Source organism: Tiliqua scincoides, chromosome 2 (assembly GCF_035046505.1).
Source record: "Tiliqua scincoides isolate rTilSci1 chromosome 2, rTilSci1.hap2, whole genome shotgun sequence".
Taxonomy (NCBI): domain Eukaryota; kingdom Metazoa; phylum Chordata; class Lepidosauria; order Squamata; family Scincidae; genus Tiliqua; species Tiliqua scincoides.
Window position 1 is genome coordinate 30,767,603 of NC_089822.1, and position 144,179 is coordinate 30,911,781.

The window sequence follows — 144,179 nt, forward strand, 5'->3', positions numbered from 1 at the left end:
TTTGTCAATTTTCAGAATAAAAAACAATTAAACATCATTAATGAACTGAATCTTATTTTTTACTGTCTTAAATTTCACTGCAGAAGTGCTTTCCTATATATGTAATTTCTTACTGCAGTATCCTTGAGTGCCTTGCTTACAATGCTGGCTTACAGCCCAGTCCTAAGCTACCGGGCGTGCAGGGCTGCCGCAGCACCCAAAATGGCTGCCGCGGTATCCTAAGCATGCTGGGTAGCCACCAATGGCTCTTCTGGAGAAGGGGATGTTTGCCCCTTCCCCCAGGTAAGGAAAGTAGCCCTACAATGGGGCTATTCAATTCTGCGGCAGCCCTTGGGCTGGTGCAAAATCAAGATTCTCTGTGTTAGGTCACGAGGCCTGACACAGAGCTGAGCTCCACAGATCCTGCCCTCCTCCCACACCACTTCCTCTCCAGTACGCCTCTTTCCTGCCCTCTCCCCACCCTCCCCCACCTCCCCCCACCCAGAACGTCTCCTCCCTGCCTCCCCCCACACCTCCACATACCTCTTCGCTTCCTGGCGGTTCAGGCAACCACAGAGTGGTGGAACACCGACTTTCCACTGGTGCTAAGCGCTTGCAAACATGCTTTATGCTCTTAGTCATGAAGGCATGTGAAGTGGCTGCTTCAAGTGGTAGCATGGGGAAGGCACCAAACTGGCAGGATGAAACCGCTGGTACTTGCCTGCCGCCTCCCCCGGCTGCTGCCCACTTCCCACCCAGCCATTTCAACCGGCATTCTAATCCTCCTTCGCTGAGAGCAAACAGAATGAGGATCAGGATGGTGAGGCTGGAGGAGGAATTAGGGAAGCCAGGGCTCTCCTGATCCAATCATGCCCCTTACAAGAGAGCAATCTGAAAAAACGTAGCAATATCTAAATCAAATATAAATCATCAGTAGAAAAGGTTGGCATAACTTTTTTGTTAAGAACACAAATTCAGATGACTAGCATTTTCAAAATTACCAACGTTGATAAAATCAGCGCTGCAACCCCTCTCTTTGGGTTTTCAGATTACTAATGATTAAATTCTATTTATTTGTTTGAAAAATTTATATCCTGCCTTTCCCATGCCAAAGCAAATGCCCAATATAGGTCATGTGTACTGGGTGGCAATATAGTGACATTGAACCGTAAGAGACAGAATGTGTGGGCTGGGTTTCAGAACAGAATGCTCTGAAAAGTTCTACCCACCCAAGCTGGTGGATCCTTTAAGCACTAGATGTATTATGGGAAGGGAGAGTGAGAGCCACTACAAAATGGCTCTCAAAGGCTTGAGACCCTGGCACAGAATGATTTTTCAGAGATAGGCATACACCTCCTAATTCATCCACACACACCCCACAACCATCCATCCATGCATGCTTAATTTGGATGCACATTGGAAGCATCCGTGTGAATGACACTTGACCTAGTAGAACAAAGGATCAGAAGGACACCACCAGTACCCCATTGGGTTGTACTCATGCATGTTCATTGGTCAAGCCAATCCACTTGACCATGGCTAAAAGAAGGTCCAGTGAGCTGGCTAAAAGAAGGTCCAGTGAGCTGGGTTGGAGGCTCCTAGCTTTGAATTAGCCAATCAGAAGGGTCAAATTTTGATCCTCCAAAACTCCATAAAAGGAACGTGCCAGTTTGAATCTGTGCACATTTTGTTACTTGCAGAGATTACTTACATATTGCTGATTGCCCCTCCAGCCCTCTGGGGGGGGGAGTAATTGCAACTAAGTAAGTTATTTCTAGTTAGGGCTTGTGTTTAGGAAGTTGATCTTCATTTTATTTTCATTTGCCTCTAATTTCAAGTGCCTGTTTCACCTATTTGACATTTGCCAATTTTCCTTTTTTTGTTTTCCCTTTCTTAATAAGCTCATGTTATTTTAACAAGTGGTTTGTGGGTTCCTTTCTGACAAGAGCTGAGCTATTGCCGCTTACTCCCTGGCTGGTTGGTTGGAGCTAACAGGACACAGTGTGGGTGCAGAGATGTAGGGTTAGCCTGGCTAGTTGGCTTCCTGGATCATTCTTCTAACACCTGGTTTCCTTACTGAGAGATCCCTGGTAATGGGAACCCTCTCTCCCAGTTTGGAGATGGGATGAGGAAGGACACCCCCCTTTTGGTCTTTCTGTTCCTGGTGACAGCACAGGAGTAGCCCTTTTCCAGACTGCCCCTACCTGTCCAGGAGGTACCTGAGGATGCATTGGAAGGTCAGAGACACTTGGCACAGCCTCTGACTTTCCCCACACATCACTGTATAGGGCTGTAGCAGCCTCACCAAATCACCACACAGCTACACACAAGCCAACACATACATGCACCTGGCAGCAACCCATCTGGGCACCCGCACAGAGCTTTGCTTCATCTGTCCTGCCATCCTCTATAACCTGCTCAGCTTGGCACTCTGCTTGGTTCAGTCCATGCTTGTGTTTTGAGGGGGGAGGAGTGGAGAAAGAAGTGTGAGGGGCTCTGTGTGGGGCTCTCCATACTTTCTCTTTCACAATATAAGTCCAAGAGGCTGATAGGGTAGGGATCTTCATTCCTGCAGCAGCGCTCCAAACATTCAACACCAAGGTATTGGCTCAGCTTTTATATGGAATCCCCATTTGGATTTCTGCCTTTTGCATTATGGTCGAGAGGATTCAGTCTTTCTTCCTCTATAAAATCTTTGCAGTACCACGATGTGTACTGTATGCTGTCTTACTCCTGGAAGCCCAGCAACTTAAAGTGGAGTCTTTAACCTGGCTGCGCCTTTTCAAACTTTGGCTTAAAATTGGCTCTGCTGCTGCAAAGGACCCTTTATTGAAAAACATTTTAGAAGACTCCTTTTATTCCCCAGGACTGATTTTACTCAGAAAGGAAGTCCAATCTTTGGAACTTCTCTTGGACTTGCTGGGCCTGATGCCATGGACAATAGTCTTTAAGACACTTCGTACCTGGATATGGGACATTGCAAGAAAAACAAGAGCTCCTAGCTGATGCCCAAAAAACCTGTTCCCCACTTCACTTTGGATTACCCCAGGCGGCTGGTTTCAGCAGTAATTATTTAACTTTCTTAACGAATTCGCATGAATGCAGAGTGTTCTCCCTAGGTAGATTTAATGCCCTTCCCTCAAATGAGATGAAAGTTAGGTTTAATACTAAACAATCCAAAGCATGCCGTTGTGGCACAGGTTCCTTGGAGACAGTCCCCCATATCCTATTAAGTTGTATCCAATATTCAGATCTAAGGAGCCATTATTTACTCCCTTTGATAATGCCGCTTAATGGATCTGAAATGGACATTGTCAGACAATTACTAACTGGCAGGAATGAGGCAGTATCAATTAATATGGCTAAATTTCTTTACCATGAATTCTTTATAAGAATTGTTTCTGGAAACTGAGCTTAATCAATGTATGATGTGGATAATTTTCTTGGACCATTATTTTGGTTTCTTTGTACATAGGCCAATAAAGGTTTTGAAAAAAAATTTTTTTTAAAGAGTAGGGATCAGGTTATGACACCAGCAGGCAGGGAGGTGAGCAGACACCTTTCCAGGCACACATGCATTCATAGCCACTTGGCTGGAATCCCCCGCTGTATCCTATATTAATATCAATATTAACATTAATATACTGCTTTTCTGCAAAAGCAGTTTACATAGCAAAATAAATAAATAAATGCTTCCCTGTCCCCATCAAAGAATCGATCACCTCAGGTCCTATCCAACTTTCCATTGTCAATGCAACTGCAATGCAGCCCTAAGGTAAGGGAACAAATGTTCCTTAAGGAGGCCGCACCATCACAGGATGCAGTGCACACCCCTTTTTGGCACAGCTGCATCAGCACTGAAAAGTTGGATAGGATTGGGCCCTCAATCTGCTGAAGATGTGGGTTTTTCAATCTGTCCCTTCTGGCTGATTCCAAAAGCATCGCATTGACACTTTCAATCAAATTTGCTAATTTAATTCCTGTCTCTTGAACAATGAGTGGCATCATCACCATAAGTGAAGAGGTCTGTGTGGTTTGTGACCTTGCAGGTCTGTCTTGATGTTTATCCACTAAAGGCTCTTTCGGAAATCATATTTCTGATAAACACATCAAGATGTGTGTAATGGATGCAAAAGCACTAGCTGTGGTTTTGAACCTGTCAATTTCCAGAACAAACCCATTATTTGCTCTCATTAATAAATGGAACTTATTCTTTTCACTGACCTGAACACTCACTGTATGAAGTGCTTAATTGCAATAACTTTAAGTGAATGAGACTTGTCCCTGCATGACTTAGCTGATATTTGAAACTTGATCCCATGGCCCCAAACTCAAGAATACACACCAAGTTGCTGTCCACACCAAGCTGCGTTCCAATCCTCAGTGTAAATGTAGTGTTATAAGAATGAACCAAATAACATGCAAAACAAAATCAGCATTAGGGCACAATCCTAACCAGCACTTCCCTAATCCTAATCCTAACTTCCCAGCACTGGTATAGCTGAGCCATTGGGGCATTTGCTGCATCCAGAAGTTGGGGGACAGGGTTGAAGTCCTCCTCAAAGGTAAGGCAATGTTTGTTCCCTTACCTCAAAGTTGCATTGCCCTTACCTTGGTGCTGGAAAGTTGTTAGGATTGCGCCCTAGTAGAATTTTGCAGTGGTGAAAACTGTGTTTAACTTTGGAGGCAATCATAGGAGCATAATTCAGTTCAGTGAGATGGGGGTAGGTGGAGAGTAAAAATTTGCTTGACCACATTGTGCCATGCCTGGTCTACAAATGTCTATCAGTTGAACTGCCATTGCTTCCCCCGCACCCATGAATCAAAAAATGTTAGCTCTGTAATGGGGCAACAACATTTTTGAAAGAGTCAGATTCTTTTTCTTTTAAAATAGTATTTATATGTGGTATGCAGCTTACAATGATTTCTTTTAATCATATTTATTCACCTGGTGAAGAAATATTCACCAAGGATGCTTTTTGCCAAAGACTACCATGACTTTATCCAATGATAAAGTCCAGTGATATCCCCCCAATGGTTTTATCCAATGATATCCCCCTTTATCCAATTATAACCCCCCCATCAGCACCATTTCTAGCCTTCCTTGGAGAAATTCTTGCCAGTAAAACTGTTTTAAATGGGTATCTTAGCTATGGCTCCCCTTTCCTGCAGTAACTGCTATTTTCTTTCATATCACACACTTCTCCAGGGGTATCAAAACCATGGCTTGTTGGCCACATCCAGCCCACCAACATATTTTGACAGACCCTCTGAGCCCAGTGGCATTCTAATTATGTGCCACCTCCCTCCCTTTTTCTGCCAGCTGTCACACACCTTCTTTCTCCTGCTGGCTGAAGCAACAGGTGGGCTGGATCTCTATCCTGGTGAGCCCAAGTGAGAGAGAAAGAGACAGCAAGTAGTCACAGCAGCAAATATTTTTCTCCTATTGTGAACATTCTCAGAGCTCTGTACAAAACACAGATATTTTTTCCTACAATTTACCTGCTCTGGCCTATCATAAGAGCAAAACTGAGTGATCTGACCCTGGTGGCTGAAAGTTTAGGGATCTACCTCTACTTCCTCAATGCAGAAAAATCTGCTAGTTTAGCTGAGACTGTGGTGTCCTCTAGTGGCTATACAGCACAACTGTGGCCAAATCCAGTTTCCTGGGAATGAACAAACACACTGGATCTAGAAATTCAGGAATGGTCTTTTCTAACATTACTTTTCCCTACCAGTATGTTTTAATTGAAACACACGTAGGAAACACTTGGAGCAAGTTTGGATATTATTAAAGCAGCACTGCCAATGAAATGCACAATTTGTTCATCGTTCTGCTGGTGCCACCTTGTGTTTGAAGAAAACTAGCATCTCTTACCCTGTGGAGATGCTTGAATTCTCAATAAATAATTACATATCTGACTAAAGGAGGAATTGTACAATTCTCTCTCTCTCTCTCTCTCTCTCTCTCTCTCTCTCTCTCTCTCTGAATACCATCTGTATGTGGACAGGATGCAGAGTGTATAGAGTGCTGGTAGCATTTCTAAAATAGTGAACTGAAGCGAGTTTTAAAAAAATTATGGAAATTGTACATCATAATGTACATCTTAATTTATGGTAGGATGTGATTTTGATACCCAGGTGCCTTGAGCCTCACCAAGGGTCAGTAGAGGCCTGCCAACATTTCATGACATGATTACATGCGTTGAGTCAGATAATGAGTTTGCCTCAGTGGACACAGTTAAACTCACTTGTGTTTTGCTGCCTCTGTTGTGCAATACAGTCATCTCACATAAGAGATGGATGCTGTTGGTTTTTCAGTGTAGTTGTGCTACCTGCTGCAAGTCTTGAGGTTTCTTCTTACAATCTCCCAACAAAATGAGTGACTTGGAGTGGTGCCTTGTGGTTGGGAGAGGACTTAGGTTGGTATCCCGTGTAACTGAAGAAACCTCCATGCCTCTTCATTTGAATTTTAAGAGAGGAAAATCAGGCATCTCTTTTCTCCAGAACAACCATTTGCATTTCATTCCTGTTCTGCAATGACATGGAAATGTACATGCCATGTTATTTTGGCATACTGAAGTATTTCCCAAGTATGGGAACTTTACTGTTTCCCTTACTATGAAAAATGTTTGCTACATACAACAGTGCAAATGAAATCCAGTTTAATGATACTCTGGGGGGAAAAAAAATATGCAAGAGCTCATAGAATCCAGTACATTTTCCAAATAAAGTATCTGTATTTAGACTTGCAACACATTAATCTTGTTTAACACAACATAGCAGTGGTGTCTGGGCAGTGCACAGAAACAAACAAGCAAGATGCTATTACCACTCAAAAATACTGTAACAACTGCTTCTACTGAAGAGTGATAAGTTATATTGTTTCATATTCATACATTACCTTTTATGGACACACACTTTGGAATGAGCACCCACGAGTCCAACTAAGGTCATGCCTTCTTTGTTCATTGCAAAATCAAGTCATCACACGAATGTCATTTGGAATCTATCCTAAAGCGTACAACTGAGCAACACTCATGAGAGATTATAAGAAAGTTTTATCTGAAAGGGCAACAAACAAGCAGCCCCTGTCCCCTACTCTCAGGGGTCACTCCATGTTCAGGCCTTACTCTGTTCACGGAGATACAACAAAATATGCACAAGTCAGCAGAGCATGGAAGTTGTCACATATGGGTGCCGAAAGACTGTGCTTTGCAAAACCACAGAAAGTGAAATGCTCCTAGCACATCCAAGATTTATGCAAATTTCAAAGAATTTTAAAGTGAACAGACTGGAGTCACACATAATCTTGCAATATGGGTTAATGCATATGCAGTGGTATAGCTAGCAGGGTGAGGAGATGGGGTGGTTCACCCCAGGTTCTACCCTTGGGTGGGTGATCAAAATCGCAAAAATCACGGTTGTTAGGAATAATACCATCATGCTACATACTGTTGTTGAATGTGTAATTTACAGCAGAATGCAATGAAACAAAACTAGAGTGAAATAACTCTTGATAGAATGTAGATATGGCCAAAAAACAAAAATACAACTGTCTTATGTAATAAAAAGTAATTTCCTTAACTCAAAATGAACCAATGAGACTGATTATTCGAAGAGCCAATGAGATGTTATTATGACCCAGTAGAGAACCAATAAGGTGTTAGTAAGGTGACACCCTGGGAGGGTAACACAGGGACAGATCCAGTGTATGTGTTTAGGGGGGGAAGGCATGAGCAGTACCTTAATTCCAGAGCCCAGGTCAACCAGATGGGTAGAGGCTTGCGCCTGGACTTGAAACTGAGATCTAACTTCTGGGTGGACCTGAGTTCCTATTCTGAGACTCCCCTCTGGACTGCCCTCTGAAGCCACCTCTTCCAGGAAGGTAGACCTGGGCTCCCACTCAGACTTGAAGCCCAGATCTACCTGCCAGGTAGACCTGGACTCCCATTTCGTGACTGCCCTCTGAAACCTGAAACCAGGTGGGTAGAACCGGGCTCTGGGCCAGGCACAATCTGGATTCTAAATATTCATGGTGGTTAACCATGATGGCTGCATTGAACCTCCAGATGCAGGGCAGTATGTCACTGAATATTATGTACACAGGAGCAATAGCGTTAATTCATGGCTTGTGGGAAAACATTCACTGCATTTATTTCTGACTATTATTATTATTCATTTCATATCAAAACTACTACATTATCTCAGCCTTACCTACCTCACAGGGTTGTTGGGAGGCTAAAAGAAGGGGAGGAAACATACACACCACGCTGAGCACCTTAGAGGAAGGGTGGTATAAAATATGAAAATATTAATCAATTAATATTTTGTATTAATTGAGCCACCGCACTCGCACCCCCAAGGTTCTGGTTCACACCTTCACACGCCATTTGTAAATGGAAACAGCAGTGATTTCACTGCAATCCTTAGCATGTTTACTGAGAAGTAAGTCTGCTATATTGAATAAGTCCAAGGTAAGTGTATGCAAAATTGCAGCTTAATATACTACGTGCAGGCTCTATTCCAACAATTCTGTATAAATGAGAGGTAATTAGAGGCAGATACTTGGTTTTTGTGGCTATCAGTGATTAAATTACAAAGCAATCTTAGGCAGGTTTATTCTGAAGTCAGACCTACTGAGTTCAACAGTATTTCATCCCCCAACGTGTGATTAGGAGTGCAGACAGAGTACATGATTATATATCACTCTTTTAAAATATAATGGAGATAACATGAAATCTCTACATCCTAATAGCTAAGTTGCCACTCCAGTTTGGACGAATGTTAGGCAGACATGTTAGGGTTTTGACATCATGCAGTTGGATTTTACGCAATAGAAGGAAGTCCACATTTGCAAAACAAGACATTCAAGAATCCTGTTAAAGCACCTATGGCACCCTAAGGCCTGAGCTGGAGAGGCTTCAGGAAACAACGTGTAAAGGGTTGTTGTAGGGAGACGAATACTGAGGAAGGCCAGATCATGACCTGAAGAGAAAAGCCTTGCCCAGATTGAAAAGAGCTAAAGGATAAACTACACGTGGTACACTGTCCACTAATCACATTAGCTGAATGGCCTGTTCTTTGTTCCAGAGTGTCCTTGACAAGGGGTCATTTGCAGCAGAGATGAAACCAAGATGGAGCATTTAAACCTTCCATTCTCTCTTAGCTGTTTTAGAGCCCAGTCCTGAGTTGCTGCAGCATCCTGAGTGCAACTGGGCAGCCACTGGCAGCTCTTTGGGGAAAGGGTACATTTGTAAGGATAAGGGAAGTAGCCTTGCAATGGGGCTGCTTGATTCTGCGGTGGCTCTTTAGCTGGCAGCCAGAATCAAGGAGTCCCATGTCAGACTGCATGCCCGGTTATGGGGCTGAGCTCCACTGGTCCTACTACCTCCTGCCCTGATCCCTCCCTGCCACACCTTCCCCCCACGCTCTGCCCACCCTGGAACGCCTCCTTTCCACCTCCCCCCTGCCCTGGCTTACCTCTTAGCCACCAGGCAGATCGCTGACCTCTGATCGGTGCTGTCCCAAGTGCAGGCTCTGGTGCTCAGCTGGCACTAACCCCTGCAAATGTGCCTTATGGTATGTTTGTGACAGTGCGTGCCAGTAGTGAGCTGGCGTACACAGCATAGGAGTGGGTCCTTCGTTCGCTTGGGTTCCATAACCATTGGAACACTGATTGGAACACTGCCAGGGGGAGTGATTGTGTGGGAGTTTCAGGGGGAAATTGGCAGGAAGAAGAACCCTGCCCCTCCTCTACAGCTTCTCCACAGCAAACTGCCTTATCAAAGGGGCTTCAGAATAAAAAACTGGCTGTTATAAATAAAAAACTGGCTGTTAGGCAAATATCACACACATCCAGCAAATAGCATCTAGCTTGGCCCTCAAGCTCTGAGAAAGACGATGGTGCCATCATTTGAAGTGGTTCTGGTGATGTGTCGACATGCCGTAAGCCACAGTCGCAATTCACAATTCTGCAAAAACTCTAGAATCAATCTGTTATGGATTTATATATCTTTATTTGTAACATATAAAAATTATGTGTTCCAAAGCTTATAAAACAGGAAATATTTCATCAAATTGATTTTTAGTATTAAGAATCCATTATGCCTGAATTCCACTTCAAGAGTTGACAAGTTGGCCTCTCTTTCTTTTCACCCTCCCCAATATGCAGACACAAACTGGAATACCTAAACACACGCGTGGGCTGCACTGATTTGCCCTGTACTGCAATATATCAAAGCTAGTTCTACATTTTATGACATGCTGGCATGACCAGAACCCAGGACACAAGTTATTGCATAGGGCAAAGAGCTACAGAGAGGGCTGAAGGTATGACAGCTAATGACTAGGGTCACAAGGGAGCAGGTTTAGGCCTTATTTTTATTGTAAACCCTGTTTACTTTCATCTGTATACATATGCACGCTTGCTATTTATACCTACAGAAAAAAAAAGTGTGATCCTTGGGGATACTGATGCAGTGAGAATAAAGCCTGGCCTTCCCTCTGATTCTACATGGGGGTGCAATGGGTCTATGGCTTCAGAGTGCCTACAGAAACATTATACTGTCCATCACGGTCCTTGAAATACATAATCTTTCCTTTCCCACACACTAAAGCTATCAAAGTGGCAGGCGTGTGGTAGTAAATGTATACTGATGGCAGTACAATATTCTTTATTATTCAGTACAATATCTTATACAGAGCTGTATAACCAAAAGTATACAAAATATAAGTTTGCACACAAAATATTATGTTAGCAACTTCCTGTAGATACTGTTACTGACTGTACTGGTACAAGTATCCCTTCGACTAGCCCTAGTTATTAACTGGCCACTGGTACTACTACTGCTGCAGGGTTCAGAGCTCTCTCTACAGCACAAGAGATTGCTAAGCTGTCGCTGGCATTCAGAAGAGGCGTAGTAATAGATCAAAGGATCTATGCAGCAACTTACACTGCTAATACAGACACAGATGAGGTAGGCAAAATAGATATTATCCATGTAGCGTTTGTAAGAAAAATATATGTAATGAATTAACAAGAGAACATTTGTTGGACCAAAACACACAATAAAAACCGAGAACACAGCTATGGACAAGAGTAAAGCCCGCCTCTTCTTACTCTGTTTTGCAGCAATGTCAGAAGAGCGAAGACACCGGATGATGCACACGTAGCAAACTGAAGAAATAATTAATGGCACAAAAAAGAAAGTGGAAGAGAAAATAGTGAAAAAAATAAAGTAATACCCTTCAAGCCTATCTGCGTGCAACACATCATGACAGGTAGTGATGTTTAATTGAGGTATTATCCATGTTTGCTCAGTAATTAGCAGAGGGATCACACCAGCCAAGGCTACAAACCAGATGGCAACACACACAATGTAGGCCCGACTTAAAGTGCGCCATGACAAACTCTGCATTGGGTACACCACTGCCAGGAAGCGGTCAATGCTTATGGCCATCATCAGCAGTATGGAACAGTACATGTTGCAGTAGAAGGCAGCGGTGACGACACGGCACATTTCAGGTCCAAATGCCCAGTTGTTGCCAGAAAAATGATAGGAGATCTTAAAAGGCAGCACACTCACAAAGAGTACGTCAGCAGAAGCCAGGTTGAGCAAATACACCACGGCTGGCTTTTTCACCTTCATTTTGATCAGGAACATAAGAATTGACAAGATGTTCAGAGGGAGACTCAAGGCAATGATCAGAGTATAGAATGAAGGGACGAAAACCGTCAACCATGGGCTCTTCAGGTATTGCTCTGCGTCTTTTGAGACAAGAAGAGCAGCATTTTGTATTTGTGGGATTCCAGCGGATCTACTTGGATTGATATACCCTGATCCAGAATTTGAATCATTTTCAGTATCCTCATCACTGGCTGGCAACGGAAATTCTTCAACCGTGTCATCTTTTGTATAGCTTCTTCCAGCAAAGGTTTTTATTATGCCACCATTTTTGGAAAAAGATTCTAAGAAATAAAGAACATGATGATTAGACATGGCATTGACATATCATGCACACATTAGGAAATACTCTTTGTGAATTGCAATACTTTAGTGGCTTAGAATCAGGATCTTAAAAGGGAGGTTCACTGCTATTACTTTTCCTCTCCTATAAGATCAGCATGGGAGGTAGTTCTTTTCTAGTTCCTTTTTATTTTTCTTCTGTTATTGTGTTGGAAGCTTATACATGAGATTACATTTTGGGACACATAACAACCCCACTTGTGTTTGACTTTGTTTGCATATAATAGAATACAAAACTAGAAATTCTCATTCATTACCTTTCATATTCTAACACAGCATTGTCAGGGATCCAGTAATTCACTAAATATTTATCAGATGCTTTCTCCATGCTATTCAAACTTGTTTCAGTGCATGACCTTGTATTTTTGCCTGATGACTGAGAAAAGTCTTGCTGAGAATCATGGGGTTTCCATGATCACAGTAACCCACAGATAGACATAGGAATATAAACCCCCTTAAGTAGGGATTTCCTGCCTCATGATGCATGGATCTAATACTTTTTAAACTGACGGTGTGCCTTGACCATTTTAATGTCTTGCCAATGTGCCCTGAGATAAAAATCCCTGTCCTAAGGACTCGTGAATTTTGGAAAAAAAAAACTTTTAGAAAACAAAGGGAGGTTTTCACCTCAAAAGGTCCTCACCAATCCCATGATTGAGCCCAATCCAGAAGCTAGCCAATGGCTAACAAACCCACAAATGGGTGGGAAAACAAAAGCAATACTTAGCACAGGCCCTCACCAGTAAGAAAGGATCCCGTGATTCAGTCAACCCCACCTAGAATCCCAGAGGATCCTACAGAGCCAAAACCTTTAAAAATCTTTGGCTTTAGTGCCTTGTGTTCTTCAGTCTCCTTTGCTCATAACATCCTGCCTTGCTGTTGGCCTGCCGAATGTTCACCCACTGGCACTGGGTTAATTCACCCCCAGTCCATCTGCAATCCCAGCACCACCACCAAGCACTGCCAGTTAGCACCCAGGATCTGTAACACCCCTCAATCCCCATTCCTTTCCAGCCTTCTCCCTCCCCCCAGCACTACTGAAGCTGCTAAGCCAGCGTGTATTGGTCAGCTAACCTTGTGAGCCACTTCTCCCCTCAGTGCCCCTTCCCTGCAAGAAAGGCAGTTTGGATCCCCCTCTTCCTGCTCTCTTCAAGGTTACTGCCTCATTGCATGCTAGGGCTTGCTTCTTAGCCCTCTTTCTTTCTCTTTGAGGCCTCTCTCTGACCAGGGAGGCTTACCTGGTCTGCACGCTTGCTGCCACAGCCCCTGCAATGCAACATGGTTGATTAATGATGGGTGACCTTGGCCTGCAGTGAAGCCTTGCCAAAGACCCACCTGCTCTCTGTTACTTTCCTTGTCTTGGTCTGGTTGTGATGCTTCATGTTTGTTACTTTCCTTCTTTGCTTGAGTATTGTGTGAGTGCAGCTATTATCTTGTTATCTCAAGAGACGCTTGGGGGGGACATGATTGAGACATACAAAATTATGCAGGGAATGGACAGAGTGGATAGGGAGATGCTCTTTACACTCTCACATAATACCAGAACCAGGGGACATCCACTAAAATTGAGTGTTGGGCGGGTTAGGACAGACAAAAGAAAATATTTCTTTACTCAGTGTGTGGTCGGTCTGTGGAACTCCTTGCCACAGGATGTGGTGCTGGCGTCTAGCCTAGACGCCTTTAAAAGGGGATTGGACAAGTTTCTGGAGGAAAAATCCATTATGGGGTACAAGCCATGATGTGTATGCGCAACCTCCTGATTTTAGAAATGGGTTATGTCAGAATGCCAGATGCAAGGGAGGGCACCAGGATGAGGTCTCTTGTTATCTGGTGTGCTCCCTGGGGCATTTGGTGGGCCGCTGTGAGATACAGGAAGCTGGACTAGATGGGCCTATGGCCTGATCCAGTGGGGCTGTTCTTATGTTCTTATTCACAGCTTGTTTCTAGACTCTCCTTGCCTGCAGCTTTTGGTTCAAGCTACAGAGAACTGCTGCTAGCTGCAGACTTTGGCTGTGGCCTAAACTGCCAGAACCTTTCTCACTAACTTCCTCACACCTCTCTTCCCTTGTACCCCAAACCTCCCCTTTCTTCTCCAGGGTTCTTCTGGGATGCCAATCTAATCTCTCCCTATGTCCCTTCTCTTTCCACATTTCCCCCTTTCCACTTGGCCCCTTTCTCTTATAAGGAGTTCCTCTCTCTTCCCCACTCATCCTTCTAACTGCAGGGTTTTCTCATGCATAAATGTTAGACATAGTCTTCTGCCTAGAGTAAAGTGTAAGCAAGTTATTTTATCAGGCGCTGTTTGAAACCCCCTTTTTGTTTTGCACACTCAAGTAAATGCTTTGCATCTTCATGCTTGTTTCTGTTTTCCTGCTGCCTACTGAATTACACACAGCTGTGCAATTGGCCACTACTCAGGATTCCAGCACAAGATTGTTTTTCCTCCCAAGTGTGCATGTTACATGTGTTTTCAAAATACATTGTCGGTAACAACATACAACAACAAGAACCTAATGAGAAATCATATAAATAAAAACAAAGTACCAGTTATACAGAAAAAAATAGAGACCATCATGAGTGTTCCTCAAGAACTACTGAAATATGTGTTAGTACGAAACGCTGTTATAAACATCCTCTTTTTCCCCAACACGAGTGCAGCCTACCCTACTGTAACTTCATCTTGGTTTCTGCCTGGCATCTCTGAGAGCCAAGCAGGACCTCACCCTGCAAGGGGTGATGAGATGCTGAACTCTCAGGAGAGGTCATGTTAATTAAGAGCCATTAAGAGGGAGGAAGGCTGTGGTACTGAGAGGCATCTGTATGTCATCTTTCCCCACAAGGTCTTGCAGATCTGAGAGCTCCATTCTGACAAAATTGCAGCAAGCACAAGTCCTGATGAATAAGAAATTATGTTTATAATTGCCTATTAGCCAGGATAATTCTTTTCAGATTCCTAATGCCAAGAAGTCTATCCCATTAACAACCAGAGCCAGGATGCAACTTCTCCAGTTGGGAAGCCAATCAAGCCTTCTGTGTACTCCTGGAAGGACAGGAAACTTATGCTGCATACCTAAAGAGAAGATCCAAGCCCTGTTTACCCAGAAATGCTGTTTCCTTTTGCAAAGTCCCAAAACTATCCCTGAAAAGCAGAATTTGGTCACTTCTGCTGGGAGTGGGAGTGTCCCACAACCTGTATCCAGCACAGGTTTGGGGCTGTCTGAGACTTGGCCAGAGGAAAGAGGTAACTTTTCCCCTTACCCAAGGAAAAGCCACAGCAGCCCCAATGGGTCTAGTCAGATCTGCACCACCTGACAAGGTGGCACAAATATGAGCAGCCAGGGACTATCCTGGGCTGCCCAGGAATGGGGCTAGGATCCAGCATAAGTGCCGGATCTTGGCCCCATCTACCGCACCTTACCCACCTGCCGCCCACCCTCCCCCTAACCCGAAATGCCTCCCTCTCGCCTCCTCCCTGCCCTCCCCATGCCCCCCCCAGATCCCTGCACCAACCAAGCTTGGCCAACACAAACTCGTCCTGTTCCGGGGCCTGCGTTGGTGCAGGGAGGTCAGCGCATGTCCACCTCCCCTTATGTCGATACAAAAGTGCTTTATGCCACTTTTGTGATGATGCTGGGCTGGCGCAAGGGACTTGCATTGGCCCAAGGGTGCCTCTGGATTGTGCCTTTATATGCTTAGGACCAACAAGCACACTGGAGGGCAAGCTTTGGGTTGAAAAGGGTACGGTGGACTTAGTGGTAAGTGAATGGGGCAAATGCCTCAGGCGCTGAGCTCATGCAATCCTAGGATCGTTTGGGAAGCCTTACCGAGGCTCCCAATGTGACTGGAAACTGTACGTCTGGTTTTCTGGAAATAAAGTTTAAGACCGTGGGGAAGCCTCAGAACACTTCCCTGGTTGGTCTTAGTGTTGCACAAGGCTCCATCTCACTTGGTGAGTGTGGGGGGCGCCATCACGCAACTTTGCCCTGGGTGTGGGGCAGGCTGAGTCCATTACTGGAAAAGGGGGCAGAGCTGCACAAGCCAATAAGGCAGATTCCACTGCAAAAGCTGCAGCCAGTGATGATGCTGTAGTGACAGGATACAAGGCTAGGGGCTCTGCTTCTACAGCCACAGAGTGGCACCAGCCCAGGGATGCGCAACCACCTCCCCTATCAAAGCAGCACTGAAGCAATGGGAGAAGGCCCAACAGGAAAGGCTTATGCGGAAAGGCTACGGCGTTTGGGCCTCTTCAGCCTAGAAAAGAGACGCTTGAGGGGGGACATGATTGAGACATACAAAATTATGCAGGGGATGGACAGAGTGGATAGGGAGATGCTCTTTACACTCTCACATAATACCAGAACCAGGGGACATCCACTAAAATTGAGTGTTGGGCGGGTTAGGACGGACAAAAGAAAATATTTCTTTACTCAGCGCGTGGTCGGTCTGTGGAACTCCTTGCCACAGGATGTGGTGCTGGCGTCTAGCCTAGACGCCTTTAAAAGGGGATTGGACGAGTTTCTGGAGGAAAAATCCATTATGGGGTACAAGCCATGATGCGTATGCGCAACCTCCTGATTTTAGGAATGGGTTAAGTCAGAATGCCAGATGTAGGGGAGAGCACCAGGATGAGGTCTCTTGTTATCTGGTGTGCTCCCTGGGGCATTTGGTGGGCCGCTGTGAGATACAGGAAGCTGGACTAGATGGGCCTATGGCCTGATCCAGTGGGGCTGTTCTTATGTTCTTATGTTCTTATGTTCTAGGCCAAGATTGGCAGGACCCTCATAGACTGGAAAGGGGTGACTCCAAAATGCAGCAGAAGGGAGAAAAGCCCCCCCCCCCGCATCGAACCTGGCAAAGGGGGTGAGAGAACATCCATAGTATAACAGGGTTTTAATCTGCAGAACTGAAATTATAACTCAGCAGTTACATTTTTGGAACTGGAACAAAGAGACATCTTGAAGTAGGAAAAAATCTGGATCAGATATTTTGATCTTGTTATAGTCCCTCTGCAGCTGAAACCATTAATTATAACTCTTCTTGGATCCTAATAAAAGAGTGCCGATAAATATATGTTCCTTTCTCACAAGCTGAAAGCTATTAAATTAATATTTTTATCTCTATAAGTATTCTAAAAAACATTTATCTTGTCTCATAATTCCAGTGCAAGATAGCAAACATAATAACAAGCCTTGCTGGATCACACCAAAAAGACCCATTAAGTCCATCATCCTGTTTTGCAAACTCATCAACCAGAAGCCTCTGGACACCCACAACAGGAGATGAAGGCAGACCCATTTCCTGTTACTGTTACCCTGCATCTGGTATTTAATGGCATACTGCCTCTGAACCCCGAGACAGCATGTAGCCATCATAACTAAAAGCCATGGATAGATTTGTCCTCCATGTATTTGTCCAACTGCCCCCTTTTTTCCATTTTTTATTGTGATACACAGAATACAATAAAAACATTGCAAATCAAAATATCAGTATAACATTATATGTTAAAAGAAAAACAAAAGGAAAAAAGAAAGAAAAAAGATCATTAATGATACATTCTAAGCATGCATTTAAGAAAGTCTTCCAAATATCCAAGAATTTATCCACACAGTTTTCTTCTATAAAAAGCTGACTCAAAAGAAGATAGTGCTAAGAGATTCGCAGTCCACTGAGATTTTTTTCTTTTTCCTTTTATTGGTGAATAGCATGATACAAAAGATACAATTTTAGTGCATAATATTATCTATAAGGAAAGTGAAAAAGTGAAACAAGTGAGAGAAAAATAAGAAGTGACAGAAAAAAATCTATACAAAAATATCCAAAAAAAGTTTCAAAATATCAAAAAATTTAACAGCAGCAGACCACTGAGAGACAATGGGGGGGAGGGGCATATGACAATTGTAACTTCACTTAAGAGATTCTAGGAGAAAAGGTATCACACAAAAACCTAAATATAGTGTAAAATCTGCTGATATATCTATGTGGTATATAAAATTGCACATATACGATACGGGGAATAATATTCATTTTTATGGCACTGATTTTGCCCCACAAAGACAAATTTAAATGTGCCCATATGTCTAGATCAGGGGTGTCCAAAGTTTTTGGCAGGAGGGCCACATCATCTCTCTGACACTGGGTTTGGGGCCGGGGGAAAAAAGAATTTATATTTAAAATTTGAATAAATTTACATAAGTTTACATAAATGTGTATATTAAAGATGAACTTATATGAATGAATGAAGGTCTTGCAATAGCTCAAGGCCTATAAAAGGCCTTGCACAAAGCAAGACTGGCCCTTCCTTCGCTGCCGCTACTGCATCACAAATGTGAAACAGCAAGCAGTGGAGGGAGCCCTCATCCCACAGCTCATGCAAGAGGTCAAACAGTCGTCCTCACGCTGAGAGCAGTTGCGTCGGGCCAGTGGGGGTTCCAGCACATCTCCGGAAAGCCAGAGGCTCATTGGAAACTGGGGGCTCCCTGAGGTCTGCATTGGGAGTCCTTGAGGACTGCATGTGGCCCTAGGGCCGGGGTTTGGGCACTCCTGGTCTAGATCCAAAGAATTTTCACTTATAATTTATTAATGTTCAAAGTAGTAATCTGCATTATATTTTTAAAAATTTGTATACCTAAGTATTTAATCACAGTTGGACACCATTGGAATTGCCAATTACCATATAAACAACGTAGGTTATTCTTACCTAAAGGTATCGATTCAAAAACCCCTTTTAAAGCCATCTACGCTAGTGGCCATCACCCAATCTTATGGCAATGAATTCCACAGACTAATTATGTGTTGTGTGAAGTACAGCACCACCATCATTTGTCCATCCTAAATTTCCCAGCAATCATTTTCATTAGATGAGCCCTGCCCCAAGTGCTGCGAGAGGAAGAAAAGTTTCTCTTTATCCATTTTCTCTATGGCATTTTCTCTTACTATTGTACGTTTCAGTCACTCTACCCTTGTCATCTTTTTTTCTAAACTAAAAAGTTCCCAACACTGGATTATTCCTTTGGCCACCAAAGTAGCCATTCATAGCTTTGGGTTATCCTGCTTAACTATTGTCCAAACTGCAAGGTATACTCAAATCATCAGGTTACTGAGGGCGGACACTAAAGACAAGTCTTGTACCAAATTAATTTCCCAAGAACTGAGCAAGAACTGAGCAAACTGCAGCAGACAAATCTGTCAAATTTCACATTACTCAGGCGTGTAGATGAATCCAAGTTCCTACAGTTTGGACAGGGTTTATTCAGAGCATTTTTTGTTGTTGAATTTTTTGTAGAATTCCCTACAAAGCAAAGTGCATGGCCAGTCTCTGCTGTCAACACCTGGTACACAGTGTCTAGTTATGGTTTTAAGTGACCCTGTAAGGATGGACAAAGTTGAGCAAATCATCATCTAGCACCCACATGAAATATATTTTGAGAGTTTCTGAAGATCATATGCATCCAAACCAAATCTGGCAACCAGGCAATGGCAAAGTTTGGGAGCGCACGCACACAGGAACACGAGTGCACACACGCACAAAGCTGTATGTATAGTCACTAGCACTATGCCAATAAGCTACGTCCAGCTTGCAGTTACCTCTCTCTTCTCAATTTACTTCTGAACTGAATTGAGTCAGGGTGTAAATCCTCCTATTGGTATCCTGCTTCCATACAAGACCTTTGTTTTCTATTTTGATTTTGGAATTAAGTTAAAAAGGATTGTATCACAGTGCCCACATGCATCCAAAAGGAGGAATGTGTCAGGTGCCTGCCTGGTATGTCTAGAGACTCTTAAAATATAAAAGGATCCAGGTCAAGATCATCTGAAAAGCTGAACTCATCAAAATTTGTTGTACTTCTAATTGGACCTGATCTGCATTTTCCTCCCTCCATATTTGAATTCAAGTGCAATATCTAAGAAAGTAGACAGGAGACATTTAGATTTTTAGTGCCTTTATTAGCCAGAGAAATGGAGGATCTCCATCAGTGTAGGGACCATGCTAAAGTCCTGCCACTTGACGGGGAGATGGAAGAAATATACTAGTCCTAAATATGAATTGTACATTCTTAGTGGTTTTCTGTCCTTTACCATTGGTCTAACCCAGGGGTGTCAAACATAAGGCCCAGGGGCCGGATGTGGCCTGCGGAAGCTTTTTATCTGGCCCTCAGCTGCTGAGCAGTGCTGAGGTGTTACTTCTGAAAGGGCAGCCCACTTGAAAATTGGGCTCTCCAGTATCTTGAAATACGATCAAGATTTGTGTGTTTTCTCTTCTATCATTTGCAGCTATTGTTGGCATCCTTCAGTCTCGAAAGACTATGGTATCGTGCTCTGAATAGTGGAATAGAGTGTCCTCTCCAGTGCGCGAAGCCTGGGTAAAGTAGATATGGAGGATAGACTTTTCCCATGCAGCAAATCCCCCCCTCTCCACGTCACTGAAATGGTCCAATGGAAAGGCAGAAGCCAATACGGTTGGTTCCAGCGGCGTCACAGGAGTTGCCAGAACGTGACTGTGTTCAGCCATGAACTGCCTCAGGGACTCCGGCTCCGGATTTTGCCTCGAGGTTGACTCCTGAAGCCTTTCCTATAACTGGATGTAGCCACAAGGCAGTGGAGGTTTGGGATCAGTTTTCCTTCTCTCAGATGACCTGCCTTCCCAGGCTCACGAGTCCCATCTACCTGGTGGCTGTTTAGTCACCTCTTAGGACAAGTACAGCCAAACTGAGGGCCTATTCTTATCCGCCGCCCCCAGGGGTTGCAGCTAATTTGCAGCTAATGAGTGAGAAAAAGTGCTTATTTTTGGTTATAACCTGTTTAATGACATCATTTTCTGCCTAATGACATCACTTCCCTCCATCACTTCTGCCCGCAGCAGACATGAATGTTATTCGGCCCTCTATATGAAACAAACTTGACACTCCTGGTCTACCCTACTCTTGTGTAAGAACAAGAAAGGAAAAAAGGAAGAGATTTGATAATTCAATAGGAATCAAAATAATAGAAATGCTTAACACCTAGGCTTCAACAAATCTCTTCTTCAGCAAAGTTGATTCAGACTACCATTTGTGAAAAAACATAAATGCGCATGGCACATTCAAAGTAACTAAAAGTAATAATAAACTGCCTGTTCCCTAAGGGGGTTTGCAATTTAATCTGTTTCAATGCCCATCAAGCTACTGAATAATCACAAAAGCTTATTCAGGCCTCTGACAGGAATGATATTCATACTACAAAAGAAAGGATTACAAGATCATGTGACTTCACATCAGCCTCAACGTATTACTGCACTGATAGGCAAGTTCAGTAAATTGAAGTCTGTACTTTTGTCATTTAGCAATACTCATATACAAAGTATGCAAAACTTGGAACATAACCTCGGTGTCCTTCTCTGGATACAATTTAAAGATCTTTGTATCCTCATAATGTAGAATATAAATGTTTTTATCTATCTTAGCATTTCAACATACATACTCAACTCATGGGGCTTACTCACAAACATGTATAGTTAGTACAGAGGGGTATAATACTAAGTGTTTTGTTTGTGTGGCACTTAAAAGTCATGTTAACCTTAAATGATCTAGCTCTTACAAAATAATTACTTGTTGCATTTGAAGTTAATCTGAAACACCAACCATTTCCTTTGGGAAAAAAAAATGCAATTCTGAATAAAGCAGTGTGTTGACTAACAGCCCAATCCTTTGCATGTCTACTCAGAAGTCAGTTCCATTAGAGTCAACAGGGCTTACTCCCAGGAAAGTGTGGATAGGATTGGGCTGTAAAATATTTGACACATCACTACTTTTTATTCCCCAAACTGCCACATGATCTCCAGAACAAATGAGGTGACTCAGAACCATCTAATTATTGGTACCCAAAAATTGCCTTTGACATGTTCTGTTTACAGCCAAATGATGAACAGAATTTGCACACTGCTCTAACTTGTTTTTATAATTTAAACTGTGCTTGCTTTTTACTACTCCTGTAATTAAGGGCCCAGTCCTATCCATTTTTCCAGCACTGATGCAGCCGCAATGTAAGGGAACAATCAATCCCTTACCTTGAGGGAGCCTCTGTTACTGTTCCCCACCACAGGATGCAGCTGTGCTGAAAAGTTGGATAGGTTTGGGCCCTAAATTACTCCAGAGGTACTGAATTTGATGCAGATTATCACTTGGGATAAAAAGGCATGTAAATAAGACCTAGTAATAATCTAATTCTCACGAGTAAATAGTATCAACAATTGAAAATAGAGAGAGAGAGAAAGAGAGAGAGAGAGAGAGAGGTTAAAAAGGAGGCTCAGGGTCACCGCTGCTATTCAGGATATGAATTTGTAGGAGAAAAGTATTAAGACTGTATACTCATAGCCAGAGCACTGTCACTAGGGTGGTTAAGGCACAAGGTTTATAGTGTGCAATAAAGAAAACCACCATAAGAACATAAGAACAGCCCCACTGGATCAGGCCATAGGCCCATCTAGTCTAGCTTCCTGTATCTCACAGCGGGCTACCAGATGCCCCAGGCAGCACACCAGATAACAAGAGACCTCATCCTGGTGCACTCCCTTGCATCTGGCATTCTGATATAGCCCATTTCTAAAATCAGGAGGTTGCACATACACATCCTGGCTTGTAACCCGTAATGGATTTTTCCTCCAGAAACTTGTCCAATCCCCTTTTAAAGGCATCCAGGCCAGATGCCATCACCACATCCTGTGGCAAGGAGTTCCACAGACTGACCACACGCTGAGTAAAGAAATATTTTCTTTTGTCTGTCCCAATTCTCCCAACACTCAATTTTAGTGGATGTCCCCTGGTTCTGGTGTTATGTGAAAGTGTAAAGAACATCTCTCTATCCACTTTATCCTTACCATGCATAATTTTGTATGTCTCAATCTTGACCCCCTCAGGTGTCTCTTTTCTAGGCTGAAGAGGCCCAAACGCTGTAGCCTTTCCTCAAAAGGAAGGTGCCCCAGCCCAGCAATCATCTTAGTTGCTCTCTTTTGCACCTTTTCCATTTCTACTATATGATTTTCAAGATGTGGCGATCAGAACTGGACACAATACTCCAGGTGTGACCTTACCATCAATTTGTACAACGGCATTATAATATTAGCTGTTTTGTTCTCAATACCTTTTCTAATGATCCCAGGCATAGAATTGGCCTTCTTCACTGCCGCCGCACATTGGGTCGACACTTTCATCAATTTGTCCACCACCACCCCAAGATCTCTCTCCTGATCTGTCACAGACAGCTCAGAACCCATTAGCCAATATGTGAAGTTTTGATTTTTTGCCCCAATGTGCATGACTTTACACTTACTTACATTGAAACGCATGTGCCATTTTGCTGCCCATTCTGACAGTTTGGAGAGATCCTTCTGGAGCTCCTCACAATCACTTCTGGTCTTCACCACTCAGAAAAGTTTGGTGTCGTCTGCAAACTTTGCCACCTCACTGCTCAACCCTGTCTCCAGGTCATTTATGAAGAGGTTGAAGAGCACCGGTCCCAAGACAGATCCTTGGGGCACACCGCTTTTCACTTCTCTCCATTGTGAAAATTGCCCATTGACACCCACTCTCTGTTTCATGGTCTTCAACCAGTTCTCAATCCATGAGAGGACCTGTCCTCTAATTCCCTGACTGTGGAGTTTTTTCAGTAGCCTTTGGTGAGGGACTGTGTCAAACGCCTCTGAAAGTCCAGATATATAATGTCCACGGGTTCTCCCGCATCCACATGCCTGTTGACCTTTTCAAAGAATTCTAAAAGGTTCGTGAGGCAAGACCTACCCTTACAGAAGCCATGCTGAATCTCCCTCAGCAAGGCCTGTTCGTCTATGTGTTTTGAGATTCTATCTTTGATGAGGCATTCCACCATCTTACCCGGTATAGATGTTAGGCTGACCAGCCTATCGTTTCCCAGGTCCCCCCCCCTTTCCCTTTTTAAAGATCGGCGTGACATTTGCTATCCTCCAATCCTCGGGCACCGTGGCCATTTTGAGAGACAAGTTGCATATTTTAGTCAAGAGATCTGCAACTTCATTCTTCAATTCCTTAATAACTCTTGGGTGGATGCCATCAGGGCCCGGTTGATCTTTAATTTGTCAATGAGGTCTGAAACATCTTCTCTTTTAACCTCTGCCCGAGGTCTTCTGCCGTGAAGACATATGCAAAGAACTCATTCAATTTCTCTGCCATCTCTAAGTCCCCTTTTATCTCCCCTTTCCCTCCCTTGTTACCAAAAGGGCTGTTTTATATAGGGGAATAATTACACTGCCCTTATTGGAAACTTCAGGACCATAGGCTGGATAACAAAACAGAATAATGCAGAAAATTCCCTTTTAGCTTAAGGAGGAGACTGAGGGAAAGATAAAAATATAATCTTTTATTAAAAGTTATTACAAAAGCACACAGGTAACATAATGCACATAGAAAAATGATGTGTCTTGGTCCTAGTACTTGCATCTAGTGTACCTAGCTTTATGGTGGTTGCATGTGAAAAGTATTTGGTGCATCCGAGGAAATTAGAAAAGGATAGGTTGTAGGGAAGTATTTCAGGGGTCCCTGATCTGCCAAACCCAGTTGCTGACTAAAGATGGGGAGAGAAGGGGAGATAAAAGGGGGGAAGAAGGGAAAAGGTTCCAGATGCAGATAGTTACCTTTCTTGTAGAGCAGTTGGATGGGAGGGGGGGAGAGTCCTGGGAGGAGGACCTTCTGCCTTGGAGGGGGGGGGAGAGTCAGAGAGCGCGAGCATGTGCCAGCTTCTCTCTTAAAAAGGGTTTTTGCTGACCTGGAGCTGACCTGAATGACCTGGATGTGACCTAGAGCTGACCTGGATGTGCCTGCTTACTACACAGTGGGGTACTTGGAATATGTAAAACATTGAAAGGATTATCTATGTGTTTTGAGATTCTATCTTTGATGAGGCATTCCACCATCTTACCCAGTATAGATGTTAGGCTGACCGGCCTATCGTTTCCCAGGTTCCCCCCTTTCCCTTTTTAAAGATCGGTGTGACATTTGCTATCCTCCAATCTTCTGGCACCGTGGCCGTTTTGAGGGACAAGTTGCATATTTTAGTCAAGAGATCAGCGACTTCATTCTTCAATTCCTTAATAACTCTTGGGTGGATGCCATCAGGGCCTGGTGACTTATTGATCTTTAATTTATCAATGAGGTCTGAAACCACATAATGGCTACTCTCTTGGTTGGAAGCAACTGTCCAAAACCTTGGTGAGGATGAAATACATATTTCAACTAGCCTACTGTGTTCCAAATACAGGTCCATGTGGTTTCCAACTCCTCTTGTACAGCTATTAAACCCACCACTGCATTTGAATAAGGAGTAAAGCACCCAGTCCAAATTTGCACTGCACTTGAACTTCCTTACAAGGACTAGAATGTCATATCTATCAACATCACATTTGTCAGGGCCAACTTATGCTCTGTACAACACAGGCTGCAATCCAAACCAACTTTCCGGCACTGACATAAGGGCAATGCAACTCCTAGGTAAGGGAACAAACATTGCCTTACCTTGAGGAGGCCTCTATGACTGCCCCCCAACAGCAGGATGCAGCACATGCTCCACTGGCACAGCTATGCCGGTGCTGGAAAGTTGGTTAGGATTGTGCCCACAGACACAAGCCATTGGAAAGGTCTGGGAATTGTTTGCCTCAGTCAAGCCATCAGGGAGTAAAGCTGTTATCTCACCCAGTTCCGCCCAGCCCACAGGTGTACACATTTGATCCCTGTTGCGTATATGCAATGTTGGGCAGAAATGGCTTTTAAAGTGAGGAAAAAAATCTCACATAGGCTTCATAAAACCTGGAAACAGGTTTTAAACACCCCACCCTTTTAAATAAAATGCTGAATATAGGTCATTTATTACGGAGAACAACTCCTCTATGAACAGGATACGAGTCAATATAAGAGGAGTGGCTGGATAAGTTTTGACATGAGTTAAGATACTCTTCTTCCTCATGAAAGAAAAAGAGAAACTTACAGGCATCTTTCTAGTTTGACTTGAATTCATATGACTTTTATTTGTTTTGATATAGCAAACGATGTGTGTGGGCTGGGGGGGTCCCCCATCCCTTTGCTTCTTCAAAAGAAATAATTATACTTAGGTTAAGATTTTATCCTTTAACCAAAGCATATCTCCCCTACAACTTAATAGATAAAACTGATCTCTTAATACCTCATACTCCAGGATTTGATTTACCAGAATTCCTCTTTTACATGTTTTAGGACCCAGTCCTATTCAACCTTCCTATATCAATGCAGCCGCGAGATAAGGGAACAAATATTCCCTTACCTTGAGAAAGCCTCAGTGACTGCCCCCCCCACCGCAGGATACAGCGCACATTCCATTGGCACGGCTGCATCGGTGCTGGAAAGTTAAATAGGATTGGGTCTTCAGACTGATAGATTTTCATTCTGCTAAAAGACTCAAAAGCCTTCTTGGGATTTTCAACTTATATTTATTATCTGTGTATCCATAATGGTTTCCTAATACCCATATTCAAACTGTATTGTCCACTTAAAATTTGTGTCCTCACATGTCACACATAGTATACACCCCAGCCTCAGAAATGCTCAGTCACAGCACTCATGCTGCTTAGTATTCAAACCACTTACATTGTGTCATAGGAATCACTATCACCTGGGAACAGAAAGGGAAACAGGAGCAGTGTGGAATTGCTTTTCATATCCTTGTTCTGAACATAATTAGTATTCTAAAATATAGGCCCAAGCTGAAGAGGGTTTGCAACAATGTTCTTCAACTTTGGAGTCAGGACCCTGATGGAGTTGTGAAACCTCAGTTGTGGGGTCACAGCCACTTAAAAGAATAAAAAGATTGAAGACTACTGGACTAGAGCAACATCGGTTAAAGGGGAAAGCATCTGGTGTACCTCTTCAGGTACCAGGAGATTGTGTCCCTGGCCTGCTCAGGTTCTTAGCAATTGTGCTAAAGTAGCTTTCACTAGTGCCAGGCTTCATGATAACTTTTTCTGCACTCTTTAATAAGAATACTTGGTTACACTGAACAGTGCTGGGAGGGCCTTACGGGGGCAAGGAGTGGATGGAGTATGTAGAAAGGGTCCTAGGAGGGGGGCAGGATTGATGATGGGGTCCTCAGTTCCATACTCTAGTTATTTATATATTGGGGTCGTGGCACGAAAAAGGTTGAAGATCACTGTTTTACAACACAAACGTGACCACAAGTTTATTGTGGTCAATCTGAAGCAAAAGGCCTCAGTACAACAAAGTTTTTTTTGAAGTTTAAAAAAAACCCCAGAGACAAAATTAAATACTTTCTATGAAATTTGGTTTGCTCCTTAATAACAACATGTTTATTTGCTGATGATAAGTGACTCACCAAGAATGGCGTCATTGGTTGGGCCATTTGTCAGCTACGTACAGCAACAGTAAAGATAAGCTGGCAACAAGATTCCCTCCTCCTTCCATCTCTGTACTCTTGGTCAACAAAGAATGTGGACTAAGTTCCTCTTCCGTAAAGTAAGGCTGTGAAAATTGATTCTACTGCAGTAGATGATTCTAAAGCTTTCAAAGCCATAAGCAGTACAGATGGCCAATTTGTGATGCATTCAAGTAACCGTATCTATGTACAAGGAAGTCTGCTTTCCAAGCTGAACACTGTTACTATCCTTTTTTCTGGTGAAGGTGGTGAAGCACAGCAAACAATTCAACAGAGGAGCAAAGCCTAGACCTGTGAAACACTCATATTTCCTGTCCTTTCATCTCAAGGGGGCATTGTGTGAAGCTGTACTTCCTGCAGTTTGGCTGCTTATCTCCCATTGATCTCAGTGAGATTTCAGGAAAACTTCAGCCTGCCTCAGCAGGGAATCCATTCTGGAAGACATTCCCTAAATAAAAAAACAACCCTCATGTTTCCCGTGAGAGAACAAACAAACATCTGGTCATTGTGCAAATATTTCTTGGGGGGGGGGGGAGCAACACACTGTAAGAACATGCTCCTATTTTAATTTCCCTCCATAAAAACAGATGCATCAAAACTTTGTGCCAGCTAGTGCTGCATAGAATTAGGGTGACACAGGAGTAAACCACCAAATTAAAGCACATCCTAGTATCAAAGGCAGCCCCCTTTGTTCTGTCTGGGTTATTCGCTTTCTGGCATCCATGCAGTGAGCTGGCTTGCAAGTTGCCAAGAGAGCTGGTTGGTAAAGGCCGGGGCTGGTCATGTAGCTAGAGGGGTGCAAAGTACTAAGTTTTGCAGGAAGCGTCACCGTGGTGTTCAAGCAGCCCCTCCCCCACTTTGCTTCCCCCCCTGCCTGGAATGGCTTTGAAGAGAAGGGGGGCAGCTTGCATGTAAATTCTGAGGCTCCCTGCAAACTCAGTGCTTTGCACTCCTCTAGGTACACCACTGACCAGGCAAACAACTCAGTGGGTGGAATGGAAGTTTGGTTCCTAGTTGCACTGAAGCCCACTCCCAAGAATACGAGCACACAGAGCAGTGGTTCTCAAACTTTTAGCACCAGGACCCACTTTTTAGAATGAGAATTTGACAGGACCCATTGGAAGTGATGTCATGACTACAAGTGACATCATCAAGCAAGAACATTTCACAATCCTAGGCTGCAATCCTACCCACTCTTACCCAGGAGTAAGCCCATTGACAACCATTGTTAAAAGAATATACATAGTAGCCTGTTAAAAGTACAGATCTGTAACATGTCACCAAATGCAGTCACATACTATGGTAGCATCAAGTCTAATATATTAAAAATAAAATATTGACATGAATGGGACCCACCTGAAATTGGCTCGCCACCTACTGTTTGAGAAACATTGACTAAATGCTATTCATGTCTATGGCAGCTGAGCCTATACTCCACGACCACAGCTTTAGACTGCAATCTAATGCCCAGGTTTACTTGGGAGTAAGTTTCATTGAAATCAGAGGGACTCACTTCCGCGCTGTCTGTCCAACTCAATGGGCATCAAAGGGGGCTTCTGTCTCCGTGCAGGGAGGGGGGGAATGAGGTTCAGTGCCTGGTCCGGGGTGGGGGCTTCAGCTGCACTCGCCCCTCTTCCGGCCTGAACTCTCTTCCCCACCCCGTGGGAAGCGGGGAGCACCACTTACTCACCATTTTGCCCCGGGGGAAGGGAAAGCACAGGGCAGACGAGCGCCGCACTCCAGCCCAGTAGCATCAGCAGGACGGGCCGCCGCCCCATGGCCGCCTCACCCGGCGAGGACTGAGCGAGCGGCCGCAGAGACCCAGCTCTGGCCCAGGAACGCGGTCCGCGGAGGAAGGCAGCCGCGCTGCGGACAGGAGATGGAGCGAGCGCGCCACCTGCACCCGGGGACAAGGGAAGGTCCGCGCCTCCCAGTGTCTCCGCCCCAGGAGGCGGCGTATGAGGAGGAGGCGGGTCTGAACCGAGGAGAAGCCACCGCCCCCTCCCTTTTGCACGCTTGCATGTTACTGGTTACTTCACTTTTACAACTGCTTACACACACACACACACCCAAATCACACCATCCTTGTTTGTATTCCACCGAGCATGTATCTGGGTTTGCCACCTCCTATTCACTCCCACTTCAGCGAATCCGTGCTTTAAGTATACAGCATGCCCCAGTGGCGTAGCTAGAGGGGGTGCGAAACACCAAGTCTTGCAGGCAGAGCGACCAGATGTCATAACTGTCAAAGAGGACCAGGCACCCCAACATGTAGAACATCCAAGGAAAATGTAGGACATGACTAAATCAAAGCTAAGGACACTCATAGATTGATTTCAGGTGGTTAAACACTATATCACTTATTAAATTTAAAACTATTATTTTTATTTTATTTATTACATTTATATTCCGCCTTTCTCCCCCAAGGGACCTAAGGCAGCTTACAACATTAAAAAACAATTAAAAACAAGGTAAAAACATTTACAACAAACATCCTAAAAGCAGCAGACAATAAAAAGTGTAAAAGCAACAGGAGCAGTTGACAAAAAGCCCAAGCTTCTGAACTGCATGTTAAAAGATGTTAAGAAGGCCAAGAACTCAGAAGGCTTGTCCAAAAAGAAATGTCATCAGGCTTTGCATAATACATACGTAATTTATGAAATGCAAGGAGGCTGTGCACAGCCTGCTCACAGCGAAATGGAGGACATTTAAGTTCTTTTCCAAGACATGAGGCTAAAAAATGAGGACATGTTCTGGAAAAAGAGGACATCTGGTCACCCTACTTGTAGGGAACCTCACTGCAACGTGCAAGAGGCCCCTCCGCTTCAGAGCCATTCCAGGGAGTGGGAGCAAAAGAGATGCCTGTTTTGGAATGGCTCCAAAGGGGAGGGGCAACTTGCACACTGCAGTGAGGATCCCTGCAAAACTTACTGCTTTGGACCCCTTCTAGCTATGCCACTGTGCATGCTACCCCCTGCCCTTTTAAATTTCTGCCAGGCTTACTACAGCACGCCTCTTTCAACTGTGACTGAGGTCCCGTCAACACCTGCAAAGTGTTCCAAATGAGGTGCAGACACCAAAGGTGATGAAACAGACTCTGGGACTGTTCACACATTCCACTGCACAGTGTACATAGAATATTGAGCTGTAAAAATAAATCCAGCAGTCATGCAAATGGAAACGTATATCTGGATACATCATGTATCTGGTTGCAGCATAATTGTGGATAGTTATATTTACTTCAGATTGTGTGTTTGTGGAAGGGGGAAGGGAGCACTTAAAATGGTTCTCTAAGAACTCCCTCCAATTAGTAAATTAGCACAAGAGTGAGCAGGCTGTGCTAGTTTCCTACTTGCAGCACATTTTCATATAGTTGAACATTTACACATAAATGCCACTACTTACAGCAGCATTTCTCAATGTCCATAAATTATGTCTTGACCTAAATCAACATTTCTCAATGTTTATCCCCTACTGTACCACTGTACCACCCTACTGTGCCACCAATGGTCCACCTATTGGAAGTACCACCGAAAGTAACTGGTGATGTCATAACCAGTTGCTTCTGGGTTGGGAGACCAAATATGACATAAACACTAGTAAGAGCCTCAGAGTGGTTGAAAGAGTTTGCTGTGTTGCCTCATTGGTCTTGCTGCTGGACAGAAGGTGTTGCATGAGTATAGGGGTTGCATGAGTACCACCAGACACTGCCTCAAGTACCACAGGTTAAGAAATACTGACCTACAGTCTAGACTGGTCCAAGCCCATTCAACCATCTCATTTGCTGTGTAGATCAGGCCTATGACAGATATTAAGCTGTGAGGACGTAAGAATCTGTCCTTGAGCAAGCATCCCTAACCCAGTTCTATTTAAGGGTTTGCAAAAATAAGGTGGAAATTTGGCTGCCTCGTTCTCTTTAGACAGTTGCTGGTTGACCAGTTGTAGCCTATGGATTTGTATATTTCAAATCATGTTAGTTTTCAAAAAGCATCTGGCATAAGCCTAAACGACTTTCTTTGGCAGAGGTCTGAAGAAGTTCATCAAACAGAAACTACTCTTATCTGGCATTGTACCAAATGTCCCATGAGGATGGAAACAGTCATTTTGTGTGTGAGTTAGGAAACTGAAGTCAGTACACAAGACAAAAATAAGTTTCTTTGATTTAAAAACAGCTTTGCTGACCTTTGTGATGTAAGATAAGAGTCATTAAGAAGACAATCCATCAATCAGTCCTCCTCCAAGAGCTTAGAAAGGCACTTCACTCAGTCCCTCCCTTCATCAATGCAAAGTGATCCTGCTCAGGGGGAGGGGTCGTCTGGAGAGAGGATTGATGGATTGTCAGTCAGCTGCCCCCCCCTCATTAAGGAGGTTATTGTTCAGTTTTTAAAACTGATTTTAAAGGAATGCAGGGGCCATTCATGTTGAGTCAAATCCATGTATAAAAATTCCGTGTATAACAAGGCTGGACCTGTATAGTCAAAATTATTCTTAAAAACTTACTGTTTCTTTAAAAACTAAAATCACACTACAAGAGACATAGGCAGGAAGTGAGATGACTGAGGGAACAGCAGAGTCATTTTCCCATCTCACATACTCTCAAGGATATATACTCGGTGTGTGGGCAGAATTGCCTGCACTATTTAAAGTGTTGCTTTTTCTTTTTTTGGCTAAACACATATATTGTACTTTAATTCACACAAGTTAAGCACATGTAAGATGCAAGCTGATTGTATTAGTGTACTCTGGGTGAAGAATTCAAGTTTATTTCCCTTCAAGATTCTGATGAATACTCCCTCAGATATCTGAGCCCACTAATATTCTTAACACCATTCTCCTCCTCTACTTACAGGGGGCCTTATGTAGGAATTTGGCAATTGTGGGGAATACTGTACCTCCCTTGCTATTCAGAGTCAATACTTTGCATATAGGTTTTTCTCAGAAGAGCTCTGCACAATAGTCACTAAAGAACCAAGACAAAAACCTTTTTGGGCTTCTAGGAATTTTTTCTTCTGTTGGCTCCCCAAACCAACAGCCTCCAAGATACCTCTTCCTTAAAATCCCCAATAAGACAGCAAATCAAGCTTACCAAAAGCAGCCTGAGGAAGTCTATACTGGTTGAGTGGAAGTAGAAAATTTATTTACAGTATTTTTATCCCTTTTTTCTTTAAGGGACCCAAATTCTCCCTTAGATAATCCTTGAAGTTTCCACTCTTTCATTAGCAAGCACATCATAGCACTGTTCACCAGTTCTTACAAAATTAGTTATCAAAAACTACTACAACAAAGAAAACTCTGACAACTCAACAAAATGCTGATTCATTGTATTTTATTTATGGATTTTCTCTTTTCTTACAAAAAAGCCAGGCACAATTAATTTCTTCAAAATACCCCAAGTACATTGGAAAAAACTGATTACTATTCAAATTTCCCCTTTACACTTAAATTAAAAGGCTGTGTATAGAAGATTCCGATGAGGCAGTAGTGCATTTTTAGTAGGAATGAATTGCAAAATATATATTTTATACAGTAAATGTTAAATTTATAATCACCTACAAAACTTTGAATTGCACGATAAATTCACTTTACATTTGACAAGTCTCTGGAAAAGAGCTATAGCATTTAAGTAGTATTTGCCAAAGCTATTCTTTAGAGACACAAAGGAGGACTTTTTCCTATGAATAATTGCCTAAATAAAACTATATTTGGTAACTGGGATACATATATATTTTTTATTGGGAAAGGATCTCTCTATATGCTGTTCAAATAAATGCCCTGCATATATATATTTTAAAAAATCAGACAATATTTGGATACCACAAAATCATATCCTTTTTAATTAAGTACCAACACCACAGAAATCTGGAAGTGTTTTAAGCTGATTTGTATTTCCTTATTTTTCTACTGAATTATCAAAGGATGAAAAAGGCACATAAGTACATTCTTATGGACATCCTTGAAGAAAAGAGTCTGCTGTAAATAGCTTCAAGTGGTTAAAAGCCAAGATCCAGAACTGGGATTTAATTTGAACCAGTGTCCAAGATAGCATCAGTCTTCATTTTCCATAGAATTTCTTGTTCAGCAAGAATATGAGAAGGTTAACATTCACTTTAGCTCTATCAAACATTTTCATTACAGAGACACCCTCATACTGCATTTGAAGCAAATCCTACAATAATAAAGAAAAAGAGTGTTTAATTCAAATTATATTTCAATAATTTTAAAATATATTTCATTTAGGTTTCAATATAATTACACATACAGAAAACAAGTTAAAAATCTCCACTCACACCCCTACACCCAGAAAACCCCAAATAATATTTTTAAAGCACTGCTTGTACAGGCGGGTCCCCGGTATCCATGGATACTGTATCAGCAGATTTACTTATCTGCGGATTGGGTCTATGGGACCCCCCCCCCCAGTATGTGACCCCGTGGATGGACATGCACAACCTCTGCTGGGCTCAGAAGACCCTTTGGAGGATAGGGGAGCAGAGCTCCTCTCACCTCCACAGGGTGAGCTGGTGTTCTCTGGTATCCAAGATTTCAGTTGAATTTCAGTGTGGGGATGGGGGTTTCCAGAACCCCCACATATACCAGGGTATGCCTGTATTAAAATCCAATGTTCATTTGGAATCTAGAGAAAATGAAATAAAATCATGATACTATGTGTGTGTGCTTGTGGGTGGAAGAAATAAATAAGCCATCAAGAAGTATGCAGGAAAAATACGTATTAAACCACATTCAGGATTTTGCACAAAGCTAAATTCCTCATCACTCTTCCTGGTCTCCAACAGTGATAGAGCTCATTCAACCCAGCTGTGTATGATGAGGGGTGCAAACTTCCACCTTTTTTCCCAGGTTACATTTTTGAAATCAAGCTCCAGAGCAGTATTTGTCTGAGACAACAACAAAAAAAGAGTCCTGTGGGACCTTAAAAACCAAATATAAGTGACAGTTCATTTCTTTAGACACAACAGGTCCATAAAAGCTTTTGCAGAAATAATTGTTTTAGTCTTGAAAGTGCCACAGGACTCTCAAGTTTGCAGGTAGAGGGAAGAGGGTTGTAGTTTATGTTGTCCTTTCTCCAAGGAAGGCGAACATTATTCTTCCCCAGTTTTATCCTCACACCAGTTCTGTTAAGGTAAGCTAGGTTTGGAGATACTGATTGATCCAGTGTCACCCTGTAAACTTCATGGCTGAGTGAGGAACCAAATCCAAGTCTACCACCACATTAGCTCTCATCTCTCTCAATATGGGAATAAATACTTACATTATTTCAATAATTTCACCAGCACTATAGGTATGTGAAATGCTTTGAACCCTCTAAATGCAGAACAGCCTTTGTCAATTATTTTGTTTCAGTTTTGTTTCAGTTATTTTGTTTCAACTCTTTTGTTTCAGTTATAATGCTTTTATTCCACTGGCCATCTCTTCTCCTGTTACTAATATTTCAAGTTATTTATATATCTCGTACTTAGACTTCTTCCTGTAGTATTATGCTTTTGCTAGAGCAGTTGTAGGAAATAGAAGATGGTAGCTAGATGGCCCTGAATAGCCTTGCTCTGCAGGATGGTAGTTTTATTCCCAGGTTTTGCCTTCTATAATCTGGGAAAGATCTGTGCTCCAACACTGGAACTGCACAGTTTAAATAAGAAATCAAAGATAAAAGTATTCTCCAAATAGCAGGGCATTGTGGCGTGGTGGTGGAACATTATAAATATCTGACTTTTTTATTACATCAAATGAGTGACAAATTCTTATGCTAGATTTGGGGGACAGCATGTAAGCTATGCAAAAAAAAAACTTAGAAGTTCACAAGATAACACTAGCACTTGAAGTGGGTTATAGAGATTGTTAGCAGTGGTGTTACAGAGATAATGTAGCAGGTACCCATGATACTTGTGCAATCACGCTCTACATAGAATTCAGAATTGCAACTGATACTAAGACTGAGGGAAAGAGGGTAGACTGCCTCACAACATATGAGTAATAACCATGGCAAAGGTCTAAAGAACAATTATGGGCATTGCCAGTGATTGTTTGTTTTAAACAGTTTGTTTTAAACCTGTTTATGCGCGGATTTTACACGTGTGGACCTGGCCCAACACAGGTCCCCCGGACCCAGGTTGGGCCAGACATGACCCCACCTGAACACTCCGAAGGCAACTGTAGCTGTGCTCTGGTCGCCTCTGGGGGCTTTCTGAAGCCTGCAGTGGCAGCTTGTGTCTGCGTGCTGCCTCTGCAAGCTTCATAATGGTTGTTTCGGTTCAAAAAATGCTACGTCTGGTTTCCCAAAGTTCTGAGGCCTGGGGAAGATTCTGAGGGACATCGGAAGGGCTTAAGGGACCGAAGACCACGGATTTGATTATCCACAATTTTCTGTATCTAAGGGGGATCTGAGAACAGATCCCCCACGGATACCAAGGCCCACCTGTAGAGAAATAATCCAAAACCCCTTTTGGTGTTGTGCAAGTGTTTGAATTCTGACCATTATCTTTCTGCTGCACTCCTGCTCATACTAAAGTCTACACAGGCCTTTCTTTAATGAAACATAGTTCAAATAATTGAGATTTACCTGAAAATGGAGCTGCACCTTTTCCATCTCCACACCCAAGAATTTTGCTTTGATATCAAAGTCACCTACTTCTTGACCAGGTGTAATTTCAAACATAACATTCTTAAACCTTACAAGAAAAAGAAAATATTTTTATGGGTGAATGCCTGATGTTTAAAACACTGATCTGAAAACTACAAATAAAAATGAAATGAGAAAAAAAAAATCACAAACGATGCAGCTCTAAAATTCTATAACCATTAGAGTACAACTATTAAATATTTACAGGTAACTGACAGAACTAATGCACCAGACGCATCGAATGCAAAACCTACTGGTTAGGCTGAAGTTCATCAATTCCTAGAATAACCCCCTTTTCATGTAGCCTTGCAGCTGTATACTTCAGTGAAATATTCTTAAGTTTGTTTCCTTTCTCCTCCTCTTTTCCGTTTAATTTGATTGACCTCCGCGAATTTCTGTAAAAAGTAAGAGTTATAAATGTTAGTGCCATATAGGTAGCACAATTTTTCTTAAGAAAGGTGCTAAATCTTAGCTTCAGATTTAGAAGTGATACAATCAATATACTTCTCATATTCTACTTTAAAAAACAAACCAAACGGGCAAATGTAACCACACATTGCTAAATGATTCAATTCTGAAATAGTGTACTCATAAGCAGAAACAGAAACCAAGGACTAGAGCAGATATTTTATAGCACTGTGCCCCAACAGCTTTAATATGTAACTGCTGCTCCAGGGAAGAGCCAGAAACTACAGACTGTCCAGCTGCCCAGGTAAGAAGATGTCCCACCTTCCAGGACATCCAGCAATCAGAGGTGCAGCAAGGAGAAGGTTAGCACTATATGCTGTTACTGCATGTTTGGTAACAGTGGGGTAAATGCAATTCCACACAACCAGTTCCACTGGGTAAGCACCAACAGAGGAGATAATTTGTTTTACACATGAATGTATTAAGTGGAAAGATATACAAGTTGGTCCTAAAGCCCTGTATGAAGAAATCTGATCACTGGATAATATAAATATTTTAAACATTTTACCCCATTAAAGTGTAATATTTAGACCACTCAAATTCTGATTGGTTTGAAACAGTCTTGGTTTTTAGACAATTACATAACCCGATACAAGGAAGCTTTCCAGACATATTGGCAAAACTCTGAATTTCTTTTGAAAAAAAAGTATTTTACACTCACTTTCTTGTTAAATTATCTAAACAGGTTTTAATGTAAGTGTTGTAATAATTTATTTGATCTTCGTAGAAAGCTTTCTTCGAATTAAGTGCATTCAATGTTTGTTGAAGTTTCACCAACTCTGCTTTTCGATGGTGTCTGTATCTTCTTTGATTTCGGATATCCTAAAGAAAGTTTTTGAAAAAAGTGTTAATTAGATCTGATTTAAAGAGATCAGAGAAAGATAATCTTTCACATTCGCGTGTTATCTCCACAGAACAAGTCAAGTTTCTAATTTAAATTAATAGAGAAGCTGCTTAGACACTGCTTGAACACATTTTTAAAAACTGACAAACAGTTTGTTCTTGAGCAGTGCCACTGGCTAATGACTCCAGATGAACTATTCTGGAGCAGCTGAATATCACCCTTAAACTCACATTAAGTCTACATGTTCTTTAAGCCAACCTATTAAGTACTGACACAATTGTTTGATTTTTTTTGGTTACTGTCACCTGCCAGTAGCAAAGGTTATTGGAACTCATTGGCCAGTGGACACTCCCATGATCATATTCTACATGTTAGTAGTTCCTCATTTTGAAGCTACACAGGACTTAATTTGAATCAAGGATCAACCCACATCTGTTGGATAAACACCAAATGCTGGGACATACAAAGGAAACATACACAAAGTTCTCTTGCAAAGAAACATGTACACACACTCAAACACACAAATTCCTTTATCACTGAGTAACCACCATGCACTGAGGATTGGGAAAGTGCAAATTAGAGTATTTCCAAAAAAACTGGGGTATGCAAGACTTCCAGTTGAAGCTGGTAGGGCTACAGTAGAAGTCATGCTAAAGGACCAACATATACTGGAGCTGGCTACAAATTCTCTGCTCTTCTGCTTATATCTACCATTTATTATATGTAATTTAATTTTCTTTCAAATACACATCATAATGATTTTGAAAATTTTTTCTCTTTAACATGAATTTAAGAGATGAAGAGGCAGAAAAAGTTAAAGAAATGCAACTATTCCAGTAACCTTAGCAATTTCATTGATGATTTCTTGGTATTTGTTTTCAGATGAAACCAGCCCAGCCTGTTCCAGTGTCCTGAGGTTCCTCTGTATTTTCCTTTTCTTCTGTTCTAATGGGAGTTGGCCTTCTTCAAGAACAGATTGACTGTGTTTCATTTTCTCTGGAGTTTTAGAATCCAAGATTGCACGTTTTTCTATGACTTTGATGTGTTCAGCTTCCTATGAGAAAAGGCAGTTTATTAAATACAAACAACAATGTACATCAACTATATGACTCATGTGCTAATAATGTTTCCATAAACAGTAGGTCCCTGCTTTATGATGGGTTCACAATGTGATCATTCATGATGGACTGTCCAAGGCAAAACAAAGTTAACTATAGGACAGTTATTTACTGTGTGATGAGCTTATGATTTCTGCCAACAGACTCCCATGGGTGATAGATAAGCCACTCAGCATATTTGGTAGTGTCTCAGTGTATTTAAATATCACAGCTGTGTGTTTGAGGGAAGCAGCTTACGAAGGCAGATGCAAAGATAAGGCTTTTAAGTAGCGTTTCCGTTTGTTAATGTCATGGTTGTGCATGAGTTGTGGGAAAGAGGCAAAGCAAAGGAAAATGCAAACCTTTTAAAAGTGTCCCTTAGCTCCTAAGCAGCATGTTTAACATAACCATGGCCTCTAAAGAGCACAGCAGGCACCTATCAAATCACTTTTTAGAGAGGAAAATAGTTTAGTTCCATGGCAGAATTTGAGGCCTTAGAATTAATAGGAAAAGATGTGTTATTGGGTTCACACGACAATATTTTCACAATACAATTGTGTCTCCAAAAAGGATTCCCATCATAAAGAGGGGGTCCACCCTAGATTGAAAAGTAAAAGCCACTGTGTACAGACCACTGCTTACGATTGCACACAAGAGGGTTTATTGCATTTGGTAGGAGTGAACATGAAGGACCATCTAGTCTAAAGGTAGCCAACCTTTTGACAAGCACACTAAAAGTCAACCCAGAAGAATGATGAAGAATGCAGAAACAATAGCTCAGCATGAGCACTGTAGGACTTACAAGTCCTCACCATGCTGCAACTATGTGAACCCATTTGCATTACTTCTGTCTCTATGTGCCAAAATTCCATGCTGACCACTCCACTTGTAGTGTACATGCTCACATTTCATTAGCTTAACCTGTTATACCCACAACTTCCCTAACAGATGCCTCTGCAATCCTGCTGTGAAAACCTGGAAAGGAAGAAATTGTATAACCTCCCTGGGTAAATTATTTCATAATTAAAATGCAAAGGAAAGCATAAACAACTGTTATCTTCCCAGGAGCATCTTTAAACATAGGAAAATGTCTTCCCTTTGCTATCTTTTCTTTGTTAAACATGTCCCTAGTTCCTTCAGCCTTTATTACTTTATTGCTTTTGTTTACTAGAAAGCATAGAAGCTTCTAGATCAGAGATTTCCAAAACTATGGGTCAGGAACCACCAGTGGGACATGGGCCGATTTTTGGTGGGTTGCAAAAAGTTTCTGAAATATTAAAAACAAAAAACTTTGCAAGTACCCTTTCCCTGTTTGCAGAAGAAAATTATAGCAGGGGGCAATCTGGATATAAAGAGTGTTCTCATGGCTGGAATGCTATGTTGTGGTACAAGGTAATCTTCATACCCCAAAATTAAAATGTCACATTTTCTGATTTTCTCTAATAATTGGCATGCTGTAGTAGATCACGTGTGAACCCAGTTTCAGCCTTTTGTCTGGTCTGGGAGTCCCTAACTGGGCATCTTGCTCTCTAGTTTAGCCTTCCGGGTAACCTGGAATGACTGTGAAGGTTTGGGGGATCAGTCTCCAAACTCCATTTCTAAGGAGAGTCTAGCAAATGTCTGCACACATATACTACAGGTCCAGCCTATTTATACACAGATTTTTTTACACAGATTTGACTCAACACGAATGGCCCCTGCAAATGAGAAGGAATGTGCTGATCCCTGGAGTAGGGGAAAAATGCATCCCTTTAAAATCAGTTTAAAAAACTGAACAGTCCTGTAACAATAGCCTCCTTAATGAGAGAGAGGGGGCAACTGGCTGACAATCCATCAATCCTTCTCTCTCCAGGCGACCCCTCCCTTCCTCCTGAACACCTGAAAGAAAGGTGATCATTTTGCATTGGTGAAGGGAGGGGCTGAGTGAAGTGCCTTTGTAAGCTCTTGAAGGACGACTGATTGATGGATTGTCTTCTTAATGACTTTTACCTTACATCACAAGGGTCAGCAAGGCTGTTTTTAAATCACTGGAGCAAAGAAACTTTGTTTTTAAAATTGATTTGCTATAGTGCATTTTTTTGCCATTCAGGTGTGTGCTTGGAACAGAACCCACGTGAATAATTAGTCTCAACCTGTATATGTAAGGTCACTAGCAACCTCAGGAGCACAGGACCCTGATTATTATTTTCATAATTAATTAATATTATTTCTTTCTAGATCTCTTTTTCTCTAGTAAAGCTATGTGGGTTGAAACAGATTGTTGTTTTAAAAAGTGGGTCCCAGAGCTAAGGAGTTTGGAACCATTGTTCTAGATGCTTCTATGTTCAGATTTTTTTCCCCACTTGCAGAGTATTCAAAAAATTATTCTCAGGCAAAACTGTAAATTTATGTATATTTACTTTTTACAAAGATTCTTGAACATCTTGAAAACACACAGCATGAAAAGCACGCAAAACATTTTAAAATATCCCACACCATTTCTGAAAATTGCTGCTTGTTTATACACATAAGTAAATAAATTCAGAAAGTCTGAAGTGTCATGTTTCAATCATGTACAAAGCTCATAAAAAGTACTGTATTATCTGGAACACTTAAAGAAGCATCAATATAGGATTTTCCATAAAATAGACAATATGTAAGAAGTATTTGCAATTAAGTGGTGCTCTGAAAGTAAGTTTTGGCATAAAGCAATGAAAAAATGTTTAGTTCCAAATGTTTTAAAAATTGATTTACAACAGCTATGTTTGCAAACTGTCTTGTTTAAAAAGAGAATGTTAAAAACAGCCAGTATGGCATAGTGGTTAGAGTTAGAGTTGGCGAGACTCCAGTTCAAACCTCAATCTAATGTCTCACAGTGCTGTTGTGTGGATAAAAAGGGGCTGGAGGACAAAAGAATCACCATGAATGCTGGCCCAACTTCCTTGGTATACAAGGTGGTATACAAATATAAATATTATTCCATTACATTTATTCACTGAAAATGAGATTACCAACTTTCTTAAGCGTAAACTTGTTCTTCGTAATGCCGTCTTCTGATTAAAAAAAAAGTAATGGAGTGTCTTAGAAAACAATTCTATTTGTTCTGACACGGTTACCAATGATATAACTAAAGTTATTTAACCAACTCATCCTGGTGTTCTGGAGACTTTAGCTGCTTGATCCATCTGGAGGACGGCCAAGCACACTCGGCCAAGAACACCAAGGGCAGCGCAGGGAGGAACACCCCCAACAGAGTCTCTGCAGCTGCATCATGCCCACTGATGGAGACCCAAGGGCCGGTGGAGGAGGTTTCAGAGTAGGATAATTCCTTCCCCGCCTAAACTTTTGAGGCCCTAAAGACCTTGAGTTGCCCCTAATAGGCAACCTCCCCTACTGGGGACTAGGAGGGAAACAAGAAGAGAAAAGACAGGAGTGGCCTCTCCTCCTATGAGGCACCCTACCCAGATAGAAAAGGGTTAGTTACCTGAAGTTCAGATGCTGGTGTTTCCAAGATTTTTGAAAGGGTCTCTCCTGGCTGAGCTCTTATCACGTCAACAATAAGCCTTTTTGTCCTTACATCAAGAAATAAATGACAACTCAGAAACTGTTTAATAGTAAAGGACATTTTAGAATCTAAACAGTATAAACAAGGAAATGCAAACAAAAAAGTAATCCAGTTTTCCTAAAGGGCTTGTTGTGCTTCACAGCTGTGTAGTGTTGAGCGTCAAGGCCTGCATAAACAATGTCATCTTAGAAAACCCATTGCCAACATAAGGGGATTCGGTTTACACTGGGCATTATAAGTTATTAATAGGATTATTTTATTGCTTTCTCTGCTATTTTATGAATTGCAGTAAAGATTTTTTTTAATGGTGCCATCTGTTTATTGGTGAATTTACCTTGAGCAAGCTAAATGAAAATGTTTTCATTACATTTGAAAATGTTTTCATTACAAGGTGGTCCAAATAAAAACAATACACCAGTCACTTGCCTTGAAGAATGGAAGGGGGGTAAAGAAGTAGGTACATGGGTAGCCAGGGCTATCAAAGCATTTTGGACCTCTACTAAACTTTAATCACTTTTTAATATATAAGCTTCTGTGAATACCAGAAGTTTTCAAAAAAGCAAGTGAGGCACAAACTGAGCTATTCTGCTTTTAACTAGAAATCGCAGCACAGAATAAAAGTACAAGCCTACTTTGGCCACTTACTCAGAGTACATATACGTATTTTTAAAAAAATTCTCAACCACAATTTGTTATTTCCTTCTTACACTGTTAAACCCAAAATAGATGTGGCCCCCAGTTTCCTGAAAAGTGTAATCTACGTATATCCTACTGTTCATTTTCTTTTTCATAAAACCTTATCCTAGAACAACTACTGTGTTTTTCTGCAGCTGTCTAAAACTGCATCCTGTTGCAAAATGCATCTGGACACTGTCACAAAAAGAAACACTGCATTTTGATATAGCAATCCAATGTGATCACCAACAAAAATAAGGTGCAGAAATGGTGTTAGTATATAACAGGGTTCTCAGAAAAGGCCATTTGCCTAGTATTTAACAACCTAGTATTTAACAACAAAGAGTGAAAATAAAAAAAAAATGCATGTGCATATATAGCTAAGTGGAAGTGCCTCTTATTTGTTTAAACAACCGGCGGAGGTGAGATGCACAACCCTAATTGGGAAAAATTCATAGGGAGAATGAAGTTTGATCACTGTTTTGAAGCCAAAAATTGCTCTCATGAAGTGATAATTTGTGGGCAATATCATTTCTATTGTTGGGCCAATGTTTTTGTTTTCCACTTAAAGCAGCACACAGGGGGAGAAAGAACCTCCCCTTCCCCATGCACCTCAGTTCTGATCAAGGCCATTCCTCCATATGGGAGTTTTTAAATAAGAGGTGCTTCTAGTAGGAAACACCCCTGTAAAGCATGAGTTTACACATATGCCTAGTTTGGCTCAAAATCCACTGTGCTAAGCACAGTTTCACATAATTTCCATCAGTGTCAGTATATACGTCAGCACTTATAGGAATGGAATCTTAATTTCTAATTTCTGTTCGGATTCACTAAAAAATGTTGTAGATATTTTAAACCCACCCAGGAAACATACTGAGAAATACAAAATCTCTCTTAACACGCACTGTGAGTGTATATCACATCTCAAGTTCATGTTTAATAAAATGTTTTTCTGTGGAAAAAGTTGAAAAACAGTGAAAATCAGTAAAAGTTAGCTGAGTCTTGCTAATGCTACATACTTAATCATTAGGCCTTTGATATCCTGTTCTTCACCTTCTCGTAAATCATATTTCCTGGTCAGCGAAAGAGATATTTCTGTCTTTACAAGCTGATTTAAAGTGCTTTCCTTGTTAGGGTCATTGGGATCAATAGCTCCTTCTCCTGCATAGGGAAACAAATATATTTGTAAAAAAAGAAAAGATTAATGTTAGAAACAAAAATGGACTAAACAGTCATTACAATAATTCTGCTGTTAATTTTTTCCCAAAATAATCTAAATTCAGCAGCTTTATATAAGAAGCAGATATGCCTGCAGTGGCATAATTTGCATAGTTTATTCTAATTCTAGAAGCAGGTGAATGGGGAGGAGAAAAGAGGTGTGCAGAGCACTGAAGTCCTATAGTTCTACCCTGTCTTTAAGAAATCTTCAGCCACACCTTTGTCTTCTGCAATTTAGCAGGCAGTGCCCAAATATGTTGAGATAATTTTGCAGCAAAAGACAGTTGATAACTTTAATTCTGCTTGTTGAAGGTTACACTGGATCAGTGATTTTCCAACCTTTTTCATCTTGCGGTACACTGGCCAGGCACTAAAAATGTCAAGGCACACCATCAGCTTTTTGACAATTGACAAGGCACATTGTGCTTTCAATGGGGGCTCACATCCCCCAATGTTCCTATTGATAAATGAGGACCCAAATTCCAAATTCTCCCAAATTCCTGCAGCACACCTAGGGACCATTCACAGCACAGTGGTTGAAAATGGCTGCACTACCAACTTAGAGAAGATGAATTTGAGGGAATTTTATTCAATGGATAAAATCAATTTACACAACACAAACTGTGCAGGTAGTGGTAAATGGAGAACTATCAACAGTGTTTGAGATCCAAAAGGGAACACGACAAGGATGTCCACTGTCACCACTTTTATTTATACTTTCCTTAGAAGTGTTGTGTAGAGATATCAGACAAGATGAAAGAAGGCGCAAAGATTAAAAATGAATACTTCAAATTAAAAGCGTTTGCAGATGATATGGTTTTGATCTTAGAAAGACCTTTAAAAGACATCGAGTTGTTGATGGTTAAGTTGAAGAAATTTGAATTATTAGCAGGATTTAAGATAAATAAACAGAAAACTAAAATTTTATCCAGAAATATGAACATACAAGACCAATCAAAGTTGATGAATAAAACCAGGTTCAAAGTGGAAAAACGTATTTAGGTATTGTTTTGACAAATATGAATTGTATGTTATTTCAAAATAATTATGTTAAAGTTTGAAATCAAAAAAGATTTTGCAAGATGGGAAAGGTTGAAATTATCTTTTTTGGGAATGATATCCGTAATCAAAATGAATGTATTACCAAAAATGCTTTTTCTTTTCCTGAACATACCAGTATTACTCTCTGATAAACCTTTTAAAGAATGGCCGAAAGATGTGACAGCATTTATATGGCAAGGAAAAAATCCGAGAGTGAAATTTAAGATTGTGCAGGATGCAAAAGAAAGAGGAGGTTAAGGACTGCCAGACCTGAAGACTTATTATGCATCATGTTGTTTTCTGTGGCTTAAAGGATGGCTATTGCTGCAAAATAAAAAATTGTTGAAGTTAAAAGGATATGATTTAAGATTTGGTTGGCACGGATATCTTTCGTATGATAAGTTGAAAGTGAATATGGAATTTAAGAATCCTTATGTTAGAAATGCACTGTGGAAGATATGGAATTGTTATATAAAGAGGTTTTATAATAAAATCCTACTCTCAACCACAAGAAGCACATTTTGGTTTGGGAATAGCACAAAGAGACAAATGGTTATTGTAAAAGAATATATTGAATTTTAACCAAGGTCAATGTATGTTGAAGTCTAGAGAAGAATTGATTGCAGAGGGTTTTGACTGCCAATGGTTTGTGTATTTACAACTATTAGAAAGATTTAAAACTGATAAAAAAATTATATGGCTTTGAAGAGGGAGAGTCGGTATTGGAGAAACAACTAAGATCAGATAGGCAAGTAATATCTAAAATATATAAATTGCTTTTGAAATTTTAAACAGAAGATGAACAGGTCAAAGAATGCATGATCCAGTGGGCGAAAAATGTGGGCCATGAACTCTCAATGGACAGATGGGAGAAACTATGGATAAAACAGATAAAATTTACTCTGAATGTTAACATTGAGGAAAACATATATAAAGATGATTTATCGATGGTACGTGACAGCAAGTAAACTAGCCAAAATGTATGAAAGTATGTCCAATAGTTGTTGGAAATGTAAGAAACAAGAGGGAACCTTTTACCACATGTGGTAGACGTGTTCAAAAGTAAAAGAATATTGGTTACAAATTAATGCACAGATACAGCTGATCTTAAAAACAAATGTACAGTTGAAGCCAGAAGTATTTTTATTAGGTATGACAGATGAATAGGTGGAAAGAAAAAGTGAAGTTTTATTTTTGTACATGATAAGCGCTGCCAGAATACTCTATGCTCGATATTGGAAGACTATAAACATACCCTCGATAGAAGAATGGTGGACAAAACTTATGAACTTTGCAGAGATAGATAAACTCACAACTTTACTTAAAGAGAACAAAAAACTTCTTGAAAAATTGGAAACCAATTATTGACTTTTTGAAACATTGAAAATAGTAATTTATGTATTATGGATTTGAAGATTAGTTTTAAAGGATTAGATAATAATATAGACTAACATATGTTAATGTTTAGACTTTATATATAAAAAATATAAGTAGTTAGAATTTTTGGGCTTCGCTCTTGCTACACCATTAGAATGTATATAGTTTTTACTTTTTTAAAATGTTTATTATAGTTTATTATAGTTGTTCTCTTTTCAGTGTAAATGTGTCATGTTCGACAAACTAGATAAAAAAAGAGAATTGAAAATGGCTGCACTAGATGCTAATTTCGGGGTTCACATAGCTGATTTTTCTCTGTAAACTGCTTTGTGAACCTGTTTTGTTAAAAAGCAGTATATAAATAATAATAAGATTATTATTAATGAATCAGAACCTTTATTGGCATAAAGAGAAACATCACAGAACACAATGTAACAGTTGAGTCCTAACTAACTAATTCCATCATGTCTCATACTACACTTCTTTACATTGCATTAAATCCATTTTTGCCCAGCCCACAGGTGTACACATTTGGTCCCTGTTGCATATATGCAGCGTTGGACAGAAATGGCTTTTAAAAAGTTGCAACTTTCTCTTGGTTAATATCAAGTATAGAAATAAAAACAGGTCCAGAAAATACCACAGACGTTCAGAAAATGCAAAAGAATAATCGTGTGGACAGTCGCAATGCATTTATACTTAAAGTCAGTAAACCAATTTGGATTTAAAAATAAACCAACCATGAAGACGTGCATCAAACCAAGTAACCCACTAGATCAATGCCTATGTATCTCTTTTAAGCCCCTGTATGCATTAGGTGCAGTATTTCAACTAAAACTAAAACTACTTTGTCTTGGCGGCTTACCAAGGAAAGTCTCCACATCAGGAACTTCCCCCAGTCCTTGCAGAATTTCATTCAAAGTGTCATTGGGATCAGGCGCAATGGCATCTTGATGCTCTATCAATAGCTGGAAAAAATAAATCTTGTTTAAAACCAGACATATTACCAGATGCTAATATTTACTCATACATGTTTCATGATAGAAATGCACTTGTAAAATACAAAACAAGATACTTGAATAAGGACAGCAGAAGATACTGTGGAAAAAAAAATCAACATGTTGTTCAACCTGAAGAACAATGTAACATTCATTACTATCACAGCAGTGGAAAAAAAAATTAACTCTATTTCACATGTACAAATTTGGGCCAAACAGCAATCTCCTACACCACATTGACTTGATAATGAACTGTGTATTCTCATCAATCCCTAGATATACATTTTACACACGCATAGGAAATGATAGATAAGAGTTTACCCAAGAGAAGGTACAGAATGCATGATCCTGCAATCTGCTCCTGGTCTCTTAAATATAGTTAAGGGACATGCAGTGTTACACTGGGCCTCTAAAGTATGCTTTTCTAAACAAAGCAAAAACAGAAAACCAAATCACAAAACCAATTACTTAAAAAACCAAATCACAAAACAGGGAAGACAGGAGGTTGGGGCTCAGGGATTTCATGGAGGCCCCCTAGTTTTTCTCCTGTAATCTGAACACTGATTCTACATTGTGTTTGTAACAGTTCTGTTTGGCAAGCAACCATCTGCTTCTCATCCTGGAATCAAGATGATTGTCCACCAAAAAGGAATCAACCTCTTGAGCAATCCTTCAAAATAGTAGTGCAAATTTCAGATCAATGGGCAAACCTTACAAGCTCCAAAAAAAGATTCAAAATTGGTTAGACAAGGCAAATATAATTGAATATTCTGTTACTAACAAAGTAAAAGGCAGTGAACTCAATTCAGTGCTTTCAGAAGAAGGTTAACACAACACAATGTTAGCGTTACATTATCACCCATGTTCTTTACACAAAACTCAGTATTATTGTCCTAGGAAATGCATCTGAACTTACAAATAATCACAGCAGCTGTGTTTCTTCAGTTAAGGAATGGTTCTACAAGGTCATAAAAACCATGTTTGAAATATAGGTTGGTTCACTGATAAGGGTGAACAGTATGACCAGACCAACAAACTTCCTGCAAGTAGAGTTCCTTTTCTCACAAATCAAATTACCTAGAATAAGATAGGAAACCTACTAGCTATCTGACAGTTCAAAATTTGCTTTTTCTAAGAGCTGACACTGCAAACTGCTACTATTTTAAAGGTAATACCTAACAGGTACTCCTTCCATGGTAGCTATTAGTCAGAAACGTTGTTTTGTTTAGAAATTTAACAATAAAAACATGTATTGTTAACTGCCAGCAATATCCTGCTTTCAAGGACAGCATTGCATAGTCCTTATACAAAGGCACAGGGCTAGACATTAAAAATATAGAAAACAACTCAATGCAGGAAACATTTCATTCTCCTAGGGTCTCCATATTTAGGCTGTATCATTTCAAAAGCACAGTTGTCAAGAGCAACAGCAGAACTGGAGCTAACATTTTGATTGGATTTTCTCAGATTTAACAAAAGATTTTGAGTGGTTGTGTCATAGAGGTATTTTTTTTCCAGTGAACAGGTTTACAGCCTAAGTCTTACTGAACACAGTGGGCTTACTTCTGAGTAAAATAAGTAACACTGTTTTCAAACACCGCTTAGTCATAATGATTGCCAACCGACTTGGCTGCTCACAGTATTCATAATTAGATTAACGAGTAATCATGGCATATTTATATTCTTATTCTGAGGCATCTGAGGCTTCCTTGGGCCTCCTAAAAATGTCACTTCTGTTTTTTTTTAAAAAACGGAATTTTTTTTGCTGTAAGGCTCAGTCTGAGCCTGGCAGAGGCCATGATGGATGTGTTCAGCCTCTGCTGGGCTCGGTCAACCCTCTGGAGGCAAGGGGAGCAAAGCACCCCTAGCCTCTGCAGGGGGCACATGCAGGGGGGCCCCATGGACCTGACCTGAAGATAAGTGAATCTTTGGATATAGGGGCTTCCCTGTACTGGCATTTCCTGGGGAGAAGAAATGACAGTTAAACCACTACAAGTCTGCTGCGCTAATAAAACCATGCTTCATCCAAAGAACTCCTTCCCACAGCAGAAGCAACTTTTTGGCAGTAGGGAACTTCTGCCTGTAACCCACTTTGCTTATCCTAGTGCAACTTCACTCATGTGTAAAGTTGCATAGCTACCCATTATACTTTCCTCTTGTGCAACAGTTCTATGGAGATTATTAAACACATGATTATAAATAAATTCCTGAAGAAAATGAGAAACAGTTGTGTAGGATATTATAAATCTGGCATCACTTAACTTTCAGAGGGTTTTACTTTACAGTCTAAGCACATTAACATGTTAAATTCCTTCAAAAAGCAACAGAGAATTTTTTAAAAAAATTTTTTTAACATTCATGCTGAAGTTGCAGTTTGAGCCATATATATTTTAATCTATATTTGATGTACACAGATTGAAGAATAGAATATCTACTACATAGTTACACTGTTTACAAGTTAGTCATGACATCTGAAGTAAATACAAGTTATTTGGTACTTTGAAATAAAATCAAGTTAAGGCAAATGCTAAAGATTTTTTGGAGATGGCAATTCTGGGAGAAACACAATGTATCTCCGTTGAAAGGACCATATGGTTCACATCTCTGTCAGGATGATGTGAGTCACGTTTTTTTTAAAAAGTGCTTTTCTTGTAATTCATCTGTTCCTTATCCAACACAAACAACTCACAGGACACCAATATTATCCTAAATCACCCGTTTCCATGATGTAATAGCACTTCCAAGATACAGAAGGATTTGCGAGATCTGCCATTCATTTTTCTCAGAGAAAATGTCACTTTTCACATCAAGGCAATGAGAACATTATACATTCAAAGTCAAAAAAAATAATTAACGTAAGAAAAGGAGAATTCTTATAACCTCTTCAAAGGGCACCAAAAACGGAGAGGGATGAGAATTAGGAAAAAATGTATAAGTATTTTTACATTAGTATTAGTATCCACAGTATACAAAAATTGGGTCTTCCCTGATACTGGAGGAATTTTTTTTTAAATATACTAGACTATTTTCTTTTAATACTGATTGATAGTGAGCCTGTAGTTTCTATTCTTCCCCAATATTAAACACATTTACTTCAAACACTAAACACTAAATTACTCCAATAGTAAACACATTTACCGCCCCACTCATTGCAGAAGAAACTTACTTCCAATTAGATGTGCTTAGAATTCAGGCGTTCATAAAACAGGCAAACATTTTTAAGGGAAAGTTAGCTTATTTCCAACTTCCTATTCTCTCCCCATTCTTCACCAAAAATAAAACCCAGATTTAGTAGTTGCTATTTCAAGGCTTTTAGCATCCCCTTTACATGGACTTACTGAGTGAGTGTTGATAATTTCTTCAATAGAGATATATATAACTGGTTTGCTAAGAGTCACCATATCAGAGTATTCATCTATATTGAATTTTTCTTCAGGTTCAGGAACACCACAGGCTGCCTGAAAAAAATTCCTAAAATCGGACAAAAATTTTATAAGACAAAACCTAAACAATACAAATACCTTAATCAAAAATTAAGTACAGTTGTGTATCACTTAGCAATTGGGATGCGGACCAGCACCCCTGTCATCAAGCAAGGCTTGACGCTATACAAAGCCTCCGAATACAAGGGAAAGCTGTGCGCCTCCAGAGGTTTTTCTGTCATGCATTTGCGTGCTGCCTCTGCAAGACTCAGAAAAGCCTATAGAGGCTAGAGGAGCAGAGCTCCCCTAAGCTTCAGTGGCTTGGAGAGAGGTGTGCAGGGACCAGCAGCGGCTGCGGTGCAACTGCGGCCCGTTAACTAGTCAAACGACCAGGTTCAGGCCATATCCTATCCAACTTTCCAGTACTGATGCAGCTGTACCAATGGGGTATGCGCTGCATCCTGTGGTGGAGAGTAGTCACAGAGGCCTCCTCAAGGCAAGGGAACATTTGTTCATTTAACTCGGGGCTGCATCAGCATTGGAAAGTTGTATAGGACTGGGCCATCAGTGTCAGTGTGCAGCATTGTTGAGCAGCTATCAAGGGCTCAGGGCCCTCAGAAGAATCAGCTCTCACTGTCCACAATGCTGGTGGGCGAGCTCTTCCATCTAATCCACCAAAGGTAAATCCTTGAACCTTACAGGAAGCTGACACTCAAGGTAGGAGAAATCCCCTCCACCCTTGACTAAGTCCTGACAATGACCTTAATACTAAGCTTGGAAACTATTATCCAGATGTATGCATATGAACCCACTGTACCCTGTATGTTTCCAAAGGTGGAAAAAAGCATGTACTGAACAACACAGTTCTGCACATGTAATTTCTTACCTTATCCTATAAGAATTCCTTTGTCTTCCCACTTACAAGTACATGCACTATAGGGAAATGCCCCCACAGGTGCAGTCATGTATACATAAACTTATTATTTCCATGGTTTTATAGCATGGAGTGCAATCCAAATTAACTGAAATCCAGAATGACAACAGCACATACCACTGAAAAATACCTATCCCCAAAATAATATTCAAAGCATACATTCATATTTGTTCAACTGATCAAATCTAATCATCAAGGTGTAGGGCTGTGTGGGCTTGCATCACATGAATCATGTCACTAATTGGAACATTAAGCAGGAAATGGAGCTGCACAAAACATGTTTTGCTTATCTTTTTGTTTTCTAAAGTATATCTTCCCAAAGGAAAACAAATTCAGCTGTACCAACCTACAAGAAATCTATAAATCCAAGGTGATTTTCATCCATGTTGCCCACTACAACTTACTGTGCAACACTTATTTGCTTTAGTACATACCTGAATTTTTCATATGTCTGAGAAAGATAACTGTTCATTGATGAAAGATGTGCATTTTCCCCTTCAAAGAGATTGTTTGAGGCAGCATGCTGAAGGACTTTGGCCACACAACCCAAATTCCTCCTCTGATCAGAGTGGATTTGCCCACCTGCTGTCATGTCAATGATGTCAAAACCATCAGGTGCAACAATGGCTGGGTTCATGTATCGATAGTACAGAAGGTTTCCAATAATCTATGGAAGAAACACATTTTTAGATTTTTCTTTTTTTAGGTTTATTCATGATTTGATTTTACAAAAGTAGCACAAGTTCTTGAAAATTATGGGGCTGGGGCACCTTCCTTATGAGGAAAGGCTACGGCGTTTGGGCCTCTTCAGCCTAGAAAAGAGACGCTTGAGGGGGGACATGATTGAGACATACAAAATTATGCAGGGAATGGACAGAGTGGATAGGGAGATGCTCTTTACACTCTCACATAATACCAGAACCAGGGGACATCCACTAAAATTGAGTGTTGGGCGGGTTAGGACAGACAAAAGAAAATATTTCTTTACTCAGCGTGTGGTCGGTCTGTGGAACTCCTTGCCACAGGATGTGGTGCTGACGTCTAGCCTGGACGCCTTTAAAAGGGGATTGGACAAGTTTCTGGAGGAAAAATCAATTATGGGGTACAAGCCATGATGTGTATGCGCAACCTCCTGATTTTAGAAATGGGCTATGTCAGAATGCCAGATGCAGGGGAGGGCACCAGGATGAGGTCTCTTGTTATCTGGTGTGCTCCCTGGGGCATTTGGTGGGCCGCTGTGAGATACAGGAAGCTGGACTAGATGGGCCTATGGCCTGATCCAGTGAGGCTGTTCTTATGTTCTTATGTTCTAACACAAAAAAATCTATCAGCATCTAGGGTGTGTGAACATAGAATTCTTGTGCCCTTAAACAGATGATCAGCTTTGGTATAGCTATTTACGGAAGGGGACTGAGGAAAAGGACTGAATCCAGGTACCACCTTCTGTTTCACCTTCCTTCAAGCCCTGGGTTGATAGTGTTGGTCATTTTGTTGAATAGCAAGGCAGTTCCCATTTTAAACAATGAGAACATGTCTAGACTGAGGCCAGTTTGTCTCAGTTTAAAAACAATATATCTTAGAGAAAATCCTACACAGCAGGATAAAAAAGCCCAAACAATAGCTAGCTGCATGTCTATCCTGATGTAAATATTTTGAGTTCCGATAAGCTATGTACTGGAAACAGAACAGCTATGATGATCTATTATTCTAACTGAACCAGAAGTAAACAAAGCACATACAAGTTGATCCCAAACCTATAAGCTTCAATGCAGAGGCAGCAACTTATAGAATTAGGTCAGTGTCCTAGAACAATGGCATAGCTCAGCAGTAAGTTCTTGTCCGGGCAGGGGGGAGGCAGCGACGCAATCTCCAGGATCATGTCATTAAGGGGGTTGCAGGGACTGGGATGCATTCACCAGTCCTTGTAGCAGCCTGTCGGGAGTGCGGGGAGCCCTGTGCGAGTGTCTGCAGGGTTCCCCAGGTCTTAAAAAGTGAAAGTGCAGCAATTGTGCTCCACTTCCAGTTTTGCGGAGGTGGAGCACAATAGTTTCAGTTTCACTTTTTAAGCCCCAGTGAGCCCTGCAGAAGGTCACGCAGGGCTCCCCACACCCCTGACAGGCTGCTGCAGGGACTGGTGAGTGTATCCCAGTCGCTGAAGTCCCCTTAGCAACACAATCCTGGGGATCACGTTGCTGCCTCTCCCCTGCCCCTTAAGGAGAAAGTGGTCAGGGCTCTCTGGCTAGGGCGTTGGAACGCCCCAGTTTGAAAAGCCCTGACATAGCTGGTTCCCTCTCCCCAGTACTGGAATTAATTGCTAAAACCTTACATTGCTATAGGAGTGGCCGTTGGTAATCTTGTGCTGTTGTGTACATTAGCCACAACACAACCCAAGTTATGCTTCTCATAGATGGAGCAAAGGTAAGATATAGATTTTATAGCATGGGAGGGGGGAATGAAAGACCAAAAGTTAAGTAACAAGGAAGGGAAGAAGCTGAAGTGACAAGGAAGGGAAGAAGCACAGAGAGAGAGAGAGAGAGAGAGCGCGAGTGAGCGCAAGCGCACCTGGAACTTTGATAGCTTGTAGTGAATCCTCTGACAAATGATTCTATAATGCTTCAACGTTTTGGTCTTAACTCCAATTCAGATGGAGTACTTAACATACTTTAAAAATTCTAATCATAGCAGCATTAAAACAAGTTGAATTCTCTAAGAGACTTGAGTTTGGGCACCTACCCTCCGAGTTAGACTGTTCTACAATGCAAAATAAATTTCTGTTCAAAGTATTTGGGAAGAACAAGATGCTGACAAATCACTCTGTCTACCTTTAATAACTCATCTTCGGTTGCATCTGGGAATTTCTCATGGAGCGAGTTCTTCAGAACTTTGGCTATATACCTCATTCCATAACTACATGCAAGAACAGATGAAAAAGAAAAGTGGAAAGTGACTTAGGATGAAAAACTAGTAATTCAGGTCAACAACAAAAAGCAGTGTGTTTTCCTTTAGAAACAAAACACAATGACATGAAGAAAAATAAGAAAATTACGTTATATGTGCTTTATTAGATATAAAATCTCATTTTGTTGATGTGAAGGGAATACTTCCCTCTGCTGGTGAAGTGACATTATGAATGAATCAAAGTGCAGTAGTTAAAATAGTTAAGGTCCACCACGGTCTTCTTCAGTCCCTGCACTTACGGCATTAAATTCAAAGATGAGAATATAGAAGCAAGGACTTTATCAGTTACGGTTCTGAGGTTTTGAATTGAGAGCTCCAGTCTATTCACTACTTCAGGATGTGTCAAAGCTTGTTCTGTTGTTACATCATAAGGTAATTTGCTACAAAAAAAAGGAGACAATGAATTCTTAAGTTCTTTTTTTTATAAACCAGACAATAAAGGATACAATGTCTTTAATTTAGCAGCTATTCAACAGGTAAAAGCAGCCAGTGCTACAGATTTCTTATAAATATTTAGAGCAAATCCTAGCAGGCCACAGAAAGAGTTTCCATAGATTAACTGGGGTTTCAAAGATTATTCTTTTCATTCAAAAAGATGCTACCATAGTCCAAACAACATAGACAAAGTTAATTATGTTAGGGGTTTCTTAGCAGCTGGATGTGCATGGCCGGGAAACATTTGAGATCTTTAGCTAAGCACTGCCTTATAAACCAATTTAAAAAATATTCATATGTTGTTCTTGATATATAATTTAGCACTTCTATTGCTACTATCTACTATTAGAATGAAAAAATTGCAAGTGCTTTGATGTACATTTGAGTGTATTTAGACCCAAGCCCAAATATGGTTTAAAAATTAATTTCTTTATAGGAAGAAGGCAGGCTAGAAATCTTCCTAGCCATTTAGGAGCAGAGTTTTGCTTACATGCTACTTTTAAACTGTCAATTCATAGGTCTACTTAATAAACATTGTAGTGAGTTCCATGACAATTTCAGCCCACTCAGAATAAAATGATCATCATGCATGCTTCAAATTTTTAACTTGTCAAGATTCATCCAAAGGAAGAGAGAAGGCACTTGCATAAGAAAACTTGCATGTACTGAAGAAATAGTTTTCCCAAGAGCCACACTTACCTAGCCTCTCCAGTTTGCATTTCTAACTGGTTTACCCATGCTTTGTACACTTCCACAGGGCTTGTGTTGATGATTAGAGATTTGTCATCCATGATATCCTTCACCACTGGTGCCAATAGCTGACGCAGAGTATTCTGCCCTCGAGCCCCTCGATTAAAGCTAACAACCATCTTGATGACAGTCGGATTTCCTATGACAATATCTTGAATCTGGTCTACTTTGGAACTGTAGTAAAGAAAATTGTTGCATATATTATAAGTGAAAATATGAATCTTGTCCTTGTGCCTTTGCCCAAACAGTGTTTCCTATTTTTTATTCTCTCACTAGAAACCAACTCTTTGATGTTACCTGCTGTACTATTCCATTCAGTGCAAAGATAACTGAAATGCAGACATTTCTGGAAAAAAAAATATAGTCTGCATACTGAACATTTTAGCTCAGACTTAATATCTGAGCCTTAATAATAAAAAGCCTTAAAGATCAGGCTTTAAATCCCATTACTTAATATGAGGCAAGCAACCTGTGTTTGTCAGCTGAACACAACAGACCAGCACTGCCTCCCATGAGAAACCCACTGTATGGCACAAAACAAGCAAGAAGTACATTGGGGAAAAAAACCTGACAGCTCCAATTGAATAGATGCAACAATTATGTAGAAAAACAACTTAACTAAATATGGTGTCTTGGGTTCATTTAACATACATACTTTATTTCTTCTTCTAGGGCAGTTTTAAACAGCTTCAGTAGTAAATATTCTTCTCGCTGATTAGAGGCATAGTTGTACAAAGTGAAGATAACTGTATCCATAAACTTGGTGGATTTATTCTGGGGCATCTGGAAGATCAGCTTTGCCAAGTAAGTTGGATTAGTCTATGAAAATAAAATTAGAATGACAAGGGCACATGAATATAAATGGCAGCATTTTTCCACTGCAAGCTTTATTAGTTGAGAAACCTAAACAGTCCTGAGCATACTTCTAACACCAATTCATGTGTCAAAGACTGATTAAAGTTTTCTTATAGAAGATTTTAAGTACCCATAAGGAACCTACAATCAATGTTTTCACTGTGTTTTGTGTCCCAGACAATGCTAAAATCCTCCTGTTTATGTCAGCAGGTCAAGAATGTTAGTACACTGTATCTTTCCTAGTTCATAATTGCACATAGGTGTGTACATACAGTTAAAAACTCCCCACTCAGCAAAAGCCCAGGGGCCACACCCATAATTTTACATCATACACCTCATCAATATTGTTAGCTTCAAAAAAAGAATCCCGTTCCACCGAATCCCAACATTTAACTCTTCTATATCAAGCCTGCCAAAATCCAATGCCAAATAATGGTTTGGGAAATAAGAGGTCAAACGAACTTAAAATGACATTGTAAATAAATACAATATTTTTTAAAGAAAAAAAAGGGAGAAGAAAAAGTGTGCAATAAAGTCCCTTAGCTTCATGTGAAATAGGTAGCTTAGGGTCTCTAAGAGACAGGTAAATGTCATCTTATACTGCCTCCTGCTAGATTCCTGTCATCCAAGTCTTCTTTTCCACTGATCAAAGGTTATTCTCCCGCTTAGCTGCAAATGCCAGCAAGTTGCAGATTACATATGCAACACCTACCCTTTTAACTTAAAGGGAAATTGAGAGTGAAGTAGATATTATATAGCATACAGCCCCCTCCCCCACTGCTCTAAGGGCATCTTCTCTTGGCTTGATTTGTGTAGAATGTGGCAAGTGTAACATGGACCATACATCACACAATGCTGGTGAAAGGATTTTGGCAGACAACATGGAAGAACCTGATAAATTCTCTAGAATTTATGCTTTAGCAGGCAATTTAAAATGAAAAATAGAATACTTTTTTGAAACAAAGCAAGTTCTTTCTTGTACAACGCTATAGAAATCAACCCACTCAGCCACTTGATTTACAGTGCCTGAATTTGCTTCTCAACTCAGACTGGGTAAATGACAGCCTGTGTCTTTTATACTGCAACAATATCTGTTACAAGTGAACTGAAACTGAGGGCATTAGCACTGGCTTAATCAGTGTTGAGGGTTAAGTGCCATATAGCATTATAATAATAGGAATTTAACATCTTCCAAATAGGAGACAAATTGTGAAAACTCTCAGTGAGGCAACTCACCTGAAGAAGGTAAAACAAGTGTTGATAGGCCTCCAACTTTTTCCTCCTCTCTTTGCTCAAGCCTTTGATGCCTTGCTTATCCCCAGCCACCATTTCTTCCATCTGATTTTTGCTTTTTTTGTTCAGCTTCTTGCTGTGCGACACTACATCCTATACACAAAATGAAGGACACCAGAATAAATGCAAATGTTACTGCTGTTCTATGAGCATCCTAAAAAACAAAACTAAGAGCTTCTATTTAGGGCAATTGTAACAGTCTGCTGCAGCCAGGTCATATCTAGACAAATTGCATCACTAAGGTGGTAAAGATGCTGCATAACTTAGTTCTGAGTGCCTTGTTATTTTTCTCAAACACAATTTTGAAAAACTAAGGAGCAGGCAGAGGGTCAAATACATGGAGATCAGTTGGTGGCTAGTGCACAGATGTTCAATAGTTTACCCGCCAAAAGGCACACCTGACTGGGAGCAGGGAGGGAAAAAGATGAGGCAATGACAGGTACATAGTCAATCATGATTCACGATATTGAAACTGTACGCAACCCTGCCATCAGGAAGGTCAAACAAGGAGATTTATTTGATGCAGAGCACATCCAATTTCCATAATGCTTAGGTGCATTATTTTCAAAATTTTATTCCCCCATTGTGGTTCTATGGGAGTTAAATATAAATGCATTTTATGGGGCACTGTAAATATTCATTTAGCAAAATCAGATCTAACATTATATTTTGGCATTAAGCTAATTTTACTTTATTGTATTATACCTGCAGTTGAGGGATGTTGCCACGGGTACTGCAAATTCAATGACTAAGGCATTTCATGATTTCATTTAGGCTATCGATTACATTTAGGCTATCCATTAAACAAAGTACTTTTTAATGTAATTTGGCAAAATAAGATTGTTAGAAATTACAATGACCTAATATCAGAAAGCTAATATAAATCATTGCTTGGAGTCCCTTGGTGAAGGTACAGTTAAGAGAGAATATTGTTATGATCATTTTAGAAAGCTTCCTATTGAGGAGGGGTGTCCAAACTTTTTGGCAGGAGGGCCACATCATCTCTCTAACACTATTGGGGGCTGGGGGAAAAAAATTAATTTACATTTCAAATTTAAATAAATTTACATAAATGAATATATTAGAGATGAAATTTATATGAATTAATGATAGTTTTGCAGTAGCTCAAGGCCTGTAAAAGGCCTTGCACAAAGCAAGGACAGCCTTTCCTTCACTGCTGTTGCTGCATTACAGACATGAAACAGCAAGTAATGGAGGGTGCCTTCGTCCCACAGATCAAGCAAGAGGTCAAACAGTCACCCACTTGTGAGCAGCTGCATCAGGCCAGTGTGGGCTCCAGTAAGGGCCAGAGGCTCTTTGGAGTTTGGGGGCTCCCTGTGGGCAGATTGGGAGACTCCGAGGGCTGTAAGTGGCCCCTGGGCTGGGGTTTGGGCACCCCTACTATAGAAGATCCATATGGTTCCTGGACTCCTCAGGTCCTTGATCATTCAGTGCCCCAAAAGTACTATAACAAAGGATGGGGCCAAAGAGTTATTCTAGATAATGTCATGGTTCATATACTTTATACTGTGTTAGGCCCAAATCCTAACCAACTTTCCAGCACTGGCATAGCAGTGCCAATGGGGCATGCGCTGTATCCTTGCAGTTGGGTGGCACTCACGGAGGCTTGCTCAAAATAAGGGAATGTTTGTTCCCTTATCTCAGAGCTGCACTGCCCTTATGTCAGTGCTGAAAAGTGGGTTAGGACTGTGTACTTAGTCCACCTAGGTCAGTAATGTATACACTAACTAGCTATGGCTCCCCAGCACTTTAAAAAGGGGTCTTTCCCAGCCCCCCTCCTGGAGATCTTTGGTAGCCACAGGGTATTTTGTGCTACTGAGCTACAGTCTCCTCAAAGGTTTGTACTGTATATTTCTTCTATGTGTGCTGGTTGGTACCTTATCACCCTGTGTTCTGGGGAATGCAGTAAGGAATGAGATAGAATTTAAAACTAATGAGAAATGGAAGAAGCATCAGGAAGAACAGCACAAGACATCTTCAGTTTTTCACAGGAAAATTTGTAACTCTAAAAAGGAATAAGCAATTGCTCAAAAAGATAAATTAGAAAGTGAACCATTAAATAGCAACAAATCATGGAATACAGTACAGACTTTAAGTGCCACACAGATATTAGCATAAGATCACATGAAAAATTACAGGCCTGATCACACTCACATACTTCACCCTATCCTTGATGACAAGTGACAGCAAAGAGTTAGGAACAGTAAAACTAGAGAAATGACAGATAATCCTTTAAGGCTGAAATTCTGTCCAACTTACCTGGAAGTATGCCACATTTACTATAATGGGACTTACTTCTAAGTAGGCAGGCATAGGATGGGGCCCTAAGTCTCTTCATGAATGGGACAGACTTGCTTAATTTCTAAAGTTGCATGTAACTAATTACACACACTGTGCATTTTCTCCTGTAGACATTGCAGATATATTGGCTAGTACAAGCTCATGTCTGCTCTACCTAAATTTCTAGAGAATCTAGAGCAGTGCTTCCCAAACATCCCACATTCCAATGCTATGACCCACCTCATTCTCTGCAGTGGGATGCAATGCCACTGGCCAGAAAGACTTACCAGGGAGCCTCCACAGCCCTTTTCTGAGTCGTGCTGGTCCGGCAACCCATTTTATTTGCGTCTACGGGCCTCAGAATGGACGGCAGAAGCTTCTGAAAGCTACTTCTGGTAAAACCAGAAGTAACCTCTGAAAAGCGGAAGTAGCTTTTGAAGGCTTCTGCCAGCATGACCCATAAGAGAGCTGCAGAGGGCTCCTAGGTTAAGTCACTTGCACCCTCCTCTTCTGAAATGGCTCCAATTTGGAGCCAGTTATGTTTCCTATAAATGTACAGCCAAGTCTTTTGGTTAAGGCTTTCAGTCTGGAATTAGCAGAAGCTATGCTCCACCTGCAGAGAGGGATTTTTAAAAATAAGTTTTTAAGCTCAAAACTACCTTTTGCTATGTATCTTCTGTACCCCATGTGAGAGATACCAATTTTATCTGCAAAGCCAAATGTATAGAGCTAGAACCATTTTAGTCATTTTATTTCACAGTAATAGACAACAATTTTATGTTTGTTGTGTTTGTTAAACTGTATGTTCTGATCTGGAGTGGCAAGCAGGATCCCAAATAATGTTATCTCACCCCATAGTGGCCTTTGCCACTAGTTGATCTATTAACCTTTAGGGGGGGCTACACTGTCAGATAATGAAAGTTGGCAGCATTTCACTTGATACCCCAATTCAATCTCTCAACAATTTTCCCCCTCCCATAATAAATATCTTATTTATTTATTAAGTAAAATAAATATCTTATTTACTTTCTACAGTTAATTCAGCAAATAGTAGCAACTACTTTTTGTTGTTGTTTCAGGGTTAATTGAGTCCTAGTGGTAAAGTTTCAGGAACTAGATAGCAACCCAATTCAATTCAATAGGCAACAGTATAAGGACTCTTCAAAATAACAACAGATTTTTTTAATATGGTTATTTCACTTCCCAGGAAAGTCCTAACCAAACCTGCATCCCTTGATGATATGTCACTAATTTTATCAATTCCACTTACCTGTAAAGTTATTCTGTTTTTAACAAGCAGTCCTATCTTGATATCCATTAGGTTCAGATCTTTCTCCAGCTGCTGACTAGATCGAATATTTGTGACGACCTCTTCTCTTAACCTTGTAACCTCTAGCTCTTCTTGAAAGTCTAAGTCACTCTGATCCATGAGGTAGGCAAATTTACGGACGACATTCAAAGGAGGATTTTCGGAACCAGCTAGAAGTAAAGAAAAACTTTGAAATAAAATATGCAGCTTTAGACATTTCATTCTAAATTTAAATTTCTCAAACAGTTGCAACATCAGTGCAGATACTTGTAAAGATATCCATTTATCCACTATTCATGTTCAGAAAATGGTATTCAGCACTTACTCAGTGTTCTGTAATCCTCCCTAGCTTTGTTTGCCTTAAGAAATGCTTGTATTTTCACAATTTCTTCATTCTGAAAGACACAGATTATACATCTGATATGAAATACTCCTGATAGTCTTGCAAAATTCAATATTATCCACCTGAATAGAACACCGTTTCAAGCAAACTAAATTTGATTCTTTCTCCCACCTCAAAGGTAAGGAGGCATATTTGGTCTATTGCAAAGTTTTTCTCCAGCCAAACCAAAAGTAGCAAATGCTTCAGGGCATACTAGAGAATAGAAAGGGGAAAAATTCCTTACATGATCTTTGAAGTACTGGAGCCTTTTCTTATATGCTCTTCTTGCTAACCACATTTTGACCCATGACTGAATCTGAAAGTCAAATGAAAAAGAAGAAATATACACACATTAAACTAAATGCAACATTATGGCACTGAAACCTGTATGCTACAAAGGTTAGACAAGTTTTCCTGCTTCAGTCAAACATGTTGCAAAAAGATGCCTGGACAAAAATCTTCAGACATTACCACCACACTAAGTTCACAGTGGGGGGGGGGGGGGGAGTCAGTTTTTACAACTGTTCATATTCTGCATGCTCCCAATAATCAACACAATAAGAAGTGAATGAGTGACTGCTATTGTCCAGTTGTCATAGAAATGAAGCAAGCTCGTCAAAGTCTGCTTTGCCGGCCTTTGCCATGTTATCACTGATCTCGCTTTACAGGTCTGATTAGGACATTACAAAGGCAGCCCAAGCCTCACAGCACCTGTCACTCTCACAAGTACCATTCAACGAAGAAGCGGAGGCAACAGTGCACAGCTGCCTACAGTATACGCTGCTACAGAGACTCAACTGAGACCTATAAACAAAAGCAAAAGACAGATAGCTGCTAAGAATTTTCCAGTTCCCTGTCTAGAATGCATTTTAAGTTCTCCAATTAAGGCTACAGGTATTTTGCAAGTTTGAAGAATAACTGCACATGTACATCATCAGCTAAGAGATACAGACAAAACTGAGATAAAGGCAAAATAGCTTCAGGTCAGTTAGCAGGCTCAACTCAAAACACAGACTTGCCCACAACTGAACTAGAAGGTAGAAAAAAGCTTGAAGCTACAACCAAACTTCTACAGGCCGTTTACCAGGAAAAGTCCAACTATGTGCTGATACAGATGCAGTTAATATTTGTGTTCTACAGAAGATATTGTGACAAACATGGTAAAGTCACTAGCTACATCTGATTCTATCTTGTAGACGAGAAGCCATTTTGGAAGCTGGTGTAGGAAAGTTGACTTGTTATGAGACAATACGCAGGATCATCTGTTCTTTTTGCAATGGCTGAGCTCAGAGGCATGATAAACGACCTTGCTTGTGCTGGTATCAAGATCTCCAATTAGTCTAACAAGCTGCAGCTTGATCCTCTAGCTGGGAGAGGTTGAGCAAGATTGTCCAGCATTGCATCAAGATTGTTCAGCATTGCTAGTGAGGTCATCTTCCAGAAAATTCCGCTGGCCCGAACCTCTTATAAAAGCCTGTTGCTAGGGTAGGAAGGGGCTCACTGTCTGTCCCTCCCCATTCCATCATGAATGTCTGTCTGTATCACTCCTGGTATGACAAGCAGAAGAGCTACCATTTGCCTATAAGGTGTTTGAATATTCAAGTAGGAATAAGTAACTCTAGGAACTTAGCTTTATTGTTTAAGTACTATATGCTTAAGTATTTATTCTCTGTTCCCCTGGGGGCTGGGGATAAGAATAGGCCCTCAGTTTGGCTGTACTTGTCGTAAGAGGTGACTAAACAGCCACCGGGTAGGTGGGACTCGTTAGCCTGGGAAGGCAGCTCATCTGAGAGAAGGAAAACTCTCAGGTTTGGATCCCAAACCTCCACTGCCTTGTGGCTACATCCAGTTATGGAAAAGGCTTCAGGAGTCAACCTCGAGGCAAAATCCGGAGCCGGAGTCCCTGAGGCAGTTCATGGCTGAACACAGTCATGTTCTGGCAACTCCTGCGACGCCACTGGAACCAACCGTTTTGGCTTCTGCCTTTCCATTCGACCATTTCAGCAATGTGGAGAGGGGGGATTTGCTGCATGGGAAATATGCAGCATATCTACTATCCTCCATATCTACTTTACCCAGGCTTCGCGCACTGGAGAGGACACTCTGTTCCAGAACCACCATTCAGAGCACGATACTATAGTCTTCCAAGACTGAAGGATGCCAACAACGATTTATTCTCTGAAGTAATTGAATGCCTTTCAAGACTACATAACCATTCTTTAAATATATATTTACAGACTTGTGTCTGTGTGAGTACAAAGAAATGGATCCATCTAAGTCCAACCTGAGCCACTCAGTTATACTACTGAAGCAAACCAGAATGTTGAGGCTTGAGTTCCTGGAGTTAGGGGGACTCGGAGTTTACCAGGACAGGGGAGTAAGCCTATAGCCCTTCAGCTCTCCCTTAGCTGGAGGAATGGCTATTAAAAGGGGTAGTGGCACCTACCGTAGGGCATATTTGCCCTGAGAACTGTGCATTTCACTGAATGCTATTCATTGCTATTTCACTGAATACTGTGATCTGTGAGGCAGGAGAGCACACAGGAACCTATATAGAACATGCATCTATGACTCACTGGGGGATGATGAGCCAGCAAGGTGGGGGTGCTTATACAAATGAGCCAAATGGACTCAACAGAACAATATGACAAATACCAAGTTAACCTGAAGTACAGAAATGTATAGAGCTGCTTGAATAAGGATACTCATTAAGTCTATATCCATGACAAATCCTTAATCAAGATTATATTATATAATACCATCCCTGGTGCACATTACTTAAAACTGTACTGGCTCCCACTGACATTGTGAAACCTGATAAGCAATCCCTTAGGGCAATTTTTATGTACCCTCCAATCTGACCACTACAATATACCCCCATCTAGATCAGGAAGCTCTTACTTGCTCCCAAATCCCTTATTGCAGTGCTTCCTTTGTGCTTCCACATGGAGGAAAGAATTAAAGCAAAAGCATATCACCATAAAGTTAGCACTGCAGGTCTCCAAATATAGCCACCCTAAGGATACTTGCTGTTGAAGTGTGGGCTGTATAATAACAGACTAATATACATACCTTGATAATAGAAGAAATATTTCTTTGAAGCATCTCAAGTCTTTCAGAATAGGCTTTCTTTTGCTTATATCCTTTCCAGGATGCCTGTTTGGATTAAGAAGGTGTTATTAAGACAATGAATGATTCTGAACATTACATAAGGAGGACCTGGTTCTTCCCTTAGCAAATATCTCCTTCTGACTAGTAAGTTTTTCTCTCTTCATCATAAAAACAAGTGTCCCAAGTCCATATTTTCATGCACTACCGATACTAAAACCAATTACTCAATAATTAGGTTATTTCTTTTCTCATGCACTACTGATAATTGAATGCATTAATAATTAGGTTATTTTTTCTCATGCACTACTGGTATTTACATCCATTAATAATTAGATTTTTTTCCCCTCAACAGCCAGAAGCAATGTCAGACCCTCAGGTGGTCAATAATACCTGTATTTTTATCACTGCTGGCTCCTGGCTCTGGAAGTATGCTTTTCTTTCCTTATATTTTTTTCTGACTAGGAATCCCCTTGCTTGAGCTTGCAGTTGAATTATCAGATCCTCATTTGCAAACCACAGCTGTTCTCTATTGTAATCTGATGTAATCTGGCCAACAATATTCTAAGAAAAAAAGGATCATGGGTGGGAGGGGGTCAGGCATGATATAAGATGCCAAGCCATGTCAAAACTATTTTAATATTTAAATTACACTCTGACTTTCAGCCAAATCCAAATCCTTCCTTTTTCATTTCATTTAACACTTCTGAAACTGAAAGTTTCACTATGGACTGGGACAAGGAATTTTATCAAAGCCACCTCAATCTTGTGGACTGCACAAGAATATTTTATAGACCCTTATTTTAAAAAATGCTGCCAAGTCACTTCAGCAATCACCCTGCAGTGACATACTTCTCCAGTGTGTAAAGCACCTCAAATTTTTTGGCAGTTAAGAATGACAGAATATTAAAAAAAAAAAAAGCTGGTTTTTCAACCAGTTATTCATACTGCAAGTTTGCCTATTTCAGAAGAAACTGTTCCTTTTATGACATAATGAAACTTGCCATAAAGCAACCTTGTGAATAAGTCTACAAAAGTTTCTAGCTCCCAGATGAGAGCCCTAGTCCATCCTAACCAGTGGTATAGCTAGGGGGGCGGAGGGGCAATTGCCTTGGGCTACATTCTTCCAGGGGGCTAGCTGGCATCCCCTGCACCACCCCCTCTGTGATTGCCGCCCCCTTCCCTGGGTAAAGCGGCTATCATGGTCTCTCGCCACTTGCCAGCTGCCCCCTTGCTCCTCCACCCACCCAAGCTCTCAGCTTTAAAAAAACTGCAGCGGTGTGACATGGCCAGAAGTAAAAACACTTCTGGGTATGATATTATGGGGGGGAGGGGGCATTTCAAAATTTGCTCCAGGGTGGCTAGCTATGCCACTGATCCTACCTACATTAGGTTACGAGAGCACACTAAGTTGTAGCACATTTTAGCAGTGTCAAAGATGAGCTCTTCTCCAGTGAATACAATCTTCATTGCATGGAAACCATTCTTAACTTGCCACAAGCAACCAGGCTATTAGCAAGCCTCCAAATGTAAACTCTGAAGGTAATGTCAGAATGAGCTCAGCTTGACTCAAGGAAAACAGGGCTGATGCTAGAGCTGTGTGAAGCCATTTCCAATCCAGAAGTAATAACCCAGTAAACATCCTTGTAACAAGTCATTCATTACAATGGACGTTCATAATGCAAACTGTAGTAAAGAAAGATGTACTAGAATAAATAGAGCATTTTCACCAATAAACCTGATTGCATTCTAAAAATCCCCTGTAGATGCATTCTTAAGATGCAAAGCACATTGCTATTTCCAAATTTAAGAGAAATACAATACAATTTAAGAGAAATACAACTGCCTTAGACATCTGCTATCAAAATCTATTGCCTAGACTAGAGGTTTTCAGACTGGGGCAACACAATACCCCAGTCTGAGGGCCCTGGCCTTTTCCCCTTAGGGGGGGCGCAGGCAGCCAGGATGCAGGGATGAAGTAGCGGCATGATCCCCAAGATAGCATTGCTCAGGGGGCTGCAGGGGCTTAGCTGTACTTACCAGAGCCTCTTGCAGCCTCCCCTCCTGGGGGTGCTTCAGAAGTGAAAGAGGAGCAATCACGCCCTGCCTCCACTAAACTGGAAATGGAGCACAATCGCTCCACTTTCATTTCTGACAACTTGGGGAGCCCTGCAGACGTTAGCGCAGGGCTCCCTGCACCCCAGGACGGCTGCTGCAGGGACTGGTGAATGCACCCCAGTCCCTGCAGCCCTCCCCCCAGGGATCGTATTGCTGCCTCCCCCTCCCTGCCCCCATAGGAATTTACTGCAGGTTTCAAACTCCGGGAGACTTAAAAGACTAAATTCAAATTATTCTAAGTATTAGTTTTGTGACTTTAAAAACAACAATTTACAGCATTTGTTTTTTACCAGCCCCCCTTGGTATATGCTGTTATATAAGCATTAAAAAGATTAATTCTGCATTGCTAATCATGCAGAAGAAATCATCACCTCAATAAATACTGGCTACTAGTTTTAAAATGCATAGTTAAGAAACAAATAGTAGTGTCTTCTGTGCAACGCAATTCCAATATAAATGGTACCAGAAGTTATGAGCTCTCTTAAAGAATCAACTTTGCCTTTGCCACTAAATTTAAGATTCCATTTTGCTTTAATCGTTATTCCTGATACCCAACGGCACATCACAAAGACATTTTTGAAACATTAAGCAACCTACCTGGATCTCTTCATCAGTCAGCCATGATGTTTTTAGTGCAATTTCTTCAGACGGTACACAAGTTTCTTCTCCAGTTTCCACATTATAGTAATAAGCATATCTCCCTTGCATTAAAAGTGTTATCCATGAGCCTTCATCAGGATCTAAAAGGACATGTTTAAAGGCCGGCATCGTTACTGCTTCTGTATTCCATACCTGGAACTTTCTGCACAAAAACATGTTCTCTGAAGTATGGCCTCATTTGGTCTGCCTGCCTTACACTAGGACACATGAACAGCTGTCACATCAAGCCTGCTTTAAATTGCACTGCAGTCTCCACAAAGCAAGCTAAGCTCAGATCTGCCAAGCAGAGAAGATTTCTGCCTCTGTACTACTAGAAACACAATCACCAAAGCAGGGCCAGATGGAGCTATTGGTCTTGAGGCAGCCCAGTAACCCTGCTGACCACTGCCAGTGCCAACCCTTCCCCCCCAGTTCCTGCACTCTAAACCAGGGGTGCCCAAACCCTGGCCCTGCGGCCACTTGCGGCCCTCGAGGCCTCTCAATGCGGCCCTCAGGGAGCCCCCAGTCTCCAATGAGCCTCTGGCCCTCTGGAGATTTGCTGGAGCCCGCACTGGCTCAATGCAAATGCTCTCAGCGTGAGGGCAACTGTATGATCTCTCGCATGAGCTGTGGGATGAGGGCTTCCTCCACTGCTTGCTGTTTCACATCTGTGATGCAGTAGCGGCAGCAAAGGAAAGGCCAGCCTTGCTTTGTGCAAGACCTTTTATAGGCTTTGAGCTATTACAAGATCTTCATTCATTCATATAAGTCCATCGTTAATATATTAATTTATGTAAACTTATGTAAATTTATTCAAATTTTAAATGTAAATTAATTCTTTTTTTCCCTGGCCCCTGACACAGTGTCAGAGAGATGATGTGGCCCTCCTGCCAAAAACTTTGGACACCCCTGCTCTAAACAAAGCATGCAAAATGCAGAGCTCACTGAGATCATTCCCAGCATATCCCACATTTCCTGCTTTGTTTAAAGAGTATGCATGGAAAACAGAGAAATCTTGCTCCTCCCTCCTCACAGGGTCTTTAAACAACTGAAAAAGTGGAACATGCTGGGAGTGATCCCAGCATAATCCACATTTCCTGCATCAGAGGAAGAATCCAGGTAAATGGGCATGCTTGCTGCAGTCTGTCAGTGATCTGGTCCCTTGCCTTTTTCTCACATTGCTCCTTCCTCCACAAGGCTCAGTCTGGCAGAAGCAGCAGCAAGGTGAGGGAGTCAGATTACCACGCTCAGAGGACTGGTATGAAGTGATCTCGCTCCCTCCTCTGCACAGGCTCTTTAAACCAAGTAGGAGCAATGTCAGCACAGTCTGCATTTCCTGCTTCGATTAAAGACCCCACGTGGAGGTAGTGGCAGATAAGGAGGTTGGCTTGGTCTGCAGCCATGGAGGAGGAAGGTGGCAGGCAACTATTTGCTGCCCCATCTATTCCCCCTCCCCCCCAAGCATAGCACTGTTCATTTCATGGATGTCCCATCTGCCCTGTACCGAGACTGGGTGTTAATTATAACTGAGAAAGGAAAAATTTCTGTAACAGAATTTGAGTCTTCCTGCTAAACAGTTAGAGCCACTCTTGTCTTAGGTGGATGACTTAGGGAAGGAAAAACAATGACAATGTAGATATTCAGATTCAACAACAGCTGCCCATAATATGCTGATGTGAATAGGAAGATTAAGAGAAAGCAGCAAGTGTATATATACTTGCCCAGTGCAAAGCAGACACACAATTAAGCTTTTGCCCAACAGTTGCTGTTTGCACCTTTACTGGGGTCACATCTCACGAACCATTTGGAAATCATGACTTAAAAATAAGGGCTAGTACAAACCAGAAGGCGAATGACCACTAAGTATTGCTTTATAGCTTTCCATTGCTTACTCAAGATGCTTCATAGGAAGTGAATTAATCACTGTGTAGAAACAGGATGTTGGACTAGAAGAATCATGAGTCTGACCCAATAATACAGTTCCTATATGGCAGTGGTTTCCAAACTCTCCAGGAGAATTTTGAGCCACTTTAAGTTCTTATGGGGGCGGGGGGAGGCAGCGGGGGCGGGTGGAAGCCTCCCCGGGGTGCAGGGAGCCGGTGCGAACCTTTGTTAGAGCTCCCTGCAGCAGTGAACGTAAAAGCGGAGCAATCCCACCCCGCCTCTGCTAAAGCAGAAGTGGAGCTCAATCGCTCCACTTCCACTTTCACGGCTGCGGGGAGCCCTAACAAAGGTTTGCACCGGGCTCCCCGCACCCTGGGGAGGCTGCAGGAGGCTTGGGTAAGTGCTCCCAAACCCCTGCAGCCCCCTGAGCAGTGCTATCCTGGGGATCGCACTGCTGCCTCCTCCCTGCCAACAGGCTGCCCCCGCCCCTTAAGGGGGCAGAGGCCAGGGCTCACAGGCTGGGGCATCGCAACGCCCCAGTTCGAAAAGCCCTGGTTTAAACCATCAGATCTGTTACTCTATCATGGCAATCAGTTTTATATTCATTGCATACAACACACACACACAGAACCCCTCAAGGCAGGAACTGAAACAGTTGGGAAGCTCTGGAAAACTTCTACTGGATGCAGCTTTTCAGAAGCAAACTCAAATGAGAGCAATTCCAGCGACAGCAATAATTTATGTGGAACAATGTTCTTGTTTACAGCAGAGATCAGAAACCCCAGGGAACAACAAATGCTCCACTCCCGGTTTCATCTGTGTTTTCTTAGCAACAATTTACACTGCCCTGAAGCACCTAGGAAGAAGCATTTCAAATGTTGCTATCGGATTCAACCACATATTTCCTTCAGGAACCCCAAGAACACAGCCTATTTGTAAGGGCATATATAAGCATATGTGAATGACAATTAAGTAGACAAGCAACTTGCAAAACACTGGATACAGGAATATTTACAAGTTAGATATTTAAATATGTCCTCCCTGCAATGTCAAGCGAGTCAGGTGAGGGTATTACCTTTGGTTTTTAAACTCTTGGTTTCCAAAAGATGATTATAGTAGGCTTCAGCACACTCTGGTTCAATGTTTAAATTGAAGCTAGGCGATTGTAAAATGGCTACAATTTCTGTAGGATCACCTTTTTCCAAACACTGATTTAACATTGTTATTCCAAGAGCCACTAAAGGAGAGAATTAAAATTGAACATTAGCAATCACACATTTGAAAGCAGTACATTATAGATACAGTGCTATTTTTTTTAATAAAGCAAAGACATTTCTCTTAGTGCAGAAAACTAAATGCGTACAAAAAAACTTAATATGGCTGAGATATATATTTTTCCCTATTTCTCTAGCATGAGATCAACCCACATTACTATCACATTGGCAACAAGGGAGCTAGTCTGTCTTGGGCTGCAATCAGGCAATAGGTTTTCTTCTTTTCAGATTCGTACAAATCAGAAAGTGTTGCTTTAAAGCTTAATATGCACTTTTTCTCCATTCCCATTTATGGCCCAGTTCTAACCTTGTGGTACATTGTTGCAGCAGCCTCTTCACCAGCTTGCAGAATGCTGCTGCTGGAGCAAGATCTGAAGGGCAGTGCACCATTGACTGTGCCCCACAGATCAGCTGTTGGTGCAGTTATATGGGTGAATCTCAGTGGTTCTAGCAGCTGCCAAATCATAGACCCCTGTCCCAGGCCTCACATGCCCCCTTTGGCATTACAGATCTGTGCCAGCAAAAGAGCTACCATAGTTCTGAGCAGGACCATAGGAGACCAGGCAAGGGTCAGAGAGGTAAGTAAAAATCATCTTACAAATGGCACATGAGCAGGGGATAGAATTCATTGATCATGCTACTTTCGCTTCCTTTCAAGACTAAGAATGGCCACTTACAATTTGATTGAGCCCTACAGTCTTTTTTTTAGAAATTAAGAACTGACTTAATGTGCAGGTATGGAACTCTTTAAGCCTAGGTACAGAAAGTAGCTGAAGAAACAAATCAAAAACATTACTCGAAGAGGTACCAATGGTGTACACAAACTTATTTTGTCTCACTGTCATATCTGGGAAAATATTGTGAATGTCAATAACAATGGGAAATCCTCAAAATTTGTTTATATGTTTCAGAATGTGCACTTTTTTTTCAAAAAAGAGGTTGTGTTCACAACATAAGGAGTCAGTCATATGCATTTTTATATGGGTATTATATTGTTATTATATTGTTACCTTAAGTTTGGATTGTAATGGTGTACAATACTCAGACACTTTTACTGTTCATTTTTGCTCAGATTTATTTATTTATAGAATTTATATCCCGCCTTTCTATCCCTGGAAAGGGCACTCACAAATAAAGATCTTCTCTCACATACTTGCCTGCGCTTCATATTTATTATAGGGATTTTTTTTTCCTAAATAGAACAGGAACACATAAGAATTTCCAAAGCCATATATGGAAGTTATGTAAATTTGACCACTGCCACAGAGATAAATGTCACATGTATTCCCCAGTTGCCAGATGCATTCCCCATCCTACATATTTAGAAGCAGCATGTGGTATGCAGACTTGTTTGGACAGCATCAATTCACAAAGCAGGTGCATGATCTCATGACAACGTTCCTTCTCCCTTCTCTAAGGGTAGGATGGAGGAAAAAATTTTGCAAAAGAAATTTAATTTGCCAGGGAAAAGGGTTTTGGCCTTCACAAAGACCAAAGTAAAAATGTGGGGGGGGGGGGGGGCTTAAACAATGTCATTTTTAAAATGTTGTTGCAAGTCAAAGTAAACAGATTCTTTGACCCCCATATAGGTTGTACATTCCAGAATGCAATTTGCTAGCTATATATGGCTTTGAAAGGGATAGGGAGAAGGCAGCGAGACAAAGTTACAGGCAATTAGGGCTAAATGCTTGATTCCCAAGTTCATGTCTGCCCTTTCAGGGAGGGAATGGCAGATCACCCTGTGGTCACTGATTATCAAGGTGTGTGTGTGTGTGTGTGTGTGTGTGTGTCTATATCTATATCTATATCTATATCTATAGATATAGATATAGTCTCCAAAACAACACTGGAGATAATGAAATCTTTAGTACTTCAAAATGTGCACAGGTATCATGTACAGTTTTATCTATCAAATTGAATTAGTAAATCCATACCAGCACAGTATGGCTCTATTTTCCCTTGTTGCTCTCCTCAGTTTAAGCATGGCTTGCCCATCAATGAAGCACGGACTGAAAAGTGTATCTGAGATGGCAGATGGGTGTGTCATGCTCACTACACTTGCACCAAACTCCACTGGGTCCTACCTGACACCACTGGCTACTTCCTGCCTTCCATTACCCAGCACCATGGTTACCAGTCCACACATCTCATGACTCCTTGCCTTTTGAAAACAAATAGAGCAGAGAAGGAAGGATCTAGCAGAAACATCCTTTATATGAAATTTTTCAGTTTGTCACTCAGCTATTTAGTTCCCAAAACCTCCAGGTCAGCGGTTCTCAAACTGTAGGTCTGGGACCCACCAGTGGATCAGGACCCAATTTCTGATGGTTCATGAAACTGGCAGGGCAGATTAGGCTATGTGCATTAAGGGTTAAACAAGCTGCAACCTGGGGCGGAGCACTGTTGCCCAATCAACATTATCACCACACCCGTAGCATATATAAACCAGGCAGCAGCCTCTATAGCAGGGGTCTCCAAACTTTTTGGCCAGAGGGCCGCATCAAATTTCTGGCGTGGTGTGGAGGGCCGAAAAAAAATTTAAATATAAAATTTAAATAATTAGAGATGGAACTTAAATGAGTGAATAAATGAATGAATGGGCCCATTCATTCAATCTCTCTGGCCCTCAGAATACCCTCCAGACAGCATCAGAGCACAGTTCTGGTCATGTTCAGTTGAGCAGGCCAGAGGCTTTCAGGGGACAAGAGGTTGGCTGTGGGTTGGAAAGAGGATTGCTGCGGGCCGCATCTGGCCCCCGGGGCGGGGTTTGGGGACCGCTGCTCCAGAGCCTCTAAAAAGTTTGAGAATCACTGCTCTAAGTAATTGGGATGTGCTATGAAGAAGGTGGGTTTTGTTGAGTGCCCCATTGGTCAGTCATGTTATCTGGACCTCAAAATCACTTCTATGTGATCATTTGAATTATACCTTCAGTAGGGTCTGCTGACAGCCTGATGATCAAACCATGTTGCTCTTGTTTGATCCATGTTGGGAAACATTAGCAGCCACTGAGAACAAATTGCTGAAGTTTTGAAATAACTTGATAAGCTTGTCTCAGCGGCTAGACTGAGGATTAGTAATACTAGAGTACTAAAAGTGTTCCCTCTCTGAAAGCCATTTCATACAACCAAGCTATCATGAAAATCTATCCTTACACAATAGAGATGACCATTTAAATCAACACTCTGCTTCAGTGAAATTAAGACCGGGCCTCTTAATACTTAATATGTAAAAATTAACAGTTCAGAGTACAGTTCAGATGTGTGCTTACATTTTGATGCATCTTCCATGTTTCTGTTAGCATCATCAATTCCTTTCTGTATCTCATCTAGCCAAAGGAGTGATGATTCATCACAAGATTCCTAAATAAGGAGGAAAAAAAAGTAGGTGTCCATGTTGGTCTATTGGAAAAAAAAATACTCCAAAGCCACAATCAGGTAATACCTTTATTAGGCTCAACCAAATAAATGCAAGATGTTAAGCAACACTTTGAGTTTAGAGTGCTTCATCAGACAGGATGTAAAAAGGGCTCTGGTGGCAGGGCATAATGGGAAGCCCCCCAAAGTCTGCAATTTGTTTCAGTTCTAAAATAGAGTGCAAGAGGAATTGAGACTCAAGGTGGATTAACCTCACAAGGTGCTAGACCATATCTTCGTTCACACTAAGGACTTCTAGAAAGATTAATTTTGCAAGTTTTGAATGAGGGTAGTTAACAAAAGCAAAGCAATTAAAATTAACAAAATATCAATCATCATTATAAATAGCTGTGACATGCATCAAAGATGATCAGAGAGCAAACATAATTTACTAGTCTGAATAAACAGACTTTGGTCATATTGGTAAAAGCTGATAGGGACTGGACTATTTTTGCCTCCTCAGGGAAGAAGTTCCAAAGTCAGGGTGCTGATGCCAAAAAGGTCCTGTCCCCCATCATACATCACTGAAAGGGAGACCTGACAAAAGGTCTCAGATGAGGAGCAGGATGCACGCACAGACATGAGAATAAGAAGACAGCCCTTCAAATATACAAGTTCTAAGTCATGTAGGGCTGTAAAGGTAACTGCTAGCAACTTGAGTTGGGCCTGGAAACATAGTAGCAATAAGGGTGGATCGTAGCATATTTGATGGGACTAAGGTGCTAAAGACAGGACTTGGGCTGTTGCATTTTGTACCATCTACAGTTTCTACACTATTTTCAAGGGCAGCGCCCAAGTAGACCCAATTAGAGTAATCTACAAATGAACCACAATGACCAGATCTGATTTCTTTAATGACAATAATGACTGTTCCTTTATGTTCTGGAAATAAAGTTCAGCAGTTAGGATGACAGAAAGAAGCATTAGCAATTAAAATAGTTTCCCAACTCTGAATTCAGTCCATTCAAAACACTCATGGTTACCAAATCATTCAGAAAAAAGTTATACTAGGTAGGAGATTGGAACTTCCAAAATGAACAAACCAAGTCAGAACTGAAGGTAAAAAAAGTGTGCTAAGTTTTTCCCCTGTGGCATGACACAATCCAGTTTCTCTCAGATTATTGGGAACCTTGTTAGGCTACCTGCTTTGCAGGTATCTTAGAAAACACATGACCTTTGCTAGTGGTTAGGATAGCATCACTTGGTATATGGACATCTGATGCACTATATGGGGGTTTGATGTTCTTCAAACTAGACTTAAACTGGTCATTTTTTTCTCTAATTCTATTACCATATTTGAACCTCTTCCTGTGGAACTCACATTGTTGGTATGTTGTAACTTTTATCTGACAGCAGAGATGCACATTTATAAAATGTATTCCCAGAGAAACACATTCAGAATGTTTATCTAAAACATACACAGGAAGACAAGTCATTGCCCGCAAAAGAAAGCTAGCTTGCAGTTTCAGGCTCTCTCCAAAGGGAAGGAAACACGTACTCAGAAAAATGTGCCACATCATCCAACTTTACCACTATGAACTTTAACACGTACACATCCAGCCCCACCTTAAAAGTCCAGCTGCATTCCAAATGAATGAAGCAACATTTTTAGAAGTTAAATTGCTTTGCTTTTGATTGCACACAAGAAAGCTAGTTTCCATCAGAATCTTGTACTCAAAACAGGTACAATGTGAAATTATTTACAAGTCTGAAGGAAGACAATCTAATCTAACAGACACAATTCAGTTTGCAAAAAATAAAGGACTGAAAACAAGGATCAGGAAAACATTGACAAGTTGGTGTAGTGACTGACAAGTTATGTTAATTGGAATAGAGTTTGCTGTGATTGCTATGCTGAAAACATGAAAATTAGGGTCAACAAGAATATTTATGGCCAAAGAGATGGGACAACAGCATAACCCAGTATCTATCAAGTGGAATGTGTAAAGGCAAGGATGCTGAATATTTCCCCCGCTAGCACTCCCCTATGTCACAATTTTTCAACTTTGTTTCTCCTGTTGGCAACTATTTCAAGTCTTGCATACCCCACCCGGGGAATGCAAGTTAGGTGGAGATGGCCAGAAAGAAGGGTTCATCCCATTCCACTTCTAATGCATTTTAAAATTTCTCCCATCTCTTATTAGAAAGTGTCTAACTGCAGTTCTGACACACAGGACAACTACCATCAAGTTTGGCTCTCAGAGGTCAGCACAATTAAACTGCAAGTTTCCTTGGGGAAAACAAGATTGCACTATGATGTGCTGCATATGGAACACAGGTTCACAAAATTGTACCGTCTAGGATTTAAACAGAGCAGGAGGTACTCCTGTCTTTTTTTTCTCAGGTGAGAGATTTTTGCCTACTGAGTTGGTGCCAATTGTAGAAGGAATTCTATACCATTGTCAGCTGTGTTAAAGGGCTATACCCACCTATTTGATTTCATACCAACTAAATTTAACCCTTCACCTTCTGCATTACCAAAACCCATAACCTTCACATTTCTCAACACCAGAGTCCAAGTTGCACTTAAGTAGAGTGCCTTCTCCTTACCATTTCTGTCCCTAAGTGTTTCTGTACTTCTATTGCCTCCCTGAAAATTCTTGTCTGATAATGCTCCTCTCTAGATCAGAGGTCCCCAACTCCTGGGCCACAGACCAGTACTGGCCTGTTAGGAACCAGGCCACACAGCAGGAGGTGAGTGCCAAGCAAAGCCGGTGAAGCCCCGGACCCCAACCTACCCCCAAATCCAGACTCAGCAAAGGAGACACAGCGGAAGGATGGCGAGAGAGCACAGGGGGCAGCTGTCAGGGAGCGAGTGTCTGGCCTCCCCACACCTTGCCCAGACCCACCACTCTGGCACAGAAGTGCTGGGGAATCCCAGGGCCTTCTGGACTATCTCCGGCAGTTGACGTGGCAGGCTGGCACCAGGCATGGAGGCGTGGCCCCCGGCTGCTCCCATCAGGGGGAGATCAGCTCGGGGACCCGCCATCCGCAGGCAACACAAGGCGGGGAGCCTCCCTGACTTTGCAGATGGCAGAAGGCACACCCCAGCAAGGCAGGCAAGGAGGGAGTGTGCTGGCTGGGGGGAGACAGGCTGTTTTATCCCTCTTTCCTTCTAGGCCAACTAGAAGATAAAGGCATGGCAAATTGACAACAGCATGTACTCAGTTTTGATAGGGAGCGAGAGAGATGGAAAGGCGAGGCAGATCAGAGGGAGTGCCACGGCAGAAGACAGAAAGTGAGCAGGCAGGGGACAAAGGGGATCTACTGAAGATTTTGGGGCTAAAGTCCCTGATGAGATTTACTCCCTGTCTGCTGTTCAAACTATGTAGGACTGGGCCTTGAAACAAAATAGTGGCAACAGCACTGATGAGTCCTGACATGCATGCTGAAGATCTTTGCTTTAAGGGACTACCTGTAGAATAGCTGCCATGGAAGGAAAGTGCCGTATCAAGTATTAAATCCTTTATACAGTTGAAAATCTTAGCAACAAGTCTTCTTGACAAATTAAAGAATGAGAATTGAAGTAGTTCTACATGTTACTCAGAATAAGATGGCAGAATTCTAGACTGCCCACTTTCAGAATGCAGGCTCGGGGTGTCAAATTTTTACCATTCTCCCACATGTAAAGCTTTTAAGATTTTGTAAACTAGCACATAAGGGAGAAAAACTGAGTGCAGAGTAGCTCTCCCATTTTGCCCTGATGTGCTTGCTGGAAAGATTTTTTTTTTACAAAAGAGAACATTTAGATTATTAACTCCCACCTTTAGTCTAAAGTGGTATGGTCCAGAATTCTATGATCTCATCCTGCATAATGCATACAATGGTTCACATAAAGAATTCTCTTAAACACCCTTTGTAGGTTTCAAATTTTAAAATATTTGAATCAGGAATACGCTGCAGTATTATGTGCTTCATCCAATGACCCTCCACATTGCAAACATCAATTCTTATTTGTTATGTATATGCAAATTTAGGCAAGGTGGGTGATTACAGAAGCTCCCACTGCAATCACATAATAGCAGTTAAATGCTACAATGAAAACATTAAATAAGGGCACAATCCTAACTTGCACTGGAACAGGTAGGCTGATTGGCCTGCGCTGAATCCCAGGGCAAGGTAGGTGCAGGCTTGGGTGCAACTCAGAGTAAGGGGATTTTATTACCCTTACCCCATGTCGCACAACAGCCAGCCCTATTGGTCTACTTGGATCTGTGCCTGCAATTTAATGGGAGCAAGTCCAAGTGGCCCATGTAACACTGGTCAGACCAAGGGTTAGGATCTGGCCAGGGTTGGTCCCACCCCCCTGCAGGGCATGATGCACCTCCCCCTCTGTCCTCCTGCACCCAAAAACGCCTCTGTTACACACTCCTGTCACCCTTTCCAGCCCCCTGTGCCAGCCTGCCCATGCCAGCACAAACTTACCCTATCCGGGCGCAGGTCTAGCGCTGCTATGCCAGAGCCGTCCTTGCACAGGTAGCGAACGTGCTTTATAGCACGCTTAGACACTTGGGAGCCAGTGCAAGAAACTTGTGCCAGCTCAGGATTAGCTGCCCAACTCACTATAGTTCCTGCTTAATCCAGGATTTGAAACCAGCTTTCAAATTTCAATTTTTTCTTTTCAAATTCAGACCTTAGGTTGAACACGAAGCATGATCAGACTAGACTGGCAATCAAGTGCTGATTCACACAAACATGCCCACCATATGAGAATGAACTAGTAGCTAGAGGGGGTGCAAAACACTAAATTTTGCAGGGAGTCTCCCTGAAGCATGCAAGTGGCCCCTCCCCTTTGGAGCCTCCATTTTGTTCCCCCCCCCACCCTGAGCAGCTCTGAAGGGAAGGGGCTGCTTGCACACTGTGGGGAGGCTCCTTGCAAAACTTAGTGCTTTGCACCCCTTCTAGCTACACCACTGGAATGAACTCTTGTTCTATTCATTAACTGTTTTGACATTGAAATTTTGGAGATTGAGGGAACCTGCTCCCATTAAACACTGGCTATCTCATTTTTTCTTTGCAAATTTTGCCTTGTCTATATTTCTTTTTACTTATAAGGTTTCTAAAAATATTGAAAGCCTTATGTTTAATACAATAGGCCACAGGAATTTGAGCTCCAGAAAACCAAAGGGTAAGAGAGGGAGAATTGCACAATGCTATAGCGTGCTTCTAATTGCACAATTAGAAGTATTACATCTGCATCAGCCCCCAGACTATTGCAGCAAAGAGACATCACGTTTATACCAGTTTAGCTTAGCACTACTGTTTAATGATCTATATTTCTTTGGGATTTTTAAGGGTGAAAATTGGTAGCCCTACATGAGGTTTATATGATGTAATAAACTTGTCCACAAAGATCATACCCCAAACTAGTTAAAAGTGCCAAAACACTGTATTTTTCAAGCATCTCCTGACTTGTACTTCCTCCCACAGTACCAAATTTTATGAACATAAAATTTATTTGTACCATTAATCTTACCAAACTAAGATTATGCAACTATGTCAAGAACTATTCTTTGTCCATGTCAATGGATCACTATTTGGGATTTTATTCTAAATAAATGGTTAACAGAAACAAACCAAGATTCTATAATTTCAGTCACAAGATTTCCTGAATAATTTTCCTTGAAATCTTAGATATGGAAGATCCCACCCTCTTCTCTAGTTAGGCAGTTTGAGAGTTAATTTTTTTTTGCAAAAAGGAAGTTTATCTCTTCTGTGTTGGCTGGAGGATTAAGCAGTCATGCCTGTTTCTACATTCAGATGAGTCACACCCTTCTCTGTACTAGACAAAGAACAAATAGGAAAACCAGGAAAGACTTAGGCATTCAGGATGCTTTTGGTGGTCAGATATGAAGCTCCAAACACTTCTTTGCTAAAATGTGGATTAACAAACAATTAGACAAGTGAAAGCACGTTTTTTAAAATTTGAATTTTAACAGCTGCCACAATGGAAAGGTTGTTCTTGTTCATCAGCGGGCTGTTCTTCCTGTCCACCAGTTTATGCTACAAAGGTAAGATGCTCACATTCTACATAGTCATGTCTCAGCGCTTTCTGCTTTTATTTTGATTGTCATTAACCAAGTCATAGTCACATAATATACAACATTAAACAAAAGCTCAAGGAAGACAGATTTCCATTTCAGTAATAGTATCCTGATGGGGAGGAGAGGGGAAAAACATGTTATATACTTATTTTCCATATCAACATGTAACTGAGCAGCTTAATTGCCTTAGCATTCAATATTCTGCATAACTAATAACTAATAAAAAGTCAAGAATTCCAAACTCTTATTATAGAGTTAATTTTCTTGAAACTTTACATTTAGTAACAGCTACTTTGAATAGTTACTTTGTTGCTTAGTAACAAAGAAAGTGTATCAATGTACGTTCAAGCAGTATTCTGCTTTTACATAAAACTTCCTCTTTGTGCTCATAGAATACTTATTTGAGCACATTCATTAATTTGATGAATTCTTAAATTACAAAAACCTCAACTTACCAGTGCTATCTGGGCATTAATGCAAAACAATCTTCATATAAATAGTTGAAAAACTTAGCAGAATATGGGGGACTAATGAAGAAAACAAAATACTTGACTATTATTTTATTTGGTATGCTTACAAGAAATTAATTCTCTGTACTTACTGTCTTTATATTTGAATCCTAGCACAGCTATAATCAGTAAACTACTTCTGTATTAGTTGCTTTTTCTGGGTTTAAACATAATTTCTGCACTTAGATGTTGTAGAATATCCAGACATCGCTGCCAAAACATTGCATTCTAACATTGTTTTCCTTCCACCTTTTAAAATATCTGCTTTATGACAATTTTTCCAACTTTAAACATATTTGTGTGTCACCCTATCTAGCAAGTACTACTAAAGTATTATTGATGGGCCTGACAGGAGGAAATGTGTTATATGATGTTCACAGCTTTGAGAGGAAGGATAGTAAAAACCTTACTAGACGTATCTGGTAACATTTTGCATGAGGAAGATGAGTTTAAGGTCACAATCTTCAGTGCACTTAAGCACACTCAAGAGTATGCAGATTTAACTGAGTAACATGATTATGAGTAAGGTGTAAGACCGACAAGCACATACAAGCCACAACCCATTTTTCATGTATTGTCATAAAGTACCACTTCCTCCAGAAAGATGACAGAAGAGATCTTGGTTTCCCAAATGTTGCAAGTTTATTATAAGAAAAATAACTATAGGAACTTGGGGTGGAGTTACCCCTCTTGGGGTGGAGTATACATGGATGGAGTTACCCCTCTTCACAAAACAATCTTTTGAGGAAAGTTAGCCTGAGAGTGACTGAAAGTTGTCCACTGTGTTTCATGGTCCAAGCAGGGATTTGAAACCAGGTGTCCTGGCTAATCCAAAATTCCACAGTCCAACTGCTATACAACACTGGCTTTTGATACACAAGGTGTTCCCCACCTTCCTTAAAAATAGATATACTTCTGTGCCAAAACTGTTACAAGCTAGAAATAAAAATAATCAATAGTATTTCCAGAGAAATACTATTGTTGCCTTAAAGCCTGTATTTCTGCAACTAACTATTTTTTTCTTTTATGTTTAGAAAGGAAATGTAACATCAGCTCCAGCTGTCAAGGTGACAAGTTACACCCTATTAGGACTTTCCATGGCACTCCACAAGATACATATGAGGATTTCCCTCCATCTGCTATAGAAGGCCAGACAAAGCCCCCTCACAACAAAGACGACAACAGTTGTTCTGTGGGGAAGTCCAATGTCTCAGGACTAAAGATCAACAATACCACAATCAAGTACCTCACCAGCTCCCTGAGTGTGAAGCTGATACCAGCTGTATACATAGCTGTGGTTTTAATAGGAGTACCATCAAATGCCATCATACTATGGATGCTGTTTTTCAAAATCAGATCAGTCCGTACCGCAATATTCTACAAAAACTTGGCCATTTCGGATTTTCTGTTTTGTGTTATGCTGCCATTCAAGATCTCATACCATCTCCGTGGTAACAACTGGATATTTGGAGAAGCAATATGCCGAATCATGACTGCCATCTTCTATGGCAACATGTCTTGTTCTGCTCTACTCCTCACCTGCATCAGCATCAGCCGTTATGTGGCCATTGTTCATCCATTTACTTATAGGACTCTGCCTACACAACCATTAACAATATTAGCTTGTGGGGTGGTATGGACCATTGTCTTCTTATATATGTTGCCTCTGATCATAACAAAGCAAAGTTATTATCTAAGTCAACTAAATATCACTACCTGCCACGATGTACATAACTCCTGTGAAACTGAGTCACCATTCCAATTCTACTATTTCATCTCTCTGGCAGTCTTTGGATTTGTGATTCCTCTTTGTGTAGTTATTTTTTGTTATGTTTCAATCATTAGAACCCTCAAAGCTTATGATCGGAAGTGGTTCTGGTACATCAAAGTCAGTTTCCTTATCCTTAGCATTTTTGCTATTTGCTATACACCCAGCAACATTATACTGATTGCTCATCATGTGAATTTCTACTATAATTACAAAGACAATTTGTATTTTTTTTACCTTATCGCTTTATGCCTAAGCAGTCTGAACAGCTGTCTCGACCCATTCCTTTACTTCCTGATGTCCAAAATTAAAGCTCACACCAATACCTATCTTACAGTTGTTAAAATAGCCAACGAAAAATGAATGATACACTTCTCTCTTGATATTTGACAAAGTTGTAAATATATTTGTTCATCATATACTCTATTAAAAGATTCTATTTTTATAATAACAGCAAATATTAAAGTACTTATTCATGTATTTTAAGTCTGCATGATTTAACCAAATATTTTTAATGGTAAATATTGATGGGAGAGCAAGTTAAAGCACACTTGTTTCTTTTTTGAGCCTAGTTTGGTTTTCATACATCACTGCAATAGGAAATGAAAATAAAATATTAATTATGGATTTCTCTTCTAGCAATGAGCAATACTGTTTAAAATGGTAAGTTATTTCACACTTCCATCACTTTCATGAAAAGGTACCTATACTGTATTAGGGTTTTAGTATTATGTAAGTTTTCAAAGTTCATTCATAAGCAGGCATTAAATCTGATAACTCTAATTTTCCTTTTTCATTAAGGATAGCAATGAACCACAAAATACAAGGAATAGTGGTTTTATAGGGTGGCCTGATTTGCATGCTGGTTTGAGATGAAGGGTTGCCATTCCCTTGTAGTCTATTTCTACAGTGCCTTGGTAATGTCTGAATTGCTGCATAATATGACTCACTTGAAATAATAGCATTCAAACTGTATAGGTCACAGAGTAATCTTAATCAAACACAGCAGTTAACAAAATCTTAGTGATTTGGCCTTCATATCTTAGGATTGCAGTAGGGCAGTGGTTTTCAAACTCTCATGGAGAGTTTGAGCCACTGTAAGTGCTTGCAGGGGCGGGGGAAGGCAGCGAGGGTGGGTGGAAGGCAATGGTGTGATCCCCAGGAGTGTGGGGAGCCAGGTGCTAACTTTGACAGGACTCCCTGCAGCAGTGAAAGTAAAAGCGGAGCGATCGCACCCCGCCTCCGCTAAAGCTCCGCTTTCACTTTCGCTGCTGTGGGGAGCCCTGCCAAAGGTCGCACCGGGCTCCCCGCACTCCAGGGAGGCTGCAGGAGGCTTGGGTAAGTGCACCCAAGCCCCTGCAGCCCCTTGAGCGGCGCAATCCTAGGGATCGCGCTGCTGCCTCCTCCCTGCCTCCAGGCTGCCCATTAAGGGGGCATAGGCAAGGGCCCACAGGCTGGGGCGTCGCAACACCCCAGTTTGAAAAGCCCTGTAGTAGGGGATAATTACATATACAATGCAGTAGAATGACGTTAAGTTTCGTAGCCTTTTTAAAATGCAGAGACAAAAGAATAATTACTGTGCATTAGCTGTATGTTTACAACCCCCCCCCCCAGCTGAAGAGCTGTAACTATCCACAATTAATTGCAATTGGAGTAAATGCACACAAAAGTATAACTACCAAAGGGTCCCAACATTTGTAGCGCTGGTATTAGAGACAATTCTAAACATTTAATCAGAAGTCAGTCATAAGTTCAGTAGATTTCATTTGTATAAGCATGACCAGTGTAAACAAAGTAGAAAAGACACAAAAAGGTTACAGGAAATATAACTTGTTTAAATACACTCATCAGACAGCAATTTGGCTTAAAAACATGTCTCTGAGGCAGAAAGTTAAAAAAAAAATTATATGGTGCCACTGATGAACAGGACACCAGACAGAATGAGATTAGAAATTCTTATCTAAAGCGACTTACAGTCTAGATCAGGTGTGTCAAAAATAAAGTCTGTTGGCTAGATGTGGCCTGCGGAAACTTTTTGTTCAGCCCTTATCTCCCAGCTTCACTGCTGAAAGGGCATTCCCCACGATAACGGCTCTCCCATTTCTTGAAAAACTGATCAATATTTACATATTTTCTCTTTCTTTTTTAAAATTTTTTAAAAAATGTTTATTTATTACAAATACAGGACAGGGAAATGGGATGGACTTAGGAATAGAACTACACAGGTTACAACTCAGGGTAATGGCCTTTGGTTACAACATGCATTCTTTAAAAAAAAATTTTTTTAACTGCTAGAGAAAAAAAGAAATTATCCAAATTATATTTTCTCTTCTTTCATTTGTAGCTAATGAGTTCCGAAGTGAGGAAGAAAGTGCTTATTTCTGGTCATGACCTCAATGACACCCACCAGTGTACCTGGGGAGCAGGGGTTGGGGGGACAAATGCCCTGGGCAGCACCTGCAGAGCAGTGGTGGCACCGTGACCCTTCTCCGCTGCCATTTTTATCCAGGTCCATTTTTAGGCCAGTTTTCAAGGCCTTAGACAGACTTTTAAGGGCCGCGGAGGCTGCCTGTGAACTCACCAGCCCCCAAAAGGCCTTCAAAATTAGAGGCCTTCAAGATTAGATTACTGTAACGTGCTCTATGTGGGGCTGCCCTTGAAGACGGTTCGGAAACTGCAATTAGTGCAGAATGCGGCGGCCCATGTGGTTACGGGAGGTAGGCAGTTCGACTCTGTCAGTCCGCTTCGCCAGCGGCTGCATTGGCTGCCCATTCGTTTCCGGGCCCAATTCAAGGTGCTGGTATTGACCTTTAAAGCCCTATACTGCTCTGGACCAGGGTATCTTAGAGATCGCCTACTCCCGTACAATCCGGCTCATCCTCTTAGGTCATCAGAGAAGGCCTTTTTACAAGTGCCGCCACCTAGGGAGGTACGTGGGGCGGCTGCAAGAAATAGGGCCTTCTCAGTAGTGGCACCAACGCTATGTAACTCCCTTCCCCTTGACTTAAGAATGGCTCCCTCTCTTGAGACCTTTTGGCGAGGCCTGAAGACCCTTCTGTTTAAACAAGCCTTCTGAGTTCTCGGCCTTTTAACATCTTTTTAACATCTTTTAATATTTTTACAGGCCTGATTCTTTTATGACTTGCTGCTGTTCTATGCTCTTTTTACCTAGTTTTTATTCTGACTGCTGTTTTTTATGATGTGTTAATATGTTTTTATTTGTTTTTAAATTATGTTTTTAATATGTTGTAAGCCGCCTTGAGTCCCTTCGGAGAGAAAGGCGGGGTAAAAATAATAATAATTATTATTATTCAAAATGATGAAAAAACAGCACTTCTGGTTTTCACAGAAAACCAGAAGTGCTGTTTATTGGGCGGGGAGCAGCATTTTGCGGTCCTGTGCCCCCAGACAGAAAAAGGGCCAGGTTTGCAATTGATGACACAACTTCCTGCTTAATGACATCACTTCCGATTATCAGCAGGCATCATTTAATGTGATTTGGTCCACTATATGAAATGACTTTGACACCCCTGATTTAGATATATAAAGGGGAAACAGGAAGGTGACGAAAACAGAGACAAGAATATGCAAATATTTCAGTTACATGTAAGGCTTAGATACAGTGAAGAATGAGGTTTAAGTAATTGTGCTTGATATTTCAGGAATAACGCTAAACAATGTCATGTTAAAAGGGTAACATTTTGTGCTTAATTACATCTTAAAACAAGCAGCCAATGATAATTTTGCTTTACTGTGGTATGAGCCTTCATTTCGAAAAGCTTACTTTATCAAACACATAGAAGTGGAAAGGCAATGAACATAAGGTAGGTACACACAAATTGAGAGAAGGTAAAGGACAGTATCACTGACAAGAAAACAGGCATACATATACTGCTAACTAGGGAAGTTAAGGAAACACTGTTAAAAGAAATACTTACATGCACTGTTTTCCATACACAAAGGATGTCCATGTAACAAAAGCAACTGACATGCACAAGACAAATGCCTTGTTTAATGTATGTAGAAAAAGTACTGATGTGTGAAGAGGCTATAGTTTAAGAACTGTAGTCTCATTACTTTTTTTTGCCTCTGTACTTTTCTGGGAGTTACCTATTTAGGTATTTCTTGAAAAAGAAGTAAATTTAAATTTGATAAGTCACTACTTGAAGAATTCATTACCCACAGTCCCAGTAGCCAATAAATAAACTAGGAACTAAAACAGCTAACCTATAAATACTTGAAACTTCTACAACAGCAAGTAGCAAGCAGGGCCCAATCCTATCCAACTTTCCACTGCTGAAGCAGTAGCAGTGCAGCCCCGATGAAGGGAACAAATGTTACCTTATCTTGAGGAGGACTCTGTGACTGCACTCTCAACACAGAATGCAGTGCATGCCCTGATGGCTGCCGCACTGGTGTTGGAAGTTTGGATAGAACTGGGCCCTTAGTGAACCATTAAAAAGTATGCAAGACTCCTCTAGCCACCCAAAGCTCAATCTCCATTCATCATGTAAACCACAAGATTACTTAGACAACACTGCAATTCACTTTTTAAAAGAGATTATGTACAAATGCTGCAGGAATGAGCAAGTAGTAATGTCAAAGCTTTGTGCAATTCCATACTTTAAGAAACCGGGAAAAGGCCTCAAACTATACCTGGCATTTGAGTGCTTTTGCATTCTTTAGGACATCCTGGTAATGCCATGCAGATGCTCCTCTCACACCCTGGAGTTTTGCTGGAGGGAGTAACAATGCTTCTGCCGTTTTTGTAGGATCTCCCTCATCAATGGCTTTATTAATATGATCAATTGCTGAAATCCCTAAGCAAAAATGATGTTCATAATCAATATAAACAAGAACTTGCAATAACCATGGTAATATTTAGGGATACAGGCACTCATTTTACAGGTTAGGAACTGGAGCCATGGTGAAAAGTGGAAATGGTTGAAAAGCAAAACGTGGTCTTTTTTAATTTACAAATGTTGCTTCCAATGCTTTTTTAGCTAAAAAAGGCATTTGCAATTTGCTATCTTATAAACTCCTGCTGTCACACAGAGATTTCTGCAAATGGACTCTCAATGCCTTTGGGAATGGGACTGGAGTTACAGTGGGTGAGTGTGCATACACACTCTCTCTCACATACACACCCAGCCCAAAACAGTTTGAATCACCATGTCATATTCAAAACACAGGGGATGGCAATTTTAGCCTTTAGACCAGCAGAGAGAGGTTGAAAGTGCGGCGCATGTGTTGAATGAATGACTTCCGGGTATAACTGAAATGCGTTGAAAGAGAGGAATGTCAAAAAATGAACCATCAGAAAGCAGGGGATGCCTGTGTAATGCAAGAGTCAGTTACACATACAGGTGGAGCCTATTTATCCGCCTTAGTTCCGTTCCGTGATGCGGTGCAATTATCAAAAAACGCGTTGTGCTAAATTCCATAGAGTTACGCAAATATGCTGCAGCCTGACACTCCCGGATGGAAGGAAACTAAGGCAGCTGTTATCAATCCCCTCCTTTCCGTACTCAGCCCTCCCGTTGCCAGCTGCCCAGCTTCTTTCACAGTTAGGTTGCTGATCTTTTCAGAGTCCAGCCCCATGTGTTTCTACTCAGAAGTAAGCCCCATTCCAGTCAATGGGGCTTACTCCCAGGAAAGTGTGGAGAGGATTGTAGGCTAAATCTCATGCTTTGCTTGGTGGGAAGGCTTGCTTGTGTTGGTAATAGCCTGCACCATGGGGGGGCAGGTTGCTTGTGTCAGTGATTGCCTACACCATGGCGGGGGAATTCGGCAAACACTCCCTGGGTTTTTTAAAGCAATCCCCTCTGTTTCTACCACACCTGTGTGCGTGTGTGCGCTCTTCCAGAGCTCTTCCAGAGCTCCAGGGCTATTTCCCTGCCTGAGAATGGAGCCTTTTTGTAGTGTTTTGGGCTGCCTGGAAATGGAACGAGATGCCAGCGCAGGGCAAAGGTGTGTGTGACTTTTGGTTCCCCCACCCCATTCATGTTGAGACAAATCCCCAGATAAAAAATCCGTGGATAAGCAGACCGCACCTGTATATGACTTGACTCACAGCTGAATGTGTGAATTGTATTGAAAGCAAGACAAAACTGAGATTGTCATCTGTGCCATTTGATCTTCAGTGGCTGCAGTCATCACTTCATGGTGTTGACCAAACCTACAGTTAGAGTTAGTAAAAGCTTGTGTTCTTACCAATCTATATTTTACAAGTTTTCATGTCCTTCAAATCTGAATTAAAAACATTAAAAATAGAATAGAATAGAAATGGTGTCGTCTGCTGTCACAGAGGAAGCTTCTGTTTGTGCACTGAGCTCCTAGCAGAACCACTAGTTAAGACCCCACCCTATGCTCTTAATTGGCTGATTTTGTGTACTAGTTTCTTAACTGAATTGTTCACAGATTACTCATTTATAACAAACCACAATTTTGGACTTTTCTGGAATCTATTTTGCATATAAACTTAAGGAAATGCACATTTATAAATTGATACCCAAGTCTCCAACTATCAGTTGCTGACTACCTATGACTAACATGAACACTGGTAATTTTTCACTTCTTTATAAGAATGATAAATAAGACCATTTAGGCAATTGCCCAATTTACACATCGTATTTGTCTTTACCAGCTTATACTTAAAGATAATGGGAGATTCTACTTGGGTGTAAAAATGATCTGTGGACTAGCCCACAGACATACTGTATGTCCTGAAGAGAACCATCCTGTAAGCCAGGGGGGTCCAAACATTTTGGCAGGAGGGCCGCATCATCTCTCCGACACTGTGTTGGGAAAAGAATTAATTTACATTTAAAATTTGAATAAATTTGTTATTGTTGGCAACCTTCAGTCTCGAAAGACTATGGTATCGCGCTCTGAATGGTGGTTCTGGGACAAGCGTCTAGTGTGGCTGAAAAGGCCGATTCAGGAGTGACAATCCCTTTCACACTGGGAGCAAATATAGTGTATCCCTGGTCTGTCTCCCTAGCTATGGGCCTTCCTTCTTTGCCTCAGTCTGTTGGCAAAGTGTCTCTTCAAACTGGGAAAGGCCATGCTGCACAGCCTGCCTCCAAGCAGAATGCTCAGAGGTCAAGGTTTCCCATCTGTTGAGGTTCATTCCTAAGGCTTTCAGATCCCTCTTGCAGATATCCTTGTAGTGCAGCTGTGGTCTACCCGTAGGGCGCTTTCCCTGCACAAGTTCTCCATAGAGGAGATCCTTTGGGATCCGACCATCACCCATTCTCATGACATGACCAAGCCAACGCAGGCGCCTGTTTCAGCAGTGTATACATGCTGACATAAATGAATATATTAGAGATGGAACTTATATGAATGAAGGAAGGTCTTGCAGTAGCTCAAGACCTCTAAAAGACCTTGTACAAAGCAAGGCCAGCCTTTTCTTCACTGCCATGCTGCATCACAGACATGAAACAGCAAGTAGCAGAGGGAGCCCTAGTCCCCCAGTTCATGCGAGAGGTTGAACAGTTGCCCTCACGCTGACAGCAGTTGCCAGTGTGGGCTCCAGCAAGTCTCTGGAGGGGCAGAGGCTCATTGGACACTGGGGGCTCCCCACGGGCTGGATTGGGAGTCCCCGAGGCAGCAAGTTGCCCCCTGGGCGGAGGTTTGGGCACCCCTGCTCTAAGCGGATAGTGTCTAAGATGAGGCAATTGAAAATGACATTACTGTAATTACTGTAACAGTAATAATTTATGAAGATCTACTGAAATACAGATTACTTCACTAGCTTGCTTTTTTTACTCTTAAATACCTAGGGAAGGAGGTTCCTATTACTATTCTCAGACAGAGGCCAATTATTTATTGAGAGCTACAGAGCGCTCTATCAGTGCAAAGGAGACAAAGGAAGGTCAGGTGACCCCTTGACTGCCACTGCTTGATTCTTCTGTTGGGCTAAAGTTCCCAGCCTGTTCCACAGGGAAACACAATGGGAAGCAGCAACTGGCAGTTACTTCATAACCCACAAGAAGTTTTTCTCACACTTCAGAGTTCAGTTGATAGCAATAAGGAAGAAGCAGAGGTCAAACCGCAATCTAGGAATTATTTCTATGTTGTTGCTTATACTGTAAAAGACAGCAGGCCCCTGCTTTGAAGAACCTGCAATCTAAAATGCAATACTGGAAAGAAAGAGAAAAGAGAAGGAGATTGTGGTAGGGACAGAGAGGAAGAACATACCAAGAAATTCATTTAGATACCGTCTGTTCCGATACAGCCTTCAGGATATATGCAGAATATCCTGTTGCCTGTCTGAGTTCTACATTTAGCTCCTTGATAATTGCCTAGGCAATAGATGAGCCATCCTGAGCCTGTATAGAAGCTGTTAATGCCAGTGCATAATGCCCCTGGTCAGCACAAATGTTCGAGACCTTGGTAAAAGGTACAGAATATTGTTCAACTGAACCTGGAAGTACTAATCCTCTTTTTGTGTGTACACAGAATTAAATGACAACGGTACACAGAAGCCATGCATTTGTTCTGATCTTGTGCTACATCCCCCCTCAATCTGGGCTGCTATCCAAATTCTATAAAGAGTGGTTGTGGGGGAGGGAAGAGTGTGTGCATAAGGCAGAGAGAAGATTTTCCCAATGCTTAGTGGGGGTCGTCACTTCCTCTACCATTACACTTACCCAGCTGCAACACACAGCTATTTGTTGATCCCTTGTGCTTAAAGTCTCAGCAACCTGGAATGGTTTTGAATCAAGTGCCCGTACAGAATGAGTAATTGCTGTGGTACAAATAGATATGCAATTCAACACTACTTCACTTGGTGAGGTTTCACAACCAAGCAAATCAAATACTTACTGTCATTTTCCTCTTGAATTTGCATATTAACCATGTCAATGCAGTTCTGGATATCATTCCAGCTTAAATATTCTTGCCCTTGAGATGAAACTTCTAACTTAATAGTCATCAGGGTATCAGCATAACTGTAAAGAAATAATTAAAATCACTATATAAAAAACATAATGGACCTAATGTTAGAATTTCTTTTTCCATTATGATTCTTAAGATTCCTTCTAGCTTGACACACCCACATATAACAAAGAAGAAAAAACATGCATGCTCATTCTCCTATGTGCACACCAGCACATATTCTTCATGCTTCACAGAAGAGAGTCTTAAATGGAAGTATTTACCGTTGTAAGTTCTCTTCTTCTAGGTTATTAAAGCCAATGGCTGGGTTACTGAGGTGAGTCTTTGTCGCCACTATGTTCTTGCCTTCCAAAGCTTGATTGAGCAGCACCACTGCTGACAGCATTTCAACAGCAATAGACAGTTCATCATGAGACAGGTAGTTCTGTAGGAATATATTCAGATGACCAAGGAAACTAAGCTTCAGTATCAGAGAGGACCTATGGAACTAAAAACTTTCAAAGGCTGCAATCCTAGCACACGTTTCTGTGAGTAACCCCCTTTGGACCCAATAGGACGCTTCTGAGTAGACATGCATAGGATTGTGCTCAAAGGCTCCCAAGAATTAGAAAAGTCATAAGTCAAACAACTGATGAAGGAATGATCATAAGTTCACTTAGACATTGTCTCCATGATACCTCAGGGACTTCCATTTTGACATTTCATAATTTTACTGATTTCACCAAGGCATTGACTAAACCAACACTTTGGCAGGTTGTACTCCATCTCCAGTCTACATCACCCTCTCATTCTTTCCTTTGTTTTCTTCTTCTGCTCCTTTCCTTTCCTCCCTCCTCCCTATTGAAATGCCATAAACAAAGCTTCACAAAACTACATTAATGAAAACCTATATATCTACTCTGAAGTCCCACTGAGTTCAATGGGATCTATTCCCAAATACGTACATACAGGATTGAAGCCTTAATTAACTAATTTAATTACTAGTGGTAGAGGCAAAGTCCACTCTGCTCAATTCTGAATCATTATTCACAAGCACTCTTGCAAGGGGGAAAAAACACCTTTTCCAAGAGGCCTCTCCCTGCTCATAATTTGTATCATATTACCTTAATTTTGAGACGCAACTGAAAGTCTGTTGTTTAGCCCTGAACATTACTCACAGCCCAAAGCTGTGCAAAGCCTTCAAAAGGTGATTTTTTTTTTAAAGCTTCGGGGAATTCCAAACAGCACAGTCCAGAGAGCTCCTGAGCTTTGGAAACAAGGAATGTGTGCCATCTCAGAATGTGTGCCATGTCAGAGCTTGTCTGATTAGAGAGGGAAAGCTCCTTGAGCCTCATGTAAGTGCAAGTGCAGAATGGATATTCTGTGCCTGCTGACTCATATGAAGAGATCCGTACCCTCTTTTTTTTTTTTTAGTGCCACTACTAATCACTCATAATGACCACAGAACTGGGATAAAAATTGTGATGTAAAGCCTGCCAAAATAGACCTATGTATCAGTGGCATAGCTAGCTACCCATGTGCCCAGAGCAAAGTTAAAAACGATGCCCACCCGGGTCACACCTGGAAGCAATGTCACTTCTCAGTGTGATGTCACAGCAGCATTTTTTAAAACAGAAAAATAAAAAATCCGCCATCTTCCCCCCCCACCCCAGCCCCCACTCCTGTGCACCCCCCAAGAGGTACAAGTTGCAATTGGAATCTGGCTGCTTGCTCCCCTAACTCCACCGCCTCTTCCCACCCCATCCCCCTCCTGCTTTCCCCCCCCAACCCCCAGAGCAAGGGGAGCAAGCAGCTGGAGACTCATCCCCACTGCCCCTATTGAAAAGAGCACTCCTTTTTCCCAGCACTTTTTGCAAGAGGTGTGAGCAGCTCTCATGGGGGGGATTGCATGGGTGGTCAGACTGTTGCCCCCAAGCAGCCTGCTGCCCGGTGCAATTGCTACCCCTGACCCCCTCTAGCTATGCCACTGCTACTTATGGTTATCCTTCCATGATTAAGGCTTTCAATAAAATGTGCTCCTGACTCATCCTGATCCCATGCTAAGACATACACTGTGTAATCATGAATTTTGACTGTTAACCCATTTTTGCCCGGCCAACAGTGTACACATTTGCGTAAATGCAAAGTCGGGCAGACATGGCTTGATTGTGTTTCTCCCATAATGCACAAGGCACATTTGCAATTTCTAATGTTGTATGGTTAGAACTCTCTGCAAAAAATGTATGAGTCAAAGAAATATCCATGTACTACAGAAGTACCAATTCAGAGTAACAGATAGATTCTCAGGTAACTTGGAACATCAATGTTTGAGCACTTAAGATATTCCGTTATTTACTTCTAAACCTTCAGATGTGCACCCAAATTGCTTCCATCTTACCACAGCATTCTGTTGCTGAAGATTGAAGAGTTCAGACTGATAAACAGCAGCAGCAGATGGGTAAACTTCAGGCAATTGGGCTTCAGGTCTCATTAAAGCAGCAATGGTCTTATTCGGGTCTCCAGTACGAATTGCAGTGTTAATATTGTCAACTGCTATAAGTTCTAGGGGCAAGCAAAAAAAATAATAATCAGGGGTCCCTATCACAGTTATTCTATTTAATATTGTCTATTTGATTTCTCAGTTAGACCACTGCCAAAGCAAGCATCTCATTAATTCCACACCCGTCCAGGTCAAGTAGAACATGCCTTCAACAACAAATAGGATCTTCAAGACACAGTGGAGTGTATGTGTGTATGAAATCTGCAAACCAAGTCTTACATGAAGAAAATAGTCTCAGACTACTACAAAAATATGCTTACTGTTTACCAGCTGCAACTTTCTTCATAAGTGTTTGTACTGTGATTAGTAAGGGAGCAGCAGAACATATGGTCAGGCAATGTGACTGGTGACTGAGGGAAATGGATATTTGTTCTTCTGAACACTGGACCCGTTTTGCATACTTTCATAGACACATTCACAATGACAAAGACTAGAAACTATCCCAAATGAAAAAATAATTATGCTCACATCATGCTCAGGTGGGAAAGGAATGATATTATAAAACTATTTGGATGCACGTATGGGCAGGTTCTACATGCTAAGCAACAGGGGAAACCTTTGCTTATAGGGAGGCTCCACTTGTGCACTGCTTTGCCACAAACATAAGGTGCTGTTGGAACAATGATCATACGTAAAAGAGGGAAACTGGATATGTAGTAGCTTATCAAACTAAGTGGCTTCCAACAGTCAGTTTGTACAAACACAAGCATACCAAACAGTGAGGCAAAGTTGATACAGGCAGTTAAAACTTCCTAAAATTGGAAGAAATTAAAAACAAACAACAACAACAACAACAACAACGAGAACCTGATATAATAGAGCATCCACATAATCCCTACATTTTTTCCCATGTACATACCAAACAAAGAGCTGTTATATCAATGAATTGAAATGATATAGAAGATAGATTGCAATTCAGTCAACACACAGAAAGTTTGAAGTACATTGAAAGCTCAATTTCCCAGAAGAGAAGCTGAACACTACAGGAATTTCAGAAAAGCAATTTAGAAAAATGCAGCAAATTTAGAACCCCCTTAAAAATATATACGTAAAATAATGTTTAGTGTTTTAAACAAAAAATGGATATGCACAATGTTTTTCCTATTGATAAGGAATTATGCTCATTGCTATACTTAAGCGCAAAACAGGTTTGGCATATACAAAAGAAATGAACCAAATATAATTCCACTTTATATAGAATATAGTGAACTGACTAGGACTGAATCAGTAGACAGGCTTAGGAAAAAAGGAAATATTGAAGACTTGGCAATGGTGACACCAAACACACAAAAACAAACAAAAAGCATGGTTTGAAGAAACAAGGAGACTGAACGGGTTTGAAGTGCTTAACCTTAAGGTAAACCATGTGGAGAGACAAATGAAAATTAGATCTAGTTTACTCACTACAGTTGTGAGTCTCTGCTTCCTCATTGGCAACACTAACTTCATTCTGTATCTCACTTTTGTCGAGCATAATTGGAACCCCTTCTATCTAACAGATTAGGAAAAAACATTTCATTACATTAGACACACCCAGTTCCAGGGATACAAACAAAAGTGTGCCATTTTCTGCTTAACATCTCCCTCACTTTTAACTAGTATAGGGCTCTCAAAGCAAAATTTCACAAATTAGTTACTGCGGGCAGATCAGTGGGCTTCTAAACATTCAATTTTTAAAACTAGGATTTAATATATTTAGGTTGCAATCCTATACACAGTTTCCTGAGAGTAATCCCATTAAACACAATGGGACTTCTGAATAGATATGGATAGGATTGTGCTGTTATCCTTTAGCAATTGTCCATCGCTTCCAATGGTTAACAAAAAGCACACGGTTCATTGAGGTAAAATGCATATAAAGCATTTTCAAAGCCTCTACAGTATTCGTAAGAATAGTACCCAGCTCACACTGAAATCTATTTGGGAAAGCTAAAACTAGAGTGTCACACTAGCATGCTGCATTCCGTTACCTTTGTCCTCTGCCCTTTAGAGTCAAGTAACTGTGCTAGGTACCATGAGGAATTTTGCAGCAGAACTTCAAACAGGCTCAGAGCAGGGTTGTGCAAGCCTGCCATCAGTGCCACTTCATCTTGCCTGTCAATAGCCTCGTTCACTTGGGCTAAAGCTACGTGAACTGAAAGGAAAACAATGCTTACAAACAGCAGAATATTTTGAACAAGTTTCCATCGTCATGGTCAGCATCAACATGTTTTCATATATGAATCACCAAAGGCAGTCTTCTCTAAAAGACTAATAAAAAAAAATCAAAAGCCTTTTAGCTCTAATTAAGTAACCTGTTTTACAAGGAAAATTTCACAAAATCCTTCTGAAGTGTGCAAGGTCATATCGAAATGATTCTTAACTCTGCCTCACATTAAAGTGCAATATGTAAGAGGGGTCAAAATTTACATTATTTTGCCACCAGCAAAAGAAAGGGAGTGGGGAAAGCAGGCAAAGTAGTTTGGCATCTCAGTTAACGATTCTGCTATCACCAAGAATGGAGAGGACAAAGAAAAACCTTCTCACCCATCTTTAGTAAAAAAAACCAGGCATCTCCATAGAATTCCAGATAACTACTGAAGCACCAAATTATGCAGCTTTAAAAAATTATAGAATTTCTGTTGTAATTGAATGTATTGATGTTCTCCAATAGAATTAAGGCCAAGTAAATAACCCTGAAGTTACAGGAACCTTAGTTCTTTCAAGAAATGAAGAATTACTCACTGTTGACCTTATTGATGTTTCCCTGGATCTCAGCTTGCGTCAGCAACTCTTCATAAACATCTCTTTCCTCCTCCAAAATTGATCCATTCTAAACAATATAGTTATTGAACAAAAAAAATACTTTAGGACAAAAGGTTTCAGGGGGGAAATTATAAGATGCATTCTTGATACAAGGTAAGATTGTAAAGAGGCATTTAAAATTCCATTTGCTGATGTTGCTATTGAAACTATAACAGTGATATTCATCCAGAACAAACTGCTGTTCCATTTTTAACCAAAGAGATTAGGAAGCTTTGGCATACATGCATCCATAGAGACTCTATAATTGTTTATAACAGTGAATAGTGATTCAATATGTTACACTAAAGAATTGATCAAAGATTTGATGAGGAATAATCACATGTAGGCTGAAACACAGAGAAAGGAGAATGAAATGCAGTGCCTCTTAGAGCGCAATCCAAAATGCCCACTCGGCCAGTGCAAGTCCCTTGCACAGGCTGATGAGTGTCATGAAAGTGACATAAACCACTTTTGCACCACTCTCAGGGGAGATAGGCCGGCACACACACGTGCGCCAGCCTTCCCGCACTGACACAGGCCCTGGGGCAGAGTGAGTTTGCACAGGCCGAGCTCAACTGGCACAGGGGTCTGGGGAGGGCAGGAAGGATGGGGGAGGGGGCGTTCTGGGATGGGTGGGAAGGTGGGCAGCGAGCGGGAGGCAGGGCCAGGATCCAGCACTTATGCCGGATCCTAGTCCTGTTCCCAGGCAGCCTGGGCCAGCCCCGGCTGCTCGGATTTGCAGCACTGATTTAGGTGGTGTGGATCCGAGTAGCCCCATTAGGGCTGGTGCAGTGTTACCTGGGGTAAGGAAAATTTTTTCCCTTTGCTCCAGGTTGGCTTGCAGTCAGCCTCTTCAAGAGTGCCTTTTGGAGTCTGAATGTGGACAGTTTATTGAATATGTGTTTGTACACAAACACAGTAGGCATTTTTAACATAAAATTACTAGCAACATGCATTTAATAGGACCTCTGTACATGCAGATTGTGATTATCCACTATTTACTAGAGATTATCACTTGGGCAAAGTTTTACAAGCTTGGTGATTTAGAGCTGTCACATAAATGCACAAATAGCATTTTGATTGTTCTTTGGTAATTTGCACTTCATTTGGACACAAAGTAATAGTTGTAACAATGTGGGGGAATCCATTTTTCAAAAGCTGAGCACTGTCTGAAAATTGCATTATAGGAAACATGGCAGGAACTTGTGCTGATTAGCCAGAATGCACTGCCCTCAGCAGCAGCAGCAGCAGCTGTCAATCCAAAACAGAGGGCGCTGGTAGCAAGAAAGCACTCAAGGAAGAAACTGAGGTATTACTGAATCAATATATACTTTCATGTGAGATTGTTTTACAATGAGTTTGATGTACAGTACATTTTTAAAATGATTTTAAAAAAATAATGGACCATTCAAACATTGGATTTCCAAGATTAATGCAGACCTTACATGCCCTTTACATATAGCCATCTGCCTTTTCATGTCATGTGGCTTGATTTATATACTAGAGGCTATCACAAAACTATATACCTTTGTCTTGATAAACAGTATTTTATAGTTAGTTCACATCCACAGGTAGTTACATAAAATGACCCACTTCAGTACCTTCAGTCTTGCATTCTCTTCTTTTCTCTTTTTTGCTTCTGAAAGTTCCTTCTGATATTCATGGGCCAGATCATCTTCTACATTGACTAACATGGCATTGGGATTTTTGAGAGTTTTGAGAGTTTGATCTGCAACTCCTTTCTCAATAGCTTCATTAATTGCAATGACTGCAGCATGCACTGAAAAGAATACAAGTCCATCAAGATCTGATTTTTTAAGCATTTATATACTGCCTTCTTCATCAAAGGTGACCCAAAGAAGCTAATAATGATACAGAAATTATGGAAACAGAACACCATACTACATCCCTGCACAATTATTAAAAGGCAGGTGCAGTTTTAAAAAATCCACAGCCAATCCTTCTCTCCCAAACAAGAACCAACCTCTTGCAAAGACAAAATGAAAACTCAAGTTTTAACACAGCGCCCAAATGAGTGTGGAGTACAAGCCAATTAGGTCTCTATAGACATTGAATTCCAGAGCTGCTGCCATTACTGAAAAGGTCCTGTGCCAGGTGAATGATTGCCATGAAACATGGGCACACGAAGCAGGGTTCACATGACTAATGGTCCATATAGGAAGGAGCATATACAGGATGATGGTCCTTAAAGTATCTAGACTCCAACCTTAATAAGGTCCCCTAATAATCCACATACTTACTAGAAAATCTTTCTGAAATCCCTAAGCAGCAATTTTAAGAAACCATGTTGAAATGTCAGTTAGGTCTTTAAGGTTCACTATTCTAACAGTATCATTTATGTACGTACAACAATTCAACACAGAAGTGCAACTTTGCAAAAAAGTTGCAGAGAGTAGAAAGGCTTTATAAAACTTTCAACACCTTTACTGGAACATTTCTTTGATTTCAATGGACCTTTCCTTCAGCTAAATATGATTTTAAAGTTGCTTAGAAAGGAAGAGTTGACAGAGCAATTTTAGTAACATTTTTGTTAAGCGAAACGAAAAAAAGATAACACATCAGAGCAGCACACCTATTTCCAGGTTCAAACCAACAAATCTTTATTTTATTATACTTCGTTTTTTCACAGCACTGGAAACCCCTTTCCCTCTAAAGAGAATTTACTGTGGGATAGTTAAAAAAACTAGTGGAAAAAATAGTCAAGGTCTATTTGTTTTCTGCAAGCGCTACATTTCTGTAGATGTGCTCACCTAACAGGTGGCAATGCTAATTTGAGAAGGGGCAGGAAGTTGCAAAAGGATATGTACTGCAGGAGGAAAATATTCATGCATATTTTCTCTTATATTTTACATTGTATTATCAGCTTTCACATCTTAATCACTATGAACACACATGGAATGAATTACTGCATTATTTTATGAAAAATTATAAAAAGAAACAGAACTATGCAAAATGATGCAGTTAGCACACTGGAGAAGAAATCAAGTCCAGAAAGGGGTATTAGCAAATGAAACTCAAGAGAAAGTTGAAGTAATTTCAACTTCCTTGGGACAAATAACTCGGACAAAAGGGAGTTGAAGCACTTTTGTCCTTTCCTCTTTCCCCTCCCAAAATGTTAAGACATATTAACATGCTCTCCGAATTTATATGTGGTAAACAGAAACACAAAACACCACTAGAATAAAGTTGGTTTAAATTGAACTACAAATCCACAAGCCCTTAGTTCAAATCCTACCTGCCATGAACTCTCTAGGTGGTCCTTAGATAAATCATTCTTTCCCCAATTCAGTGTATCATCTGCAATATGGCATATGCAATATGGCATACTACTAGTGACATGCCCTCCTGGAATTTTGTAAGGCATACAATAAAATCATGCGCATGAAGTGCTTTCAACACTCAGTGTACTAGTTATTCTATTGTTATTAAAGATCACATGGTCAAGCTGTAAACAGTGGTATGAGTAGCCATCCTGTAAATGTTAAAATATGTGATTTTTTTTCAAAGATGAATTCATAGAGGCCCACTTACAGCTGCTGGCAGGACTCAAGTGCTTGTTGATAGTCTCAGAAAAATTAAAGGTGATATTATGTACTACAAAGCTTTAAAATAGTGCAGCTATGTACCTTGAAGTTGTAAAACTACCAATCTTGAAAATCAACATCATCTCTAGTTCAATGAGAACTCGAAGTCTGAAGTTTTTTCTTCATTTCCACAGAGTTTTAAAATATTTGTTTACAAGTAATAGTATGTACCAGGACACAACCACATGTGAGTTTTAGAGACTAATGAAGTTCACTTTTAAATAAAACCCTAGAACATTAAACTTCTTAGTATTAACTTTTAACAGAGGACTTTAAAGTGGTTTCAACTATGAAGGTTCGCTATAGACCTGCAATTTTCAACTGGTGGGCTGAGGGAGTTTGCAGCACAGCAATCGAAAAATCACTGAAGAACTCTTTTGGTTCTCCAGCTCTGGTTCTAGGGCAAACTATCTTTAGTAACAAATTGCTCTGCTAGCAGAGGAAGAGTGAAAAAAATTCATTTACTACAGATAGTTGCCCTAGAACTCTAGAAACTAGAGCCACGGAACCCAGAAGAGTCTCCTGAAAGGAAGTGACATCACAAGAAGACAGAGAGGACCAAAAAGGTCAGTGTGATGTGAGAAAACATTGAACACTAGCTGGCAACCTTCAGTCTCGAAAGACTATGGTATCGCGTTGAACACTGCTGCTACAGAAACATGCATTAGACAACCAAAACTGGCCAGAAGTTTACCCTTCAGTAAAATAAGTTAAGAAATGCTGCAGGTTTAAATATGGATCTGTACAGAGTTGTTTACTTAAACTCTTTGACCTTCACCACCTTGTAATGAAATAAAGCATTGTGCATGTAAGCCTATATTTTTGAACTACAAAAAAAAAAAAATCAAAGAGAGAGACCGAGGTAAAGACACCTTAGATCACAGTTTGAAAACAGAATGCACTGCACTGCTTCCTGACTATATTTTAAGGTAAGTGGCATTCATACTTATTGGCATGTTATCTAAAATATGGCAGAATGCTATTTTACCAAAACATCAGACAAACTTACATGCAGCTTCATCAACTGAAAGTTCACTGGCCAGGATGCCTCCAATTTTACTAAATGCTGGCATCTGTATGCCATATTTCTCCAGCTCCTTCCGCATGTTACTAATTTCTTCCTCTAAATATGACAAGGGAGGAGGAAGGAGAAGAAGTTAGGTGAGCAAACTGTTTAGGATTTATGATGTAATAAAAGCATAACAAAGCAGGGGGAGGGGAATACAATACAGAGGAGGCCAGATCCTGTATCCGCAGTTTCATTTATCCCTGGATTTGAAGAGGGAAATGGAAGATGAAGCGGAAGTGTAGAGGAGAGTGGCAAGCTAGAATGTTGGAGATGCTTTTAGCCCCCTCTCCTCCAAAATTCCATTCCATCCCCCTTTTCCTTTTCCAGTCCAGACAAAGAGGTTCACATATTTCCACAATTAGGGTATACAGCAACTGGCATGTCACCTTGATGTCACAAGTTCTTAGTACAGGCAAATCATAGAAGACGAATCTTTCTGTGACAGTCAGAATAGTGGGAATTTTTCCTGCTCAGTTGTAGCTAGGAAGTACAATAATGCCTGGGGAGGAAGGAAGTGATAGCTGGTGCTATTCTCATGACTCTCACCATCTTCATGGGGGGCTGGCCAGCCAATTAGGTTATAGTTGCAAGCTGGTCCCAGAAGCCAGTCAAGGAGAGTTTCCCAGTTTATATGAGTAGCCCATGCCTGCAACTTTCTACACTAGATTCTGGTAAATGCTTGGCTGTCTGAAAGTCACAACCATGAAACATGATAATTAAGAAGCACATGCAGTGGCACACAAAACCATGTTCTAGGATAGCTATAAGGAAGGTGAACTCCTTGGCATCTTATGCCAATCTGACACAAGATAAAATTCATCCTTAGTTCCATCAACTAGTGTCTGAACAATGTCCATACAAAAAGTCCAGTCAACATTCTGAGGAAATCATGTAAGTGGTTAGGAAGGCAAGTTGGCTTAAATGAACATGCCAGCACCCTGAACAGGAGCCTGAGATTAAGATAGATTGGACTAGAGAGAAAAATCTCTGTTCTGCTCCCTTGTTTTCTCTCTCCTCAACTGGCCAATCACAGCTGGATAAAAGAAGCATAGACCATGCCATCTTGTGTGTCTGACTTAGGTGCTTCTTGTCCCTCATTGTCCCTCAGCATGTTAAAAAGAGGCTTCTTGATAGGAGGCCCTCATTTTAAGGGGAAAAAAAATATGTGGTCTGGAAAGTTACAGGGATTTATGACCATCTAGCATCTTTTAAAAAAGCAGCGCGCATTCTTTACATAGCTACTTCACACCCACTTCAATAAGGACATGAAGAATGCTGGAGGAGTAGAGGAAAAACTGCCACATAAACGTACTGTTATTAGAAACTGCAATAATGCATAATTCCTTTGATGCAAGAAAACAGTTGCAAGTAAAGATTAAATGTACCTGTAAAGTCTACTTTCCCCAGCAAATCTTGAATCTGCGGAGCTATCCCTAGTTTAAACAAATATAAGCTGAAAAGGAAAAGGAGAATTAAGTGTCATATTGCAACATACTCAAATGGATAATATTAGATAAATAAGCTTTTGCCTAAAAAAAAAAATTCATATTCAAGTATATTCATTGGTTTTTATTGTGCTCTAGGAATCTGTTAAAGCACTCAGACAGGATTGTTTATTAACCAGTACAACGAATTTTCCGCCAGAAACAAGTTTAAGTTACCTTTCTGCTTATTTTTCAGGTGTCTCACCTTCATTTGAATATACACAAAAAATGTAGGAAATCTCTCTTTATACTTTAGTCTATTTTTCCTCCAAAGATAAGCATACATTTTTATTTTAAAATTAGGAGATTTTATTTTAGCTTTTTCAAGAACAATTTATTCATAATTACTCAAATGCTTTCAGAACTCTGAAATAATGCCAAAAATACAGAGTTCAAGAGCCTCCATTTTCATGTCAGTGTTACATGAAAGACTTACATTCAATACCATTCTAAAACCTGCACAGTAAAACCATCTGGATAACAGCTGAACAAATTCACATATTTATTCATGTCTTCCTGCCATGTGACAAGCTGTTAAGGATTTGGGGAATGTATTAAGATGCGCAAGGGACCAATCAAGATTGTTATTAGAAGAGAGAGAGAGTCAAAGAAGCTCAGATTTATTTAGAAAGCGGCCAGGGCATTTTATAGATCCAAAAGGAAGTATGCTCTTACTTAAAGAAGCTTAAAATTCCAAAAACTGGACTCGAGCAATATAGCAAAGAGAAAGCAAAAATTGAGATAGACCAAGATATTGAACACAAGTAGATATATTCTAAACTTATGCTTTAAGAGCAAAAGCAGCAGGCAGGCAAGCTATAAAGAAGTTGTAGGAATGTACTTGAAAGATAGGAGTTCCCATAATGGGGGAATGGGTTAAAAAGGGACTACCAAAGGCAAAGAGCAACCAGGACAAATGGGTCTCAAACTGCCTCAGATAGCAGAGCAATGAGGGAAGACAGAACCCCTTGCTCTCACTGTAGGCTTCTGGCATCTGCCTCCCCATCCTACCTACTTTTTCTCCACTTGTGGTTTTTCTAAAAAAATTCTAAAAAATTAACACATCATTACACATCATTAACATGCTATTACATCTGTAGTAATTTCCTCTATTATAAATTGATCAAGACTGCTGATATGTTTAAGATTCCTAGAATTAGGGTGAAGTCTGGGAATTACTTTGAAGCGGACACTGCTAATTCAACTAACTACAAACAAAACCATTTGATATTTGACCTAGTTGGGAAGGAAGATACTGTTTACCACTAGAGGGCAGTGGGATTTTGTTTTTCATTTGCATGTGATATTTTATTTATATACTTTGATTTTGTTTTATCCTGACTTTGGGGCTCCTTAGTACATTAGTATCAAAATAAATCCTCAATATTATTGTTTTTAAGGCATAACGCCCATCCCTGCAGGAGAAAAGGCTACAGTAGTTGATTCACATCCATTGTATGCAGAAGGCCCCAGGTACAATCCTTGGCATATCCAGGTAGGATTCAGAAATACCTTTCTGAAACCAGTAAACACTACTTAACTAAATGAACCAAGGATCTAGTTCAATACAAGGAGCTTCACCTTTAAAATTAACAAACACCTTCAGCTGTATTGTGAAATCTGAAACATATGCAAGCTACTCAAACAGCTTTTAAAATATAGTATCAACTGCAAGGCCTCAGCAGTAAAAGTTCACATTATATCAAACTGTGAATCAATGCAGCATAAAGACAGATTTAAGGACAAGCATTTTTCAGGGTATTATATGCAGGTTATACATGATGAACAAAGTAATCTGTTCAAGCAGGGAACTAAATATTAATAAAATCAGAGGTTATTAGTATCAAATACAATTTAAAATAAGCAGTAAAAATCCATTAGTGTGGAATACACAAAGAGCACCCAACAGAGGCCAGAGGTGTGAAATATGATGAATTCTTCTAAAGGCTTTTCATAGAATCAGGACCTACATGATCGAATGCAACCCTCTGCCAATGCAGGCTGTCCACATCTACAACATACCTCATAGGTGATTAGTCAAACCTCTGCTTAAAGACCTGAAACAATGGAGAATCTACCACCTTCCAAGACAGACTGTTCCATTGTCCAATAGGAAGAGCTTCCTAACAGTACAAACTAACATTTAATCAAAATTTCCTTTGTTGTATGTCCTGGTCCCATCCTCCAGAGCAACCCTTTTTGTGGTATTGTATGCAAGATCAGAGCTATAGCAGACAACATAAGAACAACCTGTTTGCTTGCCTAATAAAATGCAAGCCTCAGTCACATCAGGGTCCAAATCTGAATGTAGAAGCATTCCTTATTGCTAAGTGTGCCATTGTTTCTGGAGCATCATCTCCAGGAATTCACAAATGCAATGCAGTATTTCCCCAGTAGGCAAGGAAAATAGTTTTAGGAAATTTACGAGGTGCCTATATATTGTATAATGCTAAAAAACAAGGGAACACAAGACAAGAGTGAAACACAAACCTATTCCCTAGATAAGCAGCTCTCACTCACCCTATTACTGGACCCCTGTGGCTACCTGACCAAAAGATATTCTTCATCACCTCCCCCCCCCCCCGCATGCTTCTGTCTGTTGGTGAAGAAAGAATTTTAGAGCTGCCTTCCAAGTTATAGACATTCAAGCCCTCTTCCACTTCTATTACAGGGGAAAATATCTGCAGTACAAACACACACACACACCCCTACCTCTGTCCTTGGCTCTCACCTCTTCCCCTTGCAAAGCAGAAGGCTTCCACCACAGGCTACACATCTACCTAGCAACTACCTACCCAGTCTGTCAGAGATGGGAAATTCTGGGCAGGCATTCAAGAGAAGGTGCTGAACTAGTATACAAAGTTCATCCTCTCAAAAATGCATTTTGCTTTTGTTTCCTCAATTTATGTACAGCTGTTCATTTATGGATTTTATATCTGTGGATCTTGCTCAATGCAGGTTCCCTGCCCTGAATCCACGTTGAACCAGACTTGGACCAACCTGAACCCTCCAGAAGGTGACCAGAACTGTGTTCCATTTGCCTCTGGAGCGCTTTCTGAAGCCCGCAGAGGTCGCGTAATCCGCCTGTGGCCTCTGTGGGCTTCAGCATTGCCCTTGCAGGCAAAAAGAGCTATTTCTGGTTTTATTTTTATGCCTTTTAAGGAAGTGGGCTCCCAAACTGTGGGTCTGGACCCACTGGTGGGTTGCACCCTGAATTTTGGTGGGTCCCAGCAGCCAAGCAGACTTTCCAATGAAAACACTAATGATGTTTTCCAATAAGATCACCAATGATACTTCCAAAAATGGAAGGATCAGATAACTAACTGCCTCAAGGCTTTTCAAAAACCAGATAGCTGCTAACTGCCCTCCAAACAGCTTCTACAGTTTACAAGTATTGTAAATATAGGGAGATAAATGTTGAAGCATCTTTTTTCTCGTTATTACTACGTGTAAATAAAAAAATCTAGAAAGAAATAATCTTTAAGTCTCATAAACTTAGGTGGTTCCCAATAGAGTGTCAATTTAAAACACTAAAAAGTTTGGGAACCACTGTTTTAAGGCATTCTTGGACCCAGGGAAGCCTCTCTTCAGAAGAGTTTAAGGGGCTGAAACCATGGATTTCATTATACATGGTTTTCAGTATCCGTGAGAGGTTCGAGAATGGATCCTTCGTGGGTACTGAGGCGCCACCTATACGTACACACGTGTGAGTGTATAAACGGGCACTGCCACTTGCTGCAATCATTAAGTCAAAATTGGCAATTGATGCAGTCAATACCCAGTATCTGCACACTATATTCCTGTGAATTTGCTTAACCACAGGAAGGAAGAGTGAAACTCATCTTGCATGTTTTGTGGTCTGTTACCACCTGTCTGTGGCCATTCTCCAATGATCCCAGCATCCACGGCTGCCATTTCAAAGCCATCCATGACCATTCTGAAGTCATCCAGGTCATTCTGAATGTGTTTATCCAATTTGATTCTCCCCATAACCCCCACTGATCCCATAGGATCAATGGTTCCATGTCTGCAGACTTGGTATCTGCTGGGGTTTCCAGAAACCTAACCCTTGGGGATACTGAGAATTGATTATATTTTGCATGTGTGAAAAACCATCACAGTTGGGATAGCAGGTTTAAACGCAAACTCAAAAATAAGCCTCTCTGTATAGGAACAGTATGGATTCAAGTTATCAAGGATCAGGGTGGAATTATGATTTCAAGGATAAGGTAGGCCAGTGGTTCCCAAACTTTTCAGAGGCCCTGGAGGCTGTTGTCTGTTTTATACATGCCAAGGGGTGTGGCTATAGCAGTGATTGGGAAGAAGTGCTCCCCCTCCAAGTAGTAGCTTATTTAATCCTTGATGCACATTAGCTAACTTGCCTCGCCAGTTTTGTGACCCAAAAAAATTGGGTCATGATCCACTGGTGGGTCCCAGACCAACAGTTTAGGAACCACTGAGTTAGGCCTTATGAATCATTTCATGTGTATGCAAGGGTCCTGAAAGTACATACAAGAATTCTTTTCCAGATTGCTCAAATATTAATTACAAGTGGCCCATGGTCATCCATGGGTTTGGCATCCGGAGACCTCCAGGATCCACGGGTGCTTAATGCCCCCCCCACCTGTGAGCCTGACCACAATACAGCTCTGGTTGGGCCTGGAGGCTTTCTGAGGCCTGCAGAGGCCATCTGTGACCATATGCCACGGACCCAAAAATGCCCAAAAATACCCCCCAAAAACTACTAGTTTTACGATAAAACTGGAAGAGATATTCTTAATGCCTTATAAGGCATTAGAGGCCAGGGTAGCAGACACCCATATGGGTAACAGTGAAAAGGGCAAGAGGAAGCAGTTCTCATATTTATGCAAGTATTCTGAAATCCAGACAAATCCGAAAACCAGACACCTTCTCATCCCAAGTAGTCCAGACAAGGGATAATCAACCTGTACATGCATCTGTAAACTGTTCATAAAACAAATTTATTGTTCAATTTGTGCAGCAAAGCACATGGAAAAAGAATAGAAATTTGGTGGAAAAGTAAAAGTTCTTTTTTTCAAAAAGAAACATTTAATACGAGAACCTGAAACTAAACCTTATTTTCTTCTGCACTTGGGGGCTCATACTGCATTTTAAACCCAATGTAATCAGTAAGGGAAAATGAAATCCCAAAAGAAAATACTGCACAACTGAAGCAGAATACGAGAATGTACAAAATTGCCACAGCAGTTATGCGCAGATGAACACAGTGTGGGCAAGGCTCTATGCCTATGTTTATTATAGTAGTCAAACTATCAATTAAGCCATCTTCAGTACAAGAGATACAAGCATTTGAAATTCTTGGTTCGGTACTCAGCTGAACATCAGAACACAGACTGTGACATCAGCCTGGAGCTTAGCTTACCACTTAACAAGCTGTTTAACATTAACAGCGTTATGTGTCCACTTCACAGCTTCAAACTTGCAACCAGATGCACCAACAAAAATCCAGCTCCAAAGTTTTCGAATGCCTTTCCAGTCTATATATTCACATGTTTCTAAAAAGGTCTATCATTTTGGAAATTTAACATATTTTTGCTTTGTTTAATTATGTTAAACCATTCCTTATCAAAGATTGCAAGACAAGTAACATCTCAATAGCTTATTTGCACTCCTTCCAATTAATTAAAGGGGGTCTCCTTTTGAATTTCGAGTGCTTTTCATGAACAAAAATAGATTCACCAGTTAGTCAGCTCATTAACCTTCATAAGCCAAAATTTCTTTTTTTAAAAAAAGGACAGAAGAAGGAAGAAGCGGTTTCCATTGCACTGAGCCAAGAGCACTTTATTAAGAAAGAGTAATGTTCTTGCAATGCCTTAACTACTGCATAGAAGAGGACACAAAAGGCATCATTAGGGAAAATTAGATACAGGTGGGCCCCCCATATTCACAAATTCTGTATCCATGGATCTGGCTCAACCCAGGTTCCCTGGTCCTGCATGAAGTCAGACTTGGCCTCAACTGAACCCTCCAGGGGTGACTGGAGCTGTGCCTTATATGGCATAAAAATGTCACTTCCAGTTTCCCTTAGGAAACTGGAAGTAGCATTTTTTCACCTCCACAGGCCATTCTGAAGCCTGCAGGCAGATGTGTGCTGTCTCTGTGGCCTTCAGAAAGCCCTCTGGACGTGACCAGAGCACTGCTCCAGTCCCCTTTGGAGGACTTAAAGGGGCCAATTGCGGATTTGATTATTCGTGAATTTTGTCATCCGCAAGGAATCCGAGAATGGATCACTCGTGGATACCAAAGCCCCACTTGTATTGATAATTGAGTTTCTGAAGGCCAGCAATCACTTGCTTCCACAATTTTGTGGACTAAAAACAAATCTAAGCACAAATATTTCTTATATAAAAACAGCAGGATACTCTGATTAAGCAATCCTTTGACATGCCAGGAATATGTTACATATGAAAATGAACTGTCCTGACTACCTCATCAACTCCTTAGAATTGGTGAATGAAAACCTGAAACATGAATGAAAACCTGCACAGATTAAATTTTTAATACTACAGTATTGAGATAGCAAAAGGAATATCTGATAACAAAAAGATTCCAATAGCCACTGGCAGACTGGATTTGCCAAACAGGTGACAAGTATTTCCACAGGTGGCAAGTATTATAGACTCAAGTAGAATGACACACACAGTTCTTCAGCTGGTCGGTCATCCTAGGTTGGTTTCCCACATGTAATTTTACAGTGAACCTGTACCCTCAGCTCAATGCAGTCATGTGGTACTTGAACAATGCTCTTTTGCAGTGGACTACAATGGGGGCTGGGGATTCCCCTGGGGGCTGGGGATAAGAATAGGCCCTCGGTTTGGCTGTACTTGTCGTAAGAGGCAACTAAACAGCCATCGGGTAGATGGGACTCATCAGCCTGAGAAGGCAGCTCATCTGAGAGAAGGAAAACTCTGATCCCAAACCTCCACTGCCTTGTGGCTACATCCAGTTATGGAAAAGGCTTCAGGAGTCAACCTCGAGGCAAAATCCGGAGCCGGAGTCCCTGAGGCAGTTCATGGCTGAACACAGTCACGTTCTGGCAACTCCTGCGACGCCACTGGAACCAACCGTATTGGCCTCTGCCTTTCCATTGGACCATTTCAGCAACGTGGAGAGGGGGCATTTGCTGCATGGGTAACAGCCTATCCTCCATACCTACTTTACCCAGGCTTCGCGCACTGGAGAGGACTCTCTGTTCCAGAACCACCATTCAGAGCGTGACACCATGGTCTTCCGAGACTGAAGGATGCCAACACACACAATGCAAAAGCCCACCAAGCCCAAAAGCAGAAATGAAAATTTTCACTTTAAAAACCAAAATTTCTAAACTAGTTGATTAAGAATTCTGAAATCACAATGGAATGAAGTTGCTGATCTCTTGACTAAAATATGCAACTTCTCCCTCAAAACGGCCACAGTGCCAGAGGATTGGAGGATAGCAAATGTCACACCCATCTTTAAAAAGGGAAAGATGGGGGACCCGGGAAACTATAGGCCGGTCAGCCTAACATCTATACTGGGTAAGATGGTGGAATACCTCATCAAAGATACGTAGAATCTCAAAACACATAGACGAATAGGCCTTGCGCAAAGAGAATTAGCATGGCTTCTGTAAGGTTAAGTCTTGCCTCAAACACCTTTTAGAATTCTTTGAAAAGATCAAGAGGCATGTGGATCCAGGAGAACCTGTGGACATTATATATCTGGACTTTCAGAAGGCATTCGACACGGTCCCTCACCAAAGGCTACGGAAAAAAACTCCACAGTCAGGGAATTAGAGGGCAGGTCCTCTCCTGGATTGAGACCTGGCTGAAGACCAGGAAACAGAGAGTGGGCATTAATGGGCAATTTTCACAATGGAGAGAGGTAAAAAGCGGTGTGCTTTTCTTTTGTCTGTCCTAACTCTCCCAACACTCAATTTTAGTGAATGTCCCCTGGTTCTGGTGTTATGTGAGAGTGTAAAGAGCATCTCTCTATCCACTTTATCCTTCCCATGCATAATTTTGTATGTCTCAATCATGTCCCCCCTCAGGCGTCTCTTTTCTAGGCTGAAGAGGCCCACATGCCGTAGCCTTTCCTCATAAGGATGGTGCCCCAGCCCAGTAATCATCTTAGTCGCTCTCTTTTGCATCTTTTCCATTTCCACTATACCTTTTTCGAGATGTGGCGACCAGAACTGGACACAATACTCCAGGTATGGCCTTACCATAGATTTGTACAACGGCATTATATTAGCCATTTTGTTCTCAATACCTTTTCTAATGACCCCAAGCATAGAATTGGCCTTCTTTACTGCCGCCGCACATTGAGTCGACACATTCATTGACCTGTCCACCACCACCCTAAGATCTGTCTCCTGATCTGTCACAGACAGCTCAGAACCCATTAGCCAATATGTCTCCTGATCTGTCACAGACAGCTCAGAACCCATTAGCCAATATGTGAAGTTTTGATTTTTTGTCCCAATATGCATGCCTTTACACTTACTTACATTGAAACGCATCTGCCATTTTGCTGCCCATTCTGCCAGTTTGGAGAGATCCTTCTGAAGCTCTTCACAATCACTTCTGGTCTTCACCACTTGGAAAAGTTTGGTGTCGTCTGCAAACTTCACCACCACAGTGCTCAACCCTGTCACAAGGTCATTTATGAAGAGGTTGAAGAGCACCTGTCCTAGCACAGATCCTTGGGGCACACCACTTTTCACTTCTCTCCATTGTGAAAATTGCCCATTGACACCCACTCTTTGTTTCCTGGTCTTCAACCAGGTCTCAATCGAGGAGAGGATCTGCCCTCTAATTCCCCGACTGTGGAGTTCTCAGTAGCCTTTGATGAGGTACCGTGTCGAACGCCTTCTGAAAGTCCAGATATATAATGTCCATGGGTTCTCCCACATCCACATGCCTATTGACCTATTTAAAGAATTCTAAAAGGTTCATGAGGCAAGACTTACTCTTACAGAAGCCATGCTGATTCTCTCTCAGCAAGTCTTGTTTGTCTACGTGTTTTTCATGCCTATGTGGTATTAAAAGTTATACATTCTGGACACTAACCAAATAAGTATCACTGACATCTTTTAGCAAGGAAGTAGGTACTTAAGAACTGCAAAGTAGGCTGGTTCTGAATCCCAATTTACCTTAGTGCATGAATGCAATATATCATTCGAGGTATGTTCTTCCTATCATAGACATCTGTTGTCTCTGGGTAGAAGATCTAAAGGACAAAATCCACACACACCATCAAGTGTTATGTTCGTAATCAAATGTTATACTAGTCAAATTGGTTAATTAAGGACAGCATAGTACACTGGATTAATCTTGTACTTAGATATGGAAAACAGCTTTGAATCCATGAACATTAGGTGTCCCATGTCTAGAGATTTCCAGTAAATCTTGAATCTTAACATTTTCCGGAGAACTACATCTACTGGGATTCTATTTAGCATTTTTTATTGTATACACCATTGATTTTAATTTACTGGCTCCTCCCCACATTACAAATAAATGCAGATCATCCTGAGTCCCTTTGGGGGAGGAAGTCTAAAAAGAAACAAAAGCTAATACCAACTATTTCAAGGGATATTTTATATGCATTTATACAATGTCAGAAGGTGATATGGAAGAGTTAAAGCGAAATGCAATCTGTCAACACTGTCGTCAGTTATACAAGAGGAGCCTTTTGTTTACAAGGTTAATACTAGGAAAGTGGCAAATAATCCTCTCTTTAGAGATTTTGGCTTCTCCTACTGTTCCCAGCCCCATTGCCAGGTCTCCTAAGCAGCTCACATTTGCTTGACCCAACAGCACCTCCTGTAGCCAGCTGGAATGTATGTGAGCCTGCTTCTATTCTGCATAGTCCCAGCTGCTTTGGCAAGCCAGGGCCAGTATAAGAATTCCGTCGCTTTCACTCTAGTGCTTTTCCATAATTTTTTGTGAGATTGGCAAGTGAACAAATGCCAGTTTCAGATTCTCACTACATCAGTTGCTCCTCTACATGCACAAGTCTCCTTATTTTAGGAAGCATTGTAATGGGCACAATAAGCATTCAGCGTTCCAATACATACTTTAGGTAGGCCAATGGACTCCATTGCACGTAACCACTGTACTGTATTATCTGTATGTCGGAAATGAAGACCTGATCGCTAAAAGAAAAGAAAGAGAAATAATTATTTTAGATAACACAAAGTACCTCTGGATTCCTAGGTATTACCGACACATGACTTTTGAAAACAGTCTCACTCTAAGTAACAAGGTGAGCAACTTTAAACTTTATAATCTACTTAAGAGTAATTCTGTTAAGTTTTTTTTATTACCCACAGAAGCCCATTAAAGTTAAGAATGCTATTCAAAAACAGTTTAAGGTTGCACTCTTAGTGAAAGTGGAAACTCCAACTGTATACAGTTGTGCGTTGCTTAACGACAGGGATGTGGACCGGCACCCTCATCATCAAGTGAGGCTTAATGTTAAACAAAGCAGCTGAAGCCGAGGGGAGCACTTGCCTCCAGATGCTTTTCTGAGCCACACAGAGGCAGTGTGCATCTGTGCGCTGCCTCCGTAAGGCTCAGAATACCCGTTTCTGGTGACAAAACTGAAATTGACTTTATCCACCTTATAAGGCATTTGGAGGCCAAGGGAAGTCCTCCTGGGAAGTTATGTCTTTTTGGCTGTTTCAGCCATTCTGAGCCTTGCAAAGGTAGTGTGCAGACATGCATTGTCTCTGTGGTGCTCAGAAAAGCCTTCAGAGGCAAAGGGAGTAGAGCTCCTTTCAGCTTCAGAGGTTTGGGGAGGAGGGGAACAGGAATCAGTGGCAGCCGTCTGCATATGCAGGCTGTCACTGGTCAGAACGTCACTAAGCAGCCTTCACCTGTAATTGTTGAAAGAGTCATGTTTGAAGAGGAATGAAGAGGAAATGAATGAAGAGGAAATAATTTTTTCAATCAACTTTACTGCAGGCTAGTGTGCTCCTATTCTGCTTGATAACAATTACACACACCTGTGGAGACAAACCTAAAATATAATCCGCAGAGACTTATTCTCAATAAAGACTATTGGTCTTAACAAAAAGAGATGCTGCTTAATTTCAATTTGTGAACATGACTTAGGAAAAAGTGCCAGAGTTTAGTAGTTTATAATTCGGTTGAAAGAAAAGTACTTGACTATGAGTAGATAATTCCAAAATATTCCAGGTATTATGATCTCCACTACTTCAAATCAATGTGTGCTTTCAATAAATCATGAATGTTACTTCTGAGAAATGAAACTGTAATCAAAGCCCTTGTAATTCAGAAGCTCAATTTACTTTAATCTCAGATTAAACACATCAAATCCTTCTGAAGAGGTTCAGGAGTTCATCACCTCATGTTAAAAGATGCTATCCAAGACATTTTTTGAAATCTCTTGCATCGTCAAGAAGCTGAATGATGGTCAATTCATATAACAAGTGACAAAAGAAAGGAATCTGGGACAAGCAAATGACAGTGTGGCAGCTCTCTCTGTTCTAGGCCTCTATTAAAAGTATGGAATTTGCAAGCAAGTTTTAAAGAGCATTTAGTTTACTTTATAACGCGTTTGTTCCACATCATAAATCTTCTTATCAGAAACCAACTTCGGTGCAAAAAACTTGGCTAATTTGGCAAGGTAAACACCATTTCTTAATCCTTCCTCCAGTTCAGTAGTGGGTGGCAGCTCTTCATCAAGACAGACTTCCATCCATCTGTAAATATAAAAAATGAATTTTCCACTTTAGTGGCAGTAAATTTCATACAATCTAATGCTCTATAGCCTTGCTGTAATTCAAATTTGACATGAGGATAGGAAATTAGTTCTTAGTAATCAAGTTGCACTACTTCTGAGACCATCTAATCAAGGACTGTTCAGTTTAAAGCTCATAGATGGTCAACGCCTTATGGCAGAAGTCTAAAAACCCATAATTTGTGAGAAGATTCAAGAAGGACCCACCTAAGAATACCTACATCACTCTGCATTTCTCATCCTCTCTCTGAATTCAGAATCAAATGGTTAAGTTAGCACCACTTTCCATAACCTGCTGTAGCCAACCAGCTAAATACAGCTCATCTGCATCTAAGGTTTTCACTTGTGAACTGCTGGGTCAGTAAAAAAAACCTTAAGTGCTGTGTGTGCGAAATGTAGTGACAAGAAGAGAGTAGGGGAGAGGAACAGAAGGCAGTAAAAAGGGGAGAAACAGGAATGAAGTACAGTGAAGATAATATCTGAAACAAAAAGGGAAGAGGTAATGATGTGCAGAGATCTGTAGATACAGAAGAGGGAGACAACAAAAAACAAAAAGTATAATTAAGAAATGAGGCTGCAGAAAGACCCCATGGCTAAGGAAACAAATGCTTTGAAAAAGAGATGGTGTGCATGCTACAGGACACAGACAAAAAAAGAAAAATATACTGAACAACCGAAGTGCTTTTTCCCAGTTAATCAGTTATGTAGACTCTCTGCCTGATAAAAATGTGAAACCCTTAGGGCAACACAAGCTGTGCAACACAACTGCTCTCACTTCACTATAAAATTAGTAACAATTCATATACAAAATGCAGCCACATGCAAGAGCTGCATGCATCTCTTGTACAATACAAATATGTGTTTCATATATAACATTCTTTTGGAAGAACTTGGAATGTCTGAATGTACCTGTTTCTTGCAAGAGACAGAGTTACAATACCTTGGGGGGGGGGGAAAGGAAAGTTTACTCTAATACCCAAGTCAGTAACTTCCTATAAGCACCCAGCCTCTGGGTGAGAAAAGGTCAACCAATGCCATCTTCCAGCTGTCTCAGTCTGTGCCAGGCCAGTCACATATTCAGTTTTTTGGCACAACACTGCAAATTACCCTCAATATTGGTCACCAAAAACCTAACAAAGGCCAAATGGATTCAGCCTGTGGCAAACATATGCATGACTAGCTCAGAATGAGCTAACACAGGTGCCAGTAAGCACATGCTAGCTATTTCTCACCACTGTCATAGCGTGAGATTGTTACATAAATTGATTCTCAACGTTATCAAGAAAAAGTGCTTGCTGACTTTACAAAATTGCCCAAGTCAAGATGTAGACATCAGATGGAACCATGAGATGATTTAGAGGAGCCTACATATGCCCAGTATTCTACACATAGATTGGGACTGCCAGAGAATTTACAAAAAGATCACAAAGTGAAGATATCAGTTAATTCCTGATGATAAAAAAGAGACAAAAGAGTATATCATGTCAGTACCTCATAGAATAAAGCCTATAAGACAAATATTGTTCGACTGATTACACACAATGTAAGGAATTTTCACCATAGTACAGTGGTTCCCAAACTGTGATCTGTGGCTCCCTGGGGAGTAGCGGAATCCTTGTGGAAAACCTGCTGTAGCCCTAAAGGGGCGCAATGGCCAGTGACCCAGTAGGTCAAGGGAGCCACCAGTCAAAAAAGTGTGGGAACCACTGCCTTAGTACATGCTATCTAGAAAGTGACTCAGAAAAATTATAAAGCAATAAATCTTGGACAGTTTTCACAAGAAGCATCCCTGAATGAGATGCCAGGATGCACCAACACCTACAATTATAAAAGAGTTTATTATGCTAGCAAAAAGTTATTACGTTATCCTTTGCCAATTCAGTTCTCTATCTTTATGTTTAATAAAAGAATATATTCCAGGGTATATTTCTCACAATATTTGACTAATATGAAAAACAAACATGATAGCTAGCCTTATGCTCATTTTGGAGAAGAGAAACAGGAAGGGATTAAATATGCCTCGACACCTATAAAAATTCAAATTATTTCTACAGACAAGTTTAACTATTTTAAACATAGCTGTGCAGAAAGACAACTGAGAAGGAGCTTAGAAACACTTAATACATTATCATTCATAGCCAAGCACCAGCGCACTCAGTTGATGGAATGGAGCCTACTACAAAATAGTAGCAACATAGTTCCTTATTAACACCATTATTATATCCTGGTAGAATTGATTGCAGAGGCTGCCTAATTAACTGCCATAAGCATGCTAAATGCTCTCTCTCTTTTCATTACCCTGACACTTCAGTTTTCTTAATCTGACCTGTAGCCATCTGTCACAACTTGATTTGCCACCTGGTGTGCTTTAAAAAAAGACTTTTAAAAAAGGTCTGTGTGGCAAAAAACTAAAAAGTAAAACTAACTTAAGGCCAAACTACTTAGGTTTAGTAATACTTTTTTGCTTTTCTTAGGGAAATTGCTCCCTAAGTTTATTCCTATATGAATATGCTCTAAGGGGGGAGGGGGAAGAGTGAGAGAAAGAAGACATCCTTACCTATGGTATGGGGATAGGCACATTTTATTGCTTTCCCTCTACCATGGTCCCCATCCAGATCTGCCATATAATTGTCATTCCCTCCCAAAGAAGGAAAGCTCCCTTTAGCACCAATAGGAACTTCATTTTCAAGGGTAAAAGTAGTTCAAGAGGGCTGAATATGCACGGAGACCATGTTTTACCACATGTATGAAGCATTAATTACACAGGCCAACATACATTTTGCTTCCTTAAATGTTATACCAATTCCTGGGTATATTTGGGGTGCTGATTCCAAAAATGGCATCTATTTTGCCCCATCACATCTAGTTTTGGAGACACAGCATAGCCTCTTTCGTGAATGGTTCAAGCAGCTTCCTCATGAGGAAGCCTACACCATGGCTTCCTCATGGGGAAGCTGCTTGAACCATTCATTAATGAGGCTATACTATAACTCCTAAACTAAACATGATAGGGCAAAACGGATGCCAGTTTTGGAGCCCAAATTCATATCAAACCACCATAAAGTTTGGGAAAAACTTTTCTGACCCTCAATTTTGTAGGCCTGCGTTATTAAAGCCTCCCTTCCTCCCAAAATGCTTCTGATTTAGTTAGCAGCTGTGGAGAAAGGAGAGTAAAAAAATCTATAAACAAGCAAAGTGCTGAGGTGCAATTAATATAATGTTGTGATGGACAACACACAATTTTTTTTCAATGCAGAAATGCAAAAATGGATAGGATGCTATCTACTGAGTTTTACAGGTCCTTGGTATGCCTCTACAAGGGATGGAAAAGGTATCAACATTTTTAGTTTAAGCATGCTGTATGGTCCAGAGGGTATTTTGTGCTTTCAACCACTGTGAAAATACAGTGAACCTCTATAAAACTGAGGTGCAATTCTTCACTGTGTATGTGCATGTACACTGAGAACAAGTGTGAAATGGATAAGAGATTTGTAACAGCCTTGCAGGCAATCCCATTACTGAGGTAGATTCAGATAAAGGTTGTATGTACTTCACAAGTCCTCTTTGCTTGCTCCAACTGTAAAATCCAGTACTGAAATTACCAAATAGTCACAACTTTGTATATGCATATATACAATCAGCCATGAATATACAAGATAAGCTCATCTGAGCAACATTGACAGATCTAGTTTTTGCTTGAACACAAAATACATTAACGATCCCAGTGATGTTTATTTTTGAAGGCTGACGCTTACAGCTGCAGCAAGATCAAAAGGTTAATAATTTCTAAGTGTGGGCAGTAACTGTAACGAAATATTTCGCTGTTTGCTAAACTTTTGCAGAACACTTTTTTTCTTAACTACCACAACAGCAGGACAGTTTGTTTACTGTACAAAATGATAGTTAAAACTTCCCAATTTATGCTATCTATAAAAAGGACTGCTGCTTACAGCAATACATACCCAGAGTTCTGTATGTGAATAAGCTTTCTGGAATGTTTAGCTAAGATTGGTTCAGAATAAATTTGTAATTGAATATAATTCAAGGGTCTTTTGAAACTGAGCAACAGATGCACACCAAGGTCAACAGAGATCAGGTTAGTTGTATGCAATTATGCCTCTGATCCTACAAATTTATTTTTACAAAGCTGAACATTCTCTCAAGTGTGTCTCATTTTCATCAACATTGGTGTACTGATGAAGACTCAGTTTTTAATGCTCAAGCAAAAACCTTTGTATCAGTGGAATAGCTAATGATTGCGTCACAACTAATAAACTTAATACACGGCAAATTAACTCATTGCTGTTTTCACAAAACGTTTTCCTTATGTTCTGAAGGACATGGCACCTACCATGCATTAAAGCACAGGAAATAAAACTAGGTTTAAAAATAGCCTCTTGTTGATCATGTGTGGCAAGTCAATTTCCTTCAGGCAACTGTGAAGCAACGATTCTGCGACACGGAAAGGCATTATCCTTAATGTTTAAGCTGCCGGTGAGCTGCAAATAGCCAACAGGTGAGTGCACTTAATTGTAAAGCTGTATGAAATCATACTAAAGATGTCAGCCTTGCCTTTCTATATGAATATCCTGAAGGGAGGGAAATAAAAGATGCTCTTGTTATACCAAAAACAAAAAGCTAACTAGAGCTGTATACAGATGTTACAGTAGCTGCAGAGAGTCTTCATGCTTACCAAGCACTATGAGAGTGCCTGATGGTCCCCCCTCCCTGGGCCGTCCTGTGAATTATTTTGTTCAACTTACGAATCCTAGTAAAAGACGGGCTTTTATGTTGGCAAGAATGAATATATTTCCATCCGCAACACACCAAGGGAGATTTTCTAAAACCCCACATCAAAACAGATTATGTCTATTTTGTTCAGCTGAACCAGATACCTTGGACCATATTCTCCTTTGGTGCTCTGCTCATAACAGTCTCAGGTCTCATTTACTTGACCCTTTTCTTTCTTCCCTTCCCGTTTCCCTTGTTGATCCTTTCCCAATTCTTCTTAGTGATTATTCCCCTCCCATTACCAACTTGGTGGTGGAATTTTTAGCGGCAGTTTCTAAGGATAAAGTCAGAAGTTAACATCTTTTTGTAAAGCTGTATTTATTTTATTATGTTATATTTATTCTTGTAAACTCCTAATATGCCAATAAAGGTTATTGAAGTGAAGTGATGCACCCTGCCTCCAACACTCTCTAGGGGGAGAAGAGAGGGCATGAGAATGATAGCAGCAGGAGTGGGGCTCACTGGGAAAGCTCACAGCATTCTGCAAGCATGAAGAATTATACTGGTTTAGATAAAGAACAATTTAAATCACTTGCAACTTCAGATGCTTATGAACAAACGGTCCATTTCAGTTGTCTACACTCTATAGTAAAGATCACAGTGAAGATTTCAGGAACTTGAAGGCTGCAGATAGTTTGCAAGATACAAACTTGGCAGGTGTAAGGGGCACTCAGGACTGTTATGTTACACCTGCTCCAACAACATTCTTTAGAAATTAGCTTGAACATCTGGACAAGAAATATTCCTACTTTGATCATGAAAGAAAAGGTACAAGACCCCGTATCATAACCTTGTGTAGTTTACAGTCATTTCTCCAAATTAATTTCTACACGCAGGAAGGCAAAACGTATTTTTGAAAAGGAAAGGCAAGGTACTTAGGAGTTTAAAGCTTACAAAGTCGCATCCTGTGTATATGGATTACATGCTTCAAATCCCTGTCAGAAGAGTAGCAGAGTCCCTACAATACACCACCTCCACCCAAATCTACAGGTTTGTTCAAACTCTCCAGCCATAACACACACACACACACACACACACACACACACACACACACACACTCTTTAAATCTAGGATTGTGATATTGCGCAAAGGAAACTCAACAGCCATGGGGCAGGAAATCTGAAACCACATTAAATGAGAAAGCCAGGTTTTAGCTTTGCAAGACATTTATTATTATTAACAGTATTTATATACCGCTTTTCAACTAAAAGTTCACAAAGTGGTTTACAGAGAAAAATCAAATAACTAAATGGCTCCCTGTCCCAAAAGGGCTCACAATCTAAAAAGATGCAGAAGAATACCAGCAGACAGCCACCAGAACAGACACTGCTGGGGTGAGATGGGCCAGTTACTCTCCCCCTGCTAAAAAAAGGAGCACCCACTTGAAAAAGTGCCTCAACGTGAGACTACAAGATGAACCCCATGATCTCTGGAGCCGTCTATCACCTCAAAGTAGATACTGGAACTCTGGCACCAGAAAGCAAAATATTTATACCCAAGAACTCTTACGATCGACATAAACTGCAGTATAAAGTGTTGGTTACAGCACAATTTACTTGATGCATGGGCTTGTAAAAGAGTTACAAGATAAAAATTAGGGCTGTGACTTGTATTTACCCATTCAAATTTTCAGGTGGGATATACATTATATCCTTAACTTATGCACTGGTTTTGTTCCAGAGACTTGTCCAGAAGTCAGAACAAATGAAACAGCTGGCTCTTGCACCTTTGCAAAACCACCACAAGACAGACTTTTGCCTGCACAAAAGCACCAATGCAGCTATCCATAACTTGGGGATCCAGTGCAGCGATTCTGAGGGGGAAGGGAGATTAAGAAATCTTTCCTAAAAGTTCCTTAAACATGCAAATACTAATTTATTTTGGAACCTGTTTCCAGCCCCTATTTTGCCTACATTGTTGCTGCAGTGCCATTTTTCTCTTTTCAGAATGATCCCAGACAATCAGGGTCATGAAGCAAATGTGATGGTTCTAACCTGAATCACTATGCACTATCACTAAGGCAAACAAAACCAATTCAGAGGGTTGGCAATGTTTCCTGAACAGGTGTATTTTCATATTAATTCAGTTGGTACTTTGTACTTAAGATGTTTGTGATATCCACTTTTTTTGGTTCAATTCTAGTTGTTCTAGTCTGATCATTTACCTACCTAGTAGAACAGTCCCAATCTTAATAGTAATTCCATCTAACAAATCCTTATAGAATTCAATTACAGTTAAATTAACCAAAACTAAACAAAAAAAGAATTTTTCTTCACCAGCCAGCAATATGGCTATGCAGCAACATGATACAATACTAACAATGCATGTTTGCATATGATTTCACTGCATTTGCCACTCAAGACTAGTTTACAAACACATTTGGAATGACTTTCATGCCGAATCAACCCAAGTTGTGTTACTGCATGTGGAGAAAGAGAAAAGGAGGGCAGTGCTTTTTTACACACAAAAGTAAAACTTCAGGAAGAGATCAGGTGAGAACTTCCAGCTAGACTGTCAAAAAATGACATCAACAGTATGGCTCGAGACTTCTTTGTGAATTTCAAATAATGCATAAAATGCTCTGCAAATTACAAATTCACAAACTCTCCAAGAGGATCTTCACCTAACGAGCCACTGAAAAGAAGAGAGATACAACTGCAGCCAAAGGCAAAATTCAACTGCAGCTCCAGAGCTTCCAAAATAGACCGCATAACTCATTAAGGAGGCATACAGAAACATGCTGGATAAACTGCTGCTTTCATATTCATTTCTAGTACCATACAAACCTGCAGAAACTATAGGTGCAAATAGTTGCAATTTTAGTGTTGGAAGACTGAGAACTCAAGGATGGCCCAGCTACAGAAGAGACGGAAACCTGCTACCCCTATTTCACAGGTACACGACTAATTCAGCAGCCACCTTGTGAATACAGTGGTTGTCTACATATAAAAAAAAATTGGCAGTGTTTAAATGAAGGAAAATATAAGTACATAATCTCCAAACAGCACACTGAAGTGGTATACTATAGAGCAGCTACTTCCAACCATTGTGCCGTGGCACACTGGTGTGCCATGAATGGTCCCCAGGTATGCCGTAGGAGTTTGGGGGAGGGTCATTTATTAGTAGGGCCATTGGGGGATGTGACCCCCTGCTGGCAGTACAGTGCACCTTGTCAATTGTCAAAAGACTGATAATGTGCCTTGACAATGTGCCATGAGATAAAAAAGGTTGAAAATCACTGCTATAGATGTACACTATAGAAAGTGCTCCATCATGTACTTGTTTTAGTTACCCAAGTAGCCTACAAGACAGCCAAAACCATACATTCATATGCATATCATATCCACCCCACATCTCAAGACAAGCTATTTGACATGCCTAAACCAGAGTTCTTTCGCCTGGCATATTTAACCCCTGCCTTTGCAACACACACTTATACAATGCATAAAGCATGATTTGTTTCAAGTCAAAGGTGTTATTTGGAGTTTCCAGCAAGTCACTTTAGTTGTTCAAATATTTACCTTACTTTGAAAGGTTAAAAAGAACTATACACTTTTTAACCAATGCAATTGTATTTTATTTTGTCTTTGTCATGCAGCCAAACCAACATTTCTTACTGAAAGCAAATTTCAGGAACCGGATGTAAGAGACAATCCAAATGGCCTGTTAGCTCATTCTGCGTTTCAATTATGTTTTCTAAGTTCTCTAGCTGAGAGACAGAAAGGGATTTTTTTTTTCTTGGATTACAGACCAAGATCTCAAAAATCATGACAGTATTTTACATTTTAAATCAAAAAGAAGTAGTCAAGAAATGGAGAAAAAACTTGCTAAGTGTTTTCTGTAGATACAAAAAACATTGCCCATTTCTCATTTATATAGATAATTCAATGAAGAAAGCAGTCTGACTGAATTCTTCCCTAACTCCACCCTGCTTAAAAACTATTTCAAAGAATTCATTGCATTCCTTAAAATGCTGAAGTTACAGCTCACATTTACCAGTCAAATTCTCAAAACAAAAAAGGACTTTCTGGAATGGGGACTCTCTTCCAAAAACCATGGAATATTTGATAGACCTGTGAGGGAACAGTATGCCATGAGTTCAAGGGGTGCCTGTCTACTGATAATGGCATTTAAGCGGCTCTCAGATGGACACTCTGCATTTCAACATACCAATTAGTCACAGAAGTACTACCTGCAAGCATATGTCCCAAATACTGTTTCTGAATCATGTCCTAACTTAATTTAAATCACAAATGCATCACAATTCTTAATTAAGGCAGAAAGGAATTTGATATATATGTGGGGATGTGATTGGATAAGTGACCTAGGATTGATACAAACACTATGCAGGCTCCCATACAGGAAGAATGAAGCAGCCCATATAGTGTGATGTTCTTTTTGAATGGACAACAGGAACAATATACTAGATTGAACAACTTCATGAAGCAGGACAATTAGATACTCTTCCTTGAATAGCAAAAGGTACAATACAGCTCGAGTAGTGCAAGGGACAAAAATCCTGGGTGCTCATCGATGGCATGGGCTTAGGGATATAGTAAACCCGAGTATAATAGCTTTAGCTTCAATTATTGGGTTGATACAGAAAAATCCAAATATATTGCAAGACATGAGTGAGTGGGAAACTCATATTGACTTGATAATAGCAGGATAGTACAGAAAAATGAGGTTCAGGCTGCAATCCTATGCACACTTACATAAGAGTAAGCCCTGTCTAATACAGTGGGATTAACTTCCAAGTAGACAAACAGAGGCTTGTAAACAAGAGGTTGGGTACCTCTATTTACAAATAAGCAATCTTTTGAGCATTAAATTTAGACTACAATCTCTTTTTAAAAAGGTTCCTAGAGGGAAGTGATGAACGTAGTTGTAAAGGATTATTAAGGAAAGTTTATAAATGAATTTGAGAGCAAATCAGGGACATAAAAATTTAAGTAGAAGTGGGAGAGGGACTTTAAGAAATAGTATTCCCAATAAGAAATGGAAAGAGGTCTTCAGTTTGTACAACTGTTGGAGAAGAGCAAGTGTTAAAGTGTTAATATTAAGTGTTAATTATTTCCAATATTTATTTTTTATAATAAAAAAGACAAGAAATACAGCTATGACTTGCTGTAAATTCTGATCTGAAGTTTCTAATCTCAGTGCACAAGACAAGGACTGAATGTGCTAACCCAAGGCTTCTGCATGCTTATTCTTGTAATGCTAAACCATCTGAATATCTTCTCTGCCTTCCCCTCTTTTGAGTACAAATTCAAAACTGGATTCAAATTTATGTGCTCCCCCCCAGATGAAGGGCATCACATTTTAAAGGCTCAAGTGAGATTCCAAGACATCATGAAAACATATTGCCCATCATTAAACCAATATCAAAGTTATTGTCAAACCCCCCAAGTCCACGTCAAGCAGCTATTCAGGCAAAAAATACTAACAGACCATTCACAATAATCAAAACAGCCCAACGTCATAATACAAAGTACCTAACTTTAGTATCTTTATTTCAAAGCCATTTACTCATTTTGGTTTAAGCAGCCTAAAATTGACTGAATTTTTGCCCCAAGTTTGATGAGGAACATAAATGTCAATTTATCCAGGCTATAATTAATTCAAGCTGTAGGAGACAAATGTAAGCCACACCTATCCCCCAATGGCTATTTCCAGAAAGGGGGGGGGAGACATCCTTGAACAGAGTAGTCTTGAATTCTGTCTGATCCCACAACTGCATACTTAAGGCTCACATGTCATATCAACAGCTTTTTGTCGATATTTCCAAGTTTCCACAGCAGCTTGATATAACTGTACATGATCTTGTCTATTTGTAGTGACACAGATGTTGCAGTGTTTAATGGAATTTCAAGTCTAAGCTTCCCTTTTTCTCTCACACACTTGTAACAAGCGTCAGTTTATTTCAACAACCACCACGCTCCCCTTGCACACAAATGCCTTCTCACAAATAGGCATGGAGTTGCTACAATGATCCCTTTTAGGTTTTTCTGTACAGGAACTTTGTTAGGTGGTGTACAGTAGGGGTCAGCAGGGATAGTGCAGAAGTCCCTCAAACAGTTTCCGTCCACTTTGTTTTGCATCAGTTCAGAATGTGCTTTATTATACAAAAATGGTCTATACAGAAAAAACAAAACAGACCACTGGGTGTATCTTAAGAAGTACAGTCAATAAAGTGATCATCTCTACCCCGTCCTCCTTATTGCAAGCCCCCTATTCCCTCCTCCCTGCAAAAGTGATTCAGAATTAGTAAACTCCCCAAAGAACACCATAGGATGTGACACGGGACAGCAGGTGGAACTATGTGAAACCAGACACGAACTCTGATGGCTCTTTAGTCCTAAAATGACATACTGAGTGTCTTGACCCACCTGCCACCACTTGAAATTTTTTCATTTTGTCTCCTCCTGTATCCCAAGCACACAGTACTGGGTTACATCTAGTCAGCGCTACTATGTGGAAATCAATTTGTAAATCACCCTGAAAAGGCAACTTTGTATCTTTATATTGGGAACACTATATAAAAGCAAGTAGGTGATTAAACATACAAAACACAAGTATTACCCTTATGCGCAACTTTACTAGATTTGCATTCAGGCATTTTTCGTCAGTCAGTCAACCACAAGTCTCTCCTTCCCCTTTTCCTCTCAGCCCTCTTTAACTGTCACTTCAACTGTACACACCTCACCAATCCTGTCTCTGCATCCAAGAGTCCACCACAATCCTCCAACACTACTAATTCTAAAGAAGAAATCCCTGAACAGTCAATATGAATTCTGGCATTTATACTCCCAAGAAAGTCATTCCACAGGGCTGGTGGCATAACCAAGACTACCCTGCTCTAGTCAGCAGGAAAACCTGGAGTAAAAATTTACATGTTGAAGCACTAAGAGAATATATTGGGGGGGGGGGGGAGAAGAGAGATGGTCCATGAGATGCCCAGGTGCCAAGCTATTTCACGCTTTAAAGGTAAGCATCTGAACCTTAAGTCAGGTTCAGAAGCAAAAAGGTAGTCTGCATGAATCAGACAGCACCAGAGGACAGGAGCAGCATGACCTGGAATGCAACCTGATACCATCTCCGATTCACCACTGCGCGCAACCTGCACACAGAAAAAAGCTCTTTACCTTGCTCTTGAAGAAATCTCTTTACCAGATTTCTTCAAACACAGAAATCTCACATACAGGCACCACAAAATTAAGGAGCTCCTGGTAAAACAAACTGAACTTCCAAGTTTGAAGAAACTATAGCAGGAGCAAGATATGGTGGTAGATCTGCTTTCCACTCACTTTTAGCAGATAGAAAGTGGATCAATGTGGTTTGTACCTGCAGTGAGCTGGAAAGAGGAGGCAGTGACAGGCTTGGGATGAAAGGCACCCTGAATCCACTGCATTCTCAACCAACCCATCCCCCCAATTTCCTGCTGATGCAACCCATAACACCTAGCCTTTATGGTTGGACCACCCCACTATAGTTATATGCTTCGATAGCTCCATGTCAGACAACATCTAACAGCAGTGTTTTGCATCAGTTGGTATCCAGGGTCAGCAACACACATGGCAGTCTGGCGGTTACTAAAGCATGATCAACTGGGCCAAGTCTGCCTTTTTCCTCCCAAGAAAACACTGTTGGTGTACCAGCCAGAGCTAGAAAAAAAAGCACTCAAACACTGCCACCAGCTGGGCATCTACAGTACTTTTCATCTAAATCAGCAGTTTTCAATCAGTGTGCTATGGCAAACTGGTATGCCATGAATGGTCTGCAGGTGTGCTATAGGAATTTGGGGAAGTTCATTTATGATCAGGGCTATTGAGGGATATTAGCCCCCTTCCAACAGTAGCATGGTGTGTGCCTTGCCAATTTTCAAAAAGCTGATGGTGTGCCTTGACAATTTTAGTACCTTGTTAGTGTGCCCCGAGATGAAAAAGATTGAAAATCACCCATTTAAATCATGTACTTGACAGCTCCCAGCTAACAATCCAGTTTCTGCTGCCTGCCTAAGATCTGTGGTGTTTTGTTCTGTTTTTTTGTTTTGAGGGGGAGAAGGGTGAGATCACAATAGTGCCATCAGCATACGAATGGCACCTCCCTTCATATCTCCAGGCATCAGTCAGCTCTTTCATGTAGATCAGGGGTCTCCAAACCCCGGCCCTGGGGCCAAATGTGGCCCATGGCAAGCCTCTATCTAGCCCACAGCCAGCCTCTTGTCCCCTGAAAAACTCTGACCCACTTGGCCGAACGTGACAGGAACTATGCTCCGGTTGTGTCTCGAGGGTGTTCTAAGGGCCAGAGAGGTTGAATGAATGAGCCCATTCATTCATTTATTCACTCATCTAAGTTCTATCTCTAATTTATTTATATAAATTTTATATTTAAATATTTTTCCCAGCCCTCAACACCATGCCAGGTATTTGATATGGCCCTCTGGCCAAAATGTTTGGCCTGATGTAGATAGTAACTCACCATGGGGACAAAATGAAATCCCCTCACACCCAATAAGTAGAGGTGTTTATTTCCGTTGAGTTAGATAGGATTACAGCCTTACGAAACACAATGGGTTTACTTCTGAGTAAGGTAAATAACACCATTTTCAAACACCAATATCCATAAGCCAATGGCTGCAAGGCAGATCATTACCAGCTTGTGGACCATATCCTCCAGGAACAACAGGACCCACCTGAACATGGAGTTTCCCAATCCCATCCTTGCAAGGCAGGCCAGAGGAAAACTATGGCAGATACTACTGAAATCCACCAGAGATTCAGCAAAAGCAACAGGGACCCACTCAGGTGCTTATCTCCTGGTACAAGGCACTTGAAGGGGCAGCCAAGGCATTTTTGGCCCCAAACCGAAAACTTTAAATGTATATATGTACAATCAATCTACATGGCCCTTTACAATACAGAAGACGAAGACAGGTCCCTGTACTGAAGGGCTCACAGTCTAGAAATGGAGACAACAGAAGATAGAGAAAAGGGAGATAGTGGTACCTTTTAAAATTCTTTGAAAAGGTCAACAGGCATGTGGATGCAGGAGAACCTGTGGATATTATATATCTGGACTTTCAGAAGGCGTTCAACATGGTACCTCACCAAAGGCTACTGAGAACTCCACAGTCAGGGAATTAGAGGGCAGATCCTCTCCTCAATTGAGACCTGGTTGAAGACCAGGAAACAGAGAGTGGGTGTCAATGGGCAATTTTCACAATGGAGAGAAGTGAAAAGCGGTGTGCCCCAAGAATCTGTCCTGGGACCGGTGCTTTTCAAGCTCTTCATAAATGACCTGGAGACAGGGTTGAGCACTGTGGTGGTTAAGTTTGCAGACGACACCAAACTTTTCCAAGTGGTGAAGACCAGAAGTGATTGTGAAGAGCATCAGAAGGATCTCTCCTGAGAAAACTCCACAGTCAGGGAATTAGAGGGCAGGTCCTCTCCTGGATTAGGAACTGGTTGAGTGGGTGTCAATGGGCAATTTTCACAATTGAGAGAGGTGCAAAGTGAAGTGCCCCAAGGATCTGTCCTGGGACTGGTGCCTTTCAAGCTGTTCATAAATAACCTGGAGACAGGGCTAAGCAGCGAGGTGGCCAAGTATGCAGACGACACCAGACTTTTCAGAGCGGTGAAGACCAGAAGAGATTGTGAAGAGCTCTAGAAGGATCTCTCCAAACTGGGAGACAGGGCAGCAAAATGGCAGGTGCATTTCAATGTAAGTAAGCGTAGTCATTTTACATAGAGGAAAAGAATCAAAACTTTACATACAGGCTAATAGGTTCTAAGCTGTCTGTGACAGATCAGGAGAGAGATCTTGGGGTGCTTGTGGACAGTTCAATGAAAATGTTGACCCAATGTGTGGCGGCAGTGAAGAAGGTGAATTCCACGCTTGGGATCATTAGAAAATCATTAGGCTATGATAGCAGAGAGATAAGAGCTTGGAGGATGGTCCATATGTGGCTTTTATCCACAATGAAAACTAAAAGTCAGAAGCCAGACTCCCAACTATATTATCCCTCTTGTTCCACAGATTACACCCTCTTGTAGCCATCAATTTTCTAAGGGATAAAAAAAATCTCTCATTTGATCCAGTTTGAATACATCTTTTTTCAGTGACTAAAAACAGTGGGCACCAGTTTCAAATTACTCCATTTATGGTAAATTATTGGAGGGGTGGGGGAGGAAAAGGGTGAAATGACAATTCAGAATACGTGAACATTCTACATGTATTTGCAATTTAGCATCACAGTCCTACACACACACACTTTTAAAAAATAAAATACTTTACCAAGTTGCAAGTCTACAGATATTGAAAATAGTAACTTGACAACTGTCTGCTTGAGTTGTTGACTATATGATTCTAGTATATTCTCAGTTTCACACAAGCTTTTAAATTGAGCGATGAAAGTTACACAGTCTTCAGGCAAGCAGTAACGGCAGTCACTGTCCAAAGCCAGGGAAAAAATTACACTGAGAAAAATGTGAATCAAAGATTTCTATTGCTCAAAGAGAAAAACAGTGTCCTGTCAGACAACAGCAAGTGCGCCTGACTACAGCAACCTAAAGTTTCTCCTCTATGAATGTACACAATACTTTTTTAAAAAAATTACAAAAACAGGGCAAGTTTCAGTCACTACTTCATCAAGTTCGGCAATATTACCAACAATAATTAGAGCAGTACTTCTAATACAGAGGAAATGTTTTGATGACCATATGTTGTCCCTTCAATGCCATCCACAAACAAGGAGAACAGATTGCTAATCACTAAATGCTCACCCCCTATTCCTAATCAATCATATGGGACTCTGGTAAAAGGATTTAATTTGACATGTGCTGGATTGCCACTCAGCCTAAAACTACTTAATCTTAAACCCATTCCAAACTAACCCCGACTATGTGATCCATCCCAATCCCTCCTGCTTTACTTTCTCAATTTTACTTACTGCTGCCTCTTGCTCTGGAGGACCTAGGAAAGGCTATGGTGTTTGGGCCTCTTCAGTCTAGAAAAGAAATGCCTGAGGGGGGACATGATTGAGACATACAAAATTATGCACGGGAAGGATAAAGTGGATAGAGAGATGCTCTTTACACTCTCACATAACACCAGAACCAGGGGACATCCACTAAAATTGTGTGTTGGGAGGGTTAGGACAGACAAAAGAAAATATTTCTTTACTCAGCCTGTGGTCGGTCTCTGGAACTCCTTGCAGCAGGATGTGGTGACGGCATCTGACCTGGATGCCTTTAAAAGGGGATTGGACAAGTTTCTGGAGGAAAAATTCATTATGAGTTACAAGCTATTATGTGTATGTGCAACCTCCTGATTTTAGAAATGGGCTATGTCAGAATGCCAGATGCAAGGGAGGGTACCAGGATGCAGGTCTCTTGTTATCTGGTGTGCTCCCTGGGGCATTTGGTGGGCCACTGTGAGATACAGGAAGCTGGACTAGATGGGCCTATGGCCTGATCCAGTGGGGCTGTTCTTATGTTCTTATGAGCATCGCTGTAGAATCCAGGGCAATGAGGAATCATGGGAAGTGTAGTTAGCAATGTACCTTGTGGCACCGGATAACCCCATTCATTCCCAGAGGTCATAATTTTTAGGGCACAATCAAAGCAAGCCCTTCCACTTCTAATCAGCAAGTAATGAGGGAAAGTGTCAGGGAAGAGAGCACAAAGCCAAGATCTCCAGTGGAGAGGGTCAAAACAGGCACACATTAAACCAGGTCAGGAGGAATCTGTGCCAGATGACAGAATTTTATATTTTAAACCTATAGCAAAGTACCATTGCTATGATAGATCAGTTTGCTCTAATCAACCAATCCACTACAGCTTCTGGTGCTTTTATTATTTGTGTTGGGTAAAGACTGTAAAAGCAACAGCAAGCCTTTCAAGTAGGGAATGAGACTATGCATCTAGTAGTTAAGACAGCATAGCATGTTTCCACATGGCAAGCTTGTCCCACGCCAGGAGCAAAGTCCACATAATAATTAGCCTCAAACCGCTACTCAAAAATTGGTTTATATGAACACACACACCCTCAAAAAGCTCTGTGCTAAGCAGCAACACATTTCCAGAGATAGCTCAAGAAGAGAAGAATTAAAGGAAAGTTGCCCATCTTCAGAAGAAACTGTTGGTCAGCTTCTGATCTATCCAACCAGATATTTTTACTAGGAACCTGCTACCAGCTTTGCACTGAAATCATATCACATCCACTGTCAATTCCCTCTCCAGATGAACAAGGCAGCAGAATCAGTTAATTGTTTGCTTGCTTACTTATGGAGCAATTTGTAGAATTAAGCTCTTGCAATTATAGAGTTTTAACACAAAACAAGTTCATTTAAGGGTCCACAAAATACTGAATGTTTTCTGTAATTTTCTTACCATTTTTTACATGCTGTTCTACTTTTCAGACAATTGGTAGAAACACACACACACCCTCTCTCCAGCCTTTCAGTTCCAGGACGCAGCACAGCATGTTAAAGTGTTTTGGCCTCCTGCCACACAGCATCTGGACTTCTTCCAGCAGAAAGTCTCCCAAGCACACATGGTATCAGGTTAGAATTAATCGGTCCTAAAATGCCAGGGCTGGAATCCATAGCCCAATTGAATTTTACTGAAAGTAGGGTTGGAAAGAAACAAATCTGGCTTTGAAGCTCCTTTCCATCTTGAAAACTGTCCAGTCCACCTCAGACTTAATTCAGAACAGCCAAAAGGGCAGTTGAAATCTGGAGGGCTAACCATCACTTGAAAACAATCACACCAAACAACTGCAACTGCTTTGGAGGTTTAGAAGGATTAGATATGCAATTTACAAGAAGAAAAAAATTTTATTTATATGTCCAGATTCATTGAAGAATTAAGTTATTATAGTGCTCATGAAAGACATGGTTATAGCCTATCTGAAGAAAATTGGCCACTGTATGCTAAAAACAGCGTTGTTGAATTTTCTTCTTAACACTGTTCACCTCTCATGGCAGAGAAACCTATTTTCACACCAGTTTCTAGTGTAAGGATACATTGTATAGTAAAATCATAAACGTGTGCTTGCGGAAGTGCTGTTAAGTATAGGACATTAAACTCTTCCTATCAGTCAGAAGACGTGAATATTAAATTATATTATTATGAGTAATATTATTAAATTACACTTTTGCTCTCTTGTCCTCAGAGTGGCTTGCACATGGCTCCCAGATGCCTCCCTTGAAATGAAGCACACAGGACTAAACAAGTTTAGCTTCAGAAACTTAACTGCTTCATGCATCTTAAGAGCAGGTTCCATCAGGTAGGGCACTGGCCAGGGTTGCCCATGTACAGAGTGCCCACCTAGCTGGGCATACCCCCTGAACCCTTGGCATCAGGGAAGTGTACAATGTTCCATCAGGGACCCAGCACAGGTCTTTGCCCAAGCAGGCTCTTAGCAATCTGGTGCCAGCTGTGGTTCAGACTATTTCCCGATCTGAAAAATAAGATTAGTCTTGTAATCTGTGCATGCAAGGCAACTGATAGATGCCAGAAATTGCAAGTTAATTTTCAATCTTTATTTATGCTGATCCAAACTACTAAAGTCTCAGAAAAGAAAGATTCACATTTGACCAGATAATTCATTTCACAAGTCAAATAAAAAGACTTATTATGGGAAAGGGAAAAGTCATGGTGCAATGATCAAAGTACAGAAGTTAAAAGCTGTACGCCAAGCATCTATAAACCCAATGAGACCTGTAGAGAAGTATATAATCACACACACCTTCCAACTTAATAAAGACACAAGTTGCAGGTCACTTCAACACTGCTTTGCAGGACAAGGACATGATAGGTCCACTTTTAAAGGGATGCGCAAGCCAGCTGTTTGGCAATAAGGCAGACTCTGCCCACTTGAACAGTGTCAGCATCAAATTACTAGGGACTCTGGGTCAAAGCCCTGTAGTGCTCCCTGATGGCACACTGGGCACTGCCACTAGTATTAAGGGTTCAGGGATTGTCCTTTGTCCACTATCTAACTATCTAAAGATAGTTGTCGGTTTTTGAGCAGTACCAACACTCTTTGTTATTACTGCTCTTGACAGCCAGAAAGTTTTCATAACTGAACAAGTTATGCATGCTGGCAATAGCTAGCCACAGCATGTTTTTCAGATGATTTTATTAGTGGGGTTTTATCTCCAAGTATCAAAACATGCTTCTGCTTTATAAGCACTCAATACTCTCCTAAAACTGGGAGTACATACTGATTAATTCTGATGCCTGAACCAGGAAAGAACTTTGGCATAAAGAGCAAAAGATCAGACAGACAAATCATAAAAGTTCTCTCCAATGAATCTGTACAGGGATTTCATGAACACACTGCAAAAGTATTTCACATCTTCCACTGTACCAAAGTTTACTACTCCAACATCTGTGGTTCCTAAAGCATTTATTATGGTTCTTTAACAGTATCAATCAGCACAGCCAGTATTTACAGTATGCTACTGTTCCAACTTTACCTACTTAAAATGAGGTGGTGTGGAGAAAGCTACAATTTTAGGGATCATGACTACAATAATTATATTAAAACATTAGCTTAGAAATGCTTGTCAAGTTTGCACACACTTCCAAATGAAACTTAACACAGAAGCACTTATTCTAGCTATTCAATAACTGGTGTGAAAGAAGAAATTAAACTGATATTTGTCACAGGAAGAAAGTCAAACTTTTAATTTCTCAGAATGAACAGCAGAGACAGTGAACACATACATTTAATATTTGGTGCATTTCCCAATTTAGCTACATGACGTTCTAGCTCTGCAAACAGAGTTCCTTACTGTCCAAAATCCCAGCCATCTAATGCCTTTCCATATGGAGCATTACATTTCTTGCCAAGATTACCAGTGGGGTATTTTTTGTCACCAGAGTTTGCATGAAGGGGTAATAATAATCATGGCAGTTATCAAGTTGGTAAAACCAGTAATCATGGACATTTCATGCCTTAATATTAGAGGCACTTTAATGCCAGCAGTGTCAATTCCTTACCATCAGTGGTACAAAAGAAAGAGGAATTCAATTCCCTTATCACTGGTATAACAGATCATGGAAAAAATTAATGCAATGGAGTGGCATCAATAACAAAAACATTAAGTGAGGTAGCACTTCAAAATGTCAGAAACATTAAAATATAGAATACATTTCTTGTTTCAATCCAGTAAATTTGGACACATTACTCATCACTCTTGCTTCAAATGCAAAACAGAAATACCAAGTAGATTGCAACAACATTCAAATCCATGACTCAAAAGACTCCCATTGTTTCTAGGCTTGGAAAGTGTTGTTCATTATTAGACACACATGTCATGTTTGGCTGCTAGTAAGTTGCCATATTAGAATCAAAGTTAAATATTAAGACAAGCATTGATCTCAATACAGCTAAACTCAATTTTTGTAATAACTGAGAAAGAGTAGCTTTCAACAATTTATATTTTATAAGGTGAACTGCCACTAATCTCTGATACTTAAGGAAGGTACTAACCCATACAGAGTATGTCTGCTTTCAATCTTTCACCAACTATTGGGGGAGGGGGGAAAGAGAGTAAGGCTACACAAACAAGTGTCCCTGCCAGGTATGACGTGATAGAGGCAGACTGTTCTGCATCATAGCCATAAGCTGGCAGGAAGGAATCAATATCCTTAATCTGGTGTTGAGGGTACAGAAGGCAGGTGGAAAGAATGCCAACTACTTAAGACATTCCAGGGCTACTTCCTGGAGGGAAATTAGCTATGCCATGAGGGGACCACCATTCAGGTTAGCTCCGTCACAGATTCCAGAAAATCAAGTGTGCATGGGCAGGAGGCAGTTCTGTGCCCAAGAAGTGGCAAGGGAGAAAAAGCCAGAGTTGCTTGATGAAGCAAGAGATCTTCAGGTGGTTGAGGGCAGTAGAAATTAAAGAAGAAAGATCATGGGCAGGAATATAGCAGAATATGAGAGTGAAGAAAGAAAATTCAGGTAGGGCAGGGCAAGGGCAAGGTCTGTGTGCTGAATCCAGGAGCAGACAGATTTAAGAAGGGGTGTGGCATGATTGGTGCAATAGGCAAGATGAATGATCTTGGCAAAGGATGAGCTTGTAGCTGAGGTAAGCAGCAAGTTCTAGAAACTTGGCGGTAAAGGGAGATTAGGCAGTACAATGGGATGGATGGGTCAAAGAATGGTGTTTTTGCAAACAGGGGAGACAGTGGCATGTTTGAATTTTATCATTTGTAAACACCAGTGCAGGAACTAAAACCCTTTACTTTAACATTTTGCTTGCTTGTAGCAATCAATGCCATAGCAACAGCTGTATGGAAGCCAAAATTACCCTCTGCATTTCCAGAGCTAAACAATCTCATCCGATTCAACTGTAGCAGAATTGTAATACCATGTAGTCTTCACAATACCATGGCAACCAATTAATTCTGCAGGATTTGGAGATACAGAATTTCAGGAAAGAGGTGAAGGAGAAGTTCCTGTACAGCCTGAAAATTACATTTAATAAAGAAATGTTTCATTCTTACATGCCAGTTTCAAGGCAACCCACAAATGAATTTAGGAGATAGATCTTGTCTTTTGAGATGCCTGATCCCAGGTTATATACAAATAATGAATTTTAGGCTCCATTCTGTTAGGATTGCTGTTGCTCAGGCAAAAATCATCATCAGATCATGCATATACACCCCCAGGGCTAGGCCAACCATGATGTTAACTGAAAAGCTTGTATCAAGCAGATAGCTGAAAGGAGCAGAAATCTGAAATTTTAGATTCATTTTTTAACATCTGATTTTTTAAATGTATTTTCAAAACATACAATATGGGATTTTATAACACCATTATGACAATTTGTTTTCTTGCTGGGATTATTTCAGTCTTGTTTTATATGTATGCTTTTAAGCCATCCTGAACCAGAATTATTGCAGAAATATATTCTGAATCAGAATAACACAACCTTACACTCCCTATCATACCTGTTAAATTTGTTTGTTGCACTCCTACTATTCTAATTCTTGCCTATAAAAATCAACTCTTTGCTTCTATTGCTTAAAAAGTTTCAACATCAACCACCGGGCATTTCCAACTGAATTTCCATCTGTTCGTGCCATACTGTCAATGGTTAGTACAAATGTACAGGAAGCAGTAGGCTCTTGCTGTTCCAAAGTTCTGCATTTTAGTACATACTTGAACATATATGATTGTACAAAGTAATCAACAGTAACAAGAAAGTGAGATTCAAGGCATAAGTTTGTGTGGGCAAGAACCCACTCCACCAGGAACATCAAGCATTTTACACACATGTGCAAGCACATACAGGCAGATGGGGGGATTTTAATACAAAGTGATACACCATGGCCGAGAAATGAAAGAGAAAGGTACATCACATTACTAGGTAGAGCACAAATGAAAAAAGGTTCAGTTAATACAGTCTAATAAGGGTGGGTGTTACCTGTGATAATTGGGAAAGAGTACAAATGCTTCTACAGAGAGGCAATTACTTCCTATAACGCAATGGAAACTTGGGGGAAAGTGGCAGGAATATTGGTGTGTAAACATACTATTGTAAACAATAACAAACATTTGCAGTTACAGACAATAGCAATTATAGATGTTTAAATGTCACATCTGCCTTCTAGCACACTCTGCTTCATAAATCCAGAAACACAGGTTTCCTACAATTGTTGGGCCAAGTGTACACAATGAGGCGAGAAAGAATAAAAACTCAAATAAGGTTGCTTTTCATGGGTCACAGAAATTCTCAAGCTCTTCACAACTATTCAATCATTCTTTCCCAAGATGTTTCCAAAGCACTCTGAACTCTCCCCTCCACCCCATAAAAAACACTATATACAGTATATTTTTCAAACATAAAATGTGCTCAAATACTCTATAGATTTCTACACTGAACAGCCTGGAGTCAAATCCCAGTCCTAGGATAAATTAAAGATCTTGAATTTTGTTCCACTAAATACTTCTGCAGTATCTTCGGACCAAATTCGGCCCAATCTTCGGCAATAACTGTAGAGAGGTGTGAGAGGAGGATAATTCTAGGGGCAGGGATAACACTTCTTTGTCACTTTTTAAATTGCTCTCTTCTTCCAACTTGCTTCTCCCAATGACACCAAACTTTCCCCTTTAATTACTGCATGTATTTTAGGAAGGGGGGAAAGAAGAACCAATAGCGAACACAGAGAAAGCAGCATCAGCTAGACGGGGGATGGCAGGATAAGCAGTACAATGAAATAAATATGTTTATTATTATTTAGATAGCCCACTAAATAATGCAGAGACAAACTGGAAGGGGATGGGGTAATCAGACATCTTATTTCTACAAGGGAAAAAGTGTACAGTATATTATTGTGGCCCTCTTAGGCCACAATTCTATATGAAGGTCCTCGCTTCAAGATCATACCCTAACTAATTGAAATGAGAGTACACTTCACTCACTGACTCCAAAATCTTTTATCACTTCTTCCTATTTCACATCTTTCTATCTGCATAGAAACATTGTAAACAACTGATTGTTTGCATCAGTGGGTGTTAAGACATAAATTCTTCTAGAACTGTTTCAAAAGGCAAGCATTTCAACTACAGTCCTTTAACAAGCTCTACAGAGGAAAAAAATGGACTCCAGACCAGCTGTAGCTCCACCACAATTTTATAAGATTTGGTATGGGGAATTATGATTCCAAATATGCTAATGAATTTCTCTAAAGAACTACTCAAAGTTAAAATGCATTCAGGCAGATTTTAGAAAGGTCAATGGCCCTACTAATAAATTACCCTCTCCCAAATTCCCACAGCACACCTGTGGACCATTAAGTAGCACACCAATGTGCCACAGCACACTGGTTAAAAAAATCACTGTGTTAAAGAGTCAGACATTTTAGAACTACATATTTCATTTTAATGTTCTGACTGCACCTGAAGACAGTATCTTGACTGCATGGTGTAAAGTATTTAAAGAAAATTTCAAATATATTTAAAGAATTCCCTTATCTTTCTACAACATTAGAAGATCAGTGTCAGAGTTTGGCCAGGTCAGGCAGTGGATAAGGGCCCCAACCAGCCAACCCCTACAGCAGTGGTTCCAGACACTCAACTTGCGTCATTAATGCCTTTTTATTGTATTTACTTCATTACCACCTTTTGATTGAAAGATCCTCAAGACAGCTCACAGATAATGTACTATAGAGCATCCAGCTCATATCTTGGTGATCATTTGGCCAAGAGATGCCTTAAGGGGACATAATGTCAATGCCTCTTCCCAGCTCTCTGGCATTCCTGTAACCTTCTTGGTCTGCCAAGTTAGCTTTTAAACAGTCATAGTGACTGCCTACACTGGTTTGCATTTTTGAACAATCCCCATGGGAAAAAACCTCCTCCACAAATGCTGGATTAAAACCTCGTCCCCAATATGCTATTTTCCTATGTTCAGAGGGACTTTACTCTTCCTGTGAAGAAAGCAATGAAACATAATCACACACACCTCCAGTTTGGTATAAACACCTCCAAAACCCCAATCAAGTGATATTTTGATTCTTAAAACATTTCTACTCCACTTTCTTGCTCATCAAGGAACACATGGTGATTCACATAAGGCAAAATCAAACACCAATCAAAATATAATCAAACACTGCAACAATTAAAAAGCAATGCATAACACACCACACCTGAAAAGGCACAGCTAAATAAGCTACAGCTAAAAAAAAGCCTGCTGCCAACTGCCAATTGCTCTGTCTTCTAAAGACTAAGCAGAAAATTCAGGTTTAATATATCTCCTGAAGAAGTGCAATCCAGAGGTAACTGGGCTTCCACATGATTGGCACCCCTATCCAGAAGGCCCTGCTCCAAATGGATGCCCACCAGGCCTATAAGGAAAGGCATAGGGAAAAAGGCCTGAGATGATGATCACAGCATACGGGAAAGTAATTCTTGAGGTATTCAGGACCCAAAATCATTTGGACTACAAGCACAACAGGGTCACAACCAGCACCTTGAATTGAGTTCAGAGAAAGAATGGTAGAAGATGCAACTCATAAAGAATTTAGGAGACATGATCCTAGCAAGCAGCCCCGATTAACAATCTAGCTGCTGCATTTTACTTGTAATTTTGATGGATTGGGGGGGACTAGTTTATATATTGTACTATTTTTCACATGGTTTACTATAAACAGATAATTCCACGAATTGATGAAAATCTTGAGTACGTTAATGTAGCGGTTCTCAAAATTTTTAGCACCTGAATCCACTTTAAGAATGAAAATTTGTTGGGACCCACCAGAAGTAATGTCATTAACCTGGAAGTGATGTCATGGCCGGAAGTGACATCATCAAGCAGGAGAATTAACACCCCATATGACAAAATCAAATCAATTTAAATTAATTAAAAGTTTACAATAAGTTTAATTTTTTTAAAATAAAGAACCCTACTAATTCTCCCAAGCAGTTGCTGATCTGTTTTAAAAAAGTAAGCAAGCCCCACTGACTATCATTGTTAAAAGCATGATAATAGAAGCCTATAAAAGTACAGATCTGTAGCATTTCCCCAAATCGTATCATGGTAACATCAAGTCTGATATATTAAAAATAAAATGAACATTGAAATAAATGGGGACTCATGTGAAATTGGTTCACGACCCACCTAGTGGGTCCTGACCCATAGTTTGAGAAGCACTGCATTAATGGATTAAAATCATTAACTGCCTGTTCCTTCTGAAATATATGAATTGCATTAAGGCATGCACCAACCAATTATTAAACAACTACTTAGGAATCAAATTACAAAAGTACCTGCTATGCAACACCCTCATAAAGTTTTAACATTCCTTGGCCCACAGGTATCATGCATAAAACAAAGATAAAGTCATCATGCATAAAACAAAGATAAAGTCTAATCATTAGGTGTTGCCCCATGTTCCACCCTTAGAAAAGGTCTGTTTCAAGTCAGACAGGTGTAAGGTTTGGTAATAAAATGAGGCAGAAGTACGGAATGCACTTTTGGAGTTTAATATTATGTGGAACATCACTAGCATTTAAAGAGTCAACATGAAAGCTTATCTGAATTTGTGAGGAAGCATTTTCTCCCCTCCACTACACTTACAAAAACCTAGTAAGTATACATAGCACTAACTCCAGAGGTCTGCACTGACAAAACGGATATAGAATGTTGATACAATGTGTTTTAGACTACCACACACACCCCACAGGAGCCCTGACACATTGTCAGACTATCAAAAAAATTAGGCAGGTAGGCTCTGTTTCCAGTTCCAACAGGCACATACTTATCTTGAATTGACTGAAACAACCGGCTGGTTAATCTTCATTCACTAACAGCTACATCAGTAAAATAATTATTTTTATGCAAAATTGATTGCATAATATGGACTAAAGTTGCACAAGCAACTTTTAGTGCTCCAGTAGAGCTACTGTGCAAAGATATTCCAAGGTTTTTTTTGTTTTTTATTTTTAAGTAGGATGTCATCTTACTTACACATTTCAAATTTGCTGCACTAGCTTAGGATAATGTTCTTTTCAGAAGCCATGAAAATAGAAGCATGTAGTTTTTCCCTTCACAGGTGACCCACACACGTAATAAGCAGTTCTAATTGACTATAGTGTCAATTGTCATTATACTTCAGGTAATTATCTTACATTGCTTTACAGGCAACATCCACCTTGCGGTGTCACTGAGCAAGTCCTGATATGCTAATATCAAGGGACACTGAAGCAGCAAGCTCTCAAATACCAGCCTCTGATTAATAGGACTTGTTGTAGAAAGAGTCACACACACAGAAGGAACAAAAGGTTTACTTTAAAATGTGTCGGTGTGAAGTAGGAGGATTGACCCACAGAAGATCCACTTTAAAAAGCTCTTCATTCAAGAGTTTTTGTCCTGTTATAAAGCACAGCAGCATAGTCCTTGTGCCAATTCATACATTACTGAGTTGAAGAACTATGCATTTAGAACAGCTCATAGCTGATCTACAGAAGCAAAAGTATAGAGAGAAGACGAGTGTTGTCAAATGTTACACTGATCACGTAATCAGAGCACTAGCACAAGAGATGAAAAGTGACAACAAGTGCATCCTTCAAGGCAAAAATATTGGGATCACCTGAGGCAGCCTATTAGGTGATGACAGCATTAGCAACAAATTGCAGGGACTGTAGATTCAGTGTGCACTTCATTCCAAGTCTGTAACTGCCATTACCTGCCTCCAGTGGTTTATAGAGTGCCTCCACTTTACAGAACCAAGTGGGTCATTCACCTCCTTATCATGTTCTTAATATGCAAAAGTACGGGGCTTCTAGTTTAATTTACAGGGACTGCAAAGGAGCCCCTTCGTTCATGAGGTTCCTTAAAATCAAACTGGTAGCCTGCACTTTCACATTTGAAGAAACCACAGAACAATAAGGGGCTTTTTCCACACAGAGATGGCATTGGACAGTGCTCCAGGTCATGATGCTCCTTGAGATCTCTGTAAGTATTCAACATTCTTTCATGTAGTGCTTATTTCTAGAACTGCAGGGAGAATTGTGGCACCTCAATAAGAGGAAGTCCCATTAACTGAACCAATAAGATTTTACTGCAGCTGAAGCTCCACAAAAATGGACATTTTTATTGGAGCTGGAAATGCTAAGAAATGAACTGAGTCCTACAACAGATCATTCATGTCAGTCAGCTACAAACCTAAAACTGCGCTTATATTTAAGTAAGTTTATGCCTTTTTGTGTTTTTCTAGCTACAACTTGCTGCTTTCTCTCAAGTGTGGTTGCTCACAAGGTCAGCCATTTCACCATGGAATAGTGCATATCTGAGTCTTGCGGGTCTTGCCAGAACATCCTCCAGAACCAGCTTCCTTGTGATGAGCATACTAGTCATTTAAAAAAAATCTTTGCCATCAAAAGTATATAGTTACAAGTCCTCTGACAACACTGCTCACAACCATTAGAAGTTGCAAGGAACATGAACCTCCTGAAAGAAGATACCTGTTTGGTTCTGAATCCAGAAAAATGTGCATTTCACCTCTGGAGAAACATCAGAAGGGAAAACACATCACTGCTCACACTTATTCCCTTTTCTCCCCCTTGGGACACTTTAGACATATTGAAAGGCTACAAAATGTACCACATTTTTCGCTCCATAAGACGCACCTGACCATAAGACGTACCTAGTTTTTAGAGGAGGAAAACAGGAAAAAAAATATTCTGAACCAAATAGTGTAATAAAATATTTAATAAACTATAACAGAACAACATTTGAACCATGTAAAGTGAACAGCAGTCAACAGTGGCATTAAGAACCATTATCACTGTCATTAACAAGTGGAGAGACTTAAAGGTTTGAGTACTCTAGTTTTCTGGAAACCCCAAGAAATCATCATCACTAGAGTCAGAATTTATGAAGCTCACAAAAGCAGGTGCACACAAACAGGGGATCACATTATCTTTCTGCTACAATGATGTTCTGCCAAATTCCAATCCACTGGGCTTCGTGCCCGCTTAAGGCTGATCAGTCCCCCCCTTGTGCAACTCACCAGTGCAGCAAGCAAAAGAGTCCACTTCCAGTCCACAGATGCCAAGTAAATCAGTCCCATCAATCAGAGTTGCCAAATCAGAGTCCAGAGCCAATTTGCCAAATTACAGTCCAAGGTCAGGTTCCAGGTAGGTCAGTCAAACCCATCAGGGTATCCAAGTCCAGTCACAATCCACAGTCAGATTCCAAATTCAATAAACCCAGTCAGTCTCCTCTCCTACCTCCAACCTGCACTCCTTCAAAACCCACAAACCCTTTCTGCCTCAGATACTCCTTATAACCCTGAGGGCCCTATTGCCTTCCAGTGACTGCAGCTGTGCAGCACACTCTGCTGGATGCCCAGGCCTTACCCTTAAAGGGGCCACTGCTGACACCACATCTACCTCCTCACCAGTTCTTATAATAATAATAATAATAATAATAATAATAATAATAATAATAATAATAATAATAATAATAATAATACTTTATTTTTATCCCGCCCTTCTCCCTAATGGGACCCAGGCCGGCTAACATATTAAAAAAAACAGATTTTAAAAACATTAATACATAGCAGATAAAAACATTTAAAAACACATTACAGAGGCCATAAAAACAGTAGTCAGATTAAAAGACAGAATAAAAGAGCAAGTCACCGAGGAATCAAGCCTGTAACAAACTAAAAGATGTATAAAAATGTTAAGAAGGCCAGAAATCAGAAGGCTTGTTTAAATAACAGTATTTTCAGGCCTCGCCGAAAACTCTCAAGAGAGGGAGCCATTCTCAAATCAAGGGGAAGGGAGTTACATAATGTTGGTGCCACTACCGAGAAGGCCCTATTTCTTGCAGCCGCCCCCCGGACCTCCTTGGGTGGCGGCACTTGCAAAAAGGCCTTCTCTGATGACCTGAGATGGCGAGCCGGATTGTACGGGAGTAGGTGGTCTCTAAGATATCCTGGCCCAGAACAGTATAGGGCT

At 40.7% G+C, this 144,179-nt stretch overlaps 3 protein-coding genes across 4 annotated transcripts; 1 reads left to right on the forward strand and 2 right to left on the reverse strand.

The window, feature by feature from the left end:
* Positions 1-9,978: 9,978 nt before the first annotated feature.
* On the reverse strand, positions 9,979-29,362 carry LOC136640875 (proteinase-activated receptor 1-like). The gene is made up of 2 exons (XM_066616255.1): positions 29,122-29,362; positions 9,979-11,950 (listed from the first exon to the last, which is right to left on the reverse strand). Exons 1-2 carry the CDS (start codon positions 29,207-29,209, stop codon positions 10,731-10,733), a joined length of 1,308 nt encoding a protein of 435 aa, XP_066472352.1. The 5' UTR covers positions 29,210-29,362; the 3' UTR covers positions 9,979-10,730.
* Positions 29,363-32,773: 3,411 nt separating this feature from the next.
* IQGAP2 (IQ motif containing GTPase activating protein 2) lies at positions 32,774-114,861 on the reverse strand. 2 transcript variants are annotated; one of them, XM_066613458.1, is made up of 34 exons: positions 114,705-114,861; positions 113,212-113,289; positions 112,285-112,361; positions 103,011-103,078; positions 101,566-101,679; positions 98,553-98,731; positions 96,892-96,979; positions 94,006-94,169; positions 91,892-92,052; positions 91,557-91,681; positions 87,381-87,544; positions 74,259-74,349; positions 70,792-70,953; positions 67,791-67,933; positions 65,469-65,639; positions 65,040-65,123; positions 62,212-62,283; positions 61,911-61,980; positions 61,547-61,755; positions 57,919-58,068; positions 56,483-56,646; positions 55,777-56,001; positions 54,882-55,022; positions 54,507-54,591; positions 52,119-52,351; positions 50,667-50,799; positions 47,196-47,298; positions 43,714-43,855; positions 41,939-42,026; positions 38,220-38,432; positions 37,196-37,356; positions 36,321-36,461; positions 36,007-36,115; positions 32,774-33,597 (listed from the first exon to the last, which is right to left on the reverse strand). In XM_066613458.1, exons 1-34 carry the CDS (start codon positions 114,855-114,857, stop codon positions 33,484-33,486), a joined length of 4,575 nt encoding a protein of 1,524 aa, XP_066469555.1. In that variant the 5' UTR covers positions 114,858-114,861; the 3' UTR covers positions 32,774-33,483. The 2 variants fall into 2 exon arrangements, with proteins under 2 accessions (XP_066469555.1, XP_066469556.1); XM_066613459.1 differs by lacking the exon at positions 65,469-65,639.
* On the forward strand, positions 80,209-83,168 carry F2RL2 (coagulation factor II thrombin receptor like 2). Its single transcript, XM_066613460.1, has 2 exons — positions 80,209-80,414; positions 81,991-83,168. Exons 1-2 carry the CDS (start codon positions 80,351-80,353, stop codon positions 83,085-83,087), a joined length of 1,161 nt encoding a protein of 386 aa, XP_066469557.1. The 5' UTR covers positions 80,209-80,350; the 3' UTR covers positions 83,088-83,168.
* Positions 114,862-144,179: the final 29,318 nt, after the last annotated feature.

Bases quoted from the DNA above. Each gene is read 5' to 3' on its own strand.
- LOC136640875 (XM_066616255.1), bottom strand. From the start codon at position 29,209: ATGGGGCGGCGGCCCGTCCTGCTGATGCTACTGGGCTGGAGTGCGGCG. The intron at 11,951-29,121 runs GTGAGTAAGTGG...TTTATTTCTTAG, and splicing joins CCTTCCCCCGGGGCAAAATG to AATCTTTTTCCAAAAATGGT.
- IQGAP2 (XM_066613458.1), bottom strand. From the start codon at position 114,857: ATGGAAGTCTGTCTTGATGAAGAGCTGCCACCCACTACTGAACTGGAG. The intron at 103,079-112,284 runs GTAAATTGGGAT...TTTCCTTTTCAG, and splicing joins TATTGCATTCATGCACTAAG to CTTATATTTGTTTAAACTAG. The intron at 42,027-43,713 runs GTATGTAGCATT...TCTTGATGTAAG, and splicing joins ATCAAAGGCCTAATGATTAA to GACAAAAAGGCTTATTGTTG.
- F2RL2 (XM_066613460.1), top strand. From the start codon at position 80,351: ATGGAAAGGTTGTTCTTGTTCATCAGCGGGCTGTTCTTCCTGTCCACC. The intron at 80,415-81,990 runs GTAAGATGCTCA...TTTTATGTTTAG, and splicing joins CACCAGTTTATGCTACAAAG to AAAGGAAATGTAACATCAGC.